Below are 144,179 nucleotides of genomic sequence, written 5' to 3' on the forward strand. Positions count from 1 at the left end.
TCTGAGACTGTCCTCAAATATTTTCATTCTTTTTTCTTTATTCTGCTCTGCAGTGGTTATTTCCACTATATTATCTTCCAGGTCACTTATCCGTTCTTCTGCCTCTGTTATTCTGCTATTGATTCTTTCTAGAGAATTTTTAATTTCATTTATTGTGTTGTTCATCATTGTTTGCTCTTTAGTTCTTTTAGGTCCTTGTTAAACGTTTCTTGTATTTTGTCCATTTTATTTCCAAGATTTTGGATCATCTTTAGTATCATTACTCTGAATTCTTTTTCAGGTACACTGCCTATTTCCTTTTCATTTGTTTGGTCTGGTGCGTTTTTACCTGTCTCCTTCATCTGCTGTTTGTTTCTCTGTCTTCTCATTTTGCTTAACTTACTGTGTTTGGGGTCTCCTTTTGGCAGGCTGCAGGTTCATAGTTCCCGTTGTTTTTCGTGTCTGCCCTCAGTGGGTAAGGTTGGTTCAGTGGGTTGTTAGGCTTCCTGGTGGAGGGGACTGGTGCCTGTGTTCTGGTGGATGAGGCTGGATCTTGTCTTTCTGGTGGGCAGGACTGCGTCTGGTGGTGTGTTTTGGGGTGTCTGTGACCTTATTATGATTTTAGGCAGACTCTCTCCTAATGGGTGGGGTTGTGTTCCTATCTTGCTAGTTGTTTGGCATAGGGTGTCCAGCACCGTAGCTTGGTGGTCGTTGAGTGGAGCTGGGTCGTAGTGTTGAGATCGAGATCACTGGGAGAGCTTTCACCATTTGATATTATGTGGAGCAAGGAGTTCTCTGGTGGACCAATGTCCTGAACTCAACACTCCCACCTCAGAGGCACAGGACTGACACCCAGCCTTAGCACCAAGACCCTGTCAGCCACACGGCTCAGAAGAAATGGGAGGGAAAAAAGTAAGAAAGAAAAAAAATAAAATAAAATAAAGTTATTAAAATAAATTATTAAAAATAAAAAAGTAAAAAGTAATTTTAAAAAAAGAAAGAAAGAAAGAAGAGAACAACCAAACCAAAAAAACAAATCCACCAATGATAACAAGCACTGAAAACTATACTAAAAGAAAAAAAAAAAAGCAGACAGACAGAACCCTAGGACAAATGGTAAAAGCAAAGCTACCCACACAAAATCACACAAAGAAGCATACACATACACAATTACAAAAAGAGAAAAAGCAAAAAAAAAGTATATATATATCTTTTGGGAAGTCTGAGGTCATCTGCCAGCATTCAGTAGGTGTTCTGTAGGAGTTGTTCCACGTGCAGATGTAGTTTTGATGTATTTGTGTGGAGGAAGTTGATCTCCATGTCTTACTCCTCCACCATCTTGAAGGTCTCTCTCCAATAATTTAATTTTAAGAAACAGTGCTTTTGCTAAACACTTTGTCCTCTGTCTTGATCAAATCTTGCTATCTTGCTGAAGCCATAAATCATACATCATGTATAAATAAAACAAGTAATAGAAAATCTTTTGGTTACCTAAAATATTTATGCTGACTGAACAGCTAATGAAAGAAGGAATGTAACTGTACAACTACAGAATCTGCTGTTAGGACTGAACATATACCTAGAAGTTAACATAATTTTCACTTACCTAGTACAAGCATTTGATATGCACGTCACAAGTTATTTTGCAGGATCCTAGTGCTTCATCTATTACTGAGCAGAACATAATTTATATGTAGAGCAGGGAGACTTTTTTTCCAACTAATTAATTTTTTTCTCTTTTTATGTGAATTGCTTTGAAAAATTATTTTAACTGTATCATAAAATTTCACAGAGACATACTTTTACATAAACACACAGTTGTAATTGTAATAGACAGTAGTTTTGATGTTTGACTTCTGAAAACTTTCAATCACCCCTCCTCTTTTTCCTCTGCCAGACATCTGTGCAATCCGATAAAAAAGCCCAGTGCCTTCCTTCCCTTGGCGCTGGTGGAAAATTCAAACCAGGCTAGTTCCTGGTGGGTACCCCATCCTAGCTCCACCCAATAACCACCACAAAAACACAAACCACCACCTTCCTTTGCTCTTGTTTCCCTCCTGTTGAAACCTGAGCCCTCCCTGGGGAATCATTTTGTTGATTGTTACGTGAATAATAAAGTATATCGTATGCATGGGTGCCTATGTGTCATTTGTCCAGACATCTGTAAATTTCTGCAGAGGGTGGGGAGGAGGGAAGAAGTGCTGCTCAGCCTCCAGCAGGGGATGCTAGGTGCCAAAATAAAGTCGTGATCATATACATCTCTTTTCTTAGTACATTTATTTTGTGTGGTTTTGCACCTCTCTCCCACTCTCCCCATTCCCATATCAGCAGCCCCCTCATAAGGTACTCACCATCTTCACTTCAAACACCATGGATTAGTTTTGGTAATTAAAATATATATATATACATAGAATAATGCAGTATGTGTTCTTGCTGGTGTTATTCAACATTTTGTTTGTGTGCTTTATTAATAGTAATGTTTTTAGAATAGTTAGTTGACTATTCTAAAATGACTATCCCACAGTTTATCCAGTGTTTGTCTGTTATGAATAGTGCTTCTATCAACATTCTTGTCCACACATCTTTTGGTGCACATTTCTGTAGGATATTTACCTAGGAGTGGAATCACTGGATCATTGGATATGTCTACGGGTTGTAATAGATATGGACAAATAGTTCTTCAGAAATGTTATACCAATTTATAGCTACTGTGAGGTGTTTCTGTTATTTATTATTTATACTCGTAGCCAGAATCAACCTTTCTCATACATTTAAGGCCACGAATGAATATTTTATATAATTCCAGTATCTTGAATTATTTTAGTGTTAAGATTCAAAGTTTATATTTCCTTGTTATACAGATAAAAGATGTTAACTGATGGAAAGGTCTTTGAGGTGCTGTGACAGTTTCTCAGATGCACTGTAATTATTTCTGTATAGCATAGTTTTTATAGAAGAGTTTTGATCTCGCCTTTAGTCTACAAATTGGAGTAGTTCCCAGTGAAAGGTTGAGAAGCGACTGACGGTTCAACTAAGCCTCATATCTCTCAGAAAATGAATTTTGTGTGTGATGTTGACCCTTTAGCCAGACTTCTTTGTTTGCATGTATTGAAATGCATTGATATTAGAAAAGCGTGTTTCAGAAAAAAAGTAGGGACATTTTCTTTTTCTTCTGCTGTAATGAGTATCCAATTTAGTCCAGGCACATTATTTTCACCTCCTATTTGGGAACTTAATTAGTTATGATGATCACTTATGTATAAAGTTTTGAGACAAAATGTACAACTCTTCAAATTAAATGCCAATTGCTATATTTGGCTGTTTATTCTTCTTGTGAAGCATTATATGCTGACCATAAAGTGATGATGTTGGTAATAGGCACAACCTCAATTATCACTTGAATGCATCAGTTTAATCTAATCTATGACAAACTAAGCAAAATGATGATTTAATGATGATTCAATGATTCCATAGATGATTCAATGATCATTCAATTAAATGTGTTGAGAAAATTGGCAAGGCAGCTGTAAGAAAAGTATTTAATTTTTTTTTTCTTTGCTCACACCCTATTTCAAAATCAATTCGAGACGGATTAAGTAGTCAAATGTTTAAAAAAAGGAAGAAGAAAGAAAAAGCAAAAATACTCAGAAAAATGAAATTTTACCTTATTTTGAGGTAGGATGCTATTGCCTAGACAATTTTCTTTATGATTTCTTCCACTACACTTGTGTATTTATGTTTATATGTGTGACTGTTCACTGTATTAGTCAGGGATCTCCAGATAAACAGAAGCAATAGGGTGTGTGTGTATTTTTACATACATGTATATATATAATATACTGAATATATAATATATATAAAATGATGAGTAGACACATGAGATGATATGGAAGCTGTGAAATCCCATGATCTGCCGTCTGTAATCTGAAGACCCAGAAAAGCCAGTGGTGTAATTCAGCTCAATTCCAAAGTCCTGAGAACCAGGGGAGGCCTATAGCATAAATCCCAGCCCAAGGGCAAGAAAAGAAGAGATATGTTCTAGCTCATGCAGTGAGGCATGAAAAAAGGCCAAATTCCTCCTTCCTGTGTCTTTTTTCCAGACCTTCAACAGATTAGATGATACCCACTCACAAAGGGAAGGGCAATCTACTTTACTGAGTGCACCAATTCAAATGCTGATCTCATCCATAAACACCCTCACAGACACCTAGAAATAATGTTTAATCTGGGCACCACTTGGCCAGTCAAGTTAACTCATAAAATTAATAATCACATTTACCCAATGGAAAATTCATGAAATTGAAAAGTCAAAAATATCTGATTGAAATTTTGATACAAATATGGCATAAAATTAAGGAGGTTTACAGCCTGCCTTAATATATAGATGATACATATAACATTTTCTTATTCAAAATATCTTAAAGCTAATATGTCGAACTTAAGAAAAGAAAATAGCACAAAAGAGAAAACACACATGCAAAGAAATTTATGAAAACATATTTAACTGACCTCAGATGGCCTTGGCCTGCAGTGGCTTGAAGTAGGATTTCGGTTCCTGGCCAGAGATTGAAGTCAGGCCACGGCAGTGAGAGCGCTGAATCCTAGCCACTAGACCAGTGACCAGTGACAAGGCCCTGGCCCATCAGCTGGGTAGAAATGAATTTCCACAGAGAGACGGAAAGCAGTGAAACAAGTATAGTGTTTATTAGGAGGGAAAAGAGTACATGTGGATAGACATATGGGTGGGCTCAGAGGGAGAGTCGCGCCCTCATTGTAGTTTGAATCACTTTTATGGGACATTTCTTCTGGGTTTCCTTTGGCCAGTCATCTTGCTTTACCTGGTTCTGAGTTCGTATTTGGTATATCTCAGGGTCTTCCGGTGTGTGCTCTAGGAGCACAGGCTTCAGTAGTTGCAGCATGCGGGCTCAGTAGTTGTGGCTCACAGGCTCTAGAGCACAGGCTCAGTAGTTGTGGCACATGGGCTTAGTTGCTCCACAGCGTGTGGGATCTTCCTGGACCAGGGCTCAAACCCGTGTGCCCTGCATTGGCAGGCGGGTTCTTAACCATTGCGCCACCAGGGAAGCCCGAACGTATGGTTTTACATGGATATTATTCTTGGTTCCATTTCAGTGATTCTGATGTATGAACTCACTAAATTCTATTGTACATCTCCTATGCACAAAGAATTTGGGGTTTTCTTGTCCATAATGAACTTTTAGCCTAATGCATTTTATTCTCATGATTGGCAAGTGCCACGAGGAAAGCACAAATAAAATGCTATAGGAGTTCAGAGGAGCTAACATTTATTTCAAGGAACATTTTAGAAAATAGGAGGCATTTGACCTGGATCTTATGAAAGTGTCAGATTAAAATTGGCGACTGCAGGGAAGGATGGGTCATTTTAGGAGAGAATAACATTAAACCTTCTCACTGAATCAACTGCTGTTTCTCAAAGTATAATCAACATTCCAACCAACCTGGTTTGGGACATTAGCTGGTTCCCAAATGTACTTTTACCTTTACAGTTTCTGTGCTTCTGTTTATTTTTATTTCTTTAATTTATATTTTTCTATAGTATTCGCCACTTATTGTTGCTTTCATGATTCTCCAACCTACCTAGACTCTACATAATTTTTCTTTACTCTAGTGATACCTGTTTGTCTCTCCCATATGGCATTTTACTTCCAATATATATTCTTAGATTTGTTAATGTGACTAAGACTTAATCCAACTCTAGGTTATAAATACTATGATTTTGTCTCTGCATTATGTTGGTACAGTATCTTGTATGTAGTACACGATTGATAAATAGAATTTTATCTTAAATTGTTTACTTAGGAAACTATCAGAATTTTAGAATGGTTGTCATCATCTCATAAACAATGCCTACTTTAACATGGGACCAAACAACTTGATATGATTGAAAAATACATAAAAAACTCCCTTGGGCACAATTATTCCCTACTAGCCTACTACAGTGCATTAAAATGACCATGAGAATTTATTCCAAAATCTAAGCCTGATGTATTAAATATACTATGTACTCAACCTATAATTGATAGGTAACCTGTAATTGAGGTAATATAGCATTAAATACATTGCAAAAAATAAAGTCCAAACTCAAATCCAAGTTGTTTTAACTTTAGAGTCATGCCTCCCACAATGCCTTGCTTTAAATATTAGGAAATCTAAGAACTATCAAGTTAACTGTATGTTTTCTTGAGGGAAGATTATTAAAATTTTATTTATAGGATTTTCCTGGTATCAAAATCAGAAAAATAATAAACATACATTAATTTCATATATTAAGTCTTTAGAATTTTGGAGATTGTATTTGGCCTTTTCGCTTTTTTCAGTTTTCTTTCTGATATTTGGAAAACCATGAATAGATTTTAACATACATTCTTAACTGTTATTTTTTGTCAGAGCAAGGCATGGGTTACATTTTTCCAGGGGCCAGTACTCTAATACTTTCTCTATGCTAATTTTCACTTGGTACAATTCTAGGTCGTTGTCAAAAAGACAAGAATTGCTCTTACTTCTAGATTTTAATGTATGATGGAATCTCAAAATTTTAAATTAATATGGTATTCATTGGGATAGTGGGATACTAAATTAAGAGACTAGCCATTTAAAAACCTCAGGAGTTACAGTAGACCTATAGAATTCAAAGGCATTGTTATTTCATCCAAAAAAATTTTTTGAGCACCTATTATATGCCAGGAACTGTTCCAGCACTGGAGATAGGAAACTTTCTTGCACTCATGGAATTGTTAGACTTTTTAGGAGAAAATGTCCCTCCCACTCTACCCACCACCACCACAAAAAAGACCATAGACTGGGTGAAGATTTTGCAATGCATATAGTGACCAAAGGTTATTTTCCAGAGCATGTAAAGAACTTGAACAAATCAATAAGAGAAGGCAAACAACTCATTTAAAAAACTGGTTAAAATACATGAAGAAGGACTTCCCTGGTGGCACAGTGGTTGGGAATCCGCCTGCCAATGTGGGGGACACAGGTTCGACCCCTGGTCCGGGAAGATCACACATGCTGTGGAGCAACAAAGCCCATGCGCCACAACGACTGAGCCTGTGCTCTGGAGCCCGCGAGCCACAACTGCTGAGCCCGCGTGCTGCAACTGCTGAGGCCCACGCGCCTGGAGCCCATGCTCCGCAACAAGAGAAGCCACCACAATGAGAAGCCCGCGCACTGCAACGAAGAGTAGCCCCCGCCTGCTGCAACTAGACAAAGCCCGTGCCCAGCAACGAAGACCCAACACAGCCAAAAATAAATAAATAAATAAACTTATTTAAAAAAATGACATGAAGAAATAATTCACAGAAGAGGAGATCTCAATGGCCTATATATATAAAATAGTCTCATGAGAAATTGAAGTGCAAATCAAGACTACAAGATACTATTTTACATCCACTGTATTAGCAAGATTTTTAAAAATGTATCTTACAAGTGTTGTCTAGAAGGGAGAGGAATGGGAATTGCTGGTTGAAGTATAAAATGACAAGATGACACAAAATACTTTGGAGAACACTTTGTCAATAGTCTTTCAAGTTGAAAATAAAAATAACAGGAATAAAGACGCAGACGTAGAGAATGGACTTGAGGACATGGGGAGGGGAAAGGGTAAGCTGGGACGAAGTGAGAGAGTGGCATGGACATATACACACTACCAATGTAAAATAGATAGCTAGTGGGAAGCAGCCGCATAGCACAGGGAGATCAGCTCGGTGCTTTGTGACCACCTAGAGGGGTGGGATAGGGTGGGTGGGAGGGAGACGCAAGAGGGAGGGGATATGGGGATATATGTATATGTATAGCTGACTCACTTTGTTATAAAGCAGAAACTAACCCACCATTGTAGAGCAATTATACTCCAATAAAGATGTTAAAAAATAATAATAAAAAATAAAGGGGTCTGATCAAGGAGATCAACTGAAAAAGTATATCCAATGAGGATGACTTTTTAAATGTCAGACTTACAGTTTAGACTTTTTTCGTTAAGTAATGAGTAATAGATGTTTTGATTAGGAACTAATACATAACTTTAGCTATGCTTCATAAGGTAAACCGAGGGTAGTGTGAGGATGGACATTGGAGAGAAAAACTGAGGGTGAGGAGTTAGTTGGAAGGTTAGTGTGATGATCTGGGTTAAGGGGTATTGAATGAGGTCCTAGAAGCAGTTTCAAATGTACTAAATAAAGTTGGTATCAAAGGCAAAAAAAAAAAAAAAGAAAGAAAGAAAAAAAAATAGACTTCAACCAAGGAATTCGGCTTCAAGATACATATTCTGACTCATGTGCATAAAAAGACATCATAGCAGCAAACTTTACAATAGAAACAAAAATCACTCTGAAACACTAACAAGGAAATGGACAAATACATCATAATGTGTTCCTTCATTAAAATAGTACATATCAATTAATGTAAATAAATTAGAACTACATGTATCATCGTGAAAAAAAACTTAGGAACATAATGTTGAATGAAAATGAATTGCAGAAAGATAAATGCAGTGTGATATTATTTATGAGGCACAAGACAATTCACTGTAGTTTTTAGGAATGCAAGTATTCATGGGAATGACTCAGGAGAGCGGTTCTTGGTAGGGGGAGGAGTGGGACGGCGTCACGGAAGAGTTACACCTGCGGTGTGCAGACACATTTGTAGTGCTTTATGACTTAGACTGGGCTGGGGAAAATGTTCATTTTATTATTCTCTATGGATTTGCATATGTGAAATATCACTAATAAAAACTGAAAAAGTAGTGCTCAAATGATCTCTTTTCTGATAGCATGATTTTGTACCTAGAAAACTCAAGAGACTAGAGTAAAGCTATTACAATCACACAATTTGGTAAAGTTTTCTGGGACCAGATAAACTTTATTCAACTCTAGCAATTAATGACTAGAAATAGAATGGAAAAAATTTCCATTTCCACTAACAACAAAACTAGAAAAGTTTAAGAAGAGATTTAACAGGAAAAACTCAGGGCCTTTAGGTAGAAAGCTATTAAATTAAACTGATGGATATAAAATATTATCCAAACAAATGTAAGGACATGCCATGCCGTTAATGGGAGTTTTTAATTGTCATTAAAATATCAATACACCAAAATTGATATATTAAATAATGCAATTTCAATTAGAATCCCGATTGTTTTTTTACTGGAAAAATTATATTACATTTTATAATAAATAATAAATGTTTTAAAGTATCCAAGAAAAGTATGAAAAAAAAACAACTGGTGGGTGACTTCCACTTTAGACATTAGATCACACTATAAAACGTGTAATTAAATCTCTCTGGTCTTGGTCTTTGAATAAACAAACTGCAGGAAATAATAAAGAGTATCCAGAAATCGATTTCAGTGTAGGTAGAAATTTGATATATGTAAAAATGATGGTTAAAGTTATTAATGATAGAATGTTTTATTCATAAAATGGTTCTGGCACAGCTGGCTAGGCTTCTGGAAGAATAAAAATACACACCTGGTTATACCACATATGAAAACAAATTCTGGATGAATTAAAGTTTTATTGTTTATATATATATATATATATATATGTGTGTGTGTATATATGTGTATATATATATATATATATATATATACACACACACACACATATATATATATATATATGAAAATATAAAAGATACCATCTGTAGGTGAAGGACATCGTCTTTCTCCAAACTGGAAATCCAGAATCTATTAAACAAAATTATATATATTTGAATTCTATAAGGTTTTTTTCTTAAATCCTGGGTATGGCAAAGGAATATGTAGTCTAAATCAAGAGAGAGACAGTAGGTTTTGAAAGGCAAGATAACAAAAAATATACTAGGAGTCACTGCAAAATGGGAAGAAACAAACTCAAATGCCAAATTAAAAATGTGCAAAGAATGTGAGAAGACAATTCACAGAAGGACACCTATACAAATCCAGCATGTAAATGCAAGGATGCTCAAATTCTCCAGCAGTCAGGGCAGGACTCATTAATGTAACCATGAGCTATTTCTTTAAACCAATTATACTGAGAAAATTTGGAGGAGCTTGTGTGGAATGTCCCCTGTTTGCTCCTCCAAATACTCTTCATCCTTCTCCAGCGCTCTGTGACCTGGCAGCCTTAAGAGAATTGGTGGTTTTTTGACTCCTTTGTCCTCTGGCCTCCAGTTGGGTTTGTCCAATGGGAGGCAGTAGCAGCAGATATTGGGTGACAGAGAGCAAGGCTGGGTATTTATTTTCCTGCTTCCTTCACCAAAGTCAAGTACTAATCATTTGGCCTTCTCTGCTCCCTCCTTTTGCTTCTTTAGTTTTAGAGGTTGTAAGACCATCCAGCTCTAACAAATTCTGGTAGCAAACTCTTGTGAGTTCCCTTTTCTCCTGCCAACATCTTTGAAAATATCTCTTTATTATACTCTCCTCAAATGACCAAATTTGCGAGTGACATCTTCTTCCTCTCAGGCCCTTGACTGATGCCCAGCTATAGCACTTGTTGCAGGTATGAGGCTGGGGAAGGGTGCTCTTGTAATTGCTGACCAAAAAGTGAAGGAGAGATCAAGAGTTTAACAGACAAGCAAAAGCTAAAAGAGTTCAGTGCCAGGAAACCAGCTTTACAGTAAGTGTTAAAGGTGCTTCTCTAAACAAAAAAGAAAAGACTACCACTAGAAATATGAAAATTATAAAATAAAATCTCATTGGTAAAGGCAGATATATAGTAAAGGTAGTAGGCCAACCACTTATAAATCTAGTAGGAAGGTTAAAGACAAAAGTGGTAAAATCATTTATATCCACAGTAAGTAGTTAAGGTATACACAAAACATAAAGATGTAAAATATGACGTTGAAAAGATTAAATGTGGAACAGGGAGTGAAAATGCAGGGTGGTTACAATGAGTTTGAACTAAAGAGATCAGCAACTTAAAATAATCATATATATAGCTATAGTTTATATAACTATATATAAACCTTATGGTAACCACGAACCAAAAATCAGTACAAAAAAGATTCATGTACAAAAAAGAAAAAGGAATTCAAACATAACACTAAAGACAGTCATCAGATTACAAGGGAAGAGAGCAAAACAAGAAGAAAGGAATGAAAAAGAACTACAAAAGCAACCCCCAAACAATTAACAAAATGGCAATAAGTGCTATCAATAATTACTTTAAATGTAAATGGACTAAATGCTCCAGTCAAACGACAGAGTGGCTAGTCTTTGTATGAACTAGATTTATTGCAGTGATCATTTTGAAATGTACAGAGATATCAAACCACTATGTTGTGTACCAGGAACTAACATAGTGTTGTAGGTCAATTATACTTCAAAAACAAACAAACTCATAAAAAGAGATCATATTTGTGGTTGCCAGAGGCTGTTTGTTGATAGATAAATCTTGAATTAAGTAGCACCCAGGACAGTATCAGGGGTGAATAAGACATATACTTCTTTCATGGTACTTTTCAAATTTAGTCTGAGAGATGCCATGTTAATTTTTATGTTTCTTCATATGCCCCATCTTCTTACTAATCATCCTACCTAATTACCTACCTTTAATTTAGAGGGAATTATCTGAAAATGACCCACTATTCCTGGGGATGTTGTGCTTCAGGTCAGAATCCTCTGGGAAGTGAACTTCTGCAACCTGGGGGAAGACCTTTTAATTCCACTGCACTTCATTTCCAAGGACAGGCAGCCCAGATCTGAAGTATTTTAGAGGAGTCAAACTTAAATCCTCTCTACTGAGGCTAATTGATCAATAATTAATCACCAAATTTAATAGCTGTTTAATCTAAAAAAAAGTTCCTCTCATAAAATTTCCTGATATTTCAGTCCAATAACTGGTAATTCGTTCAGAATGGATGATCCAAATATACAAAGAGACTAATCTATAAAAGGAATAACTTTCACTTTCTTTCTTCCTGTACTTTTTCTACATAAAATACCCACTGTCTACTTACCTATTCCATGAAATAGTTTTTTTTTTTTTTTTGGTATGAATCTTTCTTCTTTTATTTTTTCCACCTTTCTTCTTTTTAGTTTTTCTTTTCTTTTGTAAAAGAACAAGTAGAATGTGGGTATTTTCTCTTGGCTTGGATTTGAAAATAGAAAAGTTTTCCACAGGGATAAAATGAATGACAGAGAGATAACATTGCGATACCTCTGAGATATTGCTGGGTGATGTTAACCATAATATCAATTTATTTTCCAGCTAGCCTTGGGTTGGAATATCACTTTCAGACCACAAACGCTAAGGATGTGAAGATGGTTATGGAAGTTGCAACTGTGTATTACATCAGTTGCACATTCCTCCAAAGTCCATTGAAGTTCCGGGCTTTATGCCCTGAGACATTTTCTCTAAGTATTCTCAGATTGGAGGGCAAAGTAATTATATAGTTTTATCTTTTTTATAACTCCAGGCTATAATACTGACACTTACCTGCTGTCTTGAAACTCAAAGTAGACTTCCGAAAATGTCAATCTTTGATACATTCCCTGTCTTCTTGATATCATAAATCAACTGTGTTCCATTTTGATATGTATACAAAATAATCTCTTTTACTAGTAGTATAGAGATACCATCTACAATGTAGAACTATTTTATTGTCCTATACTTGTTCTATCAGTGTAATTCTATTATGGAAATTTCTCATACTACAAATTCTGACATAAAATAAGTTTCAAAGAAATTAAAATTATTATAAAGATGAAAAGTCCAGAGCATAATCCTAGTATCACTCTTTTCCAAATACTTTGTTTATTGCCATAAGCTTATTATCAGTGTAGTTCTCCTTAAGAGTTGGGAAAAACTGGCACTAATTTTCCCAGGCAGATATATTTTCAGAGCAGAGATATGATGCTGCTATAATTGGAAGATGACAAGTATTCTCACCGGGACTGCATCTACAGAACACCAGATGTACAGGATTCAGAAAATGAGTGGGCCTTTCCCAGAAGCTAACAGATCAGTTAAAAGGACTAACATGTCCTGCTTCTCCAAGAATATATTTGTAAGATGTTTCACTGAAAGACAGATAAATGCATAATCTTTTCACTTCCTATTCCTTAAGTACAAGTACGTGGATACAAAGATTGTTTTTAGTTGTCGCCTATAATTTTAAGTTAATCAAAACTTTAGTTTTTCTAACAGTACATAGTTAATCAACATCTCCAACTTTAGCTCTCTAAGACAACTAGAGAATTCTCCAAAGATATATTATTGCTTATGTGATATTATAAACAGTAATTATATGATTATTATATGTAATATATGATAATTATATGATATTAATATAACTATCATATGATCTTTGCTAAATATCTTGAATGTAATGAAGACATTATATTTTTAAGACATCAAAGACATGCACATTAACTAATGTGTTACTTTACCAGAGATTTATTTTCTTTTACATATGTGAGACTGTTTAGTTTAACCTACCTATTGGTATGCATACATGAATTCTGCTTGTCTCAGTACTGTATTCCACTGAAAGTTCATGTTTAGGATTAGGACTATGTTTGTCTTAAAATCATGAGAAAAATTAAAGTATATGGGCAGTTTTGGCTTAAGGAATTATTTTGGATCAAACTAAACTATCATTCTTAAACTGGGTTTTCATCTTTATATGCAATAGTACTATTCCACATGTGGAAGAGAGTAATCATGTTTTTGCTTCCATTCTCCTGAGTGACACAAACTGGTTCCCATCTCTTCTCTAATTCCAGTAAATTTCCCATTCCCTGCCAAAGCAGATTTTGTCAAGTTCAGACTGAAGAAGAACAAAGAAGCTAATCATGGGGAGCTGAAAAGTTGCATAATCAGTTCCACCATGTTTGAGGTTCTCAACCTCCAGGTGCATCTTTTTTTTTTTTTTTTTTTTGAAATTGACTAGTAGGTTCCAGAGGACACTTGAACTGCAGATAATTATTTATAATTGTATGTCAAAAAGCTACATGAACTGCAAACATAAGTATGTACATAAATAGCAGTACACAATAAATAATATTCAATTTAGAAAATAATGCTGGGCCCAAAAAGGAAAATTGATCTTGGACCTATACCAAGAAATGGCATTTACAAGTCAGCCTACTGGTAGTTGAAATGGGACAAGATTTTAGAGGTCTGTAAGTTGCAAAATAAAACCCTTTTAAAATTTTTCCATTACTTTATGTGCCTAGGTATTTATTATACCACATCCTTGTTTTTCTCTCATCTGCCTTTTAAAATTTTTTTATTGTTCTTCATTTTCTCACTAAATTGGTCATAACACAGAAATAAGATATCATTTAAGTTATTTTGATTTTGTTAATTAAAAATGTATTTTATGTGCCACTAAAAGTTATCACCTTCTCTTTCATAGTATATAAATTATGCCTCATTACAGCTAAAATTATCTTCAGAAGGATTCACATAGGAGAGATTTGCATATGTTTAAAATTATGGCAATGTTTCCGTTGAGAAAGAATAGTTGAATAGCCAGGAAGGTAAAGGGATTCCATTCAGTATAAGGTTCCTAAGAAGATGAATGGTAGGAGCATCCAGAAACCTTGCATGGAGACAATACCTAATTAGGAGAAAGCAATGATTAAATGTCTTAGGATTATACAGGTTTACAGGTGGGTTTGGGAAGATAGAGATGATCTCATCACTTATTTCCTCTGTTTTCCGGGGAGTAAAACAGGGTGTTGAGTTTAAATAGGTATTTAACTCAAGGGAGCAGATACTGACTAGAAAAAATTATCGTACTAGAAACTGAGCCAATTGTGAAACTCTATTTGGAGTAGGTGATTATGAATGTCTTACTGTATGACTATTTCAAACATTGCTCAGCTTCTCAACTGCATATATGGAAAACCCATTGTCTATATGGAAATAAAAACAGAAGGGTTCAAGGAATTTCAGTTTCAAGAATTTCAATAAATGATGAATCACAGAATTTCAGGGAGAGGAGAAAGCAAAGGGCTAATAAAAGAAGAGAATTACAAGTCAGTAAAAGAGGCCCTGAAATTAAAGAATAGTCAGAGTATGTCGCTAAAGAAGCGGGCTAGAAGGAGAGGAAGGTGTGGTCAGAGTCTGGGAGGTTTGGATTAGTGATGTTGAATGCGGAACAGTTTTGGGAAACAATTTGTTCAGGCTGTATTGTGGTCACAGGGTGAAGAGGAAGAAGGGAGAAGATCGTAGGAGATGAGAAAAAGAAAAAGAAACCGAGGGGCAGGGTGCTGTGTGAGCATCTGGATTGGTGTTGAGTCACTTGAGGTAATGACAGAAGTTGGAACAGAGGAAAACAGTGAGCTACCGTCACTTCTTAAATGGATGGGGTGGTGTAACCATGAGGGCAAATAGTGGCAACGAAGAGTGGATGGTGGTAAAGACCAAAAGAGCAGGAGTTTTTCTTTGTTTTGTAAAAAGATCATAGAGAATTATCTGCTTTATAAGAGAGTTGTAGTGATTTATCTTGCAATTCAAAGAAAAGAAAAAACATAGATCCTATCTCCTGATCTTGAGACCCAAGTGTATGACTTCACCAAATTTCAGGGGATACTGTGTTCTCAGGTTCAGTTAAGACAAACCAGTACAGAAAGTACTCTCTGAAAGATGAGGATGTTTGGGGAGTTTGCTGAAAATGGATCTATACTGGCCAAGGCACAGTGAAAAACTTTCCGAAGGGGTGGTTGAGTCAGAGGCAAGAATGTACAGAACTTATCGGGAGCAGAGGTGTGGATAAGATCTAATGACCAGGGATTATGATTTAGGTGTGAATGGATAAAGTTAGTGAGGCTGCTGTGGAGTAGTTTCACCAGCTCACGTCAGAGAGAGTGAGCCCCAGCCCTTGACCAGCGTTAAGTGAAAATAGGTATAAAATTTAAGGAGTATCTTTCTGTCAGGTTCATGCACATACAGAGTTGGCACTTGCACTGCCCTGAGAGTGAGCGCTTCCTTAAACTTTATGCTCTAGACTCCAACTCTTTCTTCACCCTAGTCTTTGTCAAGGTGACTTCACAAGAATTATCACACTTGACCTGCAACTGGGGTACTATTTGTCACAGTGGTTACAGTCTCTGCACACAAATGTTTGCTACATTATGAACAAGTACAACAATCTGTGTATTTATTTTCTGTTTTGTGCCACTGATTTTTTTTGTGTGGGCTAGTATTACACTCTTTTGGCTTCTATAGATTCATGGGGTGTTGCAAGTGATTTTCCGTCATTATTCTTCAAAACTGTTTGTGGCTAGGCTGATTCTTCTCAATCCCAATTATCTTTAAAATGGTTTTGCCAAGTCCTAAGTGCAATACCACTGAGGGTATTGACTGGAATCACAATGAATTTGTAAACAATTTCATAGAAAATGTTTACCTTGCCAAGCCTTCCCATCAAACATAACTTCCCAAAACATGGAAAATGGTTTTCCATTTATTTAGGTGGATGTTTTTTGCCTTCAGTAAAGTTTGGTAATACGCTTCATACGGGTCCTGAACATTTCTAGTTGAATTGATTTCTAGACATTTTATGTATTTTATTGCTCATATGATGGAATAATTTTTCTATCATATTTTGAACATTTTTGGCTACTATATAATAATAAGCATTATTGCTGCTTAATTGTACCACTTCCCATTATTGAACCATGTTATCCATATTAATAATGCATCAATAGATTTTCTTGTATTTTCTCCAAAGGCAATAACTTATATATATATATATATAAAGGATAATAATTATTGTCTCTTTCCAATATTTGTACCAATTATTCAATTTCATTTTCTTTATGCCCTGGACAAAATATCTAGTAAGATGCTAAACAGTAATGCATTCTGCCTTTCTCTTGATTTTATGTGAATACTTCTACTTATCTAAGTTATGTATCTCTGTGTCTTAATTTCCTCATCTGTAAAATGAAGATAATAGTACCTAATACACAAAGTTAAAGGAAGATTAAGTGAGATAATTATAAATTATTATTATTTATACATAAATTGCTAAAAGTGTGTCTTGGCCTCTTTGGAATTCAAATAGTAGAGATATCTAAAAGTGCAGAACAAAGCGTCAAAGAAATGGAAATTATGTTGGAACAGATCATAACTTTGGAGAATAGATTTAGGAGACCTGGGGGAAAATCCAAGGCAGATATGGGTGAGTTGTTGTTGTTCTTCTTTTTTTTTTTGAAATTTTACATGTTTCATTAAAAAAAGTTTTAATATGAAACATTTCAAATATATAGAGAAGTAGAGAGAATAGCAATGAACCTCTATGTTCCTATATCACCCAATGCCTACTGTTATTAACATCTTTCCATTCTTAGCACAGTATTGTAAATCAATTGTACTTCAATTTAAAAAAATACATAAAACTGAAAAGCAGGGAAAAAAACCCATAAAACCAAACAGCTTTCCATTCTTGAGAAACAGTCACATCTTTATCTTCAGAGATATAGAGAATTTGTCTTGAAGCAAAAGCTGATTTTTTTTTTTCCACCTAGTGAAATTTTAGTTAAATTTGGCTTCTGTGACTAGGCTCAGAAATCAATTGAGCTGGTTTTCAAGGAGGTTAATTTTAGACAAGTCTACTGTTTCATTTTCCAGTCACTAACTCACTGACTCAAGCTGACCTTTCTGCTTTTCCTCCTTGTCTGCACAGGGGCCTGGTGCAGATGTAGCAATTTTTTTCCCTCAGTGTCCTTCTCTATGAAATGGTTGTAATAGAACTTGGCTCTAAGGTCAGCTAGGTAACATTCTCCTGCCTCAGGACTTCTCAGAGACCATTATATATAATCACCAAGTGTCACAGGCATGACATGAATGATTATGCAAAACTCTATGCCCAGTTTCCAAGTGGCTCCATAATTTGACAAAAAGATGTGGCCATTTGTGAAATGCAAGCAAATGAGAAGAAATGGAGGGTATAGGATTTCAGAAGTGACAGAGTTGTTCTTTACCGAGTATCTAGTGTGTGTTAGATAGTGTGTCTGAACAACAAGACCATATCCCTGTCCTCCTGCAGCTGATAGTCAAACTGGTAAGTAACACTCAAAAACTTTCTGTTCTCTATTTCTATGCTTAACTGTAATACACTACAAACAGGAATTAATTTCATCACTGGACATATTTGGGCACAGTAAAAGTGAATTCTCAAGACTTATAAGCTATATTAAATAGAGATATAAATACAAAAGTATTTCATTCATAGAAAGGTATAATTCTTGTCTCTGTGTAACACTTTCCTTTTTAATAGTCAAATTCATGGCAAATGAAAGGAAGTATAACTTTGTATAGCTAGGAGAAATTTTAATACCAAACCTATTAAAAACTGAAAATAATAATAATATGTCTTAAAAGATTTTAATAAATTCACTGATATTTGTTCCTAATAACTTCAGGAAAATATTTTAGTATATCTTTTTTTTTTACTTTAACTTTAGAAAAGCAATTTTTGTTGTACTTTATATGTCTTTAGGTGATTCTAAATCTAAGATGAAAAATGATGATGAAAGATAAAGGAATTACCAGCCATGTTTACGTTCTTAGAATGGTTTTCTTGTACACAGATGTTTTTAATTTCTGACAATAATTCCCTTGAAATCATGTAGAAAAGATACATTTAACACTTTTTATTTCATATAGGTCATTATGCAAAAATCTATTTATCAGAGAGGCCAGTTTTAGTGAGTCAAGAACATGTGAAGATATAACCATCTATTGAAACTTTTAAATTGATGTTTAAATTACTAAAGTATTCTAAATAGTATTTTAAAATAAAAAGTATAATATGCAGACATAACTATTAAAGCTAAAGCTACTCTTTTTTCCCTAGAGATAACTTCTATTTTAAGTATGGAATTCCAGAATTTTTTCCATGCATTTATAATACATGAATTTACACATAGAAATATTTTGTGTACACATGTTGCATATGCTTTACATAAATGATATCATATTTTAGATGTTATTCAGCGACTTCCTTTTGCTTTTTACTGAAATATATCCTAGTGCCCTTTCCAAGTCGGTATCTAGAGAATCAACTCATTTTTACAATTACAGCATCATACTCTATGATACAGAAATGCTAAGTCTGGAATCTTTGTTCTTTCTAGATCCTTTAAAGCTTATGTAGCTACTGATGATAATTTAGGGTAGAGCCATCTTTTAAAAAAAAAAAACTTCACTTAGCACTGAATATTGATGTTTCTCTTCCATGGCTGTATTTGACAAGCCAACAATAAGCCATTCTTCATCTTTTAAAGGCATTACTTTATTTCTGGTGAAACAAAATCAAAATGTTCACAATAATTAATGATCTAAGGTAGGAGTAACTTTTCTCTGTAGTAAAAGCAGCAGTGCTTTTAGAATCTTAAAACTATGCTGTTGCCAGTTAAGTAAAAGCAGAAATAGTTTTTATATGACCACAAAACTTTTCTCTCTCTCTGTCAAAGTCCAGTCTTCCTAGAGTAGAAACAAAGCAGTTCTTTGCAAGGAGACCAACTAAAATTACACAAAAATGCAGAATGATTAGGTTGCCTGGTATTTTCTGTAATTTAATCTGAGCATCAGATCAGGGTGGCCTCCAAAGCTGTTCCAGTACTGGTCATCTATGAAGGATAATGTCAAAAGTGTCATTTTTCTGATCACTTTCTCTCACGTGCTATGCATTCTTAGTCTTTCTCTCTTTCTCTTTCCCTCTCTCTTCTGTTACTGACGGAATAAATACTTTAAAGAAAAAGATTGCTGTACATTTCCTAGTTTACAACTTACCTTCTGCACTTAACCATTAAATCATATGTTTATTCAGAAATGTGATGGCAATTCCTTAGAAAATCATTTAACCATTTATTTTATCAGCTCAATTCTCTTCGCTTTGGAACTTTTGGGAGTAATAGTAGCTAACATTAATTTAGCGTTCTCTATGTGCCAAGTGTTGTCACTGTAACCTCACGAACAGATTGTGACATTATCCATAAATCAGAGATTAAACAAATGAAGCACAGATTGGTTAAATAGCTTGTTTAAGGCCACACAGCTAGTAAGTGGTAAAGATAGTATTTAAATTCATATTTTGTTTTTCTCGGAGACCACATATGCAAACTTTGCATTTTATTACTCTACATGGGATAAAACTAATGGATGGAGTTATGGTTTCATAGAGACATTCCTTGGAAACGTAGATGCATAAATCTGTACTTTTTTTCTACATGCAAGGGCAATATAATACACACATAAATTTTTATGAAAATATTCTCCTAGACTCTTGCCAGTTTAACGACCCAGGAATGCCTTCCTCAAACACCTGGGAGCCTTCTCTAGAACATGTAATCACCAGGAAAGGTAGAGTCCCCTTCTCCCAGCCCCTACAGGGGAGTAGGAGCCGAAGTTTGATAAGTGGCAATTGGCAAACACAGATGGCCTCCACATTGAACTATGTCCTTCAGTACTTTCCCATTAGCTCACCTCAGCATTTAAAGTTCCTCCTGCCTTTTGTTTCAGCAGATTTAAGTTCAGCCTCTCTCCCCTGTTGCAATCATCTTGACTCGTTGCAATTTCAACTGTCTTGAATAAAGTCTTCTTGTCTGTTTAATTCGATCTGGTACAATGTTCCTTGACACCTGAAGAAACTTCTTTTTGAGAGGAGATGGAACAAAATGTGGATTAAAGTCTTTTGCTCTCTTCTGTCATCCACTGAGTAATCTATGAAACATCAGCAAATCCACTGGCCCATGCACAGTGCCTCTATACTTCTATTACTCATTTTTCCACCAAAATGTTAAATTCGAGGCTGGCGGATGTTCCAAACAAGTGCCTATAAAAGATAGTCTGGTGTGATAAGCAGTAGAATCAGAGGTTTCAGGTCCATCAAATATTCTACTTTCTGGATTTCTCTTTTCTCTACAGTTGGCTAGAGTAAAAAAAAAAAAAGTAGTCAACTGTCTTCTGTGTAATATTCATTGCTGTTCATGCTGCCTGTCTTACCACAGGCTTTTTACATCCTTCACTTTCTAAATCCATGTAGTTTCCCTGACAGTTGGAGAGAGTATGATAAAATGATCCTGTGGTTACTGCTGTAGATTACAGAGGCTGGAAATAAGAGCTATCATATAATAAAAACTAATTCTGTGCCAGCCAAGTGCTAACCACTTTACACAAATTAACACATTTAATCCTTGCAAAACCATGTGAAGTAAATACTATCACTTCCCTCATTTAACAGATGATGAAGTGGAGGTAATAGAAGGTAAATAACTTGTTTGGAATTATAGAGTTAGAAAATGGTCCTTTTGTGTCCACCAAGATCTTTCTTTATCCAGCGTTCTTGCAAAGAACCACTGCATTTCAAATCCTGACTTGTCAATTATGAAAGTTTTGGGGGAGGTATTTATCCCTCTTAGTCTCAGTTTCTTCATCTTTAATTGTACATAGGAAATGCCATTAGCATTTTGTTAGCTTTAAAGGAGTCATACATATTAAGTTTCTAGCACAGTAATCAACCAAAATAAACATTAATGGTAGCATTTAACTTTTCAGTATTTTGGTTTATTTAACACATTTATTCCAAAATACCATAATATTTTCCCTATAAGATATTAGAGGTCCAAAAACTGTACACTCAGATATTATTATTCACCTGACTCTTATTAACCAGAATGGGCTTTACCATGCCAAATCTATAAAAAACTGTCTTTTTTTTTAAGGAGAGAAATCTTTTTTTTTTTCTTTTTAATTTTATGTATTTATTTATTTATGGCTGTGTTGGGTCTTTGTTTCTGCGCGAGGGCTTTCTCTAATTGCGGCAAGTGGGGGCCACTCTTTATCGCGGTGCGCGGGCCTCTCACTGTCGCGGCCTCTCTTGTTGCGGAGCACAGGCTCCAGACGCGCAGGCTCAGTAGTTGTGGCTCACGGGCCTAGTCGCTCCGCGGCATGTGGGATCCTCCCAGACCAGGGCTCGAACCCGTGTCCCCTGCATTGGCAGGCAGAGTCTCAACCACTGCGCCACCAGGGAAGCCCTAAAAAACTGTCTTAATATTTGAGTTAACAAGCCATGTAGAAAACTGGATGAGGAAACTAAGAATTTTTTTAAATAAATTTCTTTTTTGGAGAAGGCAGTCAGGTGAAGCCTGGGATGCTTCAGAGGGGAGATTGGGACAGAAAGTCAGATACAATCCAGCAGGTGACAAAATTCAGTGGACCTGATTCCAATGTTTGTGATTCCTGTCTTCCTGAATGCAAACGGGGAACTTCCCACATTAATTGATGAAGAGATTCCTTCTGGTATCGCTGAATTCCCCATTACTGGGCTTGACATTAACTCAAACTGGAAGCTTCAGATATTTTAAGAACTAGGGAAATGTTTGTTCTCTTACCAAATGTCAAGCCTCTTGCTGATATGTGAATTCCAGTTTTTCAAAGCATACTTTTCCTCTTCCTTTCTCAAAGGAGTCATTCCAAAGAGAGTACTTGTGGTTTTCAGTGCTGCTAAAATGCCATCCTGAAGGAAATGGAGACGTTATTTCAAATAGCATGAATATTACATCAGAACAACATTGCACAAAATGGGCTTTTCTCGAAGCTTTCTTTTCGTTTGCTTAGGAACTGAATATATGCTTGATTTTTTTTTTTACATCTACAAGTGACTTCAATAATTAAATGTCTTTTCTTTGATTCTGTAATGCAGGATATAGTTGAAACTCTGTTGCTGTTAAATAGCACTCTATTTGCCTGTGTCTGATCATTGAAAGAAGGAGGTTCACTGATCCAATGCCATCTGTTTCCTTGTCTGTTATTAAAAAATATTGTACATAAATGGGTTTGAAAATGTCTTTAAGTACCTTCAAAACACACATACAGCTGTTTAAAATAACCTGCACACACACACACACACACACATACACACACACACACACACATACACATATAAGGAAAGCAAGTAAGGAGAAGTGAGGACAGAATCTATTTTACTATCTTTATATCATATTCTATTGCCCACATCTACTCTACAAGACCTTTGCTTTCTGAGAACTTTGGTCTCAAGACATTAACTTAATGTTTGTGCACACACAAATACATAATTATGTACATTTGCATACATATATGTAGACATACATTTGTGTATGTATAATGTGTTTATATATGATTTATATATTCATACATGTTTGTACATAGACCTAATTTTTCAAATGTGTGAATAAAAGTGTTTCCTTTTATTCATAAAAGTAACACATGTTCGAATGTACAATTAGGAAAACTATGTTATTTGTTCGTTAACAAGATACTCTGGAATCTGGTTGACTACATCTAGAGTGACCTTCACTAGCTGTGTGACTTTGAGAAAGTCACTTCACCTCTCTCAGCCTTAATTTCCTCATTAAAATGCAAATAATAACAGGACCTATCAAATATGGTCTTTGGGAAGAGAGATTGTAATTAGATTACCAAAAAAAGCATAATATTCAATGAATGTTTTAGCTGTTTAAAAAAATTACCCTTAATCCCACATTCATAGACAGCTACTGTTAATATTTGGGTAGAAATATAGTTATAGCTGTCAATACAAATATAGATATAGTGATAGATTATTTCAACTGTATGTCCTTAGATTTTGCATTTGTCTGTTTGGCATCCATTCATCACAGGCTCAGTTAACTATATTTTCTTATTTTCTGTATTCTTGAGATTCTGGCATTTGTGGTCTCCCTGACTGGGCAGAGTGTGCCCCTCCCAGTGCTAGCCAATTCTTAGAGATAGCAAAGGGCCAAACCCAGAGCGTGCCTTTCATATGCAAACTAACCAATAATTTGATGCTAAGCTCCACTTTTATAATAATTTCTATACCTCTGTTTGTGCAAGTTCAAGCTGAGTGACCTGGAAATTGTTTCAGAGGTTGAGCATCAGAGGACTTTTTCCATCAGGTGTGTGCATGTATGAGTGTGCACTTTTTAATAAAACTCCCTTAATAACTTAGGCTGCTTCAGAACTATTGCCATCTAGATAATTTTAAGAGGGTAACAAAACCAGGGTTGTTGTATGTATAGGCTTTGAAGATAGTAACAGGCCTTAGAAGTATAAAATTCCATTTTTAATACAAATTTATTATTATTATTATTATTTTGGATAGGTTATAGCAGGAGACATTTAACCTAGTGCTATTGCAGAAAGGAGGCCATAAAGCATCATTTTACTTTGGAGGTCTCCCATAACATACTGTATGTATGCTAATCTGGGTAGGAAATTTATTTGGGAATTTTGACACTTGTCACCTCAGTGACTGCAGTCAGCCTGAGCATGCGGCAACCATCTTGTCTGGGTCCTGCCCTGGGGACCCATCATTGGTGCCTGGAAGCTGATGAAGGGTTCATTCCCCAAAGAGCCACGAGATCATGTATTTTTTTCAGGCATGATTATCTGGAAACGGTGAAGGGGGAAGTACACACACAGTTTTATTTTGCCACTAGAATTTAAATATGCTTTATGTTTGTTTTTTTTTTTAAATCATAAAAGAAAGTCTATTTTTTTCTTAGTTTGGAATTCCTTTGCTTACTTTATACTTTGTTTCAACATGAGTAACAGGAACAATCAACTCATACAGTTAGGAAGTAATTTTGCAGCATTTTAATGATTCATACTTTTGTTTCTCTTATCTCTGTTTTTATCATCTACTTCTCCTCCATTCATTGAACCTTTGGTTAAAGCATAGATCACAGGTTCTGCCAAGACTGGGAAAAAGGTGTAATTCAAAACACCTTGCAGAGAGATTTGCAACACTGATCATCCATAGATTCAGTTTATTCCCATAGGTAACAAGGGGTGCTTTAGCAAAGTACAAAAAGAAGTTTATTTCATATTATTTATTAATAACTTCCTTCTTCCACAAAGTATTTAAGGGAGCATATACATGAACACATATACTAAAACATAGCTAAGAATACAGAATCAGACTGAGGGTAGACATAAAGATCTGGGAAAGAAGGACATACATGGCAGCCTTAAATTTCACATGACCGCTGCAGGGAACTTCAGATTTATTTTTGAAGAAATGGAAACACTACTGTCTAAGTCCCATTAACACAGAAGAAGGAACATACCAGTTCATCAGATGCTGTAAATTTTAAAATGACTCTGACTCACTGAAGAAAAAACTCCTCAAAACAATTAGCCCTCTGGCTGAAGCTGGATTGACAAGATAGCATGCACGGTGCAGGGACATTTTGGAATTAGCGACTTGGAGGTTTTGTCATTAGGCTGGCAAATTTTTCACACACATCACTGATGCATTTTGGTATTGTTCTTAACATAATAATAGCATAACAATACCATCACCACTAACAATAGCCCTTTTATAACAATCAGTGTACCAATACATTATTCTAAGCACTTTACATATTTTAAATTTGTCAAACTCTGTCAGTGACCCTATGATATAAGTATCATTTAGAATCCCTGTTTTATGGATAAGAAAACTGAGACACAGAAAGGTCAAGTATGTTGCAGGAGCAATCACTCAGTGAGTGACAGACCTGAGATCTCAGTTATTATTTATCATGTCCATAATTTATAGAACCACTCTCTGGAAGATGCTTGACTTTTACAGAATGGAGATGAAAGAGAAGATGAAAATGTACATTATTGTTTACATTATTATAGTCACTACCTTGTAGAAAAAAAATTGAGGGAAGAAAAGTGAAGGCAAAGCCATTGTCACTCAGCTTGGGCACCACAGAGCACAGGTTGTAGGGTCTATAATTGTTTGGACCAGTTAGCATTGTTTTATTTTCCAAACTGCCTGGAAGGGTGTTGTATAGAGTGAACAAACACCAGTGTGTGTAGAGCATCCCCAGGGAAGGAAAAGTCATTCAAAGTGCATTCCTGGCTGTGTGTAAGCAGCACCTTCCTCATGGATACAGTAACATGTACCATCTGTGACTTTGTGTCTTAAGTGTAGTGTTGCCCAATCTTTTGTCCACAGGTGAGCATTAGGTCTGTTACAGCAGTGCTGAGACAGTGGGAAATTATAATATGGGACAAGAAAATGTGTTTGTAACAGAATACTGAGGATTATTTTATTAACTAGCTTGCAGGTAGCTCTTTAAAATGAAGCTAGATCCATAATAAAGAGCATTGGGCTTTCTGCTTAATTAAGGCAATAGATTTGCTCCTCTTAGAGAAATGAGGTTGTGGGTTACTTCCCTTATTACTCTACCACTGAACAGATTATATAAATTATACATAATGCCTCACATTTAGTTTTCAACTTTCATTTTTTTTCTATCTTTTAATACTCTCCTATTTAGAATATACATGTGTTTCTGGAATGTAATATCACCACTAAACACTCATGATTTTGTCTTTTTATCCTGTAATTGTAAGAGAAGTTTAAAAAAGCAGGAAATATCTGGTAAGAAATTTTATAAATTGTATATTTTTAATGCAATGCTTTAACTTTGTTTTTGATTTAACAGAAAAAAACGGTATATGACAGTATGAATTAAAAAGCATAAAACAGTAAAGTAAGACTAGGGGGAAAAGAACAAGCAAGTATGCCTCTGTTAGATGTTAATGTTGCTATAATTGAGCACAATTACCTCTTAACTCCTGTAACTAAGGCAGAAATGGAAATGTAATTACTTATAGAACTTATCTTCTTGTTTCCATAGCAACTTATGTATATCTCTTGCATTTAATTTATTGCATTGCTTTAGAATTAGCTTTCTTAGACTCTGGTTCCCACTAGACAGAGTTCCTTGAGCTCAGACACTCTGCTTACCCAAAATAGTTGCTCCAAAAAAATCCCTACATTTTTACCCTCACAAACTGAAACTCATTGTCCGGAAAGACAGAAATAATCCAAGTTTTCACAGCAATACAGATTTTTCATTGACTAAATCTGAAGGGGAATTTCCCGCTTGGGTTATTATGAGAGGTCCATTGGGTAGTACATCAGAGAGTGTCCTCAACAAGTTTTATAGCAAATAAGGAAGTGAAATCCAAATATCCATTTCCTGTGGTGAAGTCTGATTAATTTGAGAGCCTAATATTGAAGCACCCATCAGTGTAGTGACCTTGCCAGGAGTACACTTAGGAGCCGCACACACGTAGACTTCTGGCAGTTTTAGTTAATTCCAAGGTGAAACTGTATTCCTAGAGAATTGTGGGTTTTGGATTCACACATGTGTTCCATGGACCCTGAGGGACTGCAGGACTTCAGAATTCACTAAGGAGTAAGGAAGAGATGGGAGCTTTTGATGTTCTAGATCACAAATCATTTTTTAACCAGAAGACATCCTCTTCAATCTGACTAGCATATTGTTTCTGTATAAACATAACTACAAAAAACTGTATTGCTAAACAAACATACAAACAAATAAGTTTTGAAGATAATGGGCCTAGATAGTTAGATGGGTGCTGTGCACCTTGCGTGAGTCTCAGACCTGGCTGGTCAATCTGTGCACCTGGGGTTCTTTCCATAACCACAAGGATGAAGGTCCTGACCTTTAGAAATTCTGATCTATTAAGTACAGGGTAGAGCACAGAAATCTGTCCTAAAAAAAAAAAAAAGAAAAAGAAAAAAGCTCTTCAGAAGATTCTGTGATCACTCAGCTTGGAACCCACTTCTTCTACCATTTCCTAATACATAGTCTGTCTGTAAAACTATGGAAATAGTTGTAAATACAATGTAAAAACTATGGAAGTAGTTGCTGGTACACAGCAAATTTAAACTTTGCTTTTTAGAATTTTCTGGAAATTTTTTTAGAATATTTTTGATTTACGGTTGGTTGAATCCGAGGATGCAGAACCCTGGTGATACAGAGAGCTGACTGCATATTCTATGTTTAATACCCGATGACATAGATATATTATAATTCTACTAACTTAATGATAAGGAAGTTGACCTTTATAGAAGCTAACAAATAAATAGCAGGCTGGTACTTGAACCCTTGCAGTGACTTAAAAACTCTTTGATCAACTCATAGGGGAAAAATAAACACCTGAATTGAACCCTTTCATTACTGCTGTCTTTGGAAAATGTAAATGAAAATGCCTAAGATGTTGTAGGTGCCCCTAGAATAATGCTCTGAACAATAGCAATAATGGGTTGAGAAGGATCTGCTGTGTTTTTTAAAACAGTAATTCTGCAATACCTATGTAATACTGAGCAGTCCAATCCTTCACTGAATGTTATTATTTGACTTTTTTTTTAGCACTTTGGAGAAATAGAATTTCTATTCCTGAAAACCATCTGATATCAAGTTTCTTTAAAATAAACTTTAAATTAATCTTCTTTTGGCTTTTGATCTTAAGTTTTAAAATGCCCTTGGAATGAAAATAGGACAACTTTGAGTACATGAGACACATAATCAATTGAATCTAACCTGGTTTTTTAATTGTCCTTCTCAAAAGGGAGAACCAATTTAATCATTCAAAGTGGGCCAATTTTGTGTTGAGACAACCTTTAATCTTTAAAGAATTGAAAATAGGGCACTGATGAACAAATAACACAGTGTATTAGTAGTATAAGACCGGTTATAAAGTAGGTGCATATGTAGAGGATCACTCTGATCAAGTGAATCAACGAGGAAACATAAATAAACATAAATGTCTGTAGAAGACATTTAATAAATATTTGTTGGATGATGAATTATTTATCTTATAAGCATGACTCAGCTATGTGATTTCAAAATTTTCTGTACAAAGTCATACTATTAACATAGTACTACTACTCACTTGGGCCTTCATGATATAACGAAGATGGGAAAAATTGGGCATAGTTAGGGTAAAACAATTGAAAAAAATAAAGGAATACAAACAGGGATTTTAAAGGAGGTAGATACGTTTGGTAAGTTAAGTCAAACATCATATTCGCTAAACATGAAAAGCTGTTACCTGTCTGGGTGGTGGTCAGTTTCCTCGAAGTGTGCAGTACGGGGGTGAGTTCGTAGCGTAGGAAGGATTGAATAGCAGCAGCATCCTCTTCATCAGCACTCATGAGAGCCTTGCAAATGATGAACTTTTTGGATTTTCTGACTATAAGGAGATCTACCAAAGTGATTTAGGATGTTTGGAGAGTTGGTAAACATATGATGTTTTAATCACCGCCTATTTATCCCATCAGTGAGGGAGGGATTCCTCCACTAGAGCTATGGGGATGGCTGAACACATGACACCAGACACTGGACGGATGAGATCACAGCAGTTTATTAATCACAAATACTCACAGCCTGGGGGAGGAGGACACCCCAGCCGGGCAGGACCACATTGGGCTGCACTTGGGAATAGAGCAATCAACAAGGGGCTGGAGGAGATGGGGGCTGGACCATCACAAAGGTGAGGTGACCCCTGGTTCCCACTCGAGGATGTGATTGGCTTGTTTGAATAATTCCCAGCTAGCAGCAAACTGAAACCCACTACAGTACTCTTGGATTAAGCAGGAACTGCTCTAGGTCCCTCTGATAAGGAGGGTTGTTTAGCTGGGGGACCTTATTCTCAGGAGCAGAGTAAGGAGAAGTTGGGCCATTCAGCGCCCTCTCAGTTTCACCAGATATCAAGGTAGCACTCGATATGGAGCCTTAATTTTAGGCGGCCTTACACCACGTGATGATGCAAGACATTATCAAAGAATGAACATATTATTCCACATTTTTACTTATACAGGTGAATTGCAAAGTGGCCTCCTCCGTTGGATAGGAAACATTCCTTTTTCCCTTTGAACAGAGGTGAGGTGAAGGGAAATAAAAATAGTTTTTGGCATCCTGCACCCAAAAGACACAACTGACAAACATGGGCCTGGACAAAACAGGCAACACATTTCTTCTGATGTTTTCCTTGTCTGCTACGTCATCCCTTTGTTCTCATAGACAAGTGATCCTAACTACCAGAGTGACAAGCTCTCGGCCTTATTTTTGGTGTGGAGTTCAGACAACAGCTGTAGGTCCAATCTTGACAAAGCGGAGGACGAATCAACCTTTAGCTTTCCTCTGTGTCCCATCTCTGGGCCCCTTTGACCCGTTCATCTTCTTCAGCTGTTTCCCCTGTGTTTTCACGCTATTTCTCTGGTTTACTGTGGCCCCCTAGAAGGGCTAGCTTTAATCAGATGTTTGTCTTTCATCCAAATGTCAGTCCATTCTTTATGCTCGTTCAGAACTTGAATTTTCTTGGGTCAGCATCTTCCATTTATGTGCTGCAGTGTACGGAGAGTAAGATTTTGAACATCTACCTCTGGACTCGCCTACTAAATCCACTATTAACTGTGTGAACTTAAGCGACTTCATTCGTTTCTCTGGCCATGAGTGCTTTCATTTGTCAAACTAATTAGTCAAACTGTGATCTCTAAGGTACCTGGTAGTTTTTTCATCTCAGGCTTCTGAATCTATGTGTCAGAAGTCGGGCTCTCAGGCGTGGTTTAAAATAAACAAAAAAGTTGGTTCCTGTTCTGTAAGAGTGAGTATAAGAGGTTTCCTTCCTGAGCTGAGGCTTCCTCCAGTTTTGAAGTCTATGTGCTTGAGGTGTATATCCGCTTCTGCTGACTACCTGGCCCTCATCTTGGAATTCATTCCTCGGATCTTCCACTCTGCCTTTAACGAACAGCTGGCTTGGGTTTTTCTTCTGGAATTGTTCTTCCTCCCGCCCCCAATGCCCACTCATTTAAAAAAAATTATCTTTCCTCCTGGCTCAGGTTTCTCATTCAGGAGTTTAATTGGAGCCCATGTTAGGAAGGGCAACTGTATTAACTGGTTGCTTGGAGGAAAGGCTCTAATTAAACCTTGTAGGGATGAATAGATCTTGAATTGGATGTCATTTGAAGTAACATCACATAGGTGATTGCCTGCTTTGCTTCCTAATAAATTCATTGGTACTGGCAGTCATAGTGGGGAACCAATTTTCTTTCTTTTTCTGCATAATTACCACTCCTGAAAGGTTCCACTAAATGGTCCTGGTTGGATGTAGTAATAATCAACCTTCGTATCTTCTATCCCTGGTGGCTGAATTCTACTCAGCCTTGACTTCAGAGTAGATGGTTTTAAAGGGGCTTGTATGAGGAAACTAGTCTTGTTTAATATTCTTTTTATCTTTTATTGATCTAGAGAGGAAGCCCAACAAGGGAAAAAACTAGATGTGATTAAATAAATTCTCATAAGAAGCAGTTTTAAAAACTGGCCATTCTTGATAAAATGTTGAGATTTAATTGTATGTGTTTACTTAATATTAGCTCATTATTATTGGTGCATTGGGATTCTTAACTGGATGTAATTGATTTAAGATTTATCACCATGATTTCTTATCATTATTGAATAATTTAATAATGTTTTAATGCTATTAATGCAATAATATAATGAGTCATAATAATTTTCCTCATTATTTAAGCTCTAAAAAAATTAATCCTCGACCTCAAGTTTTTTTACAGAATTCTTTCTATAAAATTTAAAGCTAAGGAAAAGAGCTAGCTTTTAATTTTCAAGGGCAATGAAAAGTTTTGGAAATACAGACCATTATTCTGATCAATATGACTTGCAACTTCCTGCTCTGAGAGGAAGGCGGAACCAGCGTTAAGTGAGCAGTTTGAGTATTTATTAAGACTTTCCAGGTGAACAACAGTCAGGTGGTTAAGTATTAAAGTCATTCAGTGTTTCACATTAGATTCTAATCGGCGTGTCTGACTTTGGATTGACTCGTGGAAAATGTACACATATTTTGCTTTCAGAACAATTCAAAAGAACAAAACTCATGCTTTTCAAGGGAAGGACTTGACTCTCTCCGAGGCACTTTAGAATTCCATTGCTGGTCTGTATTCCTGCTGAGCTTGCCTCAGGAAGTCAAGGCAGGACTACAAATAGACAACACCTTTGTTCCAAGGCACCAGCACAGGAACAAAGAGTATGAGCTTTGCAGTTGAACAGACGCATGTGAATTACGCCTTCTCTATTTACTCTGTGCCTTTAAAAGTTCTACTTGACCTCTCTGAGTTCTAGGTATCTCATGATGCATATCTAAATATACCATAAGGTTACCCTGTGAGATAAATAAGATAAAATGCAGGCTTTTTTAAGGCTTTTACAAATGGTACTTAATAGTATTTTATTCATAGAAATTCTAACTATGATACTCCTCTCCATGAAAAACTTAGTCTAATTATCTTGTATTATGAGAATGATCTTAGCCTGCTGTGAAGCAATAACCTAGCATGAAACCCAGCAGGGTTGATCATCATTGCTAGACGGTTTTCTCCCTTATTAGGAATTCAATCCCCAAGATCACCTGGGAGGCATCCGAAACAAAATCTGAGGTTAGAGACTCTTAAGTTAGTTTGATTTTGAAAATGGTCAAGTTATAACTTTATAAATTTATAAAGACCAAGAAAATAAACATTTTTCTAATACAACTATTGTTTACTTCCTTGGGCTTTTAACATTTTTTATGATAATTCAACAAATTATACTGTCACAACGAAACAAACTATGCTTTGCATATAGGGCGCTTGCTAAGTTACTATTTATTTTCAAACAGATTAATGCAGTATTAGGAGGTAAAGAAAGTCATAAACATTCATATCCATTCAAGCACACCATAATAAAAGCCATCATCACTTTTAAAATTACTATTTTATAGAATAAATTCATTTCTGAAAAGTTGACTGTTAATTAATGCTTAAATAATATAAAATGGAATAATTCAAGGAAATATTATTGGCCATTTAAAGTATGACATAAATGTATATTGTTGACATTAAAATATTCACTGTATATTTTTAAGTTAAAAAATCAAGTTTCTAGACAGTTTGCATATAATTCGATTTAGAAATTCTTATCATAAAATTATTGTAATACATGGAGTGATCATTTATCTCTGTGGTGGAGTTGGCTATATGGGGTGGTAAAAGTTAAGTATAATGAGAAACACTGTAATTCCTGTATTGGACAAAATATATCTATTAATTATGATTGTTCTCACTTTAAATTCAGAATCTCTCCCTCAAATAAGTCCTGCAATCCTACTTGAGTTTCCCAGTCAATTCACTCTCCCACTTTCCTATAAACTATTCATACTCTCTCTCTCATCAAACTTTCAATAGCTCCTCTTTCCTTTCCTCTCATTCTTTGCTGATAACTTTCTTTGTTCCCTAGAAACTGAAAGCATTTGGAAAATAACTTCTACCTGCTCCCTCCTCCAAATCCGCCCTCCTTACATGCATCTGTATCTGTACACTCGTCCTTGCCTCATGTTTCAAGGGATAAACCATGTGTGCTGTTGACCAAGGCCAACTCCTCTCGAATCTATTTTGTAGCCGTTTTCTTTTTCTATCAGGATTTCAAAACGCCGTAATCGCTCATTGATTGTAAATCACTTTACAGCTACCATTCCACTTCTCTGTCACTCTTTTTTTTTTTTTAAAGAAATTCACGTTCTTTTATTTATTTATTTATTTATTTATTTATTTATTTATTTATTTATTTATTTATGACTGTGTTGGGTCTTCGTTTCTGTGCGAGGGCTTTCTCTAGTTGCGGCAAGCGGGGGCCACTCTTCATCGCGGTGCGCGGGCCTCTCACCATCGCGGCCTCTCTTGTTGCGGAGCACAGGCTCCAGACACGCAGGCTCAGTAATTGTGGCTCACGGGCCCAGTTGCTCCGTGGCATGTGGGATCTTCCCACACCAGGGCTCGAACCCGTGTCCCTGCATTGGCAGGCAGATTCTCAACCACTGCGCCACCAGGGAAGCCCCTCTGTCACTCTTGATAGCAAAACTTTTTCAAATTGTCACCTCATTATTGCCTCTTCTCTATTCTCTGGGACCCTCTTTAATCAGGCTTTTGTCCCCATAGCCGTTCTGGCCAAGGTCACCATTGACCGCCCCCTACCCCATGGTCAGTTCTCAGTCCTCATCGTATTTTCTCAGCAGTATTTGATACCTGAATCATTCCCTTTTTTTTGAAACACTTTCTTCATTTGACCTACTGTACACCACTCTTTTGGGGGGTTTCCTACTGTTTCACTGACTGCCTGCCCCTTCTCAGTCACTATTACTGGATCCTCCTCATCTTCCTGTGTTTTAAACTGTGTAATTCTACAAGGATTTTTTTTTTTTTCCAAGAAGGTCGACCTTCTGACAAACCTCCCCCCCCTTTTTTTTTAAATTTACTTATTATTTATTTATTATTTATTTTTGGCTGTGTTGGGTCTTCGTTTCTGTGCGAGGGCTTTCTCTAGTTGCGGCGAGTGGGGGCCACTCTTCATCGCGATGCGCGGGCCTCTCACTATCGCGGCCTCTCTTGTTGCGGAGCACAGGCTCCAGACGCGCAGGCTCAGTAGTTGTGGCTCATGGGCCTAGTTGCTCGGCAGCATGTGGGATCTTCCCAGATCAGGGCTCGAACCCGCGTCCCCTGCACTGGCAGGCAGATTCTCAACCACTGCGCCACCAGGGAAGCCCCTCTACAAGGATTAGTACACATTTTTCTTCTCTTCTCTGACCACAATTACTCTTAGGTGATCTCACTCATATATTTAATTATGATATATATGACACATGTATATATAAAATTAAATATCATATGAGAATATATATATTTCATTTTGTATGAATATATGTATATTCAAAGTAGCCCCTTCCCCCTCAACTTCTCACTTAACTCCAGACTAATATGTCTCACTTCCTATTTGGGTATCTATAGATAAGTCAAATTCAACATTTCTAAAACTGAACCCTTGATTTGAATTTTCATCATCCCACTCACCCCTGTGTACACATATCCCACACCTTGTTCTCATGCAATCTTTCCCACCTCAATTAGTGGAAACTCCAATTCATCTGTAGTTCCACCTTTAAAAAAAAAAAGGAATTCTATCTGACTCCCCACTTTCTCTTACATCTTGTATTGAATCCAGGAGGAACTCCTATTGGTTCTCCCTTGAAAATGTTTCCCTAATCTGACACCTTCTCATACCATCCTCTCTGACCATTTGAGTCTGAACGCATCATCTCTTGGATTACTGCAACAGAATACCAACTTCTGTTCTTGCTTCTGCCCTTGCCATCCTATGGTCTTTTCTTAACACAGCAATCAGTATGATCCTTTTAAAACCTAAGTCAGTTCATCTAACTTCTCCACTCTAATGCCTCCCCCATGGCTCCATCTATCTTACTGAAGGTAAAGGACAATTCCTTACAATGGCCTGTAAGCCTCTATGCAATCTAGCGTCCCGTTATCCTCATTGACCTCATTTCCTACTCTCCCCGTGGCTCCTCCCACTCCACTCACCCTGGTCTCCTTGAGGATCCTTGAACGCATTAAGGAAGCCCAGACATCAGGACTTTTGCTATTTGCTCTCCTAGGATTCCTTCACCCCACCCCTTGCAGGTAGTCATATGACTTACTTTCTCACTTCATTCTGCTGTAACATCATCTCATTAGAAAAGACTGTCTTGATCACCCCGTGTAAAAGAGCACCGCCCTCCCTCCACCACAGTCCTCCTTATCTCACCAAAACGTTATAACTTGCCATCACCTGACATAGTTTATAGTATTTATTTATTGTCTGTCTTCCTCAGCTAGAATAAAAGCTACACGACAGCAGGAACTTGGCATGTTTCGGTCATTGCTGTATGCCCCATTTTGAAGTTGTAATCTACTCTTCATTCCAGGGCCAGACCACCTGGAGTTTGGCCCGTGCCCCAGACCAACAACTCCATGCAGATAGTCTCTGCCCAAGCCCAGCAGCAGGATCTGTGAGTCAAAGGTGACCCTGAGACCTGTCCCTGGAAGGCTGGGCCACCAGCTTCCCTTCTCTGACTCTCAGGGGTCCACTCCAGGGGGATATCTGCTCGTTTAGGCGGTGCTCTGAATGCGCTCTCCTCACGCAACCCGAAACAATGGTCTCTTACCTCTTTGGCAGCTCCAGACCTTTTCCCAGACTCCCTCCCGGCTAGCTGTGGCGCACTAGCCCCCTTCAGGTTGTGTGCATGCAGCCAACCCCAGTCCTCTCCCTGGGATCCGACCGAAGCCCGAGCCTCAGCTCCCAGCCCCCGCCCGCCCCGGCGGGGGAGCAGACAAGCCTCTCGGGCTGGTGAGTGCTGCTCGTTGCCGAGCCTCTGTGCGGGAACCTCTCCGCTTTGCCCTCCACACCCCTGTGGCTGCGCTCTCCTCTGTGGCTCCGAAGCTCCCCCCTCCGCCACCCGCAGTCTCCGCCCGCGAAGGGGCTTCCTAGTGTGTGGAAATCTTTCCTCCTTCACGGCTCCCTCCCACTGGCGCAGGTCCCATCCCTATTCTTTTGTCTCTGTTATTTCTTTTTTCTTTTGCCCTACCCAGGTACGTGGGGAGTTTCTTGCCTTTTGGGAGGTCTGACATCTTCTGCCGGCGTTCAGTAGGTGTTCTGTAGTTGTTCCACATGTAGATGTATTTCTGATGTATCTGTGGGGAGGAAGGTGATCTCCACGTCTTACTCCTCCACCATCTTGAAGGTCCCTCCACCATGTCCTTTTTGTGTGTGACTCAAGACTTAATTTAATAGTTACCGTCTTAGCAAATTTCAGCTATGCAATATGGTATCATTAATGATAGTCACCAGGCTGTACATTAGATCGCAAGAACTTATCTTCCATAACTGAAACTTTGTGCCCTTTGACCAGCGTCACCCTATTTCCCCTTCCTCCAAGTCCCTTGCAACCACTATTCTAGTCTCTGCTTGTATGAGTTTGACTATACCAGTCCTCCCTTATCTGAGGTCTCTCTATCTGCAGTTTCAGTTACTCTCAATGAACTGTGATCTGAAAATATTAAATGGAAGATTCCAGGAATAAAGTTTTATAATGCATGCCATTCTGAGTAGTGTGATGAAATCTCGCACCAACCTGCTTTGTCCTGTGCTGTGAATCTCCCCTTCGTCCAGTGTCTCCAGGCTGTGTATGCCACCACCTGATAGTCACTTGGTAGCCATCTCGTTATCAGATTGACTGTTGCGGTATCACAGTTCTTTTGTTCAAGTAAACCTTATTTTACTTAGTATTGGCCCCCAAAGGCAAGAGTAGTGATGCTGGCAATATGGATATTCTCTTATTGTGCCTAATTTGTAAATTAAACTTTATCATAGGTATGTATGTATAGGGAAAAACATAACATATATAGGGTTCGGTACTATTCATGGTTTCAGGCATCCACTGGGGGTCTTGGAAAGTATCCTCTGTGGGTAAGGGAGACTACTGTATTTTAGATTCCATACCTAAAGTAAGACCATGCAGTATTTGTCTTTTTAAATTTAGATACAAAAATAGAACATAAATTATCACGAAATATATTTTGAACTAATTAACTCTTAAAGTTTACTCTCTACTACCCTTCAAATTTCAATCAGCTTCCATTTCATATTATTTCAGTTGGCATAATATTTCATATCATTTCAATTTCAATCTCCCACTCCCAATATTTCCAACCCCAAATATGTTCAAGGTCCCTGGCAGAAGGGTGGGGCTGTATAGTGGACGATCTTATAGGGGTAGGGCTTCTACTATTATTTCAGTATTTTCATAACCCATATGATATTTCAGAACTGGTTGAATATGAGCATCACCAATATTTCATAGAGAAATGTATGAATTTGAAACAAGCAGCAGGAAAGACACAGAAGTTTAAATTTGTTCAAATAAACCTCAAATATATACAAGAAAGCCTAATGAGCAGTAAATGGAGGAAAATAAAATATCTGTCCAGATGAACAAAATCTTTTCTCATTCCTATTTTGAAATTATAAGCCATATTTATATTTTCTAAACTTTAGTCTTTATAAATTTTCTGAGAAGCCAACACATGTTTTTCAGTCACAAGATTTTTAGTTCTCTCACAAGAACAGAGAAAATCTTGACTTACACAAACATGCTTTTTTATTTATCCTTCTGGAATCCAAAGCCATCAAGTGTTAGTGTGTAGAATTCAGGTAACTAAAAGAAGGAAAACCTGTGTTGCCTAGTAGAACAAAATTAGTGCTTATAAGAGAAAAGTGGTTGGTGATTTGCCATCATGAATTCAGAAGTTTCTTTGTCCAAAGTCGGAAAGTAGAAAATAATTAATTACATCATCAAGAATAAGACTCACAATTGCCCATTTTTATATTTTCAGATCAGATTACGGTGAGTCAGAAAGCTGATTCATAGGACGAAATGCATAAATGACACAAATGTCTCTAACAAAGGAAAACATCAATTTCCCTTTTTCAATATTCAGATATTGCCCTTTAATTGAACTGAAGATTCTTGTAATTTAATAGAAGATAAGCAAACTGATTCTATTCATGAGGTTTCCACTACGTCCTTCAACTGAAACAAACTAAAGGCCAGTCTGTCACTGACATAAAGCAACCAATAACTCACGCACCCAGAAATAAAGAATACAGTTCAAATAATGTTACCTAGCATACATTGTTTCAGAAATCAAGATTATTAGCTATAGATGGAAATGTCAGCAGGCAGTCAGCAATAGGCATGTTTTCGGGATAGAACATCACCCTCATGCTCTGTGCTATTAACTCATACACCCCGTTTCCTGGAATCGTGTAAATGCTATATATTTATTGCCTTTGAATTTGTTTTTGTGAGCTGTCATCACTTGTGTTCCCTGAAATTCAATCTTAGTACCACCAGTTTCACCACATTAGAGTGATAAAATAGTTTCTGCTACTTCTCATCCTACTGCTTTACCCAAGTGCATTACCAAAGGGTGATATGCCCCATTTATGACTGTATCTACTCATATAAGCCATTAGCCATAGAGATAAAATGATTAGAATCTTAGCATAGTCCCATTCACTCACTTCATGGGTTTTTAGGTCCTGTAAATATCAAACTGTTTTCCTTGTAAAAATAATTGTAAAGTTTAGAGAGGCAAAGCATTTTTGTTATTAATGACACTCCCACAGAGTTGTCAGTTTCTTTAAACTTGAGCAGGGTGCACCTCCCTTAAAGGTAAACAGTCCAGGCATTCACAATGGCTTAAAAGAATGAATGGGTGACCTCATACATGTCAGAACCCTGGCCACTCATCCTTATGCATACAACCATTTCTTTCCCATGACATCACTGCTGGACAAAGACATTAGAAATATGTTCCCCTTTAACAATATGTTCCCCTTTAATATAGTGCTTTGGAGTTAAGCAAACTAGGATTTTAATCCAAGCTCCATCCCTTACTTACGAGAATATCCTCATCTTCTTTGAGCCTCATCTTTAAAGAGGAGGAAAACTGGCACCACTCTTACAAGATTGTTTTGAAGGCTAATTCAAAGCCTAGGGCATGTGAAAGATATGCTCCTCCAAGTAGTGATGGGAAATTAGACACAGTGCATGTGCATCAGTAATATCACGAAGAAAATGTATCCACATTATCCCTGTGGCAATGAACCTTAGCCAATCGTCACAGGGCATGTCTCCTGTTCTACACTGATTGATGCACAAGTTCTTAGCATATTATGATAATTACTATAATATAACTAGGAAGAATAAAGATAGGAAATTGAGTTCCTACTGTGTGCCAGGCACTGTTCAAGGCTTCTTCTATTAAAAGTGCACTTATAATGAACTTCCATGACTGTACTGTAGAAAGAGCAGTGTCAGCAGTTAATGTAATTTACCGTCAAGAGAACTCGAACTATTCATGAGGAAGAGCTACCTTTTATTTCTCTGTGGTCTTTAGCTGGCCTACACCTGGTAAATACCCAGGGAAGATCCTGAAAGAGTCCCAGGAGGTGGCAAGATTTCATGCTTTGCTTTCCTTTCCTGTAGAGAACCTTACAAACAGAGAAGGCCCAGATGTGATGTAAACAAGCATGACAATGTCTGGGGTGTAACTACCAGGTAAACTTTGGTAGTGCTCCGGTGACATTTCTCTCTCTTAATATTTGGGGAATCTTTTCATTGCTCCTCTACCTTCTTGCCCTTGAATATCATACTTATATCATAGGCATATATTCAAATATAATGATTATTTTGTATCAATTTAGTGGAATAGTTTATTTTTGGATGAAAAAATAAATCCTCACACATTGTCCATTGTAGTCATAGAAAAGTATTCAAATTTGTATTTTTCTCTACTGAATTGTGTTTCTTGGCTTCTAATAAAAAAAGAGAGAATTCTAAAATATAAGGTGGAGATCATATATATTACATTGTATGATTTTTACTATTAACTAATAGTTATTTGCTAATAACTAATTTTTATTAATAATACATACTGTTATTAAAGAATCAATGATTTTTTTATTACTGTTGCATTTATTCAATAGAATGTGAAAGAATAAATATCAATGTCTCCAGAAAAACATAGGACAGAACCAAAATGGATCCTGTCCATTACAAATAATAAAATGATGAATAAAATATAAAAACACTTAAAATATATAGCTGAGTTATAAAGAAAAAACATTTTTGAGTGCTGGAAATAGATAAGACCCTCAATGCCAGGTCAAGAGACTAGAGCTGATGATTTTGCAAACCCTGAAAGTGGGAAGAGGAGGCAACAGGACGAGATGTAAAGCCTAGAAATTTGGAGCAGAGGTTCTGACTCCACATGGGGCTTTGGACTTACTAAGTCTTAGGTCCGAAAATCCTAAATAAAATCATAAGGCCAGGACTTTGTGGTGCTTCCTCTTCTGTGAAAATGAAACTGGAAAAAATTCTTCTCACCAGCCTAGGAAAGTTGAAAGAAGCTTGTAATTTGCCCCAGGTACAGGCTGACATTGGGGAGGGGAATGGCTTTTAAAATTGAAAACTCAAAAATATGTGACTCATGAGTCACTTTCAAATTCACACTATCAATCAATGTCATATATTTTGTTAATAGAATAAAGGGGAAAAACACATGATTATCTCAAAAGCTACAGAAAATCATCTGACAAAAATCCAACACCCTTTCATAATAAAAACACACAGCAAACTAGGCATAGAAGAGACCTTTCTCAAACTGATGAATGTCATAGATGAAAAAAAAAAAAAACCCCACAAAAACCACAGCTAATATCATACTTAATGGTGAAAGACTGAATGTTTTCCCACCTATATCAGGAATAAGACGAGGAGTTTCACTGTCCTACTTCTGCTCAACAATATACTGGAAGGGTCTAGTCAGGGCAAGAAAAAAACAAACAAAAGGCGTACAGATTGGAAAGAAGAAAGTTAGACTGTCTCTACCTGTAGATGACATGACATGATCTTGTGTATAGAAAATACCAATGAATCTACCCTCAAAAGTCTGTTAGAACTAATAAAAGATTTCAGCAAAGTAGCATGATACAAGATCAATATTAAAAAATCAACTGTACTTCTATAAAACAGCAATGAACAATCCAAAAATAAAATTGAGAAAATGATTAAATTTACAATGGTATCAAAAGGAATAAAATACCTGGAAATAAATTTAACAGTAAGTGCAAAATTTCGCATTGAAAACTACAAAACCCTGTTGAAAGAAATTGAAATAGACCTAAATAAATGAAAAGTTATTGCATGTTCATGGATTGAAAGACCTAATATTGTTAATAAAGCAATACTCCCAAATTTACCAACACATTTAGTGAAATCCCTATAAAAATGCCAGTTGGATTTTTTTGTTGCTGTGGAAATTAATATTCAGATCCTAAAATTCACATGAAAAGACAGGCAACCTAAAAGAGCCAAAACAATCTTGACAAAGAACAAGGAGTAAACTTCACATTAACAAGAATAAAGGCTAAAAACTACCTATGAATATATAAAGGAAGTTTTAATATAATGGAGATAGCACTACAAAAAATAATGGACTAGTAAAAGGATGAATGTTTTTAAAAAGTGGTGTTCACTCCTCAGCTATATATATGATTAACTTAAATCAGATCCCTGCTCACAGCGTGGAGAACACTAAAAGTCTGAAATGTAAAAAGCAAAAGTTTAATACTCACAGAAGTATAGATAAACTAACAAGAGAAAGGCAAGTCAATTATGAAATGGATAAAAGACAGACAGGCAATTCACTGCAAGGGAACCCCAAGAGCCAATAGACATACGGAAAGTGCTCAGTCTCATTATTTATCAGGAAAATGTAAATTATAACAACAGTGAAATACCGTTTTACATGATTGGCAGAACTTAAAACGCTGATAATACCAAGTCTTAGCTAGAATGTGGGGAAACAAATTCTCTCATGCAAGGCTTGTAGGAATCTAAGTGTTTGCACTGTTTGGGGGGAGCAACAGGCAATTTCTTTTTTCTTTTTTTTTTTTTAATTAATTAATTTATTTATTTTTGGCCGTGTTGGGTCTTCATTTCTGTGCGAGGGCTTTCTCTAGTTGCGGCAAGTGGGGGCCGCTCTTCATCGCGGTGCGCGGGCCTCTCACTATCGCGGCCTCTCTTGTTGCGGAGCACAGGCTCCAGACGCGCAGGCTCAGTAGTTGTGGTGCACGGGCCTAGTTGCTCTGCGGCATGTGGGATCCTCCCAGACCAGGGCTCGAACCTGTGTCCCCTGAATTGGCAGGCAGATTCTCAACCACTGCGCCACCAGGGAAGCCCGGCAATTTCTAATAAAGCTGAGCTGTGCCTATGTTTTGATCCTGCCATTCTACTTATAGAATTAAAACCTATTTAAAAGACCTGAACATAGGTGCAGGTGAGCATCCTAGTATAGTCATTATAGCCTTCTTTGAAAAAGCAAAAACAAATGAACAAACTAACAAATAAGTGTATACCAATAGGTACAAGGAACACCTTACTATGGTGCACTTGTACAACAGAAATGAATTTAATTTGTTTCAATCAGAATTGATAAATCTTAAAACCTAATGTTGAGTTTAAAAAGAAGGTAAATAATAATTATATTATGGTGTGAATTTTACAAATACGTAAAGGAATTGTATTTGTTGTTTACAGATAGGTAAATATGTTATAAATGTATAAATTATAAAGAGAAGGATGTACATGGCTTCCTCATGAGGAGAAGGGTGTGGGGAGAGATGGAGGAGAGACTTTTAATCTTTTTTGTAACACTTTATATAAACTTCATTTTTATATATTTAAAAATCTGCATATAATAAAATACATTATTATTATTTATGTATATACATTTTATAGCAAATGTATATATATAAAATCCTGAGGTAAACATGGCAAAACAATTTTAAAATCTGGGTAGTGAGTACATTGTTTTATTGTTCTCTGTACTTTTACTGTCTTTGAAATCTTTCATAATTAAAAATAAATATATGAAAGCCTTCTTTTGAAAGTAAAAAATATCACATGGTTTTGGAACTATCAAGAAGTGTGTAAGCATAGGGCATATTTTGGTTAGTTTAGCATATATACGTAATTTGGTTAGTTTAGCATATATACGTAATTCAAGGAAGGGCTTTTTTTTTTTTTTTTCAGCTCTGCGGAAGCAGTTAAAAACTAAATGAATTGATTAATAATATGTTCTTATCGTCTTAAGATGCTCCTAAAATACTGGAAAACCAACTATCTTTAAAATGGCCATATTCAGAATAATATTTATCTTCTCTTTCATATATATAAGATTTAATTTCAAATTTACCCCTTTAGTAAATCTCTGGCCCTGAGTTTATGAAATCAAGATTATCAGTTTATACTTTGTACATACTAGAAAAAGTGTTTGTCTTTAGGATGCATATGTAAGCACTATAGGGAAATAAATTTGCAATTATAAATACAGTTATCACTGCTATTGACAGAATGAATACTATTCATTAGTAAGTCAACAGCTGATATACTAATACCAAGGGATTTAAAAAGAAAACAAAATGACAATATCCCTAGCACTTAGAATGGTGAATAGCACTTAGTAATTAATTACTCATTAGTTTTTTATCAAATGAATGGGACAATGAGTGTGGAAATATTATTTCATTTGATCTTCAGAATGATCTTTAAAGAAGGTATTAATCTCTACAAGGTTAACAAGGTTTTCTAACTTACCCAAATTCACACCATAAACCACTGTTTCTTTCACAGTTGCCTCTTGAACCATCCTCCAAGTCGGGAACAAGAGTTCCTGTCCTTACAGAACAGGGTTGCTGTGGTTGTGTTGGCAGTAAAATCTCTGATTGGGCTGTTTTTCTAGCAGGTAGAGACACTGTATGTCCAAGGTTATGGGAAGTGGGTTCTCCTACCTCCTTCCTATGAAATAGTGGTGAGAGAATTTGAAGATCTTTTCTTTGGAGAGAGAGTCTGCACTCATTTCTGTATTCTGTTTTTCTTCTCAGTTAACAGAAAGCTAAACACAAAGTTCATTTGCTTCTATCTGCTATCATATCATGGAAATACATCTCCCTCAGGAAGTCAGTATGTATGCGCATGGGGCGTTAATTGAGGCCCTGTGATATGGGCCAATAACTTCTCTTTAGCTCATGTGTGAATCTCAGGTTAAGTGTTACGCTGTTAAATGACATTTAAATTATTAATGCAACTTTCAGACATGTGTATTTTAGTAGTGCCCTCTCTATTCTCAAAGGCTTTAGGTAGAAAATCATATATTTACCTTACCTAGTGAGGACCAGCCCAGGTGAAATACCAGAGTGAGATAGAGGCCTCTCGCCTGGTGGGAGAGGGATGAGGGCATGATCACAGGTGGAGGGTAAAGGGTGCTGAAAATGGAAGTTGTACAAATTCTGTTCCATTTCACCAAGTAGGGCCTTGCCTGGGCCTTTGGTTGGGAGGCCTCTCACCTAAGTCTGAGAAGCACAGATTGCTGACCTTGGTTCTGGGTTCTCTAGACTGAGGCTTCATGACTGTGGCTCTCAGGAGTCTAGTAAGAGGGTGACACATGCTCACAAATAACTGTGATAGATGATAGAATGTCCCTGTGAGAGAAATAAAGAAAATGATTAGATTTCCTTTCAGGAGAGAATTTGTAGGTCATAGGTACCAAAAGACTCGGGGATTAGGGTGGAATTTTTCATGACTGTTAATGACTTGGCAGCATTTTTGATGTAAGGAGAAGAAATGGGATAAAAAATACACTCATCTCAATCAAAAGAGGCAATTAGATTTCTAACACCTGCATCAAAAAATGAGTGTTAAAAACAAACTGAGGATTACTGAGTGTGGAGAAAGAAATAATTTCTCTTATTGTGGGAGTCCTGGATTAATCACATCTAAAGCATATTGCTTTTCCTTAAATTTGACCTCTCCAAGCCAATACATAGCTTCCCCAGAGCTGAAAAATATGTACCACCTGACATTATAAATCTACCTGATTTTAAAAATAATTTTATTAATGATTTTGTTGTATTGTAAGAAAATTCCTGTATGAATAATACAGCAATCTGATTTTCTTAATACACTGTAAGAGGAAAAAGTAGCATTTTAGACTATCAAGTATTTAAAAAAATACTTTTGTTTTCTAGTCTGGTAAACAAAGTGAGAGAAACGGATCCTGCTGAGTTAATTCCTTGAATTTCATCCTGCACAGGCTCTCTACCTCTGATTTTAAGTCCAACAGTGCCCTCTACATCCCATTCTCTGTACAGAATTCCAGTGTTTGAAAAACACAGAATGATCAAGAAGATGAAACTGCCCTCAGATTTATGACTGTATCCTCAAAATAAAATAAGTATAACAAGAAAAATTTACTCATATACTCTTTAATCTAAAGTACACAATTCTCAATATTTTCTACTTCTAAATCAGCAATATCTTCTGATCTTCTAAGAAGATAGATGTCAGGCATAGGTTGCTGGAAAAATATTAAATCTTATATATTATATTCACATATTACTTATGACATTTTCAAAGCCATATTTGAATTATCAGTAATATTAGAATTTCTTTTTTAAAAAATGTGATCTCTAAAGGTTGTCACTGCTTGAAACTAGATTTCCAGAAAACTGGCTCCTATTCTAAAATGTTTGTCTTTGAGATCAAATAACTCTCAAGTTGCCAGCTGTTAAATTGTCATTAGTAATCTTGACTTAATAACTTGATATATTTAGAGACAGCATGCTTTTCTTTTATAAATTTATTTATTTATTTATTTATTTATGGCTGCGTTGGGTCTTCGCCTCTGCGCGAGGGCTTTCTCTAGTTGCGGCGAGTGGGGGCCACTCTTCATCGCCGTGCGCGGGCCTCTCACTGTCGCGGCTTCTCTTGTTGCGGAGCACAGGCTCCAGACGCGCAGGCTCAGTAGTTGTGGCTCACGCGCCCAGTTGCTCCGCAGCATGTGGGATCTTCCCAGAGCAGGGCTCGAACCCGCGTCCCCTGCATTGGCAGGCAGATTCTCAACCACTGAGCCACCAGGGAAGCCCCAGCATGCTTTTCTAAATGATTTCTCCTGATGAAAGTAACAGCAATTTCATTTGAAGGACTCCATTTTTATTAACAAATGTTCTTATTCAATTTGATTTTTAAGGATTTCGATGTGTGATGCAGAGGTTTGTTAAGCAGGGCCGATTCAGTCACTTCTGAGCTTGGTGCACTGTCAAGTGGCCTAATTTATATGTATCAACAGAGTTTCCATTAGATGTAGAATTTTACTTTGTGATTAAAGGTGCTGTTTCATAGGTAAACATTTTGAGTCCTGAAGAAGAATTTCAGGAATGTAAATGTTTTTAAGAAAAAACAAACAAATAATTGATTTATTCCAGATCATTATTAGCTACTTAGTATATACCACCACATCTTGGGAACCAGAGATAAAGAGGTGAATAAATTGAGAACATCATTCTCATGGGGAAATTAGAAGAGGGCTTCCAGACAATAAAACAGTCAAGAATCAAGCTAATCTTATACTTGCAGATAGTTTTGAGTGCTCTGAGGAATTACAGCACAGTGACATGAGAGTTATGGGTCAGAATGATGAGGAGCAGATCATTTACACTGGGTTGTCTCAGAAGACTTGTCTGAAAAGATGAGGTGGTATAAATACTCAGAATTACATCAAAGCTCATATAACCAACATCATTAGTGTCAGAACTTATAATAGAGGGAAATTCTTATTCTCTGCTCCACAGGATGAATGCAAGGACAAGGTGGGGACCGACATGAGGAAAACTTGGGATTATAACTGGGTGCTATTTTTGATATTGTACCATTGGATTTAACATTTGGCACCTCTTTGGAGATACACTAGATTTTGAAAAGAGAGAGACAGACAGACCAAGCTATCATTTACCCCTCTTTGAAGAGTTGATCTAATTAAGTTCTCTGAAAGTAAATGATAACCAGATTTCTCACAGCAGAATCATAATATAACATATATTACATATATGACATACATATATGTTTATATATTATAATCCCTATATATATATAACATGTACAACATATATAACATATATAGAATATATATAGCATACACATAACTTTTAATTTTGTTAAATATAAATAGAACTCTGAATACTCATTCTGGCAATGAAAGATTATCAAGATTTGACTTATCCTCCACCTGTAAAGTAATAAAAGTCGAGATGCGAAGTGCGAAACAATAGTATATTTTTAACAAAAGGAAGAACAAGAGTGCAACCCTTGAGAAAAAGAAAACAGCACCCTTGAGAAAAAGAAAACAGCCATGTGAGCCTTACAGTTTTGTCAGTTTCCAGCTTTGAGGCAACCTGAATTTCAGGCACAGAAACAAAATACTTAAAAATTGCCCAGACGCTTCATCTGCATGAATGCCTGAAGATACCACCTTTTAAGTGCTGAAGAAATGCTGTCAACATACAATTCTATATTTCAAAAAATATCCTTTAAAATGAAAGGAAAGTAAAAACTTTTTAGACAAACAAAAGCTGAACTTCACTATAAGAAATTTTAAAGGATGTGTTTTCAGGCAGAAGGAAAATAATGTCGTATAAATTTTAGACCTACTCATGGATGAGAAGAACTAAGAATGATAAGTATTGGGTAAAAATAAAATAATTTTTCTCATTTTTCAGTTTCTTTAAAAGACAATTGATTGTTAAAGCAAAAACAAACAAAAAGTAATTTTAGATTTTTAACCTAAATAGAATTAAAGTGTTTGACAACAATAGCACAAAAGAGAGAAATAGAAGTGTGCTGTATAATTTGAGGATAGACAGGGATAACTTTAAAATGTATATGGTAAACCTTAGAGCAACTATTAAAAAATAAAGCAAAGAGGTACACGTAATGAGCCAAAAGTAACCCAAAAGAAGGCAGGAAAAGTGAAAAACAAAAAAACAAAAAACTCAGAAACAACAGATAGGACAAATATGAATCAAATAGCAAGATGGTAGATTTTGAGCCATACACATGGGAAATTGTATTAAATGTAACCTGTCTAAACAATATAGAAAATGCAGAATTGATAACAAAGCAAAGAGGTAATGTAGGTTAAAAGTAAATGGAATGAAAAGATATACTTTGCAAACCTAATCAAGAGAAAGCTGAAGTAGCTATATTAATATTAGACAAAGTAGATTCCACAAACAATGAAGATCATCAGGGATAAAGAGGAACACTTCATAATGATAAAGTGGTAACTCAGCAAGAAGATGCAAAAATCCTAAATGTGTACTCATTTAATAACAAAGCTAATAGGTAACTAATGAGAACCTACTGTATAGCACAGGGAACTCTACTCAACAATGCTCTGTGGTGACCTAAATGGGAAGGAAATCCAAAAAAGAGGGGATATATGTATACGTATAGCTGATTCACTTTGCTGTACAGCAGAAACTAATACAACATTGTAAAGCAGTTATACTCCTGTAAAAATTAATTTAAAAAAAAACCAGCTGCAGTGTACATGAAACCAAAACTTATGGAACTGAAAGAAGAATAAATCAATCCACAATTATAACTGGAGAATTTAACTTTTATTTTTCAGTATTAGGAAGAACTAGATGGTGAAAGGAGACATATAAAAGACATGAATAACACAGTCAACCCATCTGAAATAACTGATTTTTAAAAAGTACTCCATTGAGTCAAGAACAATACAACTTCCTTTCAAGGGCTCATGGAACATTCACCAAGATAAGCATGATACTGGGCCATAAAATGTCTCAAAATTAAAAAAAAAAAATTGAAATTGTACAGAGTATGATTCTGACCACGATGAACTTAAAATTTAAAAAAATCTGGAAGCTCCCCCCAAATTTGGAAATTAAGCAGCACACTCCCACTGGGCAATGGAGAAATCACAAGAAAATTTTTGAACCGAATACAAATGAAAACACGTTATATAAAAATTTGTGAAATGCAGCTAAAGTGACACCTAAAAGTGTATTTATAGTTTTAAAATTTTAAAGTAGAAAAGAAGAAAGATATAAATCAAATGATCTAGTTTCTATCTTAAGAAGCTAAATAAAGAGCAAATTAAACTCAAAGAAAATAGAAGGAATGAAATAATAATGATAAAAGAAATCAATGAAATAGAAAAAGAAAAGAACAGAGAAAACTCAATGAAATCAAGAGCTGATTACTTGACAAGCTCAGTAAAATAATAAACTTAGGCTAGACTGATCAAGAAAAAAATTGAAGAAATTACTACAGATTCTACAAATATCTAAGGGATGGTAAGAAAATATGAAAAAATTATGATAGCAAATTTTACAACTTATATAAATGGAAAAATTTCTTGAAAGATGGAAAGTATCAAGTTCTCAAGACTTACTCCAGAAGGAATAGAATAGCTGAATAGTCCTATATCTAACAAAGAAGTTGAAATTGTAAGAAAATTCCAAGTTCAGATGGCTTCAAGCATGAGCTTTGTCAAACATTCAAGGATGTTCTGGATGTTTTGTCTAGACAAAACAAAATGGATGAATATCAAAAATATAATGCTGAATGAAAGAAGTCATACACAAAAAAGTACATTTCCCATGACTCCATGTATATGAGATTCTGGAAAATACAACATAAACTACAGTGATAGAAAACAGGTTAGTTATTTCCTAGGGCTAGAATCAGGGGATGATGATTCCCTGGGTCTGGACACAGAGAAACGGGCACAAGGAAACTGGAAATGGTTTGTATCTTAATTGCTGGTGAAATGCAATATATAATTTGTTAAACTCATGAAAATATACACTTAAAATTGGTGAATTTTATGATGTAAACTACGTCTTTGTCAAGTTGCTACTAGAATGTAAAATACAAAATTATCAAACTCAGACTTTTTTCCTGGATGTGGTATTTCAACTTAATGTTTAGTTCTCATTTCTGGTGGATTGGAGAAAAGTGATTTTAATTTTCAATCTAGTAGTTCACTCACTAAAAAAAAAACCCTGTTATTAGCATTTCAGTTGACAGGTATATATGTTATTGGGTGGGGAGGAGATAAAAGAGGATGTAGCAGATGTAGATACCTTTTTAAGGCTATTTTCCAGGTGTAACAACTTTATTTTGACTGATAGTAGAAAGGACACTGGTTCGATTCAGCAAGATATTTTGTTTGAGGCTTATTGTGTGATAACCAAAACAGCTGGATCTGAATAATGGAGGTTCTGAAACTACTACAATACCATTTGTCTAAATTTTATTTGAATCACAACTAGTTCCTAGATATTAAAATTCCTAATTGTGATTTATCTGAAAGGCTTAAGTGAGGGTAGGAAGAGAGAGTACATAAAGGATTTAAGTATTTCCCATCGAAACAATCACCATGGATTTTGTAAAAGTTTGGAATTAGAATATTTTAGCAATCTTTCGATTATCATTTTTGGGGTGTGAAACAATTAATTAGATTATTTAAATCACATGTAAATAGTTTGTCTGAGGTCTTTCATTTATATTGAATTTGTGTGTTTTAACTAAAGTCTGACATCATAACATATGTAAAGCTAGGTAAATTTAGATAATCTATGTAAAAATTCAAATGTAATATTTATTCTTCTTGCTTTATTTAATATTTATGCTTTCCTCCAAAATAGTCTTTTATCTTAAAAAAATAATGTTTGAGTGTAAAAAACAAATTGAAATTATTTGCTATTGACCACACCTACTCCCTGGTAAGGTTGTAAGGAAGATTGTATTGTTCATCTGTAGACATTGTGCTTGATATCATTGAAGTTTCTAAGTAAAACCATGGCTGTTTATAAATACAAATCTGCAAGATTCATGGTTTGCATTCTAAGGCAAGAGAAGCCTAAATTAAGCTCCAGCATTTTTAATACATGTTGAAATTGAAGGTTTATAAAAATCATGCTGCAATCCTTTCATGAAAACAAATAATTTATTCTATATTTTTCTAGGCTGATAAAAAAATTGTAGCTAGTCTCCAAAATAACTGTAATCCGTCATGTGGAAATTGAAAGTTTCAAAGGGAGATTGATCCACTATTTTCACCTTCTCAGAGAGGATGAAGTTATTTGGGTCCCAGAGAAACTAACAAGAAGGCAGATTCTGGTTTAAGAGAATGTGATGTATCATTTGACATAGATATTTCAGAGGAGGGGCTCTATCTTTTTTTTTTTAATTGGGGTATAATTGATTTACAATTTTGTGTTAGTTTCAGGTGTACAGCAAAGTGAATCTGTTATACAAATACATATATCCACTCTTTTTTAGATTCTTTTCCCATATAGGCCATTAGAAGAGTATTGAGTAGAGTTCCCTATGCTATACAGTAGGTCCTTATTAGTGATCTATTTTATATATAGTAGTGTGCATGTGTCAATCCCAATCTTCCAATTTATCCTTCCCTCCGCCTTTACCCCCCATTCCCAATAACCATAAGTTTATTTTCTACATCTGTAACTCTATTTCAGTTTTTCTTTTTTAACATCTTTATTGGAGTATAATTGCTTTACAATGTTGTGTTAGTTTCTGCTGTATAACAAAGAGAATCAGCTATACATATACATATATCCCCATATCTCCTCCCTCTTGCGTCTCCCTCCCACCCTCCCTATCCCACCCCTCTAGGTGGTCACAAAGCACGGAGCTGATCTCTCTGTGCCATGTGGCTGCTTCCCACTAGCTATCTATTTTACATTTGGTAGTATTTATAAGTCCATGCCACTCTCTCACTTCGTCCCAGCTTCAGTTTTGTAGATAAGTTCATTTGTAGCCTTTTTTTAGATTCCACATATAAGCGATATCATGATATTTGTCTTTCTCTGTCTGACTTCACTCAGTACGAGAATCTCTAGGTCCATCCAAGATGCTCTATCTTTGATAGAATAATTAAATGAGATGATTTCATGACAAAATGTATTGCTAACTTATTTATATTATAGATAATTACTGTGAAAAGTTAAGTTGAAAAACTTGCTGAGTTGATGTAAGTGATCTAATCAAACTATTCAAGTTTATTCTGCTCTATTATTATTCTCCCTCTCTCTCTTCTCTCTTTCTCTGGATACCAGGCTTCAAAAAGTAATGGAATATAAAACTAATTATAATTACAGGATAATAATGCCAATTATATCTTTCAACTGGAAGACATTCTACTTCCTTTCCATTTGTTAAATTTTACAAAAGAACAAACGTATAGTTGAAGCAATACTTGAATGAGCAGTAATTGAATTTCATGCCCCATCAGCCAAATTTAAGGATATTCCCAACTATTGTCTCAGAGCACAAAGCTTGGATTTCATTATATTCAACATAGAATAATATCCTTCAGAGCTGCTGACCCGCTGAGCTTTGAGAGGCTGAATAAGGACAAATACCTTTTAAAGTAAGCATGCCTTGGGGTAGTTCATCTCACAATAGCTGCTGGTAGAATTAAACTCCACCCTAACATTCATCTTTTCCATACACAACTCTGAAAAATTTAAGATACATCCCTGTAATTTTCAGCATTAGCAGCAATTTGGAGGTAAAATAGTTATGCTTTAAGTCAACTCTCTGACATTCCAGGTTGTGTATGTGTTAGAGGTTGTTTCCCCTTTAGTCATCTTCTTCTTGGTTCTCATGGTAAGAAAATGATTACCTTGGCCGTGAGGTCAGAGGGGAGTGAAAGTCCAAGAATTGGGCATTAACAGGTTGGATCCTTGCAGAGAGATGGAATAGTTTAAATGACAGTGCCCAAGGGGATAATGCAAATGCTCTTAGCCCATCCAGACAAGTTTCTATAACTGAGTACTCACAAGACACGGGCAAGGTTTGTCTCAGAGCCAGGTGAATGCAGATAGCTCCAATCTGCATTCCCACTTCCCCACCTTTAACCCAATGCACTCAACACACTGTAGTGTGTAGTCATAACTAGGACCTTCAAAACTCTATATGTTTATACCCACAGTCCCATTTGCTTGAGATGTTTTTCTACTCTTCTTTACAACTTAACTTCAAAATCTAGTTACATTTTTTTTTAACATCTTTATTGGAGTATAATTGCTTTACAATGGTGTGTTAGTTTCTGCTGTATAACAAAGTGAATCAGCTATACATATACATACATCCCCACATCTCCTCCCTCTTGAGTCTCCCTCCCGCCCTCCCTATCCCACCCCTCTAGGTGGTCACAAAGCACCGAGCTGGTCTCCCTGTGCTATGTGGCTGCTTCCCATTAAAATGTTACCTTTACTTACAAAACCTTCTGAATTCTCTCAAGCAGAGTTGGCCATTCTCTCCATGCTCCCATGCTACTTTATATATTATACATTTCTTTTCTCTCTATTCTACTTTCTTTTATTGAAATATAGTTGATTTACAATGTTGTGTTAATTTCTGCTGTACAGAAAAGTTACTCAGTTATACATATACATACATTCTTTTTTTATATTCTTTTCCATTATGGTTTATCCCAGGACATTGAATATAGGGCTATACAGTAGGACCTTGTTGTCCATCCATTCTAGATGTAATTGTTTGCATCTACTATCTATTCTACTCTGAATATTGCATTCAAATCATTGATTATAGACCAGTTTTCCTTGCTAGAATACATGCACGCTTTTAGAGAAGTCTACAAGATGTTTTTCATCCTTACTCCTGTAACGAAGCCTTTTTTCCTGACCTATAGTAGACAGTGTTTGTTTCTTGCACTTGATTTTTTTATAAAAAGAGCCTTCAAATATTATTTAGTTTGATATTCACAATTCTGTATGATTTTCTGAGCAATTATTACTAAACCAATCTCGCCAACAAGAAACCTGACTTACAAAAGAACTGCGATTTGCACAAGGTCACCAGTGACATTGCGTTTTTTGCATTAAGTGTTATCATGATAGGTAGCTCCTCTGTTGAGCCTCTCCCCAAACATTCTCTTTCTTCACTTCCTTTCCAGAAATAGCAAGTAACCTAAAGTTGTTATATATTCTTCCCATTTGTGTTATTATATTTTTACTATATGTGTTCTTAGTACTTTATAGGAGTTGAACTTCTTGCCACCTCTGCCACAATATGAAGTTAAATAAGTCCTGGGCTTCAGTCTCGATCTGTGTATTTCTAGTTTTGTCCTTACCCATAAAGAGATTTAACTTGTTTTTGAGAATGGCTATATGTTTTAAATAGATATTTAAAGGCTGAGGGAGGTGTGAAAGCCAACTTTTAGAATTACATTTTTTTCTGTTTTTATTTTCTTAATCAATGATACTGACCAAGATGATACTGAAGTTCCCCTGAGCTTGATTAACCTTTAGACAGATGTCTTCCTGATTTGAGTCCCTTAGAGCTTTTACCTTAGAGAACTTTTTTGTCTGCTTCTTTGAAAAGTCTTTTAAAAAGTCTCTTGTCAGTTTCACAACCCAGGAATGTCTTTTTCTAGGACCTGGGAACCACTGCTTTGAAGTCTAATTATCAAGGAAGATAGTTCCCCTATCTCGAATTTTGGTGGAAGGATAGTAGCCTAAATTAGGTAGTCTCCTTGCTCCAAGGTGTAAACTACCTCCTGTTACAAGGATATGAGAAACTTGACTTTTTTTTTGGATGAAGCCAATTAGTGTACACAGAAAGCCTATGGATCCCCTTTTCCCCAACCCCAGCTCTTAAAACTCTCAGGCCCTTAGAGCTGAGCTCCACCTGAGTTCTGGCGTCTCTCCTCTATTGCAATAGCCTTTAGTAAAGTCTTTCTTACCTGTTAAATTTGTCCAGTGCAATTTTCACTTTGACAATATAGAACTTACTTCAAATTGTTTGGAAGGGAAGTTTTATTTCTCATTCTCATAGAGGCAATTTAAGTTGCTATTAGAAGTTATTTATAAAGTACTTCACATTGAGAGCTTTCAAAAAAGAAAAATGGAAATATCAAATTTAAAGTGTACTTTCTAGACTAAATCTCAAAGGTTTTGCAAAAACCCATCAGTCTCTGAGTTTCAGTTGCTCATATATGCAAACAGCTTTGCAATTATTTAGCATTTTTGTTTGTTTGTTTCTTTGTTGACTGCTTCGGGCTCTGATTATCATTCTATCCTCATCCACTCTTTTCAAAGTCTGGAATCTATTGCTGCCACACCTTATGGTATTTACTTTTGGTGTGTATTTTGTTTTTATAAAATGTTTTTAGCTAAGTAAATACATTTCTTTTTCTTTTATTGGAAGACTTACATTGTTTTGTAAAACATTTTCTCATGGTTATCACTGATACACCCTAGCTCTTTGAATTCCTTTAAGATATTAAAGTAAGCAATTTTCTTTACCCATCATGAAGAGCCTAGTTTTATGAATATGCCTCTATTTAAGAAAAATGGATTTTTGAAGTCATATAAGAGACTTGGTGCTATTTATCTACAGCAACATGTTAGGAGAAACAATATAAGACTGACAAAGTTAAAACACAGGAAAAGAACACAGTATGAATGTTTCTAGGGCATTATTAATTGAGGCCAGAGTGTAGTGTTTAAGAAATGTTACTGCTGATTCTCAAGTCTTTTATAATTTTCTCACAAAACTTTTCCGTAACAACATATCATTATTAAAATAATATAGAAACAGGGGAACTAATATTGAACTAGCTATATTTGTTAGGGCTTCTTTGTTTTTATCAAGTTCATATTGTCCTTGAAAATATATAATATACCAGGCTCTATGCTGTGTGGGACACAGTAAGGAGATGTTGAAAATAGATTTAAAAAAAAAAAAGCTGCACCAGTTTTGTTTAAAAAATGTCCTCTAATGCAAAGCTTAAACACTGTTATATTTCATTTAACAGGTATTTATTAAGTCCCCTAAGAAGTCCAGACACTAATGGAAACTGATAGACAACTGATAAATGATCACATCATAACAAACACTATCATAACATAGACTGCTTACCTGTCTAAATACTTAAATATGTTAGCATAAAATTCCAAGGAATTGCATAGGAAGTGAACTTAATTCAGTCTTACATGGCTATGGAAAGTTCCAAAAAATGAAAATGTGTAATTTATGACCTGAAGGGTGAGGACCAATTAGCTAAGCAGAGGGTTAAGGAAGAGGTTGCAAACTAAAGGCATTACATTTTTTTTTTTCATTTTTATTTATTTATTTATTTTTTGGCTGTGTTGGGTCTTCGTTTCTGTGCGAGGGCTTTCTCTAGTTGCGGCAAGCGGGGGCCACTCTTCATCGCGGTGCGCGGGCCTCTCACTATCGCGACCTCTCTTGTGGAGCACAGGCTTCAGACGCGCAGGCTCAGTAGTTGTGGCTCACGGGCTCAGTTGCCCCGCGGCATGTGGGATCTTCCCAGACCAGGGCTCGAACCCGTGTGCCCTGCATTGGCAGGCAGATTCTCAACCACTGCGCCACCAGGGAAGCCCAGGCATTACATTTTAAATGGACCAGATCAGAGAACATAACTTTAGCTTGAAATTGAGTTAAACAGATTCCCCTTGAATATGGACAATGAAGGCTGGGGAAAGAAAAGTGCTTAACCTGATGGCATAGACAGAACCAGAAAGGGTTTTATATACCATACTAAATAGTTTGGGCCTTTGAACCACCAAAGGATTTTAGGCAGGATAATTTTAAAGTTATATTAATGCTTCAAACTGATGACTATGAATGCAGTGTCTGTCTGTCAAGAGTGGAGCTTAGGGAACCAAGATATTAGAGATGTAATTAAGAGAGGAATAAAAATACAGAAATATTGAAGAGGATAAGTCAAAAATACTTAATTTATTAATGGGAGATGTTGGAGAAAAGGGGAAGTAAGGGTTGAGACATTTCTCATTTGGGAAAGTGAATATACAATGATGTCATTCACAGGAACACGAGAAAGAGCAAGAAGGAAAGAAAATGAGTCCTGATTTAAATATGTCAATTTAGAATATTAGTTTATTTTTCAAATGAGTTTAAAGCCCGACAGCTTGAACTAGAAATATAACTTGAAATCATAAGCATGGAAAGTAAAATAAGAATTGAAGAGTGAGGGGTTGAACACTAAATAAACAAATATGAAAGAGAAACAGGAGCCCAGTAGAGCTGGAGATGGTGTGATCATCTCTAAGAGGTAGGAAGAAAATCAATATAATATGATATTATAAAAAAACAAGTTAAGGAAGTATTTGAGGAAGGAGGGAGTGGTCAACAGGATTAAAATTTGGAGACAAGAAAGGAAAGAAAAATGTTTCAGTACCTTTTAGGTAGAGTCCAAATTGAAGTGAATTGAATAATTGATTAAAAGTGGAGGAAATACAGGTAGAATGATCTTTAAGTTAAGAAGCCCGACTCTTAAGAGAAAGAAATTGTGTGATGAAAAGAGGGTAATGTGGGTTCAAAAATAGAGGAGTTTTTAAAGTTGGAACAGCTTTGAATTTCTATAAGGGCCAGTGAAATCTGTATTAATTTGTTAGGGGCTCTATAACAAATTACCACAGACTGAGTAGCTTAAACAACAGGAATTTATTTTCTTTCAGTTCTAGAGGCTAGAAGTCTTGAGATTAAGGTGTCAGTAAGATTGGTTAGTTCTGAAGTCTATCCTTCTGGCTTTGTAGATGACCATCTTTCTTTGTGTCTTTACTTGTTCTTTCCTCTATGTGTTTCTGTGTCCTAATCTCTTTTTCTTATAAGGACACCAGTTATATTGGACTAGCACCCATCCTAATAGCCCCATTTAACTTAATCAGCTATTTAAAAATCCTATTTCCAAATACAGACACATTCTAAGGTACTGGGGGTTAAGACTTCAATGTATGAGTTTCAACAATCCAACCCACAGCACACTCTGTTGGAGCTCTGTTTCCAGTAAAGGGGAAGAAGGAGAAAGAAAGGATTAAGGAGGGAGTGAGGTCCCTGAGGGATGTAGGATAGAACAAGATGCAGATGAGGATGGACCATAGAGGAGGGATATTGCTTTAGGTAATTGGGATTGAAAACCAGATGGAGGCAGATACCTTTGAATTTTTAGAGAAATTGGAGTCTGATGGCTTTTATCTTTGTAGGGAGAGGAAGTATAGTAGTAGTTGTTCTAAAATTTTGAGGAAGATTTGCTGAGTGGGAAAGAGGCCAGAAAACAATAAAACACGATGTTGAGAATATTGACCGAGAGAGTAAAGTAATGAACTATGCCTCTGCTGACTGGGGAAGAGACTAAACATAGGAAGGAGTTAATGGAAAAGTATTAATGCAGGTGTCCAGGCCCTGGAGATCTCAGGATTTAGTATTGATTAATTTGAAACATAAAACCTCAGGGATCTTGCTTTTTCTAACTTTTATGATTAGCTAAATTTATCAGTGTTTTATCTTCTCCAAACATCATTAAACCCTCTCTATGTAAGAAAGTTGTTTGTTCTTTCATAGAGGTTAATATAATCACCCAGTATCCTTTTATACTAGGGATGGTTTATGTACAGTATAAAGCATATTTACTCACCGTCTTATGATGTTTTGAAAGACATTGCCCTTGGGTTTAAGAATATAATACTTATTCTGAAGGAATAGAACCGAGGGTTAAAATGTCCAGGACTAATAATGAGGATTGTTTGTTGCGAAGGATGAAAAGATTGCAGAGTGCACCTAGAAGTGGAGGGCAGAAAGATAATTTTTGGAGAAATATCTGGAAAAGAAAACAGTGGTGGGTTTGGGGTGGGGAGTACATCTCACCTACAATGGCATCAAAGTAAATAAAAGGAGAACTAAAGAGAGTGACTGTAGCTATGACTGAGTTATAAATGTCGATTTTAAGTTTGCTTCATGTAGTTTACAATGTTTTTCATCTCCCTATATTGTAAGTTAGTACTGCACAATTATAAAAATTCATACCTTTAAAGCAAGAAAATTAACAGGTGAATTTATTAAATATCTAAGTGTCAAGTGATACATTCCTTCCAACATTTTTTTTTTATTCTCCAAAACTACAACTAGGGTGTCATGTGATGCAAAAGTCACACTGATCATTCATCACTTCGACCACATTTACTGCTTGCTCACCACGGCTATTGCTCATGCGAAGTAAATTCACAAAAGTCTGTCATGAAATATGGGTCCTCCTTCAACCTCCTGATTTTGTAGCTCCACTCCTGCCACTGCTGTCCTATGATGAAAAAAAAAACCAAAAAAACAACGATTTGATGATTTAGGAAATGGAGTTAAGTAAATCGTGCATGCTTACGCTCATCCAGAGTCTTTATCTCAGAGTTTCACTCTTACATTTTCCACCTTCTTTCAAATCCCTTCCTCAGTCACCGTTCTTCAGCCTTCCCTGGATGCAAGGATACTGCAGACTTGACTGCTGAGATGCACGTAGGTGGAATCGAGACTCAGAGTTAAGTAACTTTTGAGGGCCAGTGTTAACTTTAAAAGGTGAATTAGGATTTGGGTTCAGATCAGCTGGACTCATTCACATTTGCATTATGGTGACCAGTTTGGGCAGAGGGGAAATTTGTTTTGGGTTAGATGGAGAAAGCCAGGTAAAACTCATCTCAATAAAAAGAGGATGACTAGGGATCCTCCCTCACAGCATATTTGAAGGGAAGCGATTCTTACTCTCAGAGATTCAGTTCTGAGGATGAAATAATTTTTTTGTTCATTTGAAAAGTCTTAATTGAATGCAAATTACATCCTAGGCAAATGCTAAAGGCCAGAAATACAGAATAAAGTAAGCACCATTCCTAACCCTGAAAAGATCACATTCTAGTTGAAGATATTGGTTTGTACTTGGTTTGTACTTATTGGTTGCTATGACTCAATCAATTATATGACTATAGTGGTTCAAGTGCCTCTTGGGAGAAGTAGGTAAGGTATAAGTAACTCTAGGAGAAGTAAGGAATCTTCATAAATATGATAAGATTAGAACTGATTTTGAAGTATAAATTGGCTAGGTATGAAAAAGGGAAAGTATTCCAGGCAAACGGAATAATATGAACAAAGACACACAGAGAAATGTTTAACTGTTTAAACATAATTTGCATCTGCTCTGAATAGGGAAATTTTTTTTCCCCATGATTTTTCTCCAGAAAGAAACAACTAATCCTTATGTGGTCATTTAAGGTTTAAAAAAATCCTTAAGATAATTCAGTTTTGAAGAATTAAACATAGCAGAAAAGGAAAATTGTTGAGACACTACACCAGACTGGTGGGACTTAATCTAAAATAAAATCAAACTGATGAGTTTTCTGGTAGAATAAATTACAATTTTATCCTATGTGTATATAAAATACTACCCTATGTATGGAAACCTCTCTCCTAATTATAAGAAAGAAATGGTCACTAATTTATTTACAGCACAATCCCTTAAATAGTATTTATTACAATCATTTCTGTATCTTTCATAATTAAACTTGGCTGGCAACCAAAAACTATAATTAATCTAAAAGCAGTATGTGGAAAGTCTAGATTAGATGATTGCATGAGGTAGGGTAATCAAGAGAAAATCAGTGTAAATGTAAATTTCACCATTTCATTGATGAAAGTTGTTTATGGTTTCTAGTAGCAGCAAGGAATCCTACATATTTTATGTTATTTACTTCAAGGTTTTGAAAAATCAAAAGGTAAATCACTCTGTTTTTGCAAGTCTATAGTTTGTCAGGAAGAAAATAACTGTTCCACTTTGAATAAAATCCAAGGTTGTTTTTCCTCTGAAACACCATTTGCTGCTTTCTGTGAAAGTGAGAATTTACACAGGAAGTTTGTCAACAGGATAGTATCAGAGTAGGAAATATTTCCAATGAGAGGATGTGAATGATGAGGCAGAAGAATGATAGTAGGATGAGAAATGGCAAAAACAAAAACAAAAACATATTTTTTTGGTTGCAAAGGAATAGTCATAGTAATAATCATGGTAGTAGATTGGAAGCAATTTCATGATCAGAGCTCTCTGATGCCTCCCTCTCTGTAACTGGAAAAGGAAGATGACTAAATCTCTAGAAACTCTCATCAGTGGAGAAGGCAATGGTGTAAATCTGCATAACAATCATACCCTTGTTTTTCCTGATAACCTTCCATAACTGGTCTCCCCCAAACCCCCAACATCTTCTTTTGTCTTTAGCTAAAGATGGTATTTAAGGCGGTGGCTTGGGCCATTTTGGGAGTTACAAAGTTTTTCCTGAGTAACTCTCATGTATACATGAGGTAGACATGTTATTAAACTTATTTTTGTTTTTCTCCTGTTAATATGTCTTTATTACAGGTGGGTCTCAGCCAAGAAACTAGAAGGGTGGACAGAAAATTAATTTTCCTCCCCTACATACACATTATAGTCAAAAAATGTCCTTTGAATAAATCACTAAATGAATGTAACTCACCTGGCTGTGGTCTGTAGAATTAGAAGAAAACATAATTACAGAGAATAAATTCAGTTAGGAGGCTTTTGAGATCTTGTTGGCAACTTAGGAGATGAATGAGGCAAAGATATGATTAAAAATTGACCCCCCCCAAAAGTGGAACCTTGTTGTCGTAGATACTGTAGATGCCTCAATTCTAGGTCACATCTCGAACAGTTTATCTCTTCATATAATCTAATATTTAGTAATTAGCACTTGATATAATTTAGAGAAAAAAAGAGACTATATTTAGCATTTATCCCAAGATTTAAGAACATACATTTTATATTTTTTCTTTTATAGTAAGAAATAAGGTATTCTTAAATTCCTATGCAGTAATAATACAAAATATAAAAATGCTTTATTATCTTGTATCTTGATATCTTTATTATCTTGATGGTTTACTTCCTTGGATAAAATTTATTTTTTGGTCCTCACACCAGGAGATTTGGACTAAGCTGCTAGAACTCGCTGAGGTTGTTTAATTAACTTCATTAACACAAAATAGCCATCTACTAAATTCTCAGTTTTGCACCAGATCATCATAAACAAAGGTGAGAAAGACACAATGCTAGTTACTTCAAGGAACTGATAACGTAGTCAGTGAAGTAGAATGTATAAAAGTAATTACATTGCAAGATATATAATAAACACTCTAAGGTAAAAACCCAGAATAAAACTTAAAATATTCTATATCGATAATAAGGAAACAGAAAACTATTTTCATTTTATGATATTGAGAAAGACTAAGGGGAGTCCTGTAAGAATAAGTAGGACTTCAAATAATAAAGGAAATTTGGGGAAGGCAGGCAAAACTGAGTTAATAGCAAAATAGATAAACTTAATCAGTGATTAACTCAAGTAAACTCCCACAAGGAAATAAATATATTTTGGACATATACACAAGGTCCTATCATCTTGTATATATAGATCACACTGGAGGCTAAGTGAATGAGAATTAATAGATGAATAGAACTCCATCCTGATTCCCATTACAAACTAGAGAGATGAGAGATAATGTACTATCCTCTGCTCTTTTCTGGTTAATCATCACCATCTCTGACAGTTTTAAAGCTTTCTAATGTGTAAACAAGAATCAAGCTAATATCTCATTTTCAAATGGTGTTCAATTATGTAAATCCCCATCTTTCATCTTTGCTTTTATTAGCATGGTAGTATCCAGTGATTATAATGGGAGAGCATTTTTTTAACTATTCAAATGTCATTTATGTAAGGAGCAAAATTTTTGCATAATACATCTTCTACAAAAGATCCCATAGATAAATAATTCAGGGAATATTCATGAGTTTATTCATTTGTTTTATCTATAGATGAATTAATGTGCAAATAAATATTCATGAGCCAATTTGTGTTATTGGTTTATTTTATGACATCCAGGTGTTATTTTTTTCCTCTTTGTATTCAGTAATGATCATTTGAGATTCAAATGCAAACACTAGGCATAGTTGTCATACCTGTCCATCATTAAAGAATGAATAATAAATCTTCATGAGGAAAAAGAAATTTAACTTATTGCCTCCTTTTAAATAAGACAATACCATTGGAAATCCTATTTTCTACCTCAGAATAATTTTGTATCTACATCGATGTTTATGAAGGCAGCATCTTATAAAGCAAGAGTTCTAAAATTTTTAGTCTCAGGATCCCTTTACATTCTTAAAAATTATTAAAAACCTCAAAGAATTTGTTTTATGTGGGTTATATCTAATAATTTGGTTATATTAGAAGTATCAATTAAAATTAATAAATTTAAAAATATTTATCAATTTATTTAAAAGCAACAATTATAAAACTATTATATAGATTAACATAAATAACCTGGTTTTTATTAAAAAAAAAATTCTATTTTCCAAAATAAAAATAGTACTAGCATTTCTTTGTCAACCCACTACAGACTGGTTCCTGTTGTTAATATTTCATTACAACATTTTAGCAATCACAGCCAATATGCACTATACTGCCAAGTCCAACAGGCAGTCCTTGCTCTTATGTCCTTATGTTACCTTTTTTTTTTTTTTTTTTGCTTTACAAGACAAATGGTTTTTTAAAATATTTTAAAATAAGATAAATAACCTGATAACTTTACCCATACATTAATTATTTCCAATATTCTTCATTCCTTTGTGTAGAGTCAAGTTTTTAAAATATCTTTTTATCATTTTTATTTAACCTGAAGGACGTCCTTTAATGCATTTTGTAGTGCTGTCAACAAATTCACTTTTGTTTGTGACATAGAATTCTAGTTTTCAGTGTTCGTTTTCTTTCAGTACTTTAAAGCTTTTTCATTGCCTTCTGACTTACATTGTTTCTTATGAGAAGTTCTCCATCATTATTGTTTAGTCCCCTGTAATTAATGCATCTTTCTTTCTAGTTGCTATAGTTTTTAAAAATAATAGCTTTCAGAAATTTGATATATGTATCCTGGTGTAGTTTTCTTTCTGTTTACTCACCTTGGGATTTGTTGAGCTTTCTGGGATCTGTAGTTTTCATCAAATTTGGAAATATTTTTAGCCATTATTTTTTCAAATATTTTTCTGCTGCTCCTTTCCTTCTGGAACCCCTATTAAGGATATATTCAATTTCATTATTTTGTTGCATGTATGGCTAGGTTCTGATCATATTTTTTCAGCATTTTTTATCTCTGTAACTTCAGTTTGGATAGTTTCTATTGCCTTTACTTTAAATTTGTTAGTTTTGGGGTTTTTTTCCCCCTATAGCCTCCAATCTTCTATTAGGCCATTATAGGGAACTTTTAATCTCAGATATTTTATTTTTTCAGCTCTAGAAGTTCTATTTAATTTAGTTTTATTGTTTCCATTTCTCTTTTTATTATTTTCTTTTTAAAAAAATCCTTGCATATATTTATTGTAGTAGATGTTTTTAAAGTCCTCATCTGTTAATTCTATTATCTGTCATTCCTGATTCGGTTTCTATTTACTGATTTTTCTCCTGGTAGTGGGTTACATTATTTTTTTTTTTGCTTCTTTGCATATTTTATCATTTTTATTGTAATCAGGACGTTGTGAATTTTATGTTATTTTGTTTGTAGATATTGTCATCCTTCAGTGTGTTGAGTTTTGTTTTGGTAGGTAGTTAACTTACTTTTGGGTCAACTTTATCTTTTCAAGTCTTGCTTTTAAGTGTTGTTAGACTTTTTTTAGGACTACTATTTTAAGTAAGTAAATTCTACTTTTTGTTCAATCCAATGGGTAAAATGTTATAATTTTATTATTAAAATATTATTAATGTATTAATTATCAATTAATTTACCAGTATTAACATTTTAAGAATTTATTAAAGTAATGTATTGTATGATATTCCATGATTACTTTTGAGATTGATAATTTTTTCATTTGCCTAATGGCCATTTTAATTTTTCTTCCATTTCTTGTTTGCAATTTTCATAGTACCCTCAAGTTTGGTGATTTGGCTAGGCTGGGAGGGACTGATTAATTCCAGGTTATATGACCTGATATATCCTTCAAATCCTTAGTTCCTAAAATACCAAGAAAACTTGTTGGTTTAATTATCAACTACTACATATGTATTTCATTTGGTTATTGAACTAAGCTGTCTCATAGCAACTATTTGTAATAAACTGGATACTACTTGGCTGTTTTTGGGCTTACGTAACTAGGAAAACTTGAGAGTTGCCTTGATTTTCTAAAGCTGCTGTCAGTCAATTAGCACAGATATTATAGATCTGGTTCAGGCCAGGTTACACTAAAACCTGTGAAATTCAACTTGGAATTATTTTTCCCTATTAGTCCATATTCTAAAATCATTTTTCACAATGTAGGCTTCGAGAAAATGTGAGAACTTTTGAGAAAAGAATATAAATTACATGTGTCAACAAATAGAATGTAGAAATATGAATGACAGGGCTTCCCTGGTGGCGCAGTGGTTAAGAATCCGTCTGCCAATGAAGGGGACATGGGTTTGATCCCTGGCTTGGGAAGATCCCACATGCCACGGAGCAACTAAGCCAATGCACCACAACTTATGAGCCTGCGCTCTAGAGCCCGTGAGCCACAACTACTGAGCCTGCGAGCCACAACTACTGAAGCCCATGCACCTAGATCCCATGCTCCGCAACAAGAGAAGCCACAACAATGAGAAGCCCACACACCGCAACGAAGAGTAGCCCCCGCTCACCACAACTAGAGAAAGTCTGCAGGCAGCAACAAAGACCCAACACAGCCAAAAATAAAAACAAATCAATAAATAAATTTTAAAAAATACAAATTACAATTCAATTCCCTCAATATAGAGAGCCATTTATTTAGAAATGCCTCAAATAACCCAGATCATTGAAATCATTAATTTTGAAAGCAAAGAATTAGTATTGCTTTACATATTAATATTTTATGTTGAAGTAAAAACATACATTACCTGAACACAATACAAAATAATGATAACATGACAGGCTGTATTTAGAAAGTCACTAGGTGGGAAGAATTGGTATGCCATGTTGTTTTAACAAAATGAAGAGATTAAGGTTGGAAGATCTGGGGTTTGGTCTGGGGTCAAATCTCTGTGCTGACAGTTGCTAGCTATACTTTGTAGGGGCAAACTTCCTAGGTTTTCTGTAAAATATCAATAGTTTCTACACTGTAGATATTTTGTTAGAATTATATATCTGAATAACGTGAATGGTGTTTGTTTTGCTTTGTTACAAAAAACAAAGCAAAACAAATAAAGCTCTTTTTTTCACCTTTAAAAAGCAAGCTAATAAAAGAAAGATGTCCTGTAGTCTAGACACAAAAAGTACAAAGAACAATATAGGTTCAATTGTATTGTATGATTGTGACCTATCTCCTTACAATATGTGTAAACAAGACGTTTGCAAGGGCTCATGGGAAAAGTTAAATGAAATGTAAGATGAAAGAATTACATAAATGTAAAGACCAGATACTTCCACAAAGCAAGAGCTATTTTCTCTGTACTTTGTTTATTTAGAATATTGTTTCATGGTATTGTTAAAATAATTTCTCAGAGATGAAAAGAAATTCTCCCAGAAGAAATCAGTGACTTACGAAAACAAATGAAGTCAAACCTTACAAAGGAAACACATATCAATATGTCTTCTGGGTATTTTTAGAGTTATCATATCTTTCTGTTCCACAGTTTTAGTTATTAACTCTGTCTTCCAATTTATCTTTCTATTTGAACCCAGATAATCAGAAATTATGTGGAAAGAAAGGCTAATAAACATAACTTAGGTGAAAAGGGTAACGATTCTTCTTTGGATTTTGCAGTGTGACTAAACACCATATAGATGTGTAAAGAACTGAATGATACTCTGGGAGTGTATAAAGAATTGAATAATTTTTTTTCTGTCTTCAAAGTGTATACAATTTAAGAGGTAGAGTATCAACACAGGTAAAGTTAAAAAATAATGAAACATTAGATGACAATGATCACAATCTTATATGTTTAACAACATATTAAAGTTACAAACATTCTTTTTATCATGGTCCAAATATCATTTTTTCAACTCTATTAGTTAAAAACTATAAATGTGTGCAAGGTACATAATCATTTTGTGTTTCCCTTTCCTTATCTAAAACAAAACTTTTAAGTATCTTTTAGATAACTTATATATGTTAATCTATATTTTTCAACTGAAAATTTTATAAAATCTAAATACAGACCAAGTATTTCCAATGAATTTTCACATCCTAATTGAGAAGCAGTGAAAGTTTGAAATGATAATATTTTGGATATTAAATTAAATGTATTATTAATTTCACCTGTTTCTTTTTACTTTTAAAAATGAGATTTTTTACATGCAATTTCTTTTACTTTTAAATGCGATATAAAAATAGATAGCACAGATCTCAGGAATGGCAGTGCCCCAAGATAGAAGGAACCCAGGTCTTTGGATGAACTCGTGGAGCAGAGCCCTGGGACAGCCCTGAGCCACCTTCCTGTTCAGATTTCTATGTAGAAGAGAATTAAATCTATTGGTTTAAGTCACTATTATTTTGGTTTCCATTAAAGCCGCCATACACTCTTTTAACTAATAAACTACGTCATAGATTTGTTGAGAGGATTAAATGAATTAATGCTCCTGATGGGTTTAGAATACAGCCTGCCATACTAAGGCTCAAAGCTTAGAAAAATTATCATTCTTAATACAGCTCCAAATAGAAATGAAACTTTCTCCCTCTATAATTCTATAGCATTTTATATATTTGTATTATATAGTACCATCATCATTCAATTTTATGCATTTAATTGGAATTCACTTTGAAGAGTTTGTAAGAAGGCATATGTTCCTTCTCTAGCATTTCTGCTAATCTCATAGATGATAAAAAAAAAAACACAACAAAACTCTTGCTCTAAGTTTTACCAAGACACTTAATATTTTCAACCACCATCTCTTCACCATTGTTTCTACGGCCATAGGAAGCCACAATCGTGTCATTCCACAGCTGAAACACTTGTCTGGTTTTTGTAACCCTCTAAACACCAAACACATTTATGTGCCCCTCCTACTTCCTCGGGATAATTTCTCCCTGTTGATTTTCTGGGCTGTCACATACACTTACTTTTACTTATTTCCTCAACTGGCATCTCAAGATCTTGTGCATTTAAAAATTTTTTTTTGAATATGCTTCTCCTCTCTCGTCACCTAGTTAAATGCTACTTATAGTTCAGGTTTCAGCTCACATATCACCCTCTTTAGAGAGCTTCAGATGGCCTTTCAGACTGTGTTAGTCTTCTGCTAAATGCTCTCTGAGCAACTTGGTAGCACACCCCTGTATCCTGTCCCATGTTGCTGCTATAATCTATGGTTATAATCTTTTTATAAATGTAGCACTTTTCACATCATTAAAATATGTAGAGGTTTTTTTTTTTCTGTCTGTTACTCTCCTTTCTGCTAAATTGTAACTTCCTTGATGGCAGTACTGAATGTACTTTTTGTACCTCCCTTCCAACATCATGAGAGAACTTCTAATAAATGCATTAAACTGCCAAATAAACTGTACAAAAATTGAAAAGTTGGTGTAATGATTCAGAGGAAAATAAAGATCACTTCAGCTCAGTGGTGGAAATACAGAAATACCTGTGGAGCTACTACAGAAATATTTGTGGAGCTACTAAGATATGACTTTGGTCCTCTTAAGATAGAAGACAGGGTAGGGGTTAAGAAAGTGGACTCTACAACCAGAATGACTTAGACTGAATCTTGGATCTGCCACTTATTAGCTGTGTGATCTGTGGCAAATAACTTGACTTCTCTGTGCTTTAGGTTCTTCATCTGTAAAATGAAGACAGTAAATAGCAGTGTTATAAAGTTGCAAGGAGAATTAAATGAATTATATGAATCTATCTTAGAAGAGTGCTTGGCACATAAGTAGTCAGTAAATATGTGTTACATGTGAATTTTGAATTAGAAGAAAGGAGGAGAGAAGGCATTTAAAACAGATGAAATTGTATGAAATAGAACGCAGGGAAGTAAGAAAAAGTAAAGTTTACAGACGAGAGTGTGTGAACTATTTTTGAGATGCAGGAGGTTGCTGTAGATGAGGGGTAGGAGGTAAGGCAAGAAAAGGGTCAACTTAAGAACTCAATATAGTGGATGGGGAGTCATTAAAAGTTTTTGGTCAAGGCATTATCAAAATTATTTTTTGTTTGCTTTTTGTTCTGTCCGTCAAGATTGTCAGAGAAAAGAATTATATAAAGAATTAACGGATTGCTATAAGCACTTCAGAAGCATCATCCCTTTTGATACCACAAGCCCGTGAGTAGGTATTATTATATACAATGCCCACTTTATTGATGGGGGAACTGAAGTAAAGGGAGCTGTGAAACAGAACACAATAATAATAATACCTATTTCATAGAACTTCTATGAGGAGTCAACATATGAAAAATATTTAACACTGTATGAAATACAGTAAGGGTCCAATGAAAGAAAGCTATAGGTTTTAATATTAGTGTTACTAAGAATCCTAAGAAAAGAGTATCCTCTTTTCCCCTTGAAGTCCTATCTGATGTAGTGTAATACAAGAAAGCTTTCACATGCTCTGTAGAGAAAAATTGAGTTTCAATTTCAATTTATATGTGTTTTATAAATGTATAAAACTAGGCAAAATTGAAAAAACAGCAACATTAATTTCCCCTTGGGCTGAGGACAGTCAGCTTCATGCTCAGTGTGTTTATAAATAAATGTCTAACTGTCTAATTATCAGGACATGAAGGGAAAGGAATAGAATGATAGTACTTTATGGCTGGAGACCCATTTTCTCAGAATTGCGATTGTTTGAGTCCTTTTGAACATAGAGTGCTGGTGGTTACAGCATGGGAGGAAGGAATGGGTAAGGATGAGAATGAGGAAGGGGAAGGTAGGGAACTTTGTGGGAGGGGGTTCTCACAGTGCAAGAATGTAGGTGGGTTTATTAACAGAAATGAGCAGGCGTCCAGGAGTCATGAGAAGAGTCGGTCTTTTCTGAATGAAGATAATGAGACAATCTTCCCTAGTGGATGTAGTGATACTATTAGAACAAGAAAGGTCTGCAGATCATTGAAGGATATGGAAAAGCAGCTGTGGACTTCTAGCTTTTTTTTTTTTTTTTTTTTTTCTATTTTTCCCACTTCTATGTCACTTCACAATCATCAATCAACTCCACTGGAAAGCAGTGAAGGGAGGAAGAAAGAAAAGGAGAAAATGGTTTTCAAATCATCCAATATATTTTTTGTTTGTTTGCTAGAAGCTCTAGTGAACTCCTTGGTGCTTTTCTTTTGTGAATAACTGAACTTTTCATGTTCTTTCATTAACATGCTCAAAAGATGCTTAATTAAAAATATAACATATTGACTGGCGCATTATTCAATCGTTGTAAATCCCAGGGGACAAGTTGACATTTGATAAAATTCTTGAGAAAATGTGCACCTGGAAATGGGGCTCAGAAATAATGATCATTATGTATTTTTGGATTATTTTAAATTTTAGAGTTTTCAATACAAAAGCAAAAAGTAACTCCTGTGTTAAAAGCATGTGAATTGTACTGTTAACATGCCCATGCATTGTTTTCATTTTTACTCTAGAATGTTAATGTACCTAACATTTCACTTTGTAGATCTGTAGATAAAAGCTGTAACTGTTAAAGGGAAGTTGAAATTCATTCATTTTTTTTAAATCGTACTTTTGAAAAGCAAGTGATATTCAAACACAAATACAATTGTCTCAGTTAATTCTCTAAACAAATACAAGTATTGTATCCCTGCCTATTTTACAAATAATGGAATTGCTCCAAATTTCTGTGCCCTCAAAAACAGGACCTTGAAAGAGTTATAAATTACAGCAGTTACACATCTTTAATGGTCAAGTTCTTTTTTATCATATAAAAGCACACTCTGGCTCCAGGTATTCTCTTCGAGTAGATATTAGATTTTCACTGCACGTGGATTTCAAGGAGTGTGGATATAGCCTGGCAAGTAAGTTGAAATTTTGTGACAAGAAATGACAATTAAAAGTGCAGACTGTCAAACGAGTCTTGCTGATTTTCTATGATTATTAATTATTAACATATTTTGACAGAAGCATATTAGCAATCATCTTACTTACTCATTTAAAACAAGCATTTTGTTATTAAAGATTAATTTAATTTAGTTTTAGGTTGTAGATCCAATGTGTAGTTGAGCTATTAATGGAATATAATTCTTATGCCAATATATCAAATTTTTTGGTTTCTACATAATTTCCTTATAAACGTTCTGTAATACTGTTTCATGTACAGAAGCTTTTTGCTTTCCCTTTTTCTTGTGCTTTTTGTTTCCACTAATTATTTAAAAGAAGTAATGCTTTTAAAGCTTTAGTACTTTAAAATTTACTTATTATCAATTATTTCTCATTGTCTATAGCAGTGAAACTTGAAAAAAGCAATTTTCCTCTAGAAAAAAAATTGTACAAAGCATTAACCTAATATATATCTACTGGGTCAACATGTAATATGGAAATTTGTTTTTAAGTACACTGCATTCTTTGCAAATCATCTCACATTTCTGTAATTTCTGCTGTCTTTTCTTATGCACAGTTTTTTTCATGTATCAGGTTTTTATTTATGGAAAAAGCTATTATAGAACACTTTTTATCTGTCATACATAAACATTTAAAATGCTTATGTTTTATCAATTGATAATTGTTGTAGCAATGCTTAAAAATTAAACCAAATTAATCTTGTTACAGTTTTAACAAATGTAGTCTGGATTATATAGGGAAATAGCTTATTTTACTTTAAGAAAAATCCATTAGAACAGGAAACAATACTACTAAGCTTATAAAATCCAAACTACAAAATTTAGCCATACATCATTTTCTGATTACTTTGTGTTTTTTCTCTACAGCTATAGGTAAACAAGTTGATTTTATACACTATAGTTTGTACTTTCTTTTTTCCCATACATTGCCCAGAACATAAAATGATGCTTAACAATGAATTACTTGCTTGATTGGATATCTGGTTAAATACTTTTATTGAAGAAGACCTCAAGACTTACTATTTTCAAATATTAATTTTTAAAGAGGATAGATAACTTAATGGAGTTTTGATTCAAATACCTGTCTATAAATTCTAGTTCCACCATATATAAAGCTATCTTTGTTAATAATAATAGTTATCTACATCATAAGCCTATGCTATAAGGATTGAATAGAATAATACATGTGAGATACTTAGAAGAGTTCCTGGGCCATAGTATGTGCTCAACAAGTGTTAATTATTATTATTTCTTAACTTCTTTAAATCTGTTTATCTGCATACTGGGGAAAATGTCTTTATAAGGATTAAAATGTGTGTACAGCACTTAGGACTCTTAGTATGTAGTAGAATTTATAGTTAAGTGCTAAAATGTATGCAAGGCACTTCAGGATCTTTTATAGTAGGCATTGTTATTTATAGTTAAACATGATAGGTCTTAATTACTAAATTACTAATCCTCTACACTAAACTGATATGAAACTAACGAGTAAGAATTGTATCATTTGCCCTCTATGTGGTTATAAAAGAGCCTTACATAACTTCAGTAGAACTAATGCCTATCTCCAGTTTACACCTATCCACCAGAGATCATGTGTAAATAAAAATTTCAAATGTTATGAATTTTTTGAGGCATACATTTGGTTACAGATAAAAGCAGTAAATACATATTATCAGCATGTTTCAATAATCACAAATAACTTTCTTTCTCAACTTAGATAGGAAACAGATGAGAAAAAAATCTGTTCATCCTTTTCAATCAGCTGACAAAGATGCGAAAAAGAAGCTCACACTGAGAATTTAATGACTAATTTATCAAATGCTTATGCTTCAGGTGTGGATGCCATTAACAAATGTTGTTTGTTTTCTTTTTACAAAATTCTATGTCATCTATATATTTATTGAAGCAATTATGATTTCCTTAAGATCTGATTCTTTAACTTACTTTTGAAAGTACACTTACCAGCTCAGTTTTTGACAAGACAAATAAGGTCCATCTAGAAGAACTTGAAGGGACAATTCTTCTGTCCAATGATGTTAATCTAAAATGGTCTATTTTTTGGTGAAAACTGTTATCCAGTGGGACTTTGAATGAAGATTATTTGTTGGATTCGGACAAATGCTACTTCATTTGCTATTTGACATGGCCTTTTAATACCTTTAATATTTAATGATCAAAACTCAAACTCATGGTGATTTTCTTTGGCTCTTTAGTTACTGACCCTGCTGTTTATCTCTCTTTTTTTTCCCTCTAGATTTGTTGCCATCCAAGGATGGCAAAGATTTAACAAAATGTTTTCTGCTACAAGTGGTAAATATTCTTCTGCACTACATCGGGAAAACTTTTGATGTTAAGAGTAAAATATTGGACTTTCATCATCCTCATCAACTTCTTGAAGGTTTGGATGGGTTTGACTTAATAGCTGTCTGACCATCCTGAGTCTCTGGAGCAGTTGCTTGGTTATTGCACAGATACCTTAAAATATGGTGTTAAAACAGGTGATTTTCAAATTTGTGTGCCTGAACTGAACTGAATGACTAGCTTTGAGTTTACATTTGTGTTGAAAATACTCCAATTTTATTCATTTTTATTTAAAACATTTGTCTGGTTTATTTTAAATTGGTATTGTCATATATGAATTGCTTATTAATTAACAGAGAAAACTAAACAAAATGATTTTGGTTTGGAGAGTTATAGCTCAATGGCAAATAACATAAAATTTTTATTTACCTTTTTCATTTTTCTGTTTTATTTGATCATATTCATTATTGATGCTTAATTTATTATCTCTATGCATCAATAGAACACAGAGTGATAAAATTAGATATATGTATAATTTATATATACAGCCTACATTTTAGAAAGTGTTTTCTGATTAAATTAACATCATTGTAACTTGATTCTTAATCTCTTAAAGCAATGATACTTCCAGGAGCAAACGATATTTGAACAGGCTCTAGAGGTAAAAAAGAGATTCAAAAAGAGCTATCATGCACATCATCTTTAAGATATAGTGTAAAACCAGTGCAAAGAACAATCCATTTTGGAGCTAAGGAGGGGAAGATTAATTTAAACTGAGTTGAATATAGATTATTCAGTTTGACAAGTAATGTTTGGTGATCCTTTCTTAATATAAAATTTCAAAAAATCATTATAAGAGGGACCTGGTTTTTTTCATAGTTGAAATTATTTATCTTTTTTTGGTGCTTTTTTTATTTTTATTTTTTATTTTTTTTCACATCTTTATTGGAGTATAATTGCTTTACAATGGTGTGTTAGTTTCTGCTGTATAACAAAGTGAATAACTATACATATACATTTATCCCCATTTCTCCTCCCTCTTGCGTCTCCCTCCCACCCTCCCTATCCCACCCCTCTAGGTGAACACAAAGCACCGAGCTGATCTCCCTGTGCTATGCAGCTGCTTCCCCCTAGCTATCTATTTCACATTTGGTAGTGTATATATGTCCATGCCACTCTCTCACTTCGTCCCAGCTTACCCTTACCCCTCCCCGTGTCCTCAAGTCCATTCTCTACATCTGCATCTTTATTCCTGTCCTGCCCCTACGTTCTTCAGAACCTAGTTGAAATTATTTATCTTTTTTTGGTGCTTTTTTAAAATTATTTTCCATTATGGTTTATTACAGGATGTTGGGTATAGTTTTCAGTGCTATACAGTAGGACCTTGTTGTTTATCCATTCTATATATAATAGTCGGCATCTGCTAATCCCAAACTCCCACTCCATCCCTCCCCACCCCCCTCCCCCTTGGCAACCACAAGTCTGTTCTCCATGTCTGTGAGTCTGTTTCTGTTTCGTAGATAAGTTCATTTGTGTCATATTTTAGATTCCACAGATAAGTGATATCATATGGTATTTGCCTTTCTTTCTCTGAGTTACTTTGCTTAGTATAATAATCTCTACGGACTCGATGTTTTTTTTGTTTTTTAAATTTATTTATTTATTTATTTATTTATGGCTGTGTTGGGTCTTCGTTTCTGTGCGAGGGCTTTCTCTAGTTGTGGCAAGCGGGGGCCACTCTTCATCGCGGTGCACGGGCCTCTCACTATCGCAGCCTCTCTTGTTGCAGAGCACAGGCTCCAGACGCGCAGGCTCAGTAGTTGTGGCTCACGGGCTTAGTTGCTCCGCGGCATGTGGGATCTTCCCAGACCAGGGCTCGAACCCGTGTCCCCTGCATTGGCAGGCAGATTCTCAACCACTGCGCCACCAGGGAAGGCCGGGACTTGATGTTTTAACCAAAACATGTATAAGGAACTTTGGAGGGAAAATTGTTCAATCTTTTAGGTGGTTCCTCCCCCATTCCCTGAGGTAGCTTTACACACCCCATCCTGGGTCTGCTTTAGGTGGGCTCCTCACTCTGGCATTCAAGCCCTTTCTCAACTCAGTGCCTCTCATAGCTGCTCCTTGTGCTCATAATAACCCTCCTCCACTGTTAGGAAACAAACTAGATTGTCCCTGAAAGATCACTTCCTCCAAGAAGTCTTCTCTGGAGGTTGCCTCTCCTGCTCCCCTGACTGCCGTGGATCCGCTAGGAATGGTCTTAGAACATCCTGATCCTTTCCTTTGTAGTGATTTTTACTGTAATTAAACACATTGGTGTCATTATTTGATTATTGTCTTTTTCTTCCACCAGTGAGATCCCCATGGCAGCGGCTATATCCGCCTTGTATCCCCCCTGGATGCCAAAACCCAGCATTGTCCCTGCATATGATAACTGCTCAGGAATATTTACTGAATGAAATAATTAAAGTGTGCTTGATCCATAATACCTGTTCACTGAGAAACTGCTATAAAATTTAACTACTTTTTAGCCTTGTGTTTTTACTTTGACTCATTTGCAATTTTGTCTTTTTTTCTAGGACATCCACGCTATTTTAAGCAGCTCTCCAGCGGGCTAGATGTGATTGGACTTGCAGGGGAATGGTTGACAGCCACTGCAAATACCAACATGTGAGTATCCTTCTGGGTCTAAGGAATGTGAGACTATTAGACACATAAGCAAGAGTGAAGATGTCAGTTGTGGAAGTTAACATTTTGCTGGATAGGATGTTTGGTATATCAGAAACAAATAGTTGATACCCCGAGAGGAATGCAAAGAAGATGGTTTCTGTTCCCTGGGTGACATTTTGACTGGTCCTCTGGACAGTCTCTCTCTAGAAAATCTCAGGATCTGAATTTCCTGGTAAGTAGTAAAGTTCAGTTTTTTAGTCTGAGTTATTAGTGTGCAGACAGGGAGTCCAGCTCCAGGATTGGAATCATTTCAACACTACCCAAAACAGCCCAGAGCACATAGTCGAAAAAAGACACAGACAAGTATGTGAAAAGTTTCCTGAATATAAATTAGAACTTCAGTCTGCTCGAAGGTGAAGAAAGTAAACTATTAAGGGAAAGTTAAATTGAACTCCAATGTGATTCCTTAAAAATTTTGAACTTTGCCACCACAAAACTTACAGTTATACGAAAATTAGATACACTGCTGCAACGTTTTGAAGTAAAATTAATTTTAGGGCAATATATTTCAAGGTTAAAGGGATAGGGAAATGATTGGATATGAAATTGAAAGGATCAGCCTGTGTCAGATGTTAATATAATTTAACTAGCAATCAAAAGAGATAGGTGGTAGAAATTTAAACTTTAAAACCAAGAACTAAACATTTATGAGAAGTGAGTGCTTTGCTATGTGGGAAAACTGTGGTTTATTTTAACTGTTTAGTTGTCATTGGGCTTTTAATGATGCACAGGGATTTAACCTGCACCGTTTACTGCTAGTTTTAATTTTTATTGCTTGATTATGGCCCTTTATTTAAACATGTGTAGAGTAATACTTTAAAAAACCTATATCTTTTGAGACTATATGATGCATTTTATATGTTATATAAATTATTACACAAAAATCATTTTATAAATCTTGCTTCGTTATTTGGAATCCCATTGTTATGAAACTTAATCATTCTCTGTGTGAAGAAAATATAGATTCTTGGTTTAAACAGAGAAATAGTGGTAAGAATACATGGAAGATGCAAAGATAAAGGATTTAAGAGAGGGTTCTTTACCTTTGAATTTTTCTCATTTTAATGAATGGATATCTCCTACCATAATCTGAGAAAATGGAAAAGCATGTGAGATGGAATTAAAGAGAACCAAATTTAAGTCCTAATTCTACCATTTAATGGGTCTCCGTTGTCTGAAAATAATAATGTCTACTCCATGGAATTGAAATAGGATCAAAAATGTAATGTGTGTAGAAGCTGAAATTGACAGAACACTGGCAGAAATGAGCCTCACTGAAATGGACATCCGTAGGCTTGCTATGTAAACTTTGTTCTTCTTGGAACTAGAAGCCTAATTCTAATAGGTAATGGATTTTCTTAGTCTGTGTTTTTGTGCAGAGCCCGGGGCCAGAGTTTATAGATTAACACTTTATTAGGGCATGCCCTGCAGAAGAGCAGGATTGGGGGAAATGAAGGGAGTCAGGACAGGGCAGAGGGTAACATGAGGGGCATTTTAGACCTGGCTACCACTTGGTATAAGCAGAAGTGAGTGCATGATCTCCTGGGATGTATGCCCCCCTGTAAGTGACTGCTTCTAAGGTCAGTCCCTCTGGAGGAAGCAAGGGGAACAAATTTATTCTCAACCAGGTCTCTTACAGCCAAAGGACTGCACGATGGGATGTTAAGTTCCCCACACATAATAACTGGGCATTCTTGGGACTACCAGCTGATTCCATGACTTGTGATACTAAGGGCAAAAGGAAGACCCTGGGGCTGAAGGTCAGAGACTGCAAGTGTGGGTGGGAGGCGACTCTCTATTGGGTTGTGGGTGAGTCTGAGTGAAAGTGGTCACAGTGGTGGCTGGGCCTGAATAACATCCAAAGGCCTTAGAGACAGAGAAAGCTGAGGACATCTGAAGTGGCACATACGTGGTGCCTGATACCGGCATCATATATAATTACACTTAGAGAGGTCTTTACAATTTTTTGAGGACAAATAAAAGGATTTCTTGAGAATAACTGAACCCACTTTTTGATTTCAGAGCTCATTGCACATACATCACTGTTTATTGCATAGGATACATATAGAGAAAAGCTTAGAGCCTTCTTTTAAATCCCAGCTTCTTTCTCTGGAGCTAATTTCCCAGGGAGACTCAGAGGAGAGTGCCCGTAACAGTGCTCTCTGAATTCTTTTCCATGGGGCCCATGTGGCTCCTGTAACGTCTACTTGCTTCAAGCTGTTATTGAAAACATAATCGTATTTAGCCTTTTTTGGGGGTGTGTTTGCTCACGGTACAGTCTTTAGGTGAAAAATGTTTATCAATCAGTTTTAAGAAAAGGCTCTTTCAGGTTCTGCAAAATATTGTCTGTAGCTCTAGATATCTGTCTTTCTAACTTGTCCCCTAGGAAATGTGTAAATATTTTCTTGATAACTGGGCATTTTCTGTCCCAAACAGTGTTGTGTGTGTGCTGAGGGGATGGAGCTACTTTCAAATTCCTTTTGGTGGAAAATGAAATTCCCAGCTACCACACAAAACCATGGAAACCTTGATACTTCCTTTGTAGAACTAACGCACTCTAGATCTGGAAGGGACCATTCAGAACATATAAAATTTAACCATTTCTTGCACAGCCTATTATAACATACAAAAATGTGTAGAATCTTATCTAGCACATGATTTTATTTATCCTCTTCCATGTAATATAATTCACAGTAGAATTTCTATATTATAGGTTTACCTATGAAATAGCTCCAGTATTTACTGTCATGGAAACAATTCTTCTTAAGAAAATGTGTGAAATTATTGGCTGGAGAGAAACAGAAGCAGATGGAATATTTTCACCTGGTAAGAAAAATGTTTATGAGCGAAAAGAAATATCAGGAGACACTCAAAATATATTTCAACTAATATGACTGTTTTCAAGAGATAAATGTTCATAAGCCGTTGTGTTGGTTATAATTATAAAGAAAGTTTTTAGAAATCTTAAAGTTGTGAATTGCGTTGTTTGAGCTTTCTCTTAACACTTTCAAGGAAGGCTATTTTAAAAATGACATCAGTAATTTGGCACAATTTTAGTTTCAGAAAACTCTCAAATTGTCATGATTTCCATCAACAGTTCTGATTTTTGAAACTAGATTAACAGTCACGATTTCTCTTCCATAGGTGGGAGTATATCAAATCTCTATGGTATATTAGTAGCTCGTTATAAGCAATATCCAGAGATAAAAACAAAAGGCATGACAGCACTTCCATGCATTGTATTATTTGTTTCTGAACAAGTAAGTATCAAGTTTAGATTTTTCCAACTTTTAAGAGTCTTCTAAGATACACTGATAAAGTAATTGAAAGACTGAGAATATTAGCTTCATTTTTCCATTAAATATATTCAGTAATCTCTGTCTGGATCTATGGATTAATATTGGAAAGGGGAAAAACAACTTTACAGTTGGTATAGACTCTATAGATTAGCAATACAGATAAGTCAGCATTAAAATTTTATTTCAACATAGGAGAAACTAACAGAAAAAATGTGATTATAAATATAAAACATTTTGCTACCTTTACCAAAAAAAAAGCAAGACATAGAAAATTCAAAGATATAAAGGTTCACTTTAAAGTTGAATGAAAAGAACGACAATGTGTTTAATGTTTTCTTTTTCCAGTTAGGACTGTAAGAGTCAGTTGACAAGAAAGCTTTATTTTTATAGGTCCTCAGCCAAATGTTTCTGATACTGACAATATATCCATTGAGGTCTCCTTTAGTTTTAATGTTCCAACCCTGTGCCTACTAACAATACATATTTTTAAAAAATCAATTCATCCCTCTAATAAATCCGATCACTTTTTTCTTTTCTACCATGGTAACATTTATAATCGTAAAGTGTAATTGTAGTCCCAGCTTGAGAATTCTATCTAAAAGTACTTGGAAACACAGAGTTTTCTTTAAAATGTCCCCATGTTTGCAATGTCTTTCCTTTGCCGAACTCAAATTGGCATTATATAAATGTATATTATCAAATTAGAGACCACTGCTGCATATTTAATGTAATTTACTATAGAACTTAATACAATTGAAGATGCTTGTTTACAAATGTCATTTTCATCATTTCACGTATACTTTTTAAATATAATGAGCAAATAAGCTGAAATTCCACAATGCAGATTAAAAAAAAAACATTTCCTATTTCATCTATGCATTCTCCATTGAAATGAAAATATGGTTAGGGTTTTAAATTTCTCTACTTGTTTCTCTCATATATCTGGTTTTTTCCGGGCAGCTAAAAATAACCCAGGACAAATTTATCTTTGGGCTGTCACCTCCATCTTACTGATACTGTTTACATTATGCAAATGATACAAGGAGATAGTAGTCACCTAGAAGGCAAGAAATCAAAGTTGATGTCAAAGTCAAAATTAAAAACTGCAAGCAGAAGAAGAATTGATTCATTTCTTCAGGCCTCATTCTTTAAAAAAAAAATGGAAATTCAAGACTTAAACCTGTCCATAACATGTAAGGATTTACCTGGAGGATATTGTCACTAAATTTATAAATGACACGATTCATGTGTATACAGAGAACGAGAATATTCAAACTCCTGCATTTAAAGAGTCCTGTTCTGTGACAGTACCTCCTAGAAAGAGGTACTACAACCTTCTTCATCTCAACAAATGTCATGATAAGGGTCTGGAACTATGCCTTGAGAACTCTACTTGCATGTGTGTATATATATACATATATATATATAGCCATGCACAAACCCATGCAAAGCTATGTGTATAAGCCCTAGTGTGAGTGATGCACTAGTGTAAGTGATGATTTAAGGAGGGAGAATTAATACCTTTCTTGTTTTCATTTTTGCCCAAGGGTCATTATTCAGTAAAAAAAAGCTGCAGCAATCCTTGGTATGGGAACTGATAACGTAATTGAAGTAAAATGTGATGAAAGGTATGTTCCTTAATACATTCTCAAAATTTTTTATTATCATGCTTGGTATGAAGGTTAAAATCCCATTTTTCTCTTATCCCAATTTTTAGCAAGAATACTCTCCCATATTAGTTTCAATAATTTTAACTAGAAGTAATTATGAAACAAGCACCAAAGGTATCCTATCCTACGGTTAAGACTTCTTTACTAAGTATAGCCCTAAATCAGTGAGACTGTCACATATCCGTTCCTCGTTTTAAGTAGATCCAGTTAGCAATATAATGATGTTTGGAGATGAAAAATTCAACTGCATTAGAAATCTGCAGAGTGAAAATATATTTCCATTTGTCTTGAGTCCTACTTTTCATAAATAACCTATATTACAAATACATATATTCTGGAAGATCATTTTGATGCATATCAAATGTATTTATACATTTATGCATATCAAATTCTGTGTTGTAATCTGCAACTTATTCTTTTAATTTTTTTGGCTTTAGAATATATCTTAGGAATCTTAGCCCATGAATTTATACAGACCTTCCTTATTCTTTTTTAATTACTTCGGAGTTTTCCATTTTATAAATGTAACATAATTTCACAAATCTTATTTGAAAGGGTTTTCACCTAGATTTTAGTATTTAAGAACAATGCTTAAATGAATATAATTATATAAATATATTTGAGTGTGTTTGAATATTTCTCACGTGAATCTCTACAAGTTGAATTATTGGTTCAAAGAATGTCTGCACTTACAATTTCATAAAGATTTTTATTTGCCCTTCAAACATTTTTCAGTTAATTGATACTCCTATCTACCTTGTGAAGCCTGAATATTATCAATACTTCTATACTTGAAAATTCTGATAGACAAAGATGACGTTTAGTTATTTGGGACAATGTATATCCAATATATGGACCAGCCAATTGTGTATTACCATGAATCTGTTCATGTTCTTTGCCCATATTTTATTGGTGGTTTATTATTTATTGGCTTGTAAAAAATATTTATATATTGAAAAGTTTTGGACTATAAAATATATAAATATAAAATATTTTGCAAATATGTTTTATAAGTTTATAATTCAATACTTATCTAAAGTCATTTGGTTTTCTTTATATAAATCCTGAACATTTCCTGAGAATCCCTCCCCCAGATACTTTATATCTTTTTTACTGCTATGAATAGGCTATGTTCTATGTTTGTTCAGAACAATTAGTTTAAAAAAATAGGAACCTAATTTACTGTTGTAACCACCCATTTGCTCAACATTCTTACTACTTTCAAGAGTTTTTCAATAAACAATGTTAGGAATGCCAGGTATACAACCATATGTACTCAAATTAGGTTTTTTTCCTCCTCTTCTTTTCTATCTATCTATCTATCATCATTATAATCATCTAGCTAGCTAATAGGTATTTCTTCAGAAAAAAATACTATAATATTGATGGTAGTGAGCATCCTTATCTTATTCCTGACTTTAAGAGAAATGCTTCTTGTGAATCATCAAAAGACAGGATTTTAGTCTGAAAACTGGATGGAGTAGGAAAATATTGGCTTTTGGGTTTTTTTTCCCAGAAATTCTCTGTGAAGAAATATGAGGCCACCTGAATTTGTGCCATGTTCTTCCCCCACTCCCCCAATTTGGATACTTGATTTTTCTACCTTGATACTAAGAAGTCTTTATAATTAAAGGTTAATAATTAGGTAGATGAAAGAAAGAAAAGAAAGAAAGAAAGAAAGAAAGAAAGAAAGGGAAAGAAAGAGAGAGAGAAAGGAAAGAAAGAAAAGAAAGAAAGAAAAGAATAATGTGTATCTTTCTTAGAAAAATCAGAATCTTCTGATTTGTAAGTAATGCTGATTTTAAGATGACTGAATAGTAAACTAAGCATTCTTTAACTCAAATAACATGATATTTAACATTGGTTTTTAAAGAACTAAACATTTACTTAATAGCTGTTTTTACACCTATAAATACCTTTGGGAGACAATAAAAACTAATTTTTAAATCTTGAATATTATGTATTCTTCTAATTGGTAGAATTGGTTTGTTTATTCACTCATAAGAAATCAATGTGTATTTTCATTTTTAAGGGGAAAGATGATTCCAGCTGAGTTAGAGAAAAATATATTACAAGCTAAAAGTAAGGTATGTTCTGAAGTTCCATACTTAACACACAAATGCATCTTAATTTTCTTCACCTATTTTTGTTAGTGGAAAACAATTGATAAGATAATTGCTAAAGGAAATAAAATAATCCCTAAATGTAGGAAATTTCTTCTAAAACTGAAGTGAAATAATTAACATTGTAGTATTTCCTGATAATTTTGTTTCTGTTAACTATCAAAAGAAAAGTTATCAGGATATTTACTAATAAAGAGGTTTGGTCATCTCTATTGTTGTGGTATGATTTTCTGAAAATAAATTCAGAGAGAAATAACAATAAATGAGACTCAGAGGTAGTGGTATTAGTTCATCTTATGGTTAAGCTACTTTTTCCATTACTGTAGGTACCTTTGAGTATTTGAAATTATTAAGTACTTAATGCCCTTAAGTCAAAGTTATCCAGCTTCCTGATGTCCAGAAGTGTAATGGTTAAGTAGCAATATTAGCATAGGAGTGGACTTCATGAGCTTGTAAGAATGATGCAGCTTTTGTCATCACCAGGGCCAAACTCCTTTTTATGTCACTGCCACAGCTGGCAGCACAGTGTTCGGGGCCTTCTACCCACTCCACGACATCGCAGATATTTGTGAGATGCACAAGCTCTGGATGCATGTGGATGTAAGTCACATTCTTGAGTCTGGATCATGATTCACCTTTTTAAAAAGATGTATCCTATGAATAGTCCTTAAAATTTCTTAACTGACATTGCAGGCAAGACAAAAATTTCTGTAACCCTAATTTTTATAAAGAATAAATATCAAGAAAGAATAGTCTTATTTGCATAAATTATCTTAAATTAGACTTAATACACTATCATGGAAAGAGCTACAAATGTATCAAGTGTTTAAAAAAAGTCTAAACCTCTATTAATATTCAACCAACAATTTAGAAAATCAGTTTAAAGAAATAGTTAAACCAATTTTAAATCAAAAGGACTTAGCCCATTACTCTAATATACGTTTCTTAATTAATAGCTATTGTGGAAATCAAAAGTTTTGATGCTATTAGTTTGGTACAATGACTTTGGGCAAAAATGTCTTTGGCTTTGACTAGAGTTGGACAAATTTAAAGTTATATAATATGGTAGATATTTTAATTTTTCTGTAGTATTGCCAAATCTGATGCCAACTTTTAAAAATTTCTGTCTCTGGAAATTACACAGAAGGTATCTCTTTGAACTAATTAGAAAAAAAACTTTACTATGTCATGAATAGACAATGAAAACTCATAGGAGGAAATTTTTAAATGCATTGTTCCTCTAAGTAGGATAATTATAGCCAAGTTTATAATTATCTTGAATAACAATTAAATCTTCATTAACTTTTGAAATAAATTTAATATAGGAAAAAGCAGTCAGTGCTATTTAAAAAGAAATAGGAACACAAATCCTTTGTATCTGTTACAGGCAGCTTGGGGAGGTGGATTGTTGCTGTCCAGAAACCACTCCTATAAACTCAGTGGCATTGAAAGGTGAGACCAGGGCCATTGCTTGTGCAAATGAAAGAACCTATTTAGGCTTCTGTTTTCTTTCATTAGACCGTGAGTACTAACTGGAGCTGTTTTGTCACCTAGGGCCAACTCTGTGATCTGGAATCCACATAAACTCATGGGTATCCTCCCTTCAGTGCTCTGCTATCCTGATTGGGGAAAAAGTAAATAATTTCTGTTTTCAAGTAGTGACATAATGGACGTCTTGGTAATGATTAGCTTCATTGTGAAATGTTCAAAACCAAAATAATTGTGGCCTCATTGAATTAACATAGTGCAGCACCATTTGCCCTACTGAAGAAAACTGATCCTTCCCCTTTGATCTTTAATTAGCAACCACTGGGTAACTAAACTGCCACAGAATCAAATGACTAAAGGGCAACAGTTAGTAAGTCAATGTGTGGATAAGATCTGGGATGAGACAATGGACACTGATAAGGACTATAGAAAACCTGCTCATTCATGCCCCACCTTTAAAAACACCAGAAACAAACGAACAAACAAAAGATCTCTTTGGGGTCAAATCTGGCCCACTGGCCAATTTGTTATCCCAGAGTGTAAGGCCAAAATAAGACTCATTTTAAGTGTGGATGACTATCAATAACAGTGATATATTTTTAGCATAAAAAGCACAAGTTTATGGGTTGGATGAAATATTTTTTGCTTATAAGTTTGTGTATTTTATCTCCATCAGTAGTAAATGTAATACTATATAAGAAGATAAGCTCATGATCTCCTCCAAGGAGAGATGCAATTATAAATTTCAACCTGAGTATTCCTATCTCTACTTAGTTGTCAGAAATGCACACACACTTTATGTAGCTATCATTCATGGCTTTGTTTTCTTTCTCTCTTATTCACAAACAATCCAGTGGATTTGGATTTTAAAATAAAGTGCTCGTCTTCCCATTACAAACTGCCTGAGCTGGTACTCCCAACTCATCTTTTTTTAAAAAATATCTTTATTGGAGTATAATCACCTTATAGTAGTGTGTTAGTTTCTACTGTATAACAAAGTGAATCAGCTATATATATACATATATCCCCATATCTCCTCCCTCATGCGTCTCCCTCCCACCCTCCCTATCCCACCCCTCTAGGTGGTCACAAAGCACTGAGCTGATCTCCCTGTGCTATGCGGCTGCTTCCCAATAGCTATCTGTTTTACATTTGGTAGTGTGTATCTGTCCATGCCACTCTCTCACTTCTTCCCAGCTTACCCTTTCCCCTCCCTGTGTCCTCAAGTCCATTCTCTATGCCTATGTCTTCATTCCTGTCCTGCCCCTAGGTTCTTCAGAAATATTTGTCTTTTTTTACATTCCATATATATGTGTTAGCATATGGTATTTGTCTTTCTCTTTCTAACTTACTTCACTCTGTATGTCAGTCTCTAGGTCCATCCACCTCACTACAAATAACTCAATTTCGTTCCTTTTTATGGCTGAGTAATATTCCACTGTACATATGTGCCACATCTTCTTTATCCATTCATCTGCCGATGGACACTTAGGTTGCTTCCATGTCCTGGCTGTTGTAAATAGAGCTGCAATGAACATTTAGGTACATGACTCTTTTTGAATTATGGTTTTCTCAGGGTATATGCCCAGTAGTGGGATTGCTGGGTCGTATGGTAGTTCTATTTTTAGTTTTTTAAGGAACCTCCAAACTGTTCTCCATAATGAACTGTATCAATTTACATTCCCACCAACAGTGCAAGAGGGTTCCCTTTTCTCCACACCCTCTCCAGCATTTATTGTTTGTAGATTTTTTGATGATGGCCATTCTGACTGGTATGAGGTGATACCTCAGTGTAGTTTTGATTTGCATTTCTCTGATTGTTAGTGATGTTGAGCATCCTTTCATGTGTTTGTTGGCAATCTGTATATCTTCTTTGGAGAAATGTCTATTTAGGTCTTCTGCCCATTTTTGGATTCGGTTGTTTGCTTTTTTGATATTGAGCTTCATGAGCTGCTTGTATATTTTGGAGATTAATCCTTTGTCAGTTGCTTCCTTTGCAAATATTTTCTCCCATTCTGAGGGTTGTCTTTTCATCTTGTTTATGGTTTCCTTTGCTGTGCAAAAGCTTTTAAGTTTCATTAGGTTCCATTTGTTTATTTTTGTTTTTATTTCCGTTTCTCTAGGAGGTGGGTCAAAAAGGATCTTGCTGTGATTTATGTCATAGAGTGTTCTGCCTATGTTTTCCTCTAAGAGTTTTATAGTGTCTGGCCTTACATTTAGGTCTTTAATCCATTTTGAGTTTTATTTGTGTATGGTGTTAGGAAGTGTTCTAATTTCATTCTTTTACATGTAGCTGTCCAGTTTTCCCAGCACCACTTATTGAAGAGGGTGTCTTTTCTCCACTGTATATTCTTGCCTCCTTTATCAAAGATAAGGTGACCATATGTGTGTGGGTTTATCTCTGGCCTTTCTATCCTGTTCCATTGATCTATTTTTCTGTTTCTGTGCCAGTACCATACTGTCTTGATTACTGTAGCTTTGTAGTATAGTCTGAAGTCTGGGAACCTGATTGCTCCAGCTCCGTTTTTCTTTCTCAAGATTGCTTTGGCTATTCAGGGTCTTTTGTGTTTCCTACAAATTGTGAAAATTTTTGTTCTAGTGCTGGGAGAAATGCAATTGGTAACTTGATAGGGATTGCATTGAATCTGTAGATTGCTTTGGGTAGTATAGTCATTTTCACAAGCTTGATTCCTCCAATCCAAGAACATGGTATATCTCTCCATCTGTTTGTATCGTCTTTAATTTCTTTCATCAGTGTCTTATAGTTCTCTGCATACAGGTCTTTTGTCTCCTCAGGTAGGTTTATTCCAAGGTATTTTATTCTTTTTGTCGAATGGTAAGTAGGAGTGTTTCCTTAATTTCTCTTTCGGATTTTTCATCATTAGTGTATAGGGATGTTAGAGATTTCTGTACATTTATTTTGTATCCTGCTAGTTTACCAAATTCATTGATTAGCTCTAGTAGCTTTCTGGTACCATCTTTAAGACTCTCTATGCATAGTATCATGTCATCTGCAAACAGTGACAGTTTTACTTCTTCTTTTCCTATTTGGATTCCTTTTATTTTTTTTCTTCTCTGATTGCTGTGGCTAAAACTTACAAAACTAGGTTGAATAATAGCGGTGAGAGTGGGTAACGTCTTGTTCCTAATCTTAGAGGGAATGGTTTCAGTTTTTCACCATTGAGAATGATGTTGGCTGTGGGTTTGTCATATATGGCCTTTATTATGTTGAGGTAGGTTCCCTCTATGCCTACTTTCTAGAGGGTTTTTATCATAAATGGGTGTTGAATATTGTGAAAAGCTTTTTCTGCATCTATTGAGATGATCATATGGTTTTTCTCCTTCAATTTGTTAACATGGTGTATCACATTGATTGATTTGCATATATTGAAGAGTCCTTGCATATCTGAGATAAACCCCACTTGATCATGGTGTACGATCCTTTTAATGTGCTGTTGGAGTCTGCTTGGTAGTATATTGTTGAGGATTTTTGCATCTATGTTCATCAGTGATATTGGTCTGTAGTTTTCTTTTTCTGTGACATCTTTGACTGGTTTTGGATTCAGGGTACATAAAGTACTCTCCTTTGCAAGGTATCGTTTTTATTCCATTCCCCCCACACCTCACTGTTGTTCTCTCCCTAGATCCATAAGCTGCTCCTGTAAGAGTGTGAGTTTTCTTCCCTTAGAAATTGGAGTTTGTAGACTCCCAGACAAACTCCCCTGTTGTTAGCTCCCAAACTTATCACTGTATAGATATATGATCTTGAAAATTACTTACCATGGTAAAGTTTTCATTTCTTCAATCTATAAAAATGATATAATAGTAGTAGGTATGCCATAAGTCTTCTGTAGGATCAAATGACATAATAGTTGTGACGTGTCCAGCATATAATAGACACATAATAGATACATTGTTATTTTCTTCTTATTCAAAAAGTTATAATTGGTATTTATTTAAACTATACCCAGTCAGTGCACACAGGTTTAGCCTTTGTTATGCTGTGGCAACACACATCTTTTGAGAAAAGCCGCTTTTCAACTGGGTGATGGAAAACATTGCTTTTGTCTAGTGATTGATTATCTTTTAATAATATTTCTCCATTCTTCAACACTTGAGGAGGAATGTTTTCAACATCCTTTATATGCGAGGAAATGGCTAGGAAAGCACAAAATTAAATAAACGGATTATTTTATTCTGTACCTCCTGTGGCCATCAGAGCAGTTTACTTGACTGACACCTAGATGGTTGATTTATGAGAGAGTTTAGTTAAAGTGAACCAGGCACCCAGTTCTTGTTAACTTCAATACACGATAGCCACATAACTTCAGAAGAGCAGAAAAACATCAAGGCTTTTAAGAAAAGGTAAAGAAAAACAGACAAGTAGTAATCTAATTACACCATCTACTGTTCCAAATAAATCCAAAGAACTTAATACACTAAAATCCTAAGAAAGTAACATAATTTTTTATATAAAATAAACAAAAATTCTATTTAAATATGCATGTAAGTTAGAAACACTAAGTGAATTGAAATAAATAATTGTGGTTTTTTTATTGAAATGTGTATGACTTACATAGTAGATATATTATTCCTTTTTTGGGGTCTTCTGGGAGCATGTAACCAGATGCAAGCTGGATACCTTTTCCAGCCTGATAAACTCTACAATGTTGACTTTGACACTGGGCATAAAAGTATTCAGTGTGGCCGACATGTTGATATCTTTAAGCTCTGGTTAACGTGGAAGGCAAAGGTAGGAATTTGCCATCTCTTTTATTAGGTCTTATTTATTTGGATACCCAGTATAACCAATTACAATTTTTAGAGCTTTCTTTGGGTGCCTTTTCCCAAATTATAGTCTTTTTATTTTCTTAAAGTTTCTCAAAGAAACTGCTCTGTTTCTAATTGCAAATGGCAAGCTTGGTTTCTGAGCTCAAAATTCTACTGAGGTGGAAAAATTTTTAGCTTGTTTTACTGTTACTATCAAGGGGCAGGAATAAAATCTGTTAGGAATATAAACTTGTCTGCAGCTTCTTTTTTAAAAAAAAACAAAACTGCTTTTTTCTAATTGTAATTGGAAATAGGTCAAGCTACTTGAAGTCAATATAGATTCCCAGATGTGAACACTTATTAATTGCCTGAATGTTCAATCTACCTTAGAGGCAAGAGCAGCATATATTGTCTCTCCAAACACTATGACAACAGCAGGACATGTCTACACCCTCATTCTGCCCCTTATTTATAATTTTTAACTGCCTCTTATTTAAAATTTAATTTAAATAATTGACATGCTTTTAGGAAGCTATTTCTATCACCCTCTTCCCAGTACTCTATAGGAAGATGGGCATTAGGTTCTGTTCAGATGAAAGCTTTGCCATGAACTAACAGCATCTTTAATATATTGGGGACCTGGTCCTCTACATTACATTACCCACCCTGTGGACCCTAAGGGACTCTTCTCAGATGTCAGTATCAGAGGCAGTTAGAGCTGGTTAGATGTTTATTTGGTGGATATGGAATTCCTAGTAAAAAACACTAATAGAAAAATATGTTCTGTAACATGAATCACAGAAGCAAATTCATGATCCTACTTTGGTTAGTCTATAATATATTGGCAATAATATATTGGTTAGTATATAATATATGGGCAACATTTTCTCTTCTAAATTTATCTCTTTCATCAACTGCTTTTTCCTAACCTTATAATCACCTAGTTCAAAACACAGACCTGCTAGAGAATGGACTTGAGGATATGGGGAGGGGGAGGGGTAAGATGTGACAGGGTGAGAGAGTGGCATGGACATATATACACTACCAAATGTAAAATAGATAGCTGGTGGGAAGCAGCCGCATAGCACAGGGAGATCAGCTCGGTGATTTGTGACCACCTAGAGGGGTGGGATAGGGAGGGTGGGAGGGAGGGAGACGCAAGAGGGAAGAGATATGGGAACATATGTATATGTATAACTGATTCACTTTGTTATAAAGCAGAAACTAACACACCATTGTAAAGCAATTATACTCCAATAAAGATGTTAAAAAAAAAAAGCATTAAAAAAACCACTTTGAATAGTATATCTACATTGGTAACTCACCTTAAATTCTTTTAATGAGGCACTGAAATAATGAATACATCCATTCAATAGTAATGGATCTACCATTCACTGAACATGTATTAGGCTAGAAAGCTTTACGTATGTTATTTAGCTTATGTTTCCCAACAGTTGTGCTGGTTATGTCTGTTAAATAGGTAAAGAAATTAACTTGCTAGTGGATGAAGAGAACTAAATCTAAGGAGCAAAGATGACAACTCACCTAAATCCAAAATATATATTTTTCCACAAATTCATACAATTCATAGCACCATGGGAATGCCAACACTCACACTGGGTAGTGATGGAAAGCAGGCTCCTCATCTTTTGCATATGGAGACTACTTCATAAACATGGTGTATAAACACGTGATATAAGTAGGGCCATTCCTGGGAATAGGAAAAAAAAATTCAGCATACCGTGAAAGGGGAATTCTTTTATATACTAGAAATCAGGTTCAGGTAAATATCCATGATGGGCTTGAATGGGAGGAGTTGACTTGCAAGTTTGTAGCATGATTTATAACTATTAAATATTTAAACATTTGCTATGTGAATCTCCATCAGTACTCTTGACAAAATAATGGGCATTAAGAATGAAGTCCAGAGATACAAATAAAAAATTTTATAGTTTTTCTCATTTGCTGTAATTACAGAATGAATACTTCATTGATAGTAGAAAGAGGAGCCATCTTTAATGAAATTCATATTTCTTAAAAATAAAATTAGTTACATAAAATACTGTGATAGGTTACAAAAGTAAGTAAGAAGAAAATCATACAGTAATGTAAGATTCTACAAACATCGATTATTATGCAGAAGCAAATCTAATGCAAAAGCTTCATTTTGGTTGGATTTTCTACATGGGTTGGACTGGTTTTATATTCATAAAATGACTGTGTTTGGCCAGGAGAGTGCTATAGGAAGCTTAATTGCCCAAGAGCCCATCTGCTTCTCTTAAATTCATAATTGCATTTGCCCTGAGGCTGTGCTTTCCAAAGTTTTCTCCCAGTCAGTGACTGATTGAGCATGGCAGGGATTCTAAGGCTTTCCCATTCCTGAGAGACACGAGACTCTCTTGATAGCTGAGTTGGTGTGAAGAGTTCCCAAGGGCCTTTCTGAATTTTACTTAGATTTCATCATAGTCCAGGACACTTCTTCCCCACCTTTCCCCATCTGTTTCCTTCACTTAGGGTCAGACTTATTCACAGTCTGAAAGCTCTCCCAGTCTGACTGGCTCCTTCCCACTGTCTTTCACGTAGGTACTTCACTAATAAAGTCCTTGCACCTTTAATCTCATCTTGGTGTCTGCTATTTGGAGGACCTGGGCTAACAGAGTCCAATTAAGTTCAGAATAGAAGTGCCATTGTCTTTACTATTCAATCTTTGTAGATTTTTTTCAAGAAACTTAAAGATACGTTCACAAGGAGGATGCATATCCTGATATTTTTCATTGCCAATTTAGTATGCATTGAATGCCACCAAAAGCTCTATATGGAAAATTGCTGAAGAGTAATTTATGCCAAGTATTTCAATGATATGTAGCCCCATTTCTTCAGAATTCCGAGTAGGAATATTCTTCATCAATAATTTCTATTAACTTTTCTGCAATTTTTTCTTCCTCTAATTACTTACAGCTTCCCCCTGAACCAGATTGCCCTCAAAGAAAAATATCAAATGATAAAGTGGTTAGCTCAAAATATTAGTCCACTGATATTTAATCATGTCTATTCTTAAGCATTTCAAAGACTAGTAATACCTTCTCCAAACCAATATTTGTTCAAAATTGTGAAAGTTGGGAGCATCTGACCAAATGTTATACAATCAAAGCTTTTTACACATTTTGATTCATATATATTTCTTGTGGAGAAAAATAAGGCTTTGAAAAAGCATAAAAGGTTGCGTGCTAGGGGTAAGTATTTATAATTTTAAATAGTATGGTAATTGTCAATAAGAAGGTTACATTTGTGCAAAAATCTGAAGAAAGTGAAGAGGAGATCATGCTAATATTTAGATGTGTAGCAAGAGGGAATCTCAATTAAAAATCTTTGAGACTGAAGCACACCTGTTGTGTCTAAGACACAACAAGGAGATCAATGTGGCTAACGTGGAATGAGCTGGTCATACGAGGAAATATTGTAAGAAAGAAAATGAAAGTGTTCCTCGGTCATTACTCTTTCTTAGAACTCCACTGCCTTCGGTCTCTGTTGCAAACAAGTTCTGATTTAAACAGAAAGTGTAGCCTCTTGGGGGCTCCGAGCATCCCCACTTACTTAGTTGTGGGTGTAGCATCCTTACCTCGTGCTATTTGCATTGTCACTGAGTTCCCACACATGGTAGGACCAGTGGAATTCCATGCTCATTGTGCAGTGCAAAGGCTAGGTGTGCCTGGGGAGGCGAGGAGTGGCAGACATGTATGTTGCCTGTATCTCCTTAGCTCATAGGCATGATCCATTGTCCCACTGGACTTCACTTTCAAAACACAAGTCCAAAATAAAATTTTAAAGAATTTCAGGACAGTGACAGCAGAGCATTAAGTTAAGCCTGAAGCCCTTCTGAATATGGGCTCTGTGTGACAGCACAGGTTGCATGCTCATGAAGCCAACTCTGATCACAAAGCCTTAAGTATTGAGAAGACACTGAAGTACCACCTCACATGGTTATAAAGGCTCTACACTACACAAGCCTAGAGTAACTATGAACACATACCCTCAGCATGGACATACATGGAACGTATGGACAGAAGCAAAGGGACCAGTTAGGAAGCAATTTCAGCAATGCAGTGGAGAGTGATTGGGCCAGCGTAGTGGCAGTGAATAGGTTAAGATATATTAGATTCTAATTACGTTTTAAAGGTAAATCCTGTGGAATTTTCCAAAATATTAGATGTGGGGAGTGAGAAGAAGAAGAGGGTCAAGGATAAGAAAACTTTGATGTTTTGGGCCTTAGCAACTAAAGGATAAAATTGATGTATTACTGAGATTGGGAAGACTGGGAGAAACAAGTTTGTGCAGACAGGTCAGGAGTTCACTTTTGGACATTTATTTTGAGATGTTTATTAGTTATGTGAAGCAGGAGTCTGAGGTTCAGAGATGAGGTCTCAGATGGAAATGCAAGTGGGAGAATCCTCAACCTGTACATACTGCTTAGAGCCATGAGACAAGTGGAAATCACCAAGGGAAAGAAGGTGAGTGGAGACAGATTGGTCGATTTTTCTGTGCCTCTGTTATCCATTTTATAGGATTCTTCTAAGAGTAAATTAAACCAAGAGTACAAAGCACTAAACTACATACCTGATATACTGCTGAAGCTCAACAGTTGTTAGTTTTAAGATGCACTATGCCAGCCAGTATGCCAAGGGCTTTATTTGTCGTAGTTCTCCTATTCCTCACTGCATTATATATAATTTTTAAAAATTTGCTCTGCATACTAGACAGATAAAAAATTCATGTCAAAATATTTATCAAACATTTGTAGATCTAGGCAACCAAACTTAGAAAGGCTGAGTAACTTGCCTCAAGTTCCACAGACAGTAGGGAGTAAAAGCAGGTTGAGGGGATAGAAACAAGAATGCAGTGAGAATATATAATACCTACTGTTAGTAAGATAATAATCACATTTATTTAAATAAGTACATTTAAATAAATTTAATACATTTCAGGAGCTACTTCAGTGTAATTTAAAGGTACTTACTTGAATGAAGCTTCTGATTTTTTTTAACTACAGGGAACCTATGGCTTTGAGGCACAGATCAACAGATATATGGAACTTGCAAAATACTTTTATAAAGTTTTAAAGAGAAAAGATAACTTTAAGCTAGTATTTGATGCAAAGGTAAGGACTCTATTAGTGGGCTTTTTTTTTTGAGAGAGAGAGTTTAAAGTATCTATACTTTCTTCGCTGAGTATTTTTTTACTTGAATATGTTACCTATCCAATACTTTGAGATAATTTAAAAGTTGTATGTAATAATTATTTTAAATATTTTATTTTATCTAAATGCAAAACATTTAGGTTTTAAAAACTTTTCCATTTAAGTTCTCTTTCTTACAGGCCAAGGGTCCAAAAGATTAATTTGATGATTATACTCAATTTTTAAATTTTTAAGATGAAACTCTTTGGTTATAATTGCTTTTCTGATTTTGATGGCACTGAATCAAGAGTAATTTAATTGTTCCTAGCTTTTTCTTGTATGTTAGAGAATGCAGTTGGGTTTCTGGATAGTAGATAACATAAGAAAAAGTGGGCTTTAAATTATATGATAATCCTTGGTTAATCATTATTAAAGTACTAAGTAGATATTAATGAAAAAATGGAGAGTTTTGCTAGTATTCTATCCATCTTCCCCTTCAAGGCCCAGTCAGCCAACCCAATGGCATGCTTTAAGTCATGCTAGTAAGAGTAACTATTAGGAAACAAAGGTGCTTGGTCTTTTTTCTACATTGTCTCCCTCTGTTTGTATTATTTCTATTTTTGGTTAGTCTTGCTCAGTCTTAAGTGGAAACTAGAAGTAAAGAAATTTGTTTGTTTGTTTTTAATACTGTAATTCTCTGATCATTTATCTGCCTCTCTGAAATGAGCTTTCATAAATTGATTTAAGTAAAGTTCTCTTATACCCCTTTATCTATATAAAAGACATCTAGTCACTGAAGCCAGACCTTGAATTCATCTTGAAAACCTAGCAAAGATCAATTCTATCTTTTGAAGATTTGGGAAATGTAAACTCTTCTATCTGTACCCGTGGCCACTGCTTCAGTGAAGTCCTCTCCATTCTCTCCTGAATTACTATAACATTCTATTAACTAATATTCTCCTCCCCTCAATTGTTCTCTCCCCTAATCGGTTGTCCATACTACAGCCTGAATGACCTTACTCAAATATAAAATTGGCACTGTCATTAAAATATTTAATATATTTTGAGGAATGGGCATGGGATGGATGGCTGAAGACTGGGCACTCTGTGAGGACACCATTTCCTTTATCTCTGTATTTGGTGCCTGATATATGTATTAGATCCTCAAAAATTATTTTAAAATATATTAAAAGTGAAATTAAATTAAATACTTCTGAGATAACTAAGGAATTAGGTAGGGCTTTAAGGATACTTATAAAATTACTAAAGAATTAGGTAAAACTTTAAGAATATTTGTAAAATTTTAATTTTTGATTTAGCCTGAGTTCACCAATGTCTGCTTCTGGTACTTCCCACCAAGACTTAAACATATCCCAAAAAGTTTGGAATAGATCAAGAACTGCAAAAGGTAAGTTTGTGTGTGTATGGTGTGGTGGTATTTATCATTTTAATATTGCCTTTTAAATAATGTGTCTGGGTTAGTTTGATTGGTTAGTGGATGGCAGTAATGTGGTCTTAAGCCATTTTTTTTAATATTTGTATGGAACTAAGTGAAATCTCAACCCACCAGTCATTTTGCAAATTAATCTAGTCATCATTTATATAATTGAAAAATATTTTTTGAATGCTTAATATTCAATCTACTGAGTTTTTTACCCTTTGGTTAATTCATTCATCAGTTAATGCTTGCCATATGTTCCAGAGGATTTAGAGGTATAAAATGAATAAGACAGAATCTGAGTTCTAAGCTAGAAGGCTTAGTGGGGAGAAGACAAGAATAGAAATAATTACAATTTTTATGAGCAATAGAAGAGGTACTTGGAGAAGAATTATCACATTTGAAATATTTATCATAAGGTCATCTGAGCAAGAATCTAGGAGAGATTTTATTACAGATCAGTGATCAATACTGAAAAAAATCCAAATAAATGCCATAGCAATGAGGAGATTTAATCTTTACCCTAAGAATGTATGTTAAAATAAAGAGAATCGCCACTATTACGTGTTATTTAGCTATACATTTACTGTAAGTTTTTAACCTATCTTAAGCATGCATCATATACATACATTTTATAATAGTATCACCACCACTTTTGAGTTGACCAACATCACAACTACTTATCTTAGGCAATGTGATCTGCCCTAGGAGAAGTTGAACACAAAGTATCTGGTATCAGTGTTTAAGGGCATCAACTTTTTATATCATCAGAAAATTTCACTGGGCTTCTAAGTCCTAAGAGAAAATAGAGAATTTTTTTGTTTTGTTTTGCTTTTTGATAATACCCCTTGTTTAAATATTTTGTGGTTTGAGGCAATTATTGAGCGAAGCTCTTATTTTTTTTTCTTAACATGTGTTACCTTTTACTAGGGTAATTACTACCAGCTGAGAGTTAGTGGAGTACCTGTTTACAGAGAGCGAGCTATTTCCTGGAGATACACACACTCACTCACCAGAGAGCCGTCCCTCTCAGAGATCTGCGCATACTCCTGCATGGAGGGCAAAGGGGAAATATAAAGCAGTTTTTAACAATATTGCAGGCAATAACTAATACCTTTTATTTTATGGTCATGTTGATTAATTAAAATATTAAAGAAGGACATTAAATGAAATGTCTGACCATATAATGACTATATAAGCAAATATATATGTATATATGCCCTGCCATATATAAAAACTTATGGGAAAGTTAAGTAATGGAGAGCATCTGTAGCATTTTAAAGGTAAACTGTGTGCAGAAGTGGAAGTTTCGAGAAGAGGAGCACATTCAATAGTTATAGAATGCCCTCCTCTTCCTCTCCGAGTCTCAGTACCACTTTGTCTTATAACAATAACCCAATACCGTAATGTGATCTAATGTCACGTGCATGGTATTGTTTTAGGAGCTGTGCAAGACAAACAGATAGAATTTGTCTCTGTAAAATTTACAAAGAAACTATGTTTTGCTGCAAAACAGTGACCTTGTAGAAGAACTCAAGATGTATTGTAATAATCCCAAGAGCAGGAAGTTAGAATACCAAAAGATACTACTTTTCCATTTTCTATTTCATTTTACCTCTCCCAGATACTTCTACTTGAATTGCCATATAAATATAAATAAAATGTCGCACAACCTTCTTTAATGTATTCTAGCACACTTGCATTATTTTTTGAGTTTGGTAATCGTGAATCATGGAGTAACAAGAGCTACAGTATGAAGATAGAACGTGCTGCCTTTTCTCTGTACTAAGCTGCTTCTTAAAAATTATCCCTGACAGTTTTAAATTGACTGCAATTTACTTCAAGCTAATGATAGTTATGTAGCCATCTAGGATGTGGAACAGTATTTACTTGTAAAATTTCCTTTTAATGATATTTGCATTTATACACAGATTGCTCCAAAGAGTAAAGCACAAATGATAGAGGAACGCACAGCCATGCTAAACTACCAGCCTTATGGGGACAAGGTACATTTTTTTCGAATGGTCTTTTCTAATCCTGCCACAAGACAAACTGATGTTGACTATGTTATTGATGAAATTCAAAGACTTGGGAAAGATTTATGATACTGCAATATGATTTTGAATACCAAATCTAAACACCGACTTTAAAGATTTACTGCTTAAGATAATAAGAAAGGAATATTATAAATGATATTCTTTCTTCAGAACGTTTGATTCTCTTTTATCCTGTTATGCAAGATGATGAAAGGGCAGTGGGTCATTGAAGATTGATAGATAGGTAGATAGATAATAGATTCAATTTTGTTTATGTATTTGTTGTTTTCATTAATTCAATGAAAGATTATTGAAAATCCATTAACTGTCAGGGACTTTTCTTGGTGTGTTAGAATACATCAGTAAATAAGAAAGACAAAAATCCCTCCTCTTGTAAAGAAAAAAGTTCCATTATGAACATTTGGTAAGTTAACATATATTTACATGCTTGAATTAGTTGCATAAAGACTTCCCAAGGTGAAATCATTTTCAATAACATATGGTAGTATTCTGTTTCTGTAAAAAATAAAATAATACATATGATGTTTCTCTATTTCAATAAATCAGATGAACAAAACGTTCTGTATTTTGGAGCAGAGAGTCAGGGAAGAGAATGACAAGGGCTGACATATTTGCCTTTTGATCCCTGCATTTTTATTTAGAAGGAACTGTGGCTTCTACCAAGCTTCTATGCAATGATTTAATTCATTTTTTTCTGCAATGCCATTTTTTAATGTCTCTAAAGATCAACAACAGTGGCATCGTTTTATAATTCTCCAAAGGTATATTGGCCATAGTTCACAAAATGGAATCAGGTAGCTCCACAGTGATGATAAAATTAGTATTTTTCAGCTCCTTTTTTGAGAAAATAGAGTTAACATTAATTGAGCACTTACGGTATGCTAAGCATCTTAACTTGCATGGTTTCATTTATTTCTCCCAATATTATGATTTAAAGTGACTTATTATCCCCATTTCATGAATGAGAAGATGAAGATTTAAAGAGTTTAAATAATGTGTCTAACAGCATGCTGCTGATAAGTAATAAAACCCAAATTTGAAGCTAGCCAGGTTTTTTGTCAAGTGTGTATGACAAAGAACCTGCTAAATGCCTTGATGCAATTCACATACACTACCTACCAGTCGAGCCATTTGTCAAATCACTTGACTTATGCAGATCTCTTTCCTCTTCTCTGAAATAGGAATAATAATGGTGCCTATACTGCAGGGATGTTGTTAGAATAAAATAAAATAATTGTGTTAAGTATTTTTAAAACCTTTGAATCACTCTGTGTGTGTTAGTTTTTTTCCTTCACAATGTGTACGTATATCAAATCATCATGATGCACGCTTTAAATATCTTACAATTTTAATTGTCAATTATAACACAATAAAGCTGAAAAAAATTAAAAGATATTTTCTCAATATAGGAAAACATCAAATAATTTTGTAACTTCAAAGAGAGCTGAGATCTTAAAAATTAGTATTACATGATGAGAAAAATAAATGGAAATATAGAACTGAATTTAGAGAAAAATACAGAGGAAAAGGATTTAATATAGTGTATGTATAACTCCTTCTTTATAGCCCATTAACAATTATTTCCCACCAATAGACAAAGAGGAAGGCAGACCCAATAAGAGATCTGTAGTCTTGGCTGTGTATAGGCTCAGTGCATAATCGTTAGTTTTGCATATTTAATTTTTTATTATGTCAAATAAAGCCAGAGATTTAAAATATTAAAATATTAAAATCTCCAGCACGAAAATTCACAAACCACTTTTGACACATTCGATCTGTCACAGCACCTTCTCCATACACTAATCTTTTTTTGTGTTTCAGTTGCGTTTTTACCTTTCTTGAAATAATAAAGCATAATATGCTGAAAATGTTGCTCTTTTTCTTCTATATTCAATATTAAAATGGCTACACAAAAATTCACCAATTTTGATTTTTTTTTTAAATGCACACTGATATGACAGCTGTCACAATACAATCTAACAAAATTGTTTTGAATGAAGTTAAAGACAACTAAGTGCTACTACAGCCATCTTATGGAAAAAAACTCAACAAACTTTTTGGCCAACCCAGTAGCTAGACTAGGTAAAAATAAAGTTCCATAACATTGGTTTTATCTTTATTAATCATTCATGGTACAATCAAATATTGTCATGGTTCTTCATTACAGAGGAGATTGTACCCTTCTGTTTTTCAAGCTCTGTTGCATCCATTCAAGTTAAATGTCTGAAAACTTTTATATTTTAGAAATAAAAACACATGAATTGGGATAGAGATTCATTTCAATTGTTCTTCTACCATATAAATAAGACATTTCATGTCCAAAGTTTTTCTCAGAGGAAACATAAAATTGATTATGCTACAGACTTTGATAGTTTGTGTCTTTGTGAAATACAGGGAAGAGCAGTTTAATTATCTAAGTGCAATGTATCCCTTGATAAGAATTACTGCTCTATTTGGGAGGGTTTGTTCCAAATGCGATCTGGTTTGTCAGACTTAGAAACATAAATCTGTTTCTTCCCTATGCATTATTCATAACTGCTTATCATTACATAAAGTTTATCAAGCACAGATTAAACATTTCCTTTTCAAAAAATGTGCCTCAAGTTTCTTTGTCCCTATAGCCACAATTTTAGGTATTGGTTTTATTTCTCAACGAACACTTTGAAATAAGAATATACTAAATCATAAGAATACTTTAATATATATTGCATAGGTTATATAAATTAGTTAAAACAGTGCTTTCTTCCAATATTAGTTCTGTGAATTAAGCAAGTATATGTTGTAGAGTTTTGAGAAATCTACAGTCTGCTTTATTCAGTAGTGTCTTGTTAATAACAAGGAACCTAATAAGAATTGTTCTCTCTATTTTGAGGTATACAGCATTTTCAATTATTTGGATACCTATTTTACACGTTGTTGAAAAATTGTAACATTTAAATTAAAGAAAGGATAATACTCATTAACCTGTGTCATCCCCCCCACCCTTGAACTTGGATTATTTTTTATTTTATGGCCAGTCAAAATTATTTTATCCACAGAACACGATTCCCTTTGCTGTGTTCTCTCAACCAAGGTTCTGACACAAACCTTGTATTACATGAAATAATGTGTGAGTTTTCTTTCCATAACTTACAGGAATTCTATAAAATGGGCTCCTTTCTTGCTGTTAAGAGACATAGTTTAACATAAAATTCTTAAAGCGATATTACTAACTTTATCTTTTTCTTTTGAACTTTTTCCAGATATATGACATATAATAAATAGCATTGGTTTAACCAACAGAGATGACTTCCAGAGAGACTGTGTCTCCTGAAGTTAGGGTAGAACAGGGTAGACCAAAAAGTGAAAATAATGTGTTTTTAAATTTTATTTTCAATTCAAAGTGCTAGTATAGAATTGTGCATAACATATAGAGGAAACTTGAAACATATAACAACATCCAAAAGGGGTTCTGAAATATTTAGATTCTTACCAGGCAGATAATGTGGAGCAATGATAATCAGAGTTACGTGGAGAATCAAAAATACTTTAAACAGTTTGATATTGCTGGAGTAGAGTATAAAATTACGGAGTTCTGCTTCAAGTAGCTAGAGAATTATAGGTCCTTAAATTTAGCATTTTGACAATGTGAAAACAACTAAAGTGAATGCAATAGGGGTAATAAAACTTGTATTGATGAGGGGGGAAAAGACATTGATTTTGATGGCAGTTTCAAGGACTGACTGGAGGAGGATTAGGTCTTTGAGGCCATTGCAATAATCCAAGAAAAGATAAGAACTTAGCAGTGCAAGGTAATAGGGAATTAAGTTTCGGCAGTAAATTTGCCAAAGTGCATTGAGAAGATAAAAGTCCAGAGAGCCTGAAGTTTCTAGCTTGAGAGACAGCTTAGATCTCAGTAGCTCAGGAATCCAAAAGGGAGACCCATATTAGCACAATGTCATTGTTTTATTTAACTTGCATATAGAAAACAAGATGAAACGTATGGATTTACAGGGCTTAGATCTCTGGAAAATATCACACGAGTTATATAGCTACCTGAATATAAAGTAGAGATGTTTCATGACTGAAAAAGCTCCCTTCCATGTAATTAATGTAGCATCATACATTACCTAGAGACTTCATATGTTAATGTAGTCTGAACCAGCGAGAAAGGACCTGGGGAACTCTTTGACAATCCCATGCCTCTGTCTACTTTGTGCTTCGCAATTACTTGTATCCTAGAAATTCTTAGTAAATCTTCGTACTGAACAAGATCTCTGAGTCTGATTTGACAGTTCAGATCCTTTGTATTAGCTCAATGATTATCTGACCCAGGAGACTGAGAAGAAATGCTTGAAGACCCTGGTCTAAGTTAATTCCTTCACTGTTTCCAGTGCAGCCCTATAGAAGTGGGTCTGGAATGGAGAAAAGTCACAGTGGCACAGGACTGACTCTAAACAATCTCTCTTTTGCTGAATCATAATTGCTTTATATTCTTGGGGTCTTCAGTTTTTTGTTTGGCATTTGTCTGAGCTCAGTTGGTCCCTTAATTCCTTTTGAATGAAAAGTCAGGCTTTTTTTTTTTTTTTTCCTGTTTGTTTTGTTTTGTTTTGTTTTGTTTTCCCTCTAATGTCTGGCTTTCACATTAGTCCTCCATCTAGGACACAACTTTTAATGTTTATTCTGCCCAATCAGCCCCTTGCTATTCCCCTGAGCTGCTTGCCCAGCCTTCATCAAGAGATGAAGCCCATAGCCCAGAGGCTATGCCTGTCACCTTTGTTTGCTATATTTCGAATGGTAGCCAACCCTTTCCATCTAAAATGTCCATCTAAATATACCTGTTTTTTTCCCTAATCTAAACCCCCCCCCATGGAATGTGGGTACAAATTCAATAAATATTTTTACAAGAATATTGGAATTTTTCCCATCTCATGTGAGATTTCTTATGTCTAGGTCCCCATTATAGTTTTCCTTTCACAAATGTAAGAATGAACAGGCATTAAATCTTTCTGATCTTCACTCTTACACAGAATGTCTTTTCACATAGAAAAAAAAACCCAAAACTTTGCAAGACACTTCCTTGATAAAGTGATGATAGTGGCTATGCTGATATGTTATTTAAACTATCTATAGGAATAATAGATATCCCATTAAACCATACCTGTATACTCTCAAACTAATAGCCATTTATAAAGAACACTGTTGTGGGACTTTCCTGGTGGCGCAGTGGTTAAGAATCCACCTGCCAATGCAGGGGACACGGGTTCGAGCCCTGGTCCGGGAAAATCCCACATGCCACAGAGCACCTAAGCCTGTGCGCCACAACTACTGAGCCTGCACTCTAGAGCCCATGAGCCACAACTACTGAGCCCACGTGCCACAACTACTGAAGCCCACACACCTAGAGCCTGTGCTCCACAACAAGAGAAGCCACCACAATGAGAAGCCCGCGCACCGCAACGAAGAGTAGCCCCTGCTCGCCGCGACTAGAGAAAGCCCGTGTGCAACAATGAAGACCCAACACAGCCATAAATAAATAAATAAATAAATAAATAAAAATAAATTAAAAAAAAAAAACACTGTTGTGCCTTAAATTCTACAGTTCGTTGGCTATTCAAACAGTCTTACCATCTCCAAGCTTCCTCTCAGTACTCTGAAACATCCTGTTAAGAATAACTTTAAAATTTCTTAAAGAAGCAGCTTTGGTACATCTAGTTGCAAACCTTACCATGTTTTAAATTATAAAATAATTAAAATAGCTTTGGTTAATAAATTCTAGCAGTACTTTATGAGCCTATGGTCCTTGAAAGGCTATGAATATTTTTGCACTTTTTACTTTGATTATAAACAAATAGTCTAATTGGGTTCTATAACCTCCTAAGTTTAAATCACTGGTAAACTGCACTATGAAAATCTTATGAAAGCATTTGTTGAAAATGAGATACTAGCCAGTAATAATCTAATTTCTGATAGCCATTTTCTAGATTAAAATCACTTTGGCATATTTTAGCTGATTCTGTTTTCTAAAGAAGGCATAGTCACAAACTTTGTGAAAATAAAAAGCATGAAAAACAGCTTAAAGAGCATAGATGCTGGAACCAGGCAAACTGCCCCTTACTAGCAAGCTCCCTGGTCTCCCTGTATTCACTTTCCCCATCTCTATAATAAATAATAAGAATTCCTCACAGGTAAATGAATTAGTTTGTTTATATTAAGTTCTTTAAACAGTGCCTGAAGTCTTAAATACAGACCCTAGATACATGTTAATATTATTAATACTACAAACACAAGTTTTAAAATTGTTTTTTTGAGATAAGTTTTTGAACTCAGTGTTCAAAACTCATTTCCTTTCTAGTTTGTCATTCTGCCTTTCCATGTGCAAAGGCTTGTGTCAGAGGCACAATACAGAACAAATAGACAATAGTTGCACCTAAAGTGTGTGTAGATGTTTGATGGGGGCAGTAACAAGAAAGGTATGATCTGAAACTATTTAAAGAAGAACGATATAAAGATTATGAATCTATTACTTAAGTAAAAAGTATTTCAAATAATTTGACAAAATGGAAAAAATTTAAACATTTTTCAATTATACTCTTGTTTCATAATTTTATTTCCTAAGTGCAAAGAACACTACCTTTCTGATAAAATGACCAGACTATCAGAAAATGTAACATTAATCTAGAAGGAAGAGTCATAACTTTATCAGGAAAAGAAGTTTTATATAAATTTTATCCATGAATTATCCCTGATCCATGGTCGGTCAGTTTTCCTGTCTCCTATATATAGCATGCCCCTGGAGCTCAGTGTCTACCAGGCTGAAATACAGCAAGAATAAAGGTTATTTTTTTGGCTTCTACTCTCCATGTTTACCAGTATAAAGAGATATATAGAGAAATTTATGAGAGTCGGAAATTTTTGAGACAGCAAGCAACACATTTGGATCAAAACGATGAATGTTATGTTTGCTGAGGTTGGTTCTGTATTCCCAGGCAGACCAAATAATCTTGGATACAGAGACCTCGAATACATTTGGAACTTGTACTTGGAGCTGACCCATGATTTCAGATTTTCTCTCGGCAACTCTGCAGCCCCATCTGAGAGTATCTTACCATTGTGGTCCCTTGGGAATATTTTATGGCACATTTAATTTTCCACAGGTAGTAAACACAGTATTTCTAAGTATCAGCTCCCCTATTTCCATTTGCCAAATTATTTAAATGTAAATAGAAATAGAAGTGAAGCCATACATATGCAAATTATCTCTGATTTAGCCAAGAGCTAGAGGTATGACATAATTCACAGTTTACGTTAATTCCCTTTGCCCAGATCACATAGCTCAGGGAATAATTGGCATAATTAAAAGTACAACTTCGTTCAACAATTTAACTTTAGTACATGCACTTCATTTCAGTGATTTATGGATAACTCTGAAAATCAACATTACTCAGCCCCTCTCAAATGCTATGGATTGATCCATGTATAATTACAGCAAACGCATTCGTTAACAGTGTTATAAATTAAAATTTTTCCTTTGAACAGATGATTTATTATGATCATTCAACAGTGCTGGATTTTTGTTACAATGACTGTATTGAAAAGTTAAATGCCTCCAGGAAGTAAGGTGACAAAAATAAGAAAATGCCAACTATATAGAGTTGTTTTACAGCTTTATTAAATTTGGTTTCTACTTTTTCCTTGACTTTTAAAGCAAAGAATATTTCTGTGGGGTTTTTCCCCTTAAGTTAGAAGAGCAATTTTGCATCATGTTGCTCTAAATTTTAAGCTTACCTTTCACCCCCTAACTCCAAGGCCATCAAAGGTAGAGACTTTCTTAATTGAATATTGTGAGGCAGGGATCGGTCTAGGACCTGGTGTATATTAGGGACCAAAAGGAGCTGGAGTATTTGGTGATTGATTTATACATTCACAAGTCCTCACAATAATGCACATACCAAATGAGATCACATGCAAGTAAAGATAGTTTTGTGAGACCTGGCTAAATGTTACTACTTATTTGTGACATTTAAAACTTGTTATGAAGATCAGAGAAATTTAAGTTGTTTCTGTTTTCTAGGAACAGAAACACACTTTATTGCAGACTTTTGGGTCAATACTGTAAATTCTATACCCTGAGTCTCCCAGGCTTCTCTGAAGTGCATAATTATTGCCAATCAAAAGTATCTTGACTGATCTCATGCAACCCAATTACAAGACCTAGTATAAAACTACAGTAATCAAGACAGTGTGGTATTGGTGAAAGGATAGATACATAGATTATTGGAACAGAATAGACAGTACAGAAATAAACCCACATAAATATGGGAAATCGATTTTTGACAAAGATCCAAAGATAAATTGATTGAGAAATGACATCTTTTAAGTAAGTGGTGCCACACACACACGCAAAAATCTTGACCCATAGCTCACAACTTATACATAGAAAATACAGAAGAAAAAACTTGTTGGGTCAGTCAAAAAGTTTTTAGCAAAATTCATAAAAGAAAAATTGGAGCTTTATAAAAATTAAAAACTTTAGGTCCGTGAAAATACAGTTAAAAGAAAGAGAAGACAAGCTATAAACTGGGAGAAAATCATGTTTCTGACAAAAGGCTTGTTTGCAGATTACATAAGAACTCTCAAAACTCAACCATAAGAAAAGAAACAACCTGATATTAAAGAATAAGCAAAAGAACTGAACAGGTACTTCATCAAAGAAGATACGTGGATGGCAAATAAGTGCACGAAAATATGCTCAAATTATTCATTAGTAAAATGCCCGTTAAAACCACGAGATATCACTGCATACTTACTGGAATGAAAAAAAAAATTGGCAATACCAATTGCTGGCAAGAATGTCGACCAACTCTAACTCTCCTACATTGGTGGTGGGAATGCAAAATAGTGCAGCCATAGCAGAAAACAATTTGACCTTTACTTATAAAGTTAGAGATAGACTTCCTATAAATCTCAGCAAATTCCACTTCTAGTTATATGTCTAAGAGGAATAGAAACTTATGTTTGTATAAATCCTGCATGCAAATGTTTGTTTATAGTAGCTTTATTTCTTATCACCGAAAGCAAGATACAACCTAAATGTTCTTCAGCCAGTAAATGGATAAACCAACTGTGGCAAATATTCCATTGTATACTCTCAGTAAGAAAGATAAAATTTTGATTCCCGTAACACCATAGATGACTCTCAAATTCATTCTGATAAGTGAAAGAAATTATGCACAGATTGTAGGAAAAGGCAAAATTATTGGAGACAGATCAGATGAGTGATTCCCAGGGGCTGCAAGTCAGGGGGAGGGATTGTCTATAAAAGGGCAAGGGATTTGGGAGGTGATGAAACTATTCTGTGCCATGACTGTAGTGTTGGATACATTACTCTATGCCTTTGTGAAAACCCACAGAACTGTGCACCACAAAAAGTAAGTTTTACTGTTTGTACTTTCTAAAATAAAAAACAATAATTTGGAAAATTAAAGCAAAGTAATGATTACTTTGTTCTCAGTTGCACTTCCTCTGAAGTAAGACAATGATTTGATTCAATGGTTAGAGAGTTGATTTGAGACAAGTAGGAGTTACAAAATACCATGCACCAGTAACTATTTCAAAATATTTTCAAAATATTTCGAGATATTATCCTGTTACTATAACACTAAAATTTGGGGATTCACCATGTTTGTTATAATCGTTTTACCAGATGTATTAATTGTATCTTATAACGTGGATGGACTTTATTTTTACTTCGTTCCGTTGGCAGAAACTTCAAGAGGCAAAAAAATGTTAGATTCCAAAAGTTCATGATGGATTCATCCAGGAAGTAATATCGATTTTAGGTGCCGTTTCCATTGTGTTTGGGGCAAAGATGTCTATAATTGCTTCTATTGCTAAAAAACAAAATTTGCAATTATCTATTGATAGGTATTCCTTCATAGTAGAATCACTAATGATAAGATATATGGAGACAAATAATTGAATATGTTCATTACACATAAATCAAGGAGAGAAAGATTTTACAAATATAATTAAAAGAGCCTATATTTTACAACTAGAGCCACATGAAAAACTTCTACTTTGGCAGAAAACCTGAACATCTACTCTGATAGATGATCTGAAGTCTGAAAATAAGAGCGAGTCACAGAAATTTGGGAGAAATCAGTATTTAATAGGATCGCATTTAATGGGCTTCTGTCTGGTTCTCCTCAAGCAAAGGAAAATAGAGAAGTTCATATCAGACTTTCTCTCATTCATTTCAGGTGACTGATCACTCAGTGGGTCTTCCACATTTATTGCCATGACAACAGAGATGTGGAGATAGGGAAACGATTAACTATGGCTCTTTAGAAACTCAATTATATGTTTGATAGGATGATGTGGCTCATAAAAAATGACAGTGCAGCACAGTGCCCATAGATTGAATCTGAGTTTTCTTTTTGTACAAGCTGTCTTCTGAACCATCCCATCAATTTTTATATCAAACCCTGGTAAACTGTTTTCTCTTGATCCAGTGGTCCTCACAGGCTATTGCTTCTTCCAACTACATACATTTCCACAATATTGTCCACTGACAACTCACTGCTGTGCCCAATATACACTTATTACCAGTTTGCTGTTTTTCCTGTTGCTTGTTCATCTACAGCAGAAGAGAAAGTTCTTGCTCAACTGGCCTGTGGACACAATCAACTGAGTTATAAATCTTAACTCTGTCTTTACATATATATCCCCACTCATAAGAAATTTTTTCTGAACTAATAATGCCTCCTTCAATAATAGATACTTATATTCAGGTAGACAATTACCTCTACAAGGATAGGGACTGCTTATGGGACTACCATTTTGTAACCAGGGCCAATGACATGAGTGTCAACAATACAATTAGTGTATGTTTACTGACTTGGATAGTACATTAGTTGCAATGACATGCTTGGCAAACTGGCTCTCTTGCTGGACAGTAACGTCTTCTGGGCCAGGGATGATTCTATTCCTGGCAAATAATGGGTGTGCAGTGATGCCTAGTATATCAATGGGTGTCATGCACTTAGCTCTACAAATGTAATGCTTCAAGGTTTTGATAGCTATAGGATGAGGGAATTTAGAACTGTTGTACGCTGTGTTATAACAGGTGTCATTTCTCATTCCCTGTTTACAGTGGAGAAATGGTAGAGAGGGAAATGGTACTGAATAATTTAATACAAAGAGCATATACCACATAAACCACACACATATAAAAATGACATAAAATCAGGAGCAATTACATAAAACAAAAGTTAATTCTTTCGTTATTATATATGGCCCTAAGCAGGTCATTAGTATCCTGAATTTCAAGGTTTTAGGTGGGTGTATCATGAGGAAGCAAAAGCAGAATTTTAAAAACACAGTGACATTATTCAATTACTATTCACACATTATCTTGCCAAGGTCTTAATGGCATTCTTCTCAGTCATTAAGCAGTCTTCTACAGTGTTTTACTAGAGAAAGATCACTTGGCCGGAACTCAGTGCTTTGGGTGTTTGAAGCTTGTTTTGTCTAGTAGTTCTTAAACTCTGGGTCATGACCCCACACGTTGGCCCATTTCAGTGGTTCTCCGAGGGATCTTTTGAAAAAAACACAAATGCATAGACCCGCCCAGACAAATTAAATCAGAATTTCTGAGATTGTGATCAGAATATTTTTCTTAAAGTATCCCCAGTGATTCTGAAAAAAGTTACAGTTGAATCACTGGCTTATCAGCCAGTAAAGTTAAAATAGAAAAGTCTGACCTCACTGAGTTCTATCCCCTAAACAGCCATCAATAAATTGGCTAGTTTTTTGAAAGAATGGATGTTCACATTTATTGTACACAATGTTTTGCTCTACCACAACATTTGATGAAAGATCATATATTTACTTTGAGCCAAAATAAAGTATACAATTGACCCAAAGAGCTCATTATCTGAGCATTTAATATATTAATAGTATGATATATGTTATTTGGATAGATATTCTATGTAGAAAAATATGAGATTGTTGAACAAGGCCTTTTGATATTGAGAGAAGCAATTATTCATTCTGGAATGGAAGTAGCTGAATTTATTTTAATCACATCTCTCCCCAAATAAAAAAGAATCATGCAATTTGTAAAACTATAGGATATAAGTAAAAAATTATTCTAAGGATACTTAAAGGTCTGATGTAAATGACTTCTAGTTCAGTTACAGGGATTATAGAGGACCTATTTTATTTCTTTATAATCTAATGTGTATCAACTAATCTGAGACAACTTAAAACCAACTACTTAAAATAAAAGAGATTGATGTTCTTAAGGGCAGGGAAAGAATAAGAAAGTGGCAGCAACTCTTCCTCTTCTCTATAACTTATTCACCAGGTAAGGATGTCTCAGGATTGGTTTTTCTCTCCCTCTGGGTAGACAAGGTATGCAACAAAAGAAGAGTTAATCCAGTCTTTGATTTCAACTAAATACAGTTAGAGGAGCTTGTTGGAAAACATCCTTCTATTTTCAAGGTATAAAGAATAAATCTAAATTGGAGAAGTCTGGAATGTATGTCATCTGTCTATATCTAAAGGTCAAACCTCTAATAATATATCAGGCTTTGATAAAAGAAATATTTATATAAAAGTTTTGGCCTCCAAAAATTCTTAACTTCTATGTTGCTGATATAAGCATAATATTAAAAAAAAAAGAAATTCTCCTGTCAAATGATGTATCCCCAAGATATTCTAAATAAGTAAAACAAACCTTTGGCAAAATGATCAATAAAAAGATAGAAGTACAAGTTAACACTTAAGAGGAAACAGGGCTTTAAATACAGATTCTATAGAGATTTTTAAAATCATAATAAAATTCAAAGCAAAAACTAATGCTAGTAATTTTGAAGGACATACTACCATAATTTTCTTAAGAAGAAGTAGAAAAATAGAAGAAAATGAAAACATTAAATGACTCAGTAACTTTGCTGCCCTATAATAGAGACATAGAGCAGGTCTTGGTAATTTTATAGATGGGCTTTATACACCCTCAAGGAACAGATAATACCAACTTTATCACAGAATAAGAAAACAGAGAGACCCCTCAATCCATTTTATATATGTATTCTAACTTTTAATAAGACCAAAATAGAATAGTATAATAAAATTACATTTTATACCAAAACCCTTGTGAACACTGAGGTGTATATTCTAAATAAAACACCATCAAATCATATTTAGTAGGGACTTCCCTGGTGGCACAGTGGTTAAGAATCCGCCTGCCAATGCAGGGGACACGGGTTCGATCCCTGGTCCAGGAAGAGGCCACATGCCACGGAGCAACTAAGCCTGTGTGCCACAACTACTGAGCCCGTGCGCCACAGCTACTGAAGCCCGCGTGCCTAGAGACCGTGCTTCGCAACAAGAGAAGCCACCGCAATGAAAAGCCCGCGCTCAGCAACGAAGACCCAACACAGCCAAAAATAAATAAATAAATATAACATTAAAAAAAATCATATTTAGCAGTGTATGCCCATCTAAAAGAAGACTCAATATCTTAAAATAGAATGCTCTTCTAATTAATCTTTACATTCAAAGCAATTTTGATCAAATTCTCAGCCGGTGTTTTGTGTTTATTTTTCAAAAATTCACAACCTGATCTCAAACTTCTTATAACAGAATAAAGAACCACAAATACCCAAGTCATTCTGAAGCATAAGTATTGGGAAGAAGAACTTGCCTTACAGAATATCAAAACTTCCTGCAAAACTCAAGTAATTCAGGCATGGGTACTGGCAGAGGAGTAGATCAATAACTTACTGTATGACTGGAACTGAAAGTGAGAATTCATATACATGTGATAGAAAAGTAACAATGTGGTGAGCAAGATACACACCAATTTCAGGATGCATAACTTCCTTCTTGAGACAGGAAATAGAAAAGCATTTCAATAAAACATGGAAATTTACATTTCTTTTTTTCCCAGTTTTATTGAGAAATAATTGGCATACATCCCTCTTTAAGGTGTACAGCATGATGGTTTGATTTACATACATTGTGAAATGATTACCACAGAAGGTTCAGCTAACATCCATCATCTCATAGAGATACAATAAAAAGAAAAGGAAGAAAAGGAAGAAAAATTTTCTCCTTTTGATGAGAACTCAGGATTTACGCTCTTAATAACTTTCCTATATATCATGCAGCAGTGTTAACTATCGGAGGAAGGTGGTAAAATGTACAAACTTCCAGTTATAAGCACTAGGGGTGTAATGTACAACAGGATGACTATAATTAAGACTGCTGCAGAGTACATAGAAAAGATGGTAAGTCACATTTCTTTCATCTTGGGCAAATATAAAAAACAGTATTAAGGTTTGTTTATGTGAATGATGGTGAATGGATATTTGTTAAATCATCTTCTATACGATTGAAATATTTCATATTTAAACAAATGAAAAAATCATTTTTAGTGTAGTTGAGAAATGTAAACTGAAAGTCAGAAAACTGGAATTTTAGCTCCTTTTAGCCTTTAATCATCTCTATAACTTAACTTTCTAAGGATCAGTGTTCTCATTTATAAAATAAAGCCACTAGAATAGATGTGTGCCTTTTATTTATTTATTTTTTTAATATAAATTTATTTATTTATTTATTTATGGCTGCGTTGGGTCCCCGTTGCTGTGCGCGGGCTTTCTCTAGTTGCGTTGAGCGGGGGCCACTCTTTGTCGCGGTGCACGGGTCTCTCATTGCGGTGGCTTCTCTTGTTGCGGAGCACGGGCTCCAGGTGCGCGGGCTTCAGTAGTTGTGGCTCGCGGGCTCTAGAGCGCAGGCTCAGTAGTTATGGCGCACGGGCCCAGTTGCTCCACGGCATGTGGGATCCTCCCGGACCAGGGCTCGAACCCGTGTCCCCCGCATTGGCAGGCGCATTCTCAACCACTGCGCCACCAGGGAAGCCCCTAGATGTGTGCCTTTAATCACCAGATGGTAATGTCCCTGGCTGCTCTAACCCATGTAATTCCCAGGAATTTCAATGCGCTTTGAATTTCAGCTGCATTTACCAGCCAGCCTGTATTTGTCAAGTAGGTGATACAGTTCCTAACTCCTCTTGCTTAATCCTCCGAGGAGGCAATTATGATAATATCATCAATGAATGTATTAACTGGCTCTTAATGTTTATCATTTCCAAGTCCTTCCTCATCTAATTATGACAAATGCCTGTGAATTCAAATATCCCAGTGGGAAAACAGTAAATGTGTACTGGGTTCCATCCAAAAGAATGCAAAGTGAGACTGGCTGGGCTCCAATTTTCCTTTGAAAAGAAGGCCTTAGCCAGGTCTGTGAAGGCATACGGTCCCTGCTGGTCTCTCTCTCCGGTTCAGTCTTTCCACATTCCATACAGCAGGAGCAATCAAAGACATCACCTTACGTAATTCTCTATACTCTTAACCTTAGAGTGTCTGCTTTACATGCTGATCAGACAGGCCTGTTAGGAGGGGATTTAGTAGAAACAATACTCCTGCTTCAATCATTTTCTTAACGAGAGCAGTGATCCCTTGCTGCCCTCCAGGCAAGTCTCAAAGTTGTCCTTTAGCCTGGTCAGTTACAACTGGGGGCCGGGCAGAACTAGATAATAGGAAAAGGGTGAGGACGACACGACCATGCACTCATTATACCCACACCATTCATGCATTTGGAAAAAGGCAATGAGAATTCAGAATAATCTTTCCAGTTACATTTTCCGCTTTGTAACCCACTTCACACCTTTCTGGCCTCTCCAACACAGAACCTCCGTACTCTCCCTCCCCGTTCCATTACTGAGACTCTCGGAGCACCACCGCTGTCCCTCATGCCCAGCAAAGCCAAAGCATTTTGCATGTACCACTCCCTGGCTGCTTCACTCGGATGGTTACCTAAGACCTAAGATCCCCCACCAGGGGATCTTCCCAGCCAGGGAAGTCCTTCAAGTTTTTAAATGTAATGACTCTACTTAAAATTCCCTTTTTTGTGGGGGGCAGGGTAGATAGCAAGAAGAGGAATTTGATCTTCCAGGGAAGCAGTAGAACTTCAAGTCACTCAATTGTTCCGGCCTATCATAAGGCCCTGAGAATTCAAACTGAGAAGGTATTCACAAAGAAATCTCACACCTTGAAGGGGCCAGCACCCATTACACCGTATACCTGACCAAGCTGGCCTTAAGTTTCCCTCAGTTTGACTAAACTTTAGACAGACTTCTTCTTGATTCTTAGCCAGACCCTGACCTTCCTTTTCTTAGAACATTTGCTTTAGAAAACTTGTAAATTCTTCCTCTGTCCCTTTGAGATGTAAATGTTTTCAAAACTTCTTGCCAGTTTTACAATCTAAGAATGTCTTTTGGAAGAACCTGGGAGCCATGCCTTTGAAACGTCATCAAGTAAGACAAAGCCCCCATCTCCCAGCTTCTGTGGGCACCTTGTTCCAAGTTGTAAAACTACCTCTTGTCATGAAGATACAAGGGTTTTATTTTTCTTTGGGGTAAGGCCAATTAGCAAACACAGATGCCCTAAGATCTCAACACTCAAGCTCTTAAAGACTCTCCAGCCCTTTGTTTCAGCAGAGTTGAGCTCAGACTGAGTTCTGCCCTCTCTCCCCTATTGCAGTAACACTGAGTATCATCTTCCTTATGTGCTTAACTTTGTCCAGTGCAATTTTTTGCTTTGACCTACAAAAATAGAATTTACTTAAAAATATCTAAGTCGTCTTTCTCATTTTAAACAAGGATGGTGTTCACCATACTTAATATTATGTAGACATTCAAATATAGGCTTAGTGTTTTTTAATATGAAGTCCTTGTATGTGAGAGATGAGACTTTGTTTCAGTCCAACAACCAAAAAATTCATAGGGCTGTAGAAATGGTTACACATATCTGTGAATATACTAAAAACCACTGAATCATACGTTTTAAAGGGGTGAATTGTATGGTATGTGCATTATATCTCAATAAAGCTGTTATAAAAGTAGAGAATAGTAGGAAGCTTCTAGGGAGTACAGTGCCTGCCAGCTAAAATGAAGTTTAAAAAAGACAAGATAAGAATTCTTCTCTGTTAATAAAGTTCATAGTTTGTGTTGCTGTTTCACACATTAAAGAATTCTTTGTCTTTTAGGTGTTTCAAATGCTTTAGAAACAGTGTTCAGAAAATTACACAACTCATAAAACAGTGATTGTTGTGAAATTTAAAGATAACTGAAATTGAATGAGTTGATTATACATGCTAAACAAATAAGCTTACAAACATTTGTTTAAAGTATGTTGTATTATTTATAACTATAAAAAAGTCATAACTTTAGCAGCTTTTCAAAAGGGTCCTTGAACTCCCAAGAACCACTGATCTACCTGAGCAAAAATCATGTTTCCTTTATTAATAATTGCTAGATATATTTAACTGTAAAACATATATTTTCTAAAAGTTAGCTAAGTGAATTTTGTTGACTCCATTCAGGAAAGCAGTATTAATGTACACTGTGAGTCTCATGGTAGAAATCAGCTTGTTATATAAACAAGCCTTTATATAATTAACTACTTTATAAAATAGGATTCTTCCATGTAAGATAAAGCTAAAATACAGCTTTTATTATATTTGCTAAAAGCATACTGGAAAAAACCAAAAGTTATGCAGAGTAACCCATGCAAATATGTCATATATAAAGTTATTCTCTTAAATTTTCACTTTGAGATAAAAGTTTTAATGATTGGTTATATATTAATTTCTTCACTACACCCTGCACAGAGCAAAAGACACTATTGGTGTGATTTTATTTTTTACTTTGAGCTTAATAGTATTCTAAAATATTTAAGCACTTTAAATCGTACTATACTTATGCTATAGAGTGAATCTGAAGGAAGTTTTATCCCTATCTGTATAACTGTGAAGACAGCTCTCCTGTGGTCTTTCTCATATACACATATGCACACACACACACATTCTAAATTAGAAATATCTTTATGTGAAAAGTTTTTGTAGACTAATTAGTCTGTTATATGATCATGATGAATAAGGTATGGCTAAATTATTCTTTTTTGTATATTTTATTATTTTTTAAATTTTTATTGGGGTATAGTTGATTTACAATGTTGTGTTAGTTTCAGGTGTAGTGCAAAGTGAATCTGTCATTCATATACATAGATACACTCTTTTTTAGATTCTTTTCCCATATAGGCCATTACAGAGTATTGAGTAGAGTTCCCTGTGCTATACAGTAGATCCTTATTAGTTATGTATTTTATATATAGTAGTGTGTATGTGTCAATCCCAATCTTCCAATTTATCCTTCCCACCCTCCTTACCTCCCAGTAACCATAAGTTTATTTTCCACATCTGTAACTCTATTTCTGTTTTGTAGATAAGTTCATTTGTAGCCTTTTTTAGATTCCACATATAAGCGATATCATATGATATTTGTGTTTCCCAGTCTGACTTACTTCACTCAGTATGGCAATCTCTAGGTCCAGCCATGTTGCTGCAAATGGCATTATTTCGTCTTTTTTTTATGGCTGAGTAATGTTCCATTGTATATATATGTACCACATCTTCTTTATCCATTCCTCTGTTGATGGACTTTTAGGTTGCTTCCATGTCCTGGCTATTGTAAATAGTGTTGCAATGAACGTTGGGGTGCATGTATCTTTTGGAATTATGATTTTCTCCAGATATATGCCCGGGAGTGGGATTGCTGGGTCATATGGTAGCTCTATTTTCAGTTTTCTAAGGAATGTCCATACTGCTCTCCATAGCGGCTGTACCAATTTACATTCCCACCAACAGTGTAGGAGGGTTCCTTTTCCCCCACAACCTCTCCAGCATGTATTGTTTGTAGATTTTTTGATGATGGCCATTCTGACTGGTGTGAGGTGATACCTCACTGTAGTTTTGATTTGCCTTTCTCTAATAATTAGTGATGTTAAGCATCTTTTCATGTGCTTTTCAAACATCTGTATGTCTTCTTGGGAGAAATCTCTATTTAGATCTTCTGCCCATTTTTTGATTGGGTTGTTTGTTTTTTTGATATTTAGCTGCATGAGCTGTTTGTGTATTTTGGAGATTAAGGGATGGCTAAATTATTCTTCAGGAAAATTTTTATTTAAAATTTTTGAAAAATAATTATTAAAATAATGTTTTATTACAGAGTGCTGAAATATAAAGACTCTCAAGACAAAGCTACTCTTCCATAGAAAGGACATTCCTTTATTAAATATAAAATCTAAGACTTTTAAAAAATTTGTCTCTATAAGTGACTAAGCAATGTATAAAATCATACCAGATAATAGCAAAAAAGACATCCTTAATAATATAACTAAGAAAGTTCATCTGGTATAAGAGTTTGATTGGGAACACAATATTTCCTTAAATCAATTAAAAGTTATTTAATAACCTATTTAAATAAATAAAACCAAATTATTCTCTTTTTACCAATGTCGAGTTCTACTCTATGGGCCATGAGATTGACAAGATAGATGTGCTTGAAAAGTGACAACCAGCTTAGCAGATAATTACAACTAAAAAAGGGCATTTAATTCTATGTGGATGAAAATAACATTCCATCAGTGTAAAACCAGCTATTTTGTACAAATAGCAAAATAATGCTTGTGCGAATAAAAATATCAAGTATAACTTGATATTTTTTTTTAAAATTTTATTTATTTATTTATTTATGGCTGTGTTGGGTCTTCGTCTCCGTGCGAAGGCCCTCTCCAGCCGCGGCAAGCGGGGGCCACTCCTCATCGCGGCGCGCAGGCCTCTCTTGTTGCGGAGCACAGGCTCCAGACGCGCAGGCTCAGTAGTTGTGGCTCACGGGCCCAGCTGCTCCGCGGCACGCGGGATCTTCCCAGACCAGGGCTCGAACCCGTGTCCCCTGCACCGGCAGGCAGACTCTCAACCACTGCGCCACCAGGGAAGCCCTAACTTGATATTTTTAAATATCAATATAAAGCTATTATTTAAATTTCTAATAGTCAATTCAAAATAACCAGCTATTAAAAACTCTGTTCATTTAAATTTTCAACTGCTATAAAACATTTCAAAAGTGCATTTGATTGAGGTTAGACATTGTATTAGAGAAAAAACACTTTTTAAATTTGCTGATATTGTACAAGATAATTGAAGTTTTAAGAACAGTTGTAGGTAATTCTCCTTAAATAAATGGAGAGAGTCCAACTCCCTCATAAACATCGCAAATGCAGGTTTAATTGACTTCCAAAAGTTATTTTACCCTTTGTATTAAAATATGAAATTTGTACAATATTAAATATAAAAGTAAGCTTGTTCTTTATATAAAAAAGAAGAAAAAGAATTAAAGAATGCTAGGTTGGTTTGGATGCATAGATGTTTCTACTATTAGTTTGTCAATTTTTCATATAAAGCTATGAAAGTAATCTGTCAGACTGTGAGGACCATGTGGTCTCTGTCACAATACTCCAGTGTCCTGTTATAATGTGAAAACATCACAGACGATGTGTAAACAAATGGGCATAGCTGTGTTCCAATAAAACTTCATTTACAAAAATCAGTAGTAAGCTGGATTTGGCCCAGGGGCCATAGTTTGCCAACCTCTTTTCTAGACTAAAATCAGAACGTGCCATTTGAGTAACAGTTTATCCTGGTCATTTCAATGTGGTATGACATTTCTTCACCTAAACTCAAAGATGCCCGTTAATAACAGAGAGCTATAATGATTGATTTTATTTTATTTTATTTTAATAAATTTCTTTATTTTATTTATTTATTTTTGGCTGCATTGGGTCTTTGTTGCTGCACGCAGGCTTTCTCTAGTTGCAGCCAGTGAGGGCTACTCTTCATTGCGGTGCAGTGGCTTCTCTTGTTGTGGAGCATGGCCTCTAGGCACACAGGCTCAGTAGTTGTGGCGCACGGGCTTGGTTGCTCCGCAGCATGTGGGATCTTCCCAGACCTGGGCTTGAACCCGTGTCTCCTGCATTAGCAGGTGGATTCTTAATCACTGCGCCACCAGGGAAGCCCCAATGATTGATTTTAAATGTAAAACAAAGAAGAAATTTAGTATGTTCCTTAATATGGGTAATGAGTTCTCTATTCTTTTCAACTGGTTTTTCAACTGGTATTTACCTACTTTATATTAAGATATTTTATACCATATTTACCTTATTTAAATTACACTGCTCAATATTGTAATCACTTATGTTCTTCTGTAGTAATATTAAATTATAGCAGAAGACATAAGTTTGGTTTTTGTTGTTCATCCTAAGAAAAGTATAATTTAATTTAGTTCATGTTGCTTTTCCTTCCAAGAAAATGAAAGTTAAAAATGTATCAATTATTTACAGAAGAGAATTTATTTAGGGTGCCTAAGGGCACTATAATAAGGATATTTAATTTATATTTTAACAGATTTAAAGAATGACCTAAAGATGTGAGAAGACCCATGATTTTACTAAATGAGCATAAATATTTTTAAAGCCATGCAGGCAATACTATAGAGCATATAATTTATATATGTCCAGAAATAGACCCTGAGAACAGAATTTGAGTTTATATGGGAAGTGAAGGAAACACCTACAGGGGTGTGGGAGAGCCAGCCGATAAAATATCCCCCAGGGAGCCGGCTACCTCTGTGAGCAAACAGAGCTTAACCCCACTGGGATACTATTGAAGTCAACACTAATTGATTGAGGGCTGCTCTGGAGAATGTTAATTCCCCAGCACCTCTGGAGAATGTATGCACAGCAAGTCAGGCTCCTGATAAAACCCTCAGGCAGAGATGCAGGTGCTGGCAACAAGGAGTCAGGCCAGGACATGCCAAACTGGAGTGTATGAGGGGGTTTAGGTGGGGCATTGGCAATGTCTACTATAGTGCATCTAACTCATGAGCCTATACCAGCTTTTGATGCTTTAGAAAATTTTCAATGCTATTTTTCCTGCTCTTTTGGACAGAGTCAAGAGCAAGTTGGCTTAATGGAACTTTTAATTTTCTTATTTTTTTTTTAAGTTCATGTAAATTTAATGATTGAAAAAGCTGATCACATAGCAGCAAAGAGATGTATTTTCCATTTGACTTGAAGTTGCTTCACCACTTGCAGCTCATCTCCAAAGCTTCATTATATCTTTGCTTAGTTGGAAAACCACTTTCTCGTTGGGAAGGATGCCCCAGGTCAACTAGGAAGCTATGCATTTAGGGCAGCAACGTGCTGAGGGGTCCTTCAGAGCAGTTCTGCAGAGAGCACGTCTTGTAAGGCTCTGAGAGCTGGCAGAGGTGATCTTCACCAGCACAGTCTCCAAGCTGGGCTCTGACCCTGAACCCACAGGCCCTGCTCCCTTAAGCTCATCAGTGTTTGTTTTTGTGAGTTATTTGGTAGAGCACAATTTGCTTTGGGTGTTGTTGCATCCAATTTATTTCTTTAATATATTTAACCTACAAGTACACCAGAGGGAAACGTAAATTAAAAGCTAACCAATTTCAACCATTAACTTACATGGATGGTGAAAGAGAACTTCTTCTTTGCTTCTGTAGACAACTTAGCACCCCTGTTTGACTATTGAAGGTGGAGCCCCATTATGTTTAACTTAGATAAGCTAGGTATAGATAGATAAGGGGTAAATATTCCTCTGAAATAAAGCAAAAGGAGATTTGGGAGTTGTGTTCTATTCATGCCTCTAGAAGGTGAGAAAGGAAGAGAGGGAGAGAAGAGAAAAATAAAGAGAGAGAAGGAAGGGTCTAAAGGGTTAGGGTAACTGGAACTTAACAGAAGGCTGGAACCTAATGAAGAATATATCCACTGAGAATCCTTACAGCGGAGACTGGCTGATGAATTTATAGGAATAGCGATATATGACATACAATTTAAAATTGTTCTAATCTGCAATGTAATTATTCACTCTGACCCAAAATATTTTGTGTAGAAATCTGAGACAAACAAAAGATTTGGCTAGTGGAGTTTGGGACATGAAGAGAAAATAATCACAGTATTCTATAAGAGAGCAGCAGCACAGCAATCGACACTTAGGAAACCAGTGTTTAACTCCGGTGTGCATTCTCTCAGGAGTGGATACGAGACTAATCAACTTCCTCCCAATAAGAGATTCTGCTGAAGGAACATCCCACTTTGGGAAGGTTTTGCAGACTCCTAAGAAAACACCACTTAATAACAGAATGTTGAGTATTCTATAAAACAGCCTAGACTCTTTAAAAAAAGTAAAAATTGTTAACGTAAAGAAGGAGATCAGAAGGAATGACAGACTTCTCTTGATTACTGCTGCACAGCAGGGAAACAGCCTCCAAAAACGTTGCTTTGAGTCAATTAAGCAGGCAAAGGATTTTGTAAGGTTTGGGGGAATGGAGCTACTGTGATAGCAAGTGGCTGAGACGTTGAGATGTAAGACCCAGAGCAGACTTCCAAGCTCTCTGGCTTATTTTCAAAACAAGATATCTGGTTAACATGAGCAATAAAAAAAGATCCAAGTCGTTTCCCTGAGAAAGATATCAGTGGTTATTTCTTAGCAACTCAGCGTTAATTTAGGACCAAAAAGAATTTCCCAAAGTATCTAGGTAAAATTCTGTTCGATCAGAGGAATTCAAGATAATTCAGGAATATCCAGTCTTTCAATGGCACAAAAGACTAAATAAATCAGTAAATTTGTGTAAACTCTCCAACCTAGATTTAGAAACATAATAACGAATGCAATGTGCAAATCTTAATTGGATTCTTAAAGAAATAAAAGAAACCAACCAAAAAAGGCATTTTGAGGACAAGTAGGGCAATTTAAATATGATCTCTATATTATATGATATCATTGAACTAACATCAATTTTCTTAGGTGTGATAACAGTATTATAGGATGCAAGAAAATGTTTTATTATTAAGAGGTTGTATTGGGGGGGCAGTAGCTGATGTATTATACTAAGAATATTCAGATTATGATTTGCTGAATGTGAAGACACAAGCAGGTGGCCCCCTCAGGATCTGAGCTCCCACTTTGGAGAAGTCAAGTTGAAAACCTTGGGGTCATTTTGAATGAAGGTGCAGAGGAAGAAAAGCCACAAGATTCCCTAGTTACAGATCCTAGAAATGGTTTTGGGGTGGGGAGCGGTGTGCGATGAGCCAGTGAAAGGGCAGTGCTCTGACCGAGGTCATGAGTGAGCAGGAAATAGAGGGCAGGGTAGCAAGTACCTATCACTTTTAAGGTGGTTGGGGGAGAGGTCACTAACTCTAAGTGGTTATTTTAAAAGGTGCCTCTGGAGGAGCAAAGTGGGAACCTGGGGCAGGTATCCTAAACTCAGGTCCTTATTTAAATGTATAGACTTTGGGTGTGAGCAGAATTGTCGGAAGGTAAAATGCCTAAGCAGCAACTCCAGAGAGTCATTTTCTCATCACTGAGATGTGCATACAGAAATATTTAAAAGTAAATGTCTTTAATTTATTTTCAAAAATTTTACCGGAAAATATATACCTGTATAAACATAGAAAGATCAAGGAAATATGGCAAAATTATAACAATTGGTCATTCTAGGTAAGGGTATCCTGTGTTCATAGTACTGTACTTTTTTCTTTACTGTAGGTTTGAAAAATTTCAAAATAAAAATAAGCAGGGAAAAAAATGAGTTTTGAACTGATTCTTGATGACCTCCAACATCAAAGATCAGATGAAGTCTGATCCAACAGAGGATGAGAAATAGCTAGAGAGGTATAGTGGAAAGCAGAAGAGTGTTGTGCCATTGAAGCTAAGAGAGAAAAGTGTATCTAGAACAAGGGAGAAGTAAAAGTGTTCAAAGCTCCTAAGAGATCATATAAGATGTGGGCTAAGGAAGAGTCACTGGATTAAGTAACACAGTGGTCACTGCTCATAACATACAGCTCAAAATTGAATTTATAGTTTAAAAAGAAAGGAGTGAGGTATTCACTATGAATTAATTTAAAAATGGAAATAACACCATGATGGAATATGGAAAAGAGATAAAGATGACTCAGGATCAGGAAATCTGGTGTCTCTACAGAGGAGCACAGAATTGAAAATGCCCAAATAGGAAGAACTAAAAAATTTTGCTGAAATGCAGACTACTAGTTACATTCAAAGAAAAAATGGACAGTTGTTCTCATTCATGGTTAAAGTTGTGCTATGAATACAAAAGAAAGACAAAAGGGCAAAGAGGGCTATTGTCAAGATTTTCTTAAAGCAGGGGTATTGGATCTCAACTGAATAGACGGTGCTGTGTGCAAAGCAGGCATCTAAAGGATACAGGATGAAGTAGAGGTATCTATGGACTGGATGAATAGAAAGAATTAGTGATTCTCAGTTTCTTGAATTAGTGATTTTGGAGGTAGAACAGTTTTCAATGATGACAAAAAGGAAGACGTGCAAAGTAGATATGAAATTGTATGAATGAAGGAATTTCAGAATGTTGGTGTTTCTGTTACTGTGGCTAATGCAGTCACTCCCAAGGGTTACCTGAGGAAGGAGTCCACTTGGGAATGAATTATGTGAGGCATTGTATTTTGCAGAAATTCAGGAAAAATTCTTGAACAAATACAATTGGAAATTTGGGGAAAAAAGATATGGAAAAATATGAAATACAAATGATACTCTTGGATTGGTTAAATATCACTTATCTCATCCTTGTGTATCTAAGTTTTGAAACAAATTATTATAATTCCAATCAAAGTTTTCCTTAGGTTGATTCCTAAATATGAACAAAATGTTTTGTTTCAAGGAAAGAGATAATTTTTATAAATTTCTTATCTATGAAGAGCAGGTTGGGAAAAGGCATGTATTTTCATGTTGAAAATACAGAGTATATTTCTGCATGTAAAAAATACCAAAAAAAGCACTTTAAATGTAAAAGCAAATGTATGAATTAAATCGATCTTTGGTTTTTTAGAAATGCAATTTATGTTAATTAAATCATTTATATTTTAACTTTCAAGTATAAATAATTAGCAAAATGAGAGTGCCAAGTCAAGGTAAAATTCAGCAATATTTAAATTTATGTATTTATGGTATTTCATCTTAAATTCTTTTAACCTTGGATTTAATTACACTCTGACTACATACAATCTAACTAGCAATATCCACAATGTTCTTAAATTTAATCTTTCCATCTTACTGATTAAATCTGCTCTTTCATCTACAGAAGCACAAAACAGATTTATTTTTGAAGCTCTAGAGCATTTGGTTGATTTAACATTGGAAAACCAATTAATGTAATCCATCATATCACCAGGCTAAAGAAGAAAAATCATATGACCATATCAATAGATGCAGAAAAAGCACTTGACAAAAATCAACATTTACTCATGACAGAAACACTCGGCAAACTACGAATAGAGGGGAACTTCCTCAACTTGATAAAGAACTTTTACAAAAACTCTGCAGCTCAAAAGAATGAGACGACAAGCCACAGACTGTGAAAAATATATTTGGAAAAGACATATCTGATAGAAGACTGTTAGCCAAAATATACCAAGATCCACACCCTGAGGGATAGAGAGGAAAGAGTCCACAATACAGGTTCCTCCTACTCCAGTGGTCTCAAAAGCCCTGCTCAGGCCTTCCTTTTATCTTCCTTTTCACAAGATGTCATCTTTTTCCTAGAGACTTTCATACTGGCTTCTTATTGTAGTTTATGTCTAAATGGAGGTCATATCACATTGGGTGATGTCTCTGTTTATAGAAGTTCTGTGTATTTAAAATAGAATGAAATAGAGACCGTTTTCTATTTATAAGAATTTCAAAGAAAACCGAAGACCATGGGTTTCTGTGTGCCATTTAACCAAAATTCTAATAAATGAAATAATATTCAAAGGCTTAATAAGCTGGAAGAATTAGCTGCTATAGAATGCCTAATTTTTTCAAGCCATAGAATTTAATTTCTCATTTTAAAAAAACGAGAATACTAATATACTCCTTGTAATGTTATCTTGTGAGAATTAACTGATATTATGAATGTAAATTAACTGAGATTTAGAGAAATTAAGCAATTTGCTTATATTTACCCTGTATAAATGACAGGTGAGGGGTCTTGTACTAATTAGTAGAACTTGTTAGATATATTTGGGATGAGTTTGGATGCCATGACTCTTAGAAACTGATCTTTTTATAGGTTCAATTGAATATGTCACTTTATTGTACTAGAATTTACTACAATCCCTTTACTACTTTCCTAATAGAACACACATACGCGCACGTACCAAGAAACCTCCCTTGCATTTATTTAATTTTTCCACCAGATGGCATGATTAGCCCACAGGTTGTCAAATAGTCTAGAAAAAGTTCTTGTAAAACTTTGACATCCTTTATTTGTGCGGAGTTAAATAAACATATGTTTGGCCGCATTTGTTCCCATTTATATTCATATGCCTTTTTACCGTTCTCAAATGAAGCAGTACTGAAAAACCAACATGTACGTTGTTTGACCACATTGCCACGGGTGAGGTAAGGAGCGGCCAGTTGCAGTTCAAGAGGGACACCGCACAGACAGGAACGTTTATGGTTTGGTTACTCCCAGCTGCCTGGGGAGAACAGGGCACAGCGCGCAGGGCCACTCAGGGAAACGGTGGGGTGGACTGCCAGGTAGAGGGAGGGACGTGAGGTCTGGACAGGCGCCTTTACTGTAGTTTCCGTGGGGAAAAAAAAGGGGCAGGAAAGCAGGTTTAGGATGGGCTAATTTGAATAATTTCAGCAGGCTCTGGGGGGACAGGGGCTGTCCCTGGTTGTCTGGTACCCGGCCCTGGGGCAATGAGGGAGGTCCTTTGGGATGTGGACTTAATCTACTGCTCAAGAAGGAGAACTGATCTCAAAACTGGGTCAAGACCACACACACACACACACACACACACACACACACAACTACAGTATGTAAGTATTCTTTAAATTTTGTGGCAAGTCTCTTTATATTTCACACAGGTGAAAGTCCTCTCTATCCTGCTGACAATTGAAGCTTTTTTCATTCACCCCTACAGTAACGTTCATGAAGGAATTCTGGCAGCCACTGCGTAGGTTCCTCTGCCTAGCAGTACAGTGGGGGCGGGAGGAATAAGCCTGGGGGTTTCCCTTCCTTGGGGTGGCCTTTGTCCCCATTTTGTGTAGGTATTTACCTCTGTGTCTTTTTTTCTTCGTGTATAAAATTAAAAGGTTGAGCTAGGTAACAAAGATTTCTTCCTTCTCTAAGTCAGGATATTTGATGCACAGAGCTTTAAAGAAGAGTCAGAAAGAATGGTTGGGAAATTATACAAGTCCTGGTTAGTGAAAATCAATTAAATGATCATGTATTATATAATAGAAAGCAAAAGTTGTGGATCCAGATAATAAAATTATTTGCAAAAGGTGAGGGGTAAAATTCAAATGGAAAGGATACATTCAGGCAAAAGGTGGCACATATATTAAAATTTGAAAATTCAAAGCCCAGAAGCACTAGCCCAAGTCTGTCTCAATACCCCCAACCCTTCCTCATCACTCCCCAAATCAGAAAAGGCCCCTACCTCCAAGCAAAAGTAAATAACCACCTGGTAAGAGGACCCTTTCTGAAGGCTCTCCACTCTAGCCATCACTGTCATGGTAAAGAAGTGATGAGAGGGAGCATTCCAATTCACACCCACCTGTGGCTCAGGCCATGCAGGATCTCTCAGGGATTATGACCAAAGAAGCCCTTTCTTCAGCAGCTCGCAGGAATACCGTTCATGGATTTGCCTGAGGCATAGCAATCAGGCAGACTGGCCAATTCAATATGAGTTGTAAAGAAGGAATAGACACAATATTTTAGAGATAGTATTGTAGTGGGAGATATACATTTAATCTAAAGTGTAGATTTCTACCTTACTTCTAGGATTTTCACACATTCACTTTTCAATTATGTCCCACAATTTGCAGTTAAATATAGAAATTTTAAAGTCATTTTAAACAGTTCATTGTTGTTGCAGATTTTAGTTCTGATTAGGATTTTTATTTTACCTTTTCTGTTTTGCTGTCTTATGATTTGAAATCTCATAGAATGTATTTTCCAGGCATGGTCAAGTCTACATTGATAATGCTTTCTTAATGAGTAGGGTAGATTTTCTAGACACAGACACACTATCCTACTCCAGCTGTAGTCACCCAAATGGCAAAGGAAATTGTATATATATATATATATATATATAACTATATATAACGTTTTTGAAGGCAAGGATGTTTGTCTATTTTGTTCATTTCTTATGTTTGCTGCTGAGAATTGAGCATGGTACTATTAGATCTTCAATACATTTATTTTGTCGAATGCATTAGAAACAATTTCATTTGTCTAAAATTTGCTGTTTTGAAGGAAGGAAAAAAAATCAAGATTGAGTCAGAGGAAATTCTCAAGAGGAAAATGTATGCATGCAGCTTCAAATTATATACAAAAATAGTGTTCAGAGGATAAAAGCTATATAGTCTTTGGAAGCTGCAGTGTAAAAGAAGAATGATTCTCAGTCAACTCTAATAAAGAATAAAGATAACTGTGGGAATTCCATGGCAGTCCAGTGTTCAGGACTTGGCACTTTCACTGTGGGGGCCTGGGTTCAATCCCGGGTCAGGGAACTAAAATCCCGCAAGCTGCGCAGCGCGGCCAAAAAAAAAAAAAAAAAAAAAAAACCCAAACAAAACAAAAAACACCCTGGTTTTGTTTTAAAAAGAAATAAAGGTAACTGAACTGGTACAGAATTTGGTAAGGATAGTTTTGCTAAAAGAATTGAACATAAGTTCCTTTAGAAAATGCACTTGACCCTTTGGTTCCTTTTTGTTTCCCCATTGCCTGGACCAGTGCAGAGCATGTGGTACATGTATAGTAACAGATAAGTGACTCCAAGGAGATTAAGGATGGATGTTTGAGAGGCAAATAGATGTCCTTTCCTTTCTAAAGCTTATACTAAGGAGAGACAGAAAACACTCTTCTGAAAACAAATACTTGGGTTCATAGTTTGGAACTCTCTTGGCAAACTAGCAAGAGAATGAGGCCAGTAATGAAAGGGAGGTAAAAGGTTGATTAATGAACATATTTTTAAAATAATAAAAAGCCCATCAAGGGTATTGACCAATTGGGGATACCTAAGAAAGACTAGGATGGATTGATTGGATTTCTAATTTATGTCATAAATTCCTTGGGTTTTAAAAATCCCCTATGACAATATTTTATACTTCATTAAGTTTATATCTTCAGTGTTTGTTTTTCCCATTTCTTCTAAATTTGGGCATTTCTGTGCTAGTGGATCTTCCCCCAACACTGTGACAGCTTTTCTGTGAGGCCACGGCCAAATTATACATACATCTTTAAAAAGACAATCGTTCTGTAGTTGCAGAGTAATTACTTTTCTAAATTCCATAGTAAATTTTCTCTTAAAATACTATCTACAGTGTGAAATTGAGTAGACATCTGACGGAGCTCAACCCATTTATTTCTCCCCTCAAAAATCATTAAGTTTGAGTCACACTGAAAGCTGTACTGACATTAAAGAATGCATTCTATTGCTTTAAATTGCTTTTCTACCTACACATTATCCAGGGACAAAAAGCACCTCACAATCTTTCACATTTTGAGCTGTGTGTTTTAAATATACACACACACACACATACCATTTATAATTAATAGGTAATAGTAACACAAAGAAGAGAACAACCTAACTTATAGTTTTGGCTTCTTGGGTTACAATAAACAATTCTTGTGATCAGGGATGTAATTTGGTACTCTTTTCCAACAAAAGTGCTTGTTACATTATAATTTATTTTGCCTTTTATAAAATTTTCTTAATATGCAGAAAATGTTAGCTATCTGGTTAACTTTTTTTTTAAATTTAATTTAATTTACTTTTTTATACAGCAGGTTCTTTTTTTTTTAACATATTTATTGGAGTATAATTGCTTTACAATGGTGTGTTAGTTTCTGCTTTATAACAAAGTGAATCAGTTATACATATACATATGTTCCCATATCTCTTCCCTCTTGCATCTCCCTCCCTCCCGCCCTCCCTATCCCAGCCCTCTAGGTGGTCACAAAGCACCGAGCTGATCTCCCTGTGCTATGCGGCTGCTTCCCACTAGCTATCTATTTTACGTTTGGTAGTGTATATATGTCCATGCCACTCTCTCACTTTGTCCCAGCTTACCCTTCCCCCTCCCCGTATCCTCGTCCATTCTCTAGTAGGTCTGTATCTTTACTCCTGTCTTGCCCCTAGGTTCTTCTGACCATTTTCTTTCTTTTCTTTTCTTTTCTTTTTTTTACATTCTATATATATGTGTTAGCATACGGTATTTGTTTTTCTCTTTCTGACTTACTTCACTCTGTATGACACTCTCTAGGTCCATCCACCTCACTACAAATAACTCAGTTTCATTCCTTTTTATGGCTGAGTAATATTCCATTGTATATATGTGCCACATCTTCTTTATCCATTCATCTGTTCATGGACACTTAGGTTGCTTCCATGTCCTGGCTATTGTAAATAGAGCTGCAATGAACATTTAGGTACATGACTCTTTTTGAATTATGGTTTTCTCAGGGTATATGCCCAGTAGTGGGACTGCTGGGTCGTATGGTAGTTCTATTTTTAGTTTTTTAAGGAACATCCATACTGTTCTCCATAGTGGCTGTATCAATTTACATTCCCACCAACAACAGTGCAAGAGGGTTCCCTGTTCTCCACACCCTCTCCAGCATTTATTGTTTGTAGATTTTTTGATGATGGCCATTCTGACCAGTGTGAGATGATATCTCACTGTAGTTTTGATTTGCATTTCTCTAATGATTAATGATGTTGAGCATTCTTTCATGTGTCTGTTGGCAATCTGTATATCTTCTTTGAAGAAATGTCTGTTTAGGTCTTCTGCCCATTTTTGGATTGGGTTGTTTGTTTTTTTAATGTTGAGCTGCATGAGCTGCTTGTAGATTTTGGAGATTAATCCTTTGTCAGTTGCTTCATTTGCAAATATTTTCTCCCATTCTGAGGGTTGTCTTTTCGTCTTGTTTATGGTTTCCTTTGCTGTGCAAAAGCTTTTAAGTTTCATTAGGTCCCATTTGTTTATTTTTGTTTTTATTTCCATTTCTCTAGGAGGTGGGTCAAAAGGGATCTTGCTGTGATTTCTGTCATAGAGTGTTCTGCCTATGTTTTCCTCTAAGAGATTGATGGTGTCTGGCCTTACATTTAGGTCTTTAATCCATTTTGAGTTTATTTTTGTGTATGGTGTTAGGGAGTGTTCTAATTTCATTCTTTTACGTGTAGCTGTCCAGTTTTCCCAGCACCACTTATTGAAGAGGCTGCCTTTTCTCCACTGTATATTCTTGCCTCCTTTATCAAAGATAAGGTGACCATATGTGCGTGGGTTTATCTCTGGGCTTTCTATCCTGTTCCATTGATCTATATTTCTGTTTCTGTGCCAGTATCATACCTTGATTACTGTAGCTTTGTAGTATAGTCTGAAGTCAGGGAGCCTGATTTCTCCAGCTCCGTTTTTCTTTCTCAAGATTGCTTTGGCTATTCGAGGTCTTTTGTGTTTCCATACAAATTGTGAAATTTTTTGTTCTAGTTCTGTGAAAAATGCCAGTGGTAGTTTGATAGGGATTGCATTGAATCTGTAGATTGCTTTGGGTAGTATACTCATTTTCAAAATGTTGATTCTTCCAATCCAAGAACATGGTATATCTCTCCATTTGTTTGTATCATCTTTAATTTCTTTCATCAGTGTCTTATAATTTTATGCATACAGGTCTTTTGTCTTCTTAGGTAGGTTTATTCTTAGATATTTTATTCTTTCTGTTGCAATGGTAAATGGGAGTGTTTTCTTAATTTCACTTTCAGATTTTTCATCATTAGTGTATAGGAATGCAAGAGATTTCTGTGCATTAATTTTGTATCCTGCTACTTTACCAAATTCATTGATTAGCCCTAGCAGTTTCCTGGTAGCATCTTTAGGATTCTCTATGTATAGTATCATGTCATCTACAAACAGTGACAGCTTTACTTCCTCTTTTCCAATTTGGATTCCTTTTATTTCTTTTTCTTCTCTGATTGCTGTGGCTAAAACTTCCAAAACTATGTTGAATAATAGTGGTGAGAGTGGGCAATCTTGTCTTGTTCCTGATCTTAGTGGAAATGGTTTCAGTTTTTCACCATTGAAGATGATGTTGGCTGTGGGTTTGTCAAATATGGCCGTTATTATGTTGAGGAAAGTTCCCTCTATGCCTACTTTCTGGAGGGTTTTTATCATAAAGTGGTGTTGAATTTTGTCGAAAGCTTTCTCTGCATCTATTGAGATGATCATATGGTTTTTCTCCTTCAATTTGTTAATATGGTGTATCACGTTGATTGACTTGTGTATATTGAAGAATCCTTGCATTCCTGGGATAAATCCTACTTGATCATAGTGTATGATCCTCTTAATGTGCTGTTGGATTCTGTTTGCTAGTATTTTGTTGAGGATTTTTGCACCTATGCTTATCAGTGATATTGGCCTATAGTTTTCTTTCTTTGTGACATCTTTGGCTGGTTTTGGTGTCAGAGTGATGGTGGCCTCATAGAATGAGTTCGGGAGTTTTCCTCTTTCTGCTATATTTTGGAAGAGTTTGTGAAGGATAGGTGTTAGCTCTTCTCTACATGTTTGATAGAATTCGTCTGTGAAGCCAGCTGGTCCTGGGCTTTTGTTTGTTGGAAGATTTTTAATCACAGTTTCAATTTCACTGCTTGTGATTGGTCTGTTCATATTTTCTATTTCTTCCTGGTTCAGTCTCGGAAGGTTGTGCATTTCTAAGAATTTGTCCATTTTTTCCAGGTTGTCTATTTTATTGGCATACAATTGCTTGTAGTAATCTCTCATGATCCTTTGTATTTCTGCAGTGTCAGATGTTACTTCTCCTTTTTCATTTCTAATTCTATTGATTTGAGTCTTCTCCCTTTTTTTCTTGATAAGTCTGGCTAATGGTTTATCAATTTTCTTTATCTTCTGAAAGAACCAGCTTTTAGTTTTATTGATCTTTGCTATAGTTTCCTTTATTTCTTTTTCATTTATTTCTGATCTGATCTTTATGATTTCTTTCCTTCTGCTAACTTTGGGGTTTTTTTGTTCTTCTTTCTCTAATTGCTTTAGGTGTAAGGTTAGGTTGTTTATTTGAGATGTTTCTTGTTACTTAAGGTAGGCTTGTATAGCTATAAACTTCCCTCTTATAACTACTTTTGCTACATCCCATAGGTTTTGGGTTGTTGTGTTTTCATTGTCATTTGTTTCTAGGTATTTTTTGGTTTCCTCTTTGATTTCTTCAGTGATCTCTTGGTTATTAAGTAGTGTGTTGTTTAGCCTCCCTGTGTTTGTATTTCTTACAGATTTTTTCCTGTTATTGATACCTAGTCTCATAGCATTATGGTCAGAAAAGATACTTGATACGATTTCAATTTTCTTAAATTTAACAAGGCTTGATTTGTGCCCCAAGATATGATCTATCCTGGAGAATCTTCCATGAGCACTTGAGAAGAATGTGTATACTGTTGTTTTTGGATGGAATGTCCTATAAATATCAATTAAATCCATCTTGTTTAATGTATCATTTAAAGCTTGTGTTTCCTTATTTATTTTCATTTTGGATGATCTTTCCATTGGTGACAGTGGGGTGTTAAAGTCCCCTACTATGATTGTGTTACTGTCGATTTCCCCTTTTATGGCTGTTAGTATTTGCCTTATGTATTGAGGTGCTCCTATGTTGGGTGCATAAACATTTACCATTGTTATATCTTCTTCTTGGATTGATCCCTTGATCATTATGTAGTGTCCTTCTTTGTCTTTGTTTTAAAGTCTATTTTGTCTGATATGAGAATTGCTACTCCAGCTTTCTTTTGATTTCCATTTGTATGGAATATCTTTTTCCATCCCCCCACTTTCAGTCTGTATGTGTCCCTAGGTCTGAAGTGGGTCTCTTGTAGACAGCATATATACGGATCTTGTTTTTGTATCCATTCAGTCAGTCTATGTCTTTTGGTAGGATCATTTTATCCATTTACATTTAAGGTAATTATCGATATGTATGTTCCTATTACCATTTTCTTAATTGTTTTGGGTTTATTATTGTAGGTCTTTTCCTTCTCTTGTGTTTCCTGCCTAGATAAGTTCCTTTTGCATTTGTTGTAAAGCTGGTTTTGTGGTGATAAATTCTCTTAGCTTTTGCTTGTCTGTAAAGGTTTTAATTTCTCTGTGAAATCTGAATGAGTTCCTTGCTGGGTAGAGTAATCTTGGTTGTAGGTTTTTCTCCTTCATCACTTTAAATATGTACTGCCACTCCCTTCTGGAATGCAGAGTTTCTGCTGAAAGATCAGCTGTTAACCTTATGGGGATTCCCTTTTGTGTTATTTGTTGTTTTCCCCTTGCTGATTTTAATATTTGTTCTTTGTATTTAATCTTTGATAGTTCGATTAATATGTGTCTTGGCGTGTTTCTCCTTGGATTTATCCTGTATGGGACTCTCTGTGCTTCCTGGACTTGATTAACTATTTCCTTTCCCATATTAGGGAAGTTTTCAACTATAGTCTCTTCAAATATTTTCTCAGTCCCTTTCTTTTTCTCTTCTTCTTCTGGGACCCCTATAATTCGAATGTTGGTGTGTTTAATGTTGTCCCAGAGGTCTCTGAGACTGTCCTCAATTCTTTTCATTCTTTTTTCTTTATTCTGCTCTGCAGTAGTTATTTCCACTATTTTATCTTCCAGGTCACTTGTCCGTTCTTCTGCCTCAGTTATTCTGCTATTGATTCCTTCTAGAGAATTTTCAATTTCATTTATTGTGTTGTTCATCACAGTTTGTTTGCTCTTTAGTTCTTCTAGGTCTTTGTGAAACGTTTCTTGTATTTTCTCCATTCTATTTCCAAGATTTGGGGTCATCTTTACTATCATTATTCTGAATTCTTTTTCAGGTAGACTGCCTATTTCCTCTTCATTTGTTAGGTCTGGTGGGTTTTTGCCTTGCTCCTTCATCTGCTGTGTGTTTCTCTGTCTTCTCATTTTGCTTAACGTGTTTGGGGTATCCTGTTCGCAGGCTGCAAGTTCGTAGTTCTTGTTGTTTTTGGTGTCTGTCCACAGTGGCTAAGGTTGGTTCAATGTGTTCTGTAGGCTTCCTGGTGGAGGGGACTAGTGCCTGTGTTCTGGTGGATGAGGCTGGATCTTGTCTTTCTGGTGGGCAGGTCCATGTCTGGTGGTGTGTTTTGGGCTGTCCATGGCCTTATTATGATTTTAGGCAGCCTCTGTGCTAATGGATGGGGTTTTGTTCCTGTCTTGCTAGTTGTTTGGCATAAGGTGTCCAGCACTGTAGCTTGCTGGTCCTTGAGTGGAGCTGGTTCTTGGCATTGAGATGGCGATCTCTGGGAGGTTTTCGCCATTTGATATTACATGGAGCTGGGAGGTCTCTTGTGGACCAGTGTCCTGAACTTGGCTCTCCCACCTCAGAGGCACAGCCCTGACGCCTGGCTGGAGCACCAAGAGCCTGTCCTCCACATGGCTCAGAATAAAAGGGAGGAAAAAAAGAAAGAAAGAAAGAAGAAGATATAATAAAGTAAAATAAAATAAAACAAAGTTATTAAAATAAGAAATAAAAAATAATTATTAAGAAAAAAAATTTTAAGTAAAACAAAAAAACAAAACGACAGAACCCTAGGACAAATGGTAAAAGCAAAGCTATACAGACAAAATCACACACAGAAGCATACACATACACACTCACAAAAAGAGAAAAAGGGAAAAAACTATATATATTGTTGCTCCCAAAGTCCACCTCCTCAATTTGGGATGATTCGTTGTCTATTCAGGTATTCCACAGATGCAGGCACATCAAGTTGATTGTGGAGATTTAATCCGCTGCTCCTGAGGCTGCTGGGAGAGATTTCTATTTCTCTTCTTTGTTGGCACAGCTCCCGGGGTACAGCTTTGTATTTGGCCCCGCCTCTGCATGTAGGTCGCCTGAGGGCGTCTGTTCTTCGCTCAGACAGGACAGGGTTAAAGAAGCAGCTGATTCGGGGGCTCTGGCTCACTCAGGCCTGGGGGAGGGAGGGGTACGGATGCAGGGCGAGCCTTTGGCGGCAGAGGCCAGAGTGACGTTTCACCAGCCTGAGGCGCGTCATGCGTTCTCCCGGGGAAGTTGTCCCTGGATCACGGGACCCTGGCAGTGGCGGGCTGCACAGGCTCCCGGGAGGGGTGGTGTGGATAGTGACCTGTGCTTGCACACAGGCTTCTTGGTGGCGGCAGCAGCAGCCTTAGCATTTCATGCCCATCTCCGGTGTCCAGGCTGATAGCCGCAGTTCGCACCCATCTCTGGAACTCGTATAGGTGGTACTCTGTATCCCCTCTCCTCGCACACCCGGAAACAATGGTCTCTTGCCTCTTCCGCAGGTCCAGACTTTTTCTTGGACTCCCTCCCAGCTAGCCGTGGCGCACTAGCCCCCTTCAGGCTCTGTTCACGCAGCCAACCCCAGTCCTCTCCCTGCGATCCGACCGAAGCCCGAGCCTCAGCTCCCAGCCCCCACCAGCCCTGGCGGGTGAGCAGACAAGCCTCTCGGGCTGGTGAGTGCTGCTCGGCACCGAGCCTCTGTGCGGGAATCTCTCCGCTTTGCCCTCCGCACCCCTGTGACTGCGCTCTCCTCCGTGGCTCCGAAGCTTCCCCCCCTCCGCCACCCACAGTCTCCGCCTGCAAAGGGGCTTCCTAGTGTGTGGAAACCTTTCCTCCTTCACAGCTCCCTCCTGGTGGTGCAGGTTCCGTCCCTCTTCTTTTGTCTCTGTTTTTCCTTTTTTCTTTTGCTCTACCCAGGTACGTGGGGAATTTCTTGCCTTTGGGAGGTCTGAGGTCTTCTGCCAGCGTTCAGTGGGTGTTCTGTAGGAGTCGTTCCACATGTAGATGTATTTCTGATGTATTTGTGGGGAGGAAGGTGATCTCCACGTCTTACTCTTCTGCCATCTTGAAGCTCTCCCTCTATACAGCAGGTTCTTACTAGTTATCCATTTTATACATATTAGTGTATATATGTCAATCTCTGGTTGACTTTTAATTAGTATATTCCAAGAAGGGAATATAATCCAACTAGGGACATAAGGGTATTGATTTTCTGCTTTCTATGCCACAGCGTCAAGTATAACATGGATGCTGTTTGTATTAATGTATATTCCTAGCAATAGCTTTGAAATCTGTCACTCTTATTGATTCCTATTTTAAAATAACCAATGCCCATTGATTTAGGCAGAAAAATTATTGGGATGGATTTAGCACTTGCTTGCTATGACTTATATAGTCAATACCTGACCTATTGAACAGACATTCATACTATTGCACTTTAGGCATACCCACCAAAGTACAAAGTATGCAAAAAGATACAGTAGATGCATATATTAGAAGTGGCTTGCAGACCACCTGTCCTTGTGGGTTATTTTCTGGTGGATTTCCAGAGGGGGGGTGGAGGGAAATTGTGCACAGTGGTGTGGGTGTCTTGCAGACTATGTGTAGCAGAAGCTGTGGTATCTGAAATATTATCATGGAAATGTCTGGAATTTATAAGAAAATTCCCAAGATACTAAGAGCACTGGATATAAAGGAATTTCTGTATTCCCATGGACAACCATAGAGCTAATGACAATAAAGGTAGGATATGGCTAAATCTGAAAATTCAGCAGACATGAATCTAAACACTTATGGTGTGATATAGTCTATTTCCTGTTTCTCAACAAATATTAGATTTTATCAATTATTCTGAAATTACCCCATGTTCAGATGAATTCAGATCCAGAAAGCAGAGATACCATACCTTAAGAACTTTCAGAAACTACTCACTTGAGTTATCCCTGTTCTAGGATATATTTATTTAATACTGACCTGACTTCAGACTTTTAGATTTAGCCTTTTGTCTTGTATCTCACTATTGCAATGTATTCTATGGCCTTGTAACTAACTAATATTCTTGGCTTGTCCCTATTTTCTGTTGTGAACCCTGACGATTTTACACAGCTTCTCCTTGTTACACCCTGTCTGATGCCCACATGAACCTGATTTTACAACTTCCCATGATTTTGCACAGGGAAGAGAAGAAAACATACTTTCCATCTTCAAATAAAGCACCTAAAGGTGATTCCAAGGCAATGAGCAAATTTCAAATACCATACCTTCATTTCCAGAGCTCCTATGATTTTTCTTGTTTCTTGAGAGAAGTGTAATTGGGGAGAAAAATTAATCTTTAGCTTGTCACCCTGTCTCCTAAGATTCATGTCACTCATCTGTATAAAGGTGATCTTGATTTAAATTCTCTAAGTTATACAAATCTATAAAATCTCTATTTAACTATATTAGTAGTTCAATCAAATTTCACTGTGAAGTGGGTTTTCAGGCCTATGGTTGTAGGAGGTTTGGTGTCTGTGAAGCACTTAGGTAAATGGCTGATAAATATTTGAGTTTGACTTGAATCTTAATGCATCATATTCTCAAATATTTAAGAATATTGCATTTGGTTGTTCTTGGATGAATTTCACTCTGTACATCCCAAAAGTGATCTATCCCTGGTTTTACCCTTTTAACTTTTAAAAATGATTCTTTCTTTAAAAAAATCACAAAAATGTGGGGGATTAATCAAACACCAGTCTTTGGAGTTGAACAACCTTGCTTTAATACCTGATTCCACCACTTAGTGACTCTGAACTTGGGCAAGTCACTCAATTTTTCTAAGGATATTTCCCCAGTATCTTCAGGGGGTGCACATTAAAACCACAATGAGATACCACTTCACATCTGTTAGGATAGCTATTATTTAATAAACAAAATAATGACATGTTGGAGAGGATGTGGAGAGAAGGGAATCCCGGGACACAAATGATGGAAATGTAAATTGGTACATCCATTATGAAAAACAGTGTGAAGTTTCCTCAGAAAGTTAAAAGTCTAACTACCAAATGATCCAGCAATCCCACTTCTGGGTATTTATGCAAAGGACTGAAATCAGCATCTCCAAGAGACACCTGCACTCCCATGTTCATTGCATTATTATTCACAATAGCCAAGATAGGAATACAACCTAAATATATATCGGCAGACTAATGAATAAAGAAAATGTGGTATACACATTCAATAGAATATTATTCACTTTTTTTTTTTTTACACTTTAAAATGGCAAATCTTATATATATATATTTTCACACACACACACACACACACACACACACACACACACAAAATGTTACAGGCCAATATTCCTGATCAACATAGATGCAAAAATCCTCAACAACCTCAACAAAATACTAGCAAGCCAAATTCAACAGTACATAAAAAGGATCATACACCACGATCAGGTGGGATTCACTCCAGAGAGGCAAGGATGGCCCAGTATCTGCAAACCAACCAATGTGATTAACAAAATGAAGGCTAAACATCATGCGATCATCTAAGTAGATGCAGAAAAAGCACTTGGCAAGATTCAACATCCAATCGTGGTAAAAAAAACTTTCAAAAAAAAAAAAAAAACTCTCAACGAAGTGGCCATAGAGGAAATGTACCTCCACAAAACAAAGGCCATAAAAAAATGTGCTCAGGTTGTGTTCATGATGGTAGTGGTGGTGGTGAGATGCAGATTAAAATCACAATGTGACACCATTACCTGGAATGCCTAAAATGTAAAAAGACCGACAATACTAAGCACTAGCAAGGATATGAAGCAACTGGAACACTGATATCCTGCTGGTAAGAGTATAAAATGATACCAACACTTTGGAAAATTGCTTGACATTATCTACCTAGCCGAACATATGCATACCCTATAACCCAGCAATTCCACTCTTACGTACCTATATCCTACAGAAATATTTTCATATGGGTACCACATGACATACACAAGAACATACATAGCAACATTATTATTTAAGGCCCCCAAACTGAAACCAACTTTCAACAGGAGAATGGATTCAATAAATTATGAATAGTCATGCAATGGGGTACTTTCAGGCAATACAAATAAATGAACTACTGCTAAATCAATGAACTTGGATAACTCGAAACATTGATCAGGAAAAAAACAGGCTTTTAAGAATGCATCTTTTATGGTATTTACATCAGGTTTAAATATAGGCAAAATTGATAAGTAGTGATAGGAATCAGAGATTACCTTTGAGGAGTGAAGGTAATGACTGAGAGGGGACATGAGGGAAGACTCTAGGGTGCTGGTAAAGTTCTATTTCCTTACCTGGGTAGTGGTTCCATAGGTGTGTTGACTTTTGAAGTTTTATCGAACTGTAACTTTCTGACTTATGTACTTTTTCTGTAGATACGTTATGCCTCAATTTAAAGTTTATTACAAAAAATAATGTAGTGAGAAGTCTACATTCCACATTTATTTAATGGCATTATGCTTCATTATTTCATCCTGCATCCTTCCTACCCTTCCCCTACTTCCTACTCTGTGATAAAATTGAGGGCCCTGAATGCAAATCCTTGTCCGCTCTTACTCTAGTTGTTTTCATGTTTAAGAAGAAGCTTTCAAGTTTAAGCTTGACCTCTTTTTTTTTTTGCAACAAAAATAAGCTCATCTTTAATTTAGTATCCCAAAGACTCATTAATGCTCTTGGTTTATCTTTCAAGTTATTTAGTTTTGAGAAGAAAAATATGCTTTTCACCCTTAGTAGCAGACTGTGCTCCATTTCACTTATAATTCAAATTTAGATTTTCAATTCTTCCTTTCATTTAAATAATCTTTGAAACGATTCTTCCATGACTCTCATCCAAGAATATGAGAGATATGGGAGAGGCATGAGAAAGTCTTTTTTTTTTTTTTTTTTTTTACACATTCAATAGAATATTATTCAGTCTTAAAAAAAGAAAATCCTTCCATTTGCTATACATGGATGAACCTGGAGGATATTATGCTAAATAAAGTAAGCCAGACATAGAAAGACAAATACCTTATTATCTCAAAGTCATAGAAACAGGGAATAGAATGGTGATTTCCAGGGGCTGGGGGTAGGGGGCAGTAGGAAGATGATGGTCAAGGGCACAAAGTTTCAGTTATGTAAGATACATTCTGACATCCACTATACAGCTTAGTGTCGATATTGTACTTAAAATTTGTTAAGAGGGTAGATTTTATGTTGAGTATTCTTACCACAAAAATAATTAAAAAGTTATAAATCAAGCTTACAAACCCTTAAGTAAAACATATTTGTCGATTGAATATTTATTGATTCAAGTCATTTCTTGCAGTCTGCATGACTTTTAAAATATTTTAATATTTGTTAATAAAAACAAAATAAAAAATAACTGGATGCCAGAAAAGGGAAATTTCCACTGTGCATAGTAGCTTTTTTGACAATTTCATGTACCCAGATGTCACTGAAGACCAACAGCTATTATAAGACATTGTGAAATATTAGACAAAAACATTGCCCACCTTTTGGCCGGCATCTATGTCCCTCGGAGCTCTTTGGTTGTGAGTTTTGAAGTCCTTATTAACATTTCCCTGTAAGTGCCAGAGTGAGAGATTAAGTAAGATGTATAGAAGAGCAAAGTGGTTTTTAATCCAACAATTGGCCCCAAGAGATTGTATTTAAACCTACTTAGAAACAATGAATTTTTTAGCCTCTTTAGAAAAAATACTTCATGGTTTGCTTAGTCATTTATTAAGGCAATTCTGTTTGTGATATATAGCAGACTTTACGTTGCATAAACACACACTTATACACATATGCATACATGCACACACGTATTTCTATTGTATGATCAGATTAGGTAAGTTGTTAATTAGATGGATAGAGAAAATATCCAAGTCCCAGGTTTTATCCAAGGATAGATGTATCATTATTATTGGGCTGCTGACTTCTGCACTCTCTCAGTTGTCCATCTCTCTAGACACAGAGAGTCCCCAGTTCCAGCAAGCTAGTTCTCTGCTGAACTCAATATGTGATAATCACCCTGTGTAGACTCATCTTCTCCCATCTGGGTCTCAATGAAATCTGATAATTGTGTTGCTGTTTTGGGGGAGAGAAAGCCATTTCACAGCACCATGTGAAAGGGAGCAGTGCATTAACACTTTTGGAGGCCGGTCACTTGGCAACATTTTTCTCTTGGGCTATGAGGCAAGTATCCTGAGTACCAGTGTGCTTATTATGGGTTTGCCGATTGCATGACATTCCTAGACACAACGTTTCATAGAAGATGTCAAGTCAGATGTCTTTCTGTGCTTTAGCAGCTCTATCTTTTTTCAAGGCCATTCACATGATGAGAAGTTATTTAAAAGTCACATTTTTAAAAGGAAAAAAATCCAAATGCATTGTAAATAGCATTTATTTTCCTGCAGGAGAATAATCACTCAGAAAGGGTAATTATCTAAAACACTGAAAAATTCAGCCATCATTGAACAGGTTTCAATCTTTTGATATTAAATAGAGGGACAGGATCTAAGTGGCATTAGAAAGAATGAAAAATTTCATAGTTGGCATAACAGTTTTTGTTGTATCAATATTTTAAATTCTCCAAAAGATTACAAAAATCAAAATAACAAATTATGACAAATTAAGCTTGAAAATTGTGAAAAGAATTATTCCATATCCACAATAATGAGGATTAAAATGAAGGTCATTTTACATATTATTTTTACACAACATTCTTTGTTCTCTGGGTTTTATACATCATTGAAATCAGAATAAAAAGTCAAGAACATTTCTGGTCATTGCCAAAAGTTGCAATGAGCTAGGATTTCCAGTTCTCTTGCTGCTTTTATTTTAAGCAAGTAAAAAGAATCTGTGCTATTTCTTAAATTCTAAAAGTTGCTCTCAACCACATCTGCTCTACAGTGTTTACAACAGAAAGTCTAGTTTCTTTATCAAATATGCAAATGATTATTTTAATTTAATGTGGTGTTTCCAATTCAGTTAAGAGTTTCCCACAAGGGTGAACTGTTTTACGAATCAATTCTGATGCTTGCGCATTTCTTATTATTTTTGGTCTCACCATGTCCTTTAAAACCTGAAGTGCGGTCATCCTACAGCAAATGTATGGTGCACATACTATTTGGGTCACAGTAGTCTTACCGTTTTTTGTATCACAAAAAATGCTTGGAGATTCTGATGATATCTATGTGGATCTATGGATCATTCCCCTTGATAACAATAAATGACAAGAGTATTATATGTAATTTCAGTGGATCTGTGTCCTTCTAACTGAATTCATGGACTGCAATTAAGGAACCTCAGTTTATTTTTTCCCCGTGGGTAGTGAATGGGACTTTAGAATATGCAAATAGGAAAAGACAAGTGAGTTGTGAACTGTGAAGCATGATGATGGCCTCACCTGCCTGCACCTCAGTCTCCTCTTTGGCAAAATGAGGTGATTGAATGAGATGATCTTGGACTCCATTCCACCTCTGACATTCTATCATTATGTGTAACAATTAGAATGATGGTGATAATAATTTCTCTAGAACAGCTGTCTTCAAACTGTGCTCTTCAAGCCATAGGGATATTAGAAGGTGCTTAAGAGGTGTCACGAGGTCGTTAATCAGTGAACTGGATTTAAGACTGCTCAGATCCTAAGCAGAACAGTTTCTCTTGAATTTGTTTAACAAATTATGCATTTGTGGATGAGTTCACTTAAAGAATACAGAGAGAGAATATATATGTATGTATGTATGTATGTGTGTGTCTACATATGCTGTCCAATATGGTAGCCATTAGCCACATGAGGTTATTGAGCTCTTGAAATGTGGCCAGTGAGACTGAAGAACTGAATTTTTTTCTTTTACTTAATTTTAATTTAAACAGCCACCTATGGCTAGTTTCTAAGATGTCGGACAGGACAACTATAGAATTTTTTGAGCTAAATAAACTGGTCTCAGTTTCATATTATTAGCAATCCTTTTTTAAGTTTTAGGCCCCAATTTACTATGCATTTATGCTTATATTATTTATTTATTAAGATATAATTGACATATAAATTAGTTTCTGGTGTACAACATAATGAGGAGATATTTGTATATATAGCAAAATGATCACCACAATACAAAATACTAAATAAGTCATGGGGATATAATGCACAGCATGATGACTATGATTAATAATACTGTATTGCACGTTTGAAAGTTGCTAAGATAGTAGATCTTACAAGTTCTCATCAATATTAGCAATCTTTAAACCTCAGCTGATGACTAATTAAGAGTTATTTTAGATACAATTCAAGCATCAAATGAGTAATTGTACTGGGTGACTGAATTCTGTTTCATAGTTAAAATCCTGAAATTCTTTTGCTAAGATTATAAAATGGGCACAGAATTTAAATCAGACAAATCTGGTTTGAATTCCAGCTTTCTAGCTTAGTAGCTGAGTGGCATATCTACAGGTGAGTCACTAACATCTGTAACCCTCAGCTTCTTTGGTCAAACAAGGCCAGTAATTCCAATCTCATAGGACTGCTGTGAGGATTAAAGAAAATAATATGTATGAAGTCCCTAATGCAGTGCCTGGCTCATGAAATTTATTTTCTACAAATGTTATATCACCTCTCTATGTAGTTATATAACATGTAACTGAGTCATGTTTAATTCACCTTTTCACCTCTTTAGTATTGAGGATGGAAAAATAAAAAATGATAAAAACTTGTTAAATTAGTTTTACTTCTCTAACTATGACTTTTAATTTGATCACGACCTATCCAGGTATATCCTAAGATTGGGGGAACCAGGAGATGATAGAGAATAAAGATTTACAGTTACAGCTTAATATAAAGAGTACAGATTTGACTCTTGCAAATACATCCACTGCCACTAGCAATAATGCTACTGTCAACTCCAGAATGTGTTTGTCATTGAGTCTTTGAAGACTTGTGCATGTGCTGATGTGGATACAAAAGTCCTTCCTCCATTTGGGTTCCTCTCCAGCGGGACGATATCAGCTTTAGTGGAGGCAAACTGATTTTCAGGAAGAGTTCAGGTAAACAGCATTGTGGTAGCCACTGCCCAGAATCAACCGTAAGAGGATAGTCTTTTTAAATCAGAAAGATATTTCTTGAGCAAAATTCTGAGTAAGGAATACTGAAAGGAGACTCTGTTTTCTGTTACCTAATAAATTTAGTGCTCTAAGTATGCCGATACCCAACATGAGAATTGAACACAAATTTCCAGCTTATGTATATTTTCCACTTATTCTTGACACTAAATT

The 144,179-nt window shown here is 35.5% G+C and overlaps 1 protein-coding gene across 1 annotated transcript; it reads left to right on the forward strand.

Moving 5' to 3' along the window:
- The first annotated feature begins 29,121 nt into the window (after window positions 1–29,121).
- LOC132347375 (glutamate decarboxylase 1-like) lies at window positions 29,122–98,129 on the forward strand. Its single transcript, XM_059893797.1, is given in 19 exon segments — window positions 29,122–29,306; window positions 70,920–70,990; window positions 73,287–73,453; window positions 73,455–73,530; window positions 75,913–76,003; window positions 78,777–78,889; window positions 79,208–79,323; window positions 80,910–80,924; window positions 80,926–80,990; window positions 83,065–83,119; window positions 83,639–83,755; window positions 84,543–84,607; window positions 84,710–84,755; window positions 84,757–84,788; window positions 89,246–89,396; window positions 94,461–94,568; window positions 95,906–95,966; window positions 96,733–96,749; window positions 97,956–98,129. Coding segments are annotated over 19 exon segments (1,725 nt in total).
- Window positions 98,130–144,179: the final 46,050 nt, after the last annotated feature.

Source organism: Balaenoptera ricei, chromosome 14 (genome assembly GCF_028023285.1).
Source record: "Balaenoptera ricei isolate mBalRic1 chromosome 14, mBalRic1.hap2, whole genome shotgun sequence".
NCBI classification, from domain to species: Eukaryota; Metazoa; Chordata; class Mammalia; order Artiodactyla; family Balaenopteridae; genus Balaenoptera; species Balaenoptera ricei.